At 37.3% G+C, this 144,179-nt stretch overlaps 1 protein-coding gene and 1 long non-coding RNA gene across 3 annotated transcripts; one reads left to right on the top strand and one right to left on the bottom strand.

Annotated features, from left to right (window-relative positions):
• Window positions 1-5,728: 5,728 nt before the first annotated feature.
• Window positions 5,729-89,151, bottom strand: EXOC2 (exocyst complex component 2). 2 transcript variants are annotated; one of them, XM_053466090.1, is made up of 28 exons: window positions 89,029-89,151; window positions 72,950-73,081; window positions 70,022-70,198; window positions 68,291-68,417; window positions 58,568-58,681; window positions 53,401-53,525; window positions 47,628-47,708; window positions 46,035-46,180; window positions 45,095-45,176; window positions 43,883-43,985; window positions 42,839-42,957; window positions 32,525-32,650; window positions 31,954-32,078; window positions 24,629-24,697; window positions 23,927-24,084; window positions 22,404-22,525; window positions 21,712-21,773; window positions 19,062-19,142; window positions 18,209-18,268; window positions 17,881-17,942; window positions 17,266-17,332; window positions 15,219-15,335; window positions 13,555-13,696; window positions 8,914-8,969; window positions 8,557-8,679; window positions 7,680-7,741; window positions 6,708-6,767; window positions 5,729-6,208 (listed from the first exon to the last, which is right to left on the bottom strand). In XM_053466090.1, the coding sequence occupies exons 2-28, from the start codon at window positions 73,065-73,067 to the stop codon at window positions 6,115-6,117; spliced, it is 2,778 nt and encodes a 925-aa protein (XP_053322065.1). In that variant the 5' UTR covers window positions 73,068-73,081; window positions 89,029-89,151; the 3' UTR covers window positions 5,729-6,114. The 2 variants fall into 2 exon arrangements, with proteins under 2 accessions (XP_053322065.1, XP_053322066.1); XM_053466091.1 differs by having other exon boundaries at window positions 72,950-73,072; window positions 89,029-89,109.
• An 8-nt stretch (window positions 89,152-89,159) lies between these two features.
• LOC128496459 (uncharacterized) lies at window positions 89,160-91,892 on the top strand. The gene is made up of 2 exons (XR_008354236.1): window positions 89,160-89,191; window positions 91,214-91,892. It is a non-coding gene; the product is annotated as an uncharacterized LOC128496459 (long non-coding RNA).
• The last annotated feature ends 52,287 nt before the right edge of the window (window positions 91,893-144,179 follow it).

The following is a 144,179-nucleotide window of genomic DNA, read 5'->3' on the forward strand; positions in this document are numbered from 1 at the left end:
CAAATACATAGACATTATTATGTAATTGGTCCCCCTTTGCAGCTATAACAGCTTCCACTCTACTGGGAAGGCTTTCCACAAGATTTTTGAGTGTTTCTGTGGGAATTTCTTCCCATTCATTCAGTAGAGCATTTGTGAGGTCAGGTACTGATGTTGGACGAGAAGGCCTGGCTCGCAATCTCTGTTCCAGTTCATCCCAAAGGTGTTCGATGGAGTTGAGGTCAGGGCTCTGTGCGGACCAGGACATTGCTTTGCTGGAATAGAAAAGGGTCTTCGCCAAAATGTTCCCACAAAGTTGGAAGCATAGCATTGTCCAAAATGTCCTAGTATGTGCCCTTGGAACTTGAACTTTTTCCTGTAGGTTTATCTCTTGATTGTGATTCATAATTAGATTAAAAACTAGGGTTCCTTTTTGATACATTGTTTCTTGTGCACACATTATAGATTAACCAAAGATTGGGCTGCTTTTTTCAGACTCTTCCTAGGCCTTTGTCTTTTTAACAAACACTTAATATTGAATTCATGCTTCAGACTTAGTTGTATGCATCTCGAAGATGTCACTATTTGGGATATACTATCCCGCTCTCAGACTGCTCTTGCATTTGACACACATTGTTCTTTTGAGGAAGTGTTTCTGCTTAATCATTTCATTCTTAAATGTGCTAGCTGAGTTTATGTGATGAGAGTTTTAGTTTTGTATTATGTAATTGCCAGTTTCAAAGACACACTGGTCATCTGGGAGCAGATTCAGTAGCAGCTAATTCACATCAAGTTCTGATTTATTTCCCATACCACTGGACTAGCTATACATGCCATATGGGGCATTTTTTTTCTTTTTGATGTACGCATATACATTTCACACGTTGCTGACCGGTACATGTTTAGTGCTGACATGTGTAACCTCACAGAAGAAAGGCAGTAATTGTTCTATACATCCCACCTACCACACACCGTACTTTACATGTCCTGGTCAGCTACATGTGAAATTGAGGTATTCCTCAAAGAAATAGCTCATATGGCAACCCCGCTTTATAGGGCTGAGAGAATGTGCCAAAGTTGACCTCCAATTACAGGAGATATGTAATGGAATGTTAAAGGCCCAATAAAAATGAAAATTGTGAATTTGTACAGATCCCTGGACTCCTTTCAAGTTAAATCCACAAAAATGTTGTTCTGTAAATAGGCTCCTTTAACCCCTTCAGTCCCCTTATGGACGTAACGGTACGTCCAGAAAAGGCATCGAAAGATGCCCTTATGGCTTAACCAGTATGTCCTGTACAAAATGCAGTGGCGCGCTCTCATATAAAATGAAACGCATACTCCTTCTTGGCTGAGTCTGATGACAAAGCCGGTGTGGCTGCATTAGATCCTGACCCAATATCTGACGTGTCTAGTACTGTATCAGATAATGAGTCAATATCTGATGTGTCAGATAATGCTGATGGCCAGTTTCCCTCCGATATACCTGTGCTGGAGGAAAAGTGGGTCCCCCTCAAAAATAGACTCCTGGCAACAGATGCCAATATTTTTTTCAGTTCGGTTTTCATCCCTAAATTTTTTGAGCTCCTTGCTCAAGCAAACATTTATGCAGCCCAGTGTCAGGCAGCCGACAAAAGGCCCTTAAGCCAGGGATGGCATTCCGTTGACTCCCATGAGATCCATACATTTTGAGTATTGAACCTTATGATGGGCACGGTAAAAAAACCCACCATACACTCAAATTGGAGCACAGACCTAGTTCTGTCCACCCCTGTTTTTACCAATATCTTGTCTAGGACAGGGTATTTTGATTTACTTGATTCCTCCATTTTCCCACTGCCCCCTCGAGATCACCCCCAATTTGACAAATTATTTAAATTACACCCCATTATTATTATTTTTTGAATATATTCTCTGAAGCATATACCTGAGAAGAATATTGCAATTGATGAGTCCCACTGCCCTTCATATACCTCTTTGCCAGGACTCTACATCGATAAGTGCTCCATGATTTACTATATCAGGGTAAACTATTAGATTTATTTTATCTATTTATTTTTTTACACTGAGTTAGGGTGAGCCACAAGGGAAAAGGGGGGTATTATTAAAAAAATTATATTCTAAGCAACAAGTGTGTTGCTGAACAAAAAGTGTATGAAATTATTCCTACAGCTTTGGCAGTGATTGTAAGCCGAATAGAGTGGCCAAATACTCCTGATGAGATACTCTTGGGCATCTGTTTTACAGCAATACGTTTTTATGTGGTGTTTTGAACGTGGGGTTGCTAAACAGGCCCACATGAAACATAGGGCCGCTAAAGCAAAATGTGAAATTTTCATGAATCTGTAACAAGCATTTATCCACTTGCCCTGTAATGTCCAGAAAACAAATAAAAAACCCTTTGCATGTGGGGTATTTCTGTAATCTGGAGATGAGACTGAAGATTTTTTACCCTATGCCAAAAATCATGTGCCAAGTGTTGCAAAAAAGTATTCCTATAGGCAAATTTGGCAGTGACTGATGGCCAAATGGTTGCATGAGAATTATCCAAATGCTCCAGATGAGATAGTCTGGGTGGCTGCTTTACAGAAATATATAATTTCAAGGGTATTTTCTGTCAACTTCACTAATTTTGTAAGGATTCAGAGGATTTTTTTCTATTTTTCGCTAGTTTTTACTAAATTACTCATTCTAAATGTTCAGATAATCATGTAACTTTGGTAGAAAGCTCTATCTCTCCTTGAAAAAAACAGTATATAGTTTACATGGGTGCACTATTCGCAGGAAAAGAGAATAATGGCTAAACTGACAAATGGCAAAATTGCTGTAGTACTTAAGTACCAAAAACCCCTGAAACTGCAGGGGTTAAGAAATTACCACATTGTGTTTTATTCACTATACCATACCAGTTGTATACCCTGTATTTCAAGCAGAAATGCTTATTCACTTTGCCAACGCAGGCAACATTGTCTGTACTGATCAGGTTTAAGCTAACTTGGATTGTCTTAAAATGGACAGTGGTGCGACCAGGAATACAGTGAGATGTGGTTTCGTTAAATCGTAAGAAACACTGGAAGGGAATTCAGGGTTACATTCTAACCCAACACCTTTTCCTATATAGTTTTATTTTGTATAACATTTTAATATTAAAATATAGCTATTATGTAAATATTACAGATGTGTTTTGATAATCACTATTTGTACATGGGATTGTCTTAGAGTGCAGTGTATTTTGTTTTCTTATTTTCTTTTCATGAAGAAGGGGTGCCATTGACCCGTTTAGCTGATATAAGCTGTAGGAGTTGTGTGGCACATCTGTAACAATGTGGTTATTCCAAACACCCAAAGTGTTTTATTTTAAATTGTTGTATCTGTTGGTATTACACTTATTAATACTACTACTTTATCTGTGTGGTTCTTTTTTGAATTGATGGTTGCTCAACTTTTGGGTATTAAAGGGGGTCTGTCACTCAAAAACAACAAAACTAATTTGTAGCATGCCATTTGTTACATGTAACAATATTTGTAATAAAACCATTTACACATTCCCAATCTAGCCTACTGAGAAGATGATGTATCCAAGCATGATACATGCCTCTCTTTACTAATTGGCTGCTCATTTAACATGTTTTTAAATTCTATTTCATAATTTGTGCAAAAAATAGTTAACAATATGAACTACAGTACCACCTAAAATGTTCCAACATTAGAGGGTAGCAAGTGTTGCGGACCATTGTCCACTAGTAGGGATATCAGGCAGGTTTTTAAATGGACTATACTTTGCCTGTGAAAACCTTCATAACATATTTTGGATCAGTGTTATCGTCTCCATATCTACTCCCACCTCCATTCTGGGCTTATTTTTTTTACATAAAGCAGTCATTGCTGGCTTTGTTCCTTGCTTGTTTTTTATTTTCTCAGGTAATGGATCTCCTCTTTGTTGTTTGCACTCCCACATAGGTCTCCTTTTGCATTTTTGTTTATTCCATTATGTTACCTCCAATGCGTAGGCAAATAAAGGTTGCTGCTTCGACATTCCTTGGCATTTCTGCATTCACTGCATTCAGTGTTAGAGACATATAGGTTTAATGACAACAGATGAGAATTGTACATAATTCCCACTTTTTCATATACTGACAATATTTTATATTTTGATACTTGTATTATTTCAATGTAACATCAAGCTATTTGCAATAAATAAAGTTGAATATACAAACCCAATGTGTGTGGTTCTTTGGGACACTTATACATATTTCATTTACAAGTATGGATTGTCTACATTATAGCATTATCTTTCTACATAACATACTGCTCTGAATTGCCATATTACAGCGACACTAACAAAATGTATAAAAAGAATAATCAGAAATCCTGTATTCTCCATCCAGGCTCTAACTCTCCGTGCATCAGCCTGCTTTTATTTTTGCTTATGTTTGTCATTAGTAGTACGATTAAACTTGAACTCATAGCCATAGCCATCATGTGTAATATACACCATCAAAAGTATGTGGACAACTGACTATCACCTCGATATAGGCTTTTTTGGACATCCCATTCCAAAACCATAAGCATTAATATGGAGTTGCACCATCCCCCCACTTGGCTTTGGGAAAAAAAAATATTTTTTTTTAATTAGAAATATAATATTTCACCATTTTTAATCTATATAAAGCTACAACCACTTTAATGAACTGAAATTACTTAAAAAGACAAAAAGGGGGTAAAGTTCATAAAAGGCACTTGTAAAATGAAAAAAAAACAAGAGCATTGGGGAAATACCTTGTTGAAAAAATGAAAATGAAGCTAACACGTCATATGAGTAATAACTTGATTAGAGTTTCTCATTGTGCAACGAAAAGCTAGTTTGGTTAAACTACAAAGCTCCAGCTTTTCACTAGTGAAAGACTACAGAACATTTATAAATATCTAGCTACATATACATAAAATACACACTTTTCTATATAGGCAGTATTGACCGGAGGATAAACCTTTACTTCTTTTGTAAATGTACTGATCACTAGAGTAGTACTTAATGTCTGATCTAATCAGAATGGAATACAAAGACAGCTCCAGAATATGTGAACCTGAAACTTGCCTATTTCTTAGATTAGTCCTTCATAAAAGGCGACATGTTGCTCACTTCCTGCCACTTGCGTGTGGAGGGGCAATTAGTGTCAGAGAAGGTATGAGTGTCATGGCATTCATGTGTCTGGCAGTATCCATAACACAGAACTGGATCCTCATGCAAGGATATATATATATATATATATATATATATATATATATATACACACACACACACACTTAGGCTGCAAGCTCTAGAATCAGCATCCTCATCTTTTGTATGCATACCTACAGTAATCCAGTGTCCACATGTCCAATATTCTCATACAAGTGCACTTATTATACCACCCCTTTATTATACCCTAAGCCATAAAGCAGTAAGTGCATCTATAGAAATAAAAATATACATACACATATTCTTTCATTGTATTAACTCTAACGTGCTGAAGGCAATATGCAAGTGATGTGTCTTCACTGGGCTTCTTTAGGACACATGACTGATGCTGACATCACCAACAGGACTCCAACCTGGATCCTGCTAGTGTGCATCTGGTCAGCATGGGAAAAAATACCTTGTACAGCCCAGCTGTGTGTGGGGAATTTATGGCGCCTTCCCATAGCTATTCCTGGCTTCAAGTGCATATGAACCTTAAAGCTTTGATGTCTCTCATACTAGTCAAGAAAATGCTATGTTATTAACTTTATCTCGCCACTGTACAGGTACACAATTATAGAGCGCAGTGGGTCTCTACCTGCAGATGCTTAAATACTATAGCAGACGTCTGGGTTCTGGATTGACACGAGTGTTTAATAAAACAACTATGTAAAGACTGTACAGTGTGGATGTTTCAACCCCTGTACTTTGGTTTTCTAAACCAACAAAAATCAAAATGGTGCTATATTTTATTTATGTGCTGTTTATTAGCCCAAATATCATAATGCGTATACGAATCAGTTGATACATTTATCATATTTGTAACAGTGTAACTGTAGCAGGCATGTACGTGTTACTGAGCGATTTTTCTTAGGTGGGATTTAAACGTTGTGGTGTTGGATGGCTTTCTTAGTTCCTCAAGTCTTCATACTGACAGAGGAAGAAGGCTGGAAGCAGGTCAGCTGCAGGTGCATGCTACTTTTAAACTCATTCAGCAACTCCTCCAGTAACCTGTGGAGGGGAAAGCATTGTTATAACTATAGCCAACAACAGTGATTATACTAACTAGAGCTGGAAATATGACAAACCGTGACCAATTTAGGGACTGAGCACAGCATAGGGGAGTTAGAGTTTAGACCCTGAATAAGTCTAAACCCTTCTTAAAGAGTTATAGGCATTTTTTTGCTGCACTTATTTAACTTTATAACCAGAGATATTATTTTACATTTGCTTTTTCTATTAATAGAACTTGAAACCGTTGTTTATTAAACTCCAGAGTCTGTCCATCCAGGAGCCCTGGATCATGCTTTGGGCTTTAAACAATACTTCCAAATGTATATTTCAGTGCAGCAAATTCACTTTAATGCCAAAGTCAGCAACAACCAAATCCTTCTTTGTGGCTTTCCAGTCTCTCACTGATAGCGGTAACAGACTTGTAAGACTGTTTATAAAACATGCAGTATCTCAAGTTCAACAATCTAAGACCTCACAGTCTAAGACAATTACTCACTTTTTATCAGACCCGCTTGGAAGTTGCGGTAGAGCTTCCAGAGCTTGTTTGAAGCTGGACCTATGTTGCATCAGAGATGATCCAGATTAAACATTGGTACATATTTGTGCTGGAAAATCATTGTTCCCAGCATAACATTTTGATACTATGATGCTATATTTTTTTATTAGAACACAAAGCAATTACAATTTACTGTTATAACTGTTTATATATTGACTCTAAGTAGAAACCGGTGGTGGACAATGATTGTTTTAATCATCCTTTTAAACAAAAATGGAAATTTACAGCTCTTGTAACAAAACTGTTAAAAATAGCAGAATGGAAAGACAAACAAATGTTATTTCAACAAAAAGACTACACATCCATATACCTACTAATCTTTCTGAACAATAAGACTTTAATGACATTCCGTAATTATTCTATGTTTTCTGGTAATGATCACCTACATTCCCTGGTTTTAAACTGGAACCAACATGCTACTTCTACAACTGATAGAAATGGACAAATTGGAACAACTTCTCTTAATGTACATGATCTTTATTTTATGAGCTTTTATTTTACAGTACTGGATAATATATTAATATATGGTTATTGTCTGTGAATAATCTCCAGTAGTTCATGGATCTAATCTTATAGTTTTAGACTCTTCTGCATGACACATTTAGGTTACTTTTAATGTCTACACACCATATTCAGTATTTATGTAAACCCTCCAAGAAAATATTTTTAAGAGCAAAGATGTTCTTAAATAAACAACCTCTAATCTAGTGATATGAAAATGTCAGTGGAGGGCAAAGAATTAAAGGGAAAATATTTGGATTTTCTCAAATCACTTTAGACTATACTCAATAAGATCACAGGCAAGGTAACAATCATCATTTAAGAGTTTTATTACAATAAAAAGGTTAAAAGTGAAAAAGAGCATGAGCAAGTACAACTGAATGACTCAATGAAACGCAGAAGCGAACTTACTTGCTGTCATTAGTCAGATAAACTGCAACTGTATCCCTGAGAGCACAAATTTCAAGTCTTGCCTAGAAAAAGGAATACAAAACGAAAATAATAATAAAAAAGGTCTGAAATTAAATCCCGTTTCTGCTCAAAAACACTTCAGATATATATGCTTTTCTGGTTCATTTGGAAGACCACAGATATGCCTTTAGGTTTGTGATTTGGTTTGAAATGTAACTTTCTCCCGGTCATTTGATATTTAAAGGGATCCTGCAACCACCATTTTCACTTGATAAGATACATAATGCATTTGATAGCTGTGTGGTCCATGTCATGGTATCTATTTGCACGGGCATGTAAGATTCTGCAGAAATTCTCAAATACATTTGTCTCTTCCTGCACCCCTCAGCTATTTTCTGTTGAGTTAATTCAATGGTTCGCCTGTCTGTCATTGACTGGCTGCTTCAAACAGCCAATAAGTGACGAGAAATTTCAGACCACAAAGGACGATGGCAGCTACTGCAGCAGGGCTGCAACTTCAAGTAAATGCTTTTTTTTACCTTGCATTTTTTACCTTGCATTACCTTGAATTTGTTGCAGTCAAGTCTGTGGCTCATTTTAAAATAGCCTCAGATGTTAGAGGGAATCGTTAAATCTATTTTGTACACTCATGTGCAACACTTAACTATTAGTATTCAAACAAATGTATGGTCCTTATAGCCTAATAAAATAACTTGTCCTTTTATATAGTCTAATAAATGTGAATGAATCAGAAAGAGAGTTCATCTATAAATCCAACCTGATGTGTTAGGGTAAGGTGGCTTTTGGTTTGCTCTGCAAAATACATTTCTTGCGCATTTCTGTTACTTGATTCAAAAGTTGTTAATAAAGGACAGACCTGTAGTGCCCCGTTTCTGCTGAAGGAAGACACGCATTGCATGAGTCGGCTAAGTTCCTCACCCACAGCTTCCACGATCTTTGACATTACTCTGGGGACAAGTTCTTTTGAAATGGCAAATACCTGGAATTAACAAACCAGTGAGCTTTCTGATTACACAGAGGCTGATTTTTATCTTTCTAGGTGGCTGCACGGAATTAAACTTTAAAATAAAGAGAAATAAAACATAAAAACTGGAAAAAAAGATGTTTCATGCAAAAGCCACAAGCACTATGAACTTTATCTTTTCAATTCAATTCTTCAAGTCGTCACAAGCTATTTTATCAATTCATGAAATCATATAGAAAAACAGATTACCTCCGCATGCACAGCAATTATGTTTACCAGTGCCTCCTTCAAATAGTTTCTCACACCTGTATTCAAAAAAAAAAAAAAATGTATATATATAAATATATATATATATATATATATATATATGACAAATTAGTAATTTTAAATTTTTCTCAGTTAATGTCATCAAAATGTTCTAGGCTGAAAATGTATCTTTATCATAACATAAAACAAGTTATGAAACTCACAAACTACACTTATATATGGGTCTCTTTGAGAGCCATGTTGAAATATAAGGGAACTAAAATTATATAGCGAATCTTGTTTTTTTTATTTTTTTTATACTGAACGAGGTGAAACCATAAAACACTGCCATGACTAAGACAAAAGGGGCCTAATCACTAAAGAGAGAGCTGTGGTTTTAACTTCCTTATTCACTTTTAATTATGAAGTGTTAGCAATGGCAAGTTTCTCTAGCAAAAGGGGAGCTGGCCGTGTCTAATGTATGAAGGGGTGAAGAACGCTCACTGATTTAACTATGCATTATAGCAGAAGATGCTCATTGGGATTGCCCCTTTATACTGTATAGTGAAGTCAAAGAGCTGAAAGACAAACCCTCCAGACAACTCTCCCATCAGCAAATAGACCTCAAAGTCAAATGTTGGTTGAATTAGAACTGTTGTGGTACCGTGATAACATATTTTTAAAAATGATGTAGATGAATTATTACTGTTGAATATGCAATGAATAAGGTCTAATAGAATTAAGAAGGCAGATGTTCTGCTAGCACATATGAAGTTAAGCAGGAACTGCCTTTGAAATCTGCCTCGTCTTTGATTATGGTTAATGCCCAGGGCAGGGCTTTTTAGCTTGATCTCAGTGGTATTTTATATATTAGCAACAATAACATAAACTGTATGAGCTCGTGAGCCAATATATTATGAGTCTCTCCGTAGCACAGTTTATAATATGCAATGATGCATAAATCTATGTTTCATTTTATTTCTTTAATGTTATGATTAATATGATTTCATTTATTAATAAAAACTCCAGCCAGGCTGCTTCATTGTCTGCAAAAGTCACCCTTGTTAAAGGACAGGTTGTAAAAGGCAGTCAACCAGGTGACTAACCTAAAAATAAAAAAATGACCGTCTGTCAGAGACTGGGTCCATACAGACAACTGTAATGACCCAGAGTGCCCAAAGATGGTGTTCAGGAGTTATTGCTCCAGGGTGCCTGCAGGATATCACTTTGTTTTGTTCTGGACAACATCCCCTGTTATGTCCGGGCGCTGGTATGTGGCCACACAACCCTAGGTGCTCAACACCCTAGAGAGTGCAGTCGCCCTGCAACAGGCCCTGTCCAACTTCGCTTCTGCGCAATAACTCCTGAACACCATCTTTGGGCACTCTGGGTTATATTACAGTTGTCCTTCACTTTGCTATTACTTATGAAGGGTCAGTCCTGACATGCTTCTTCAGCAAGAAGGGCTGAGCTACCCCTGCATAATATATCATGTAAAGAGGCTTTAAAGAAATATCACTGATATAACTGCATTATACAGGGTCAGCTAAGTTCTTTCTGTAGCAGACATTATTTGTGGTTGGCCCTTCACATGTGTTGTGAAGTCAATGAGTTAAAGCCACAACTCTCCATCAAACTTCCCTGATAACTCTCCCAAAAGTAAATGCACTATGTTTTAGGTTGGAGATGGTAGGTCTGAATGATGCCTGGTGTACTGGGTAATGAGATATATTTGTACAAAGACAGCCAACACACTCAGCATGGGGTTCCAATACTCATGGCTTCTAGATACAAGGATCAAGTAATCTCCACTGATACTTGCTTATTAGAATATTTCACTTTGATTTCTATGTCCCCCAGGCATCTACTTTTAGCAGATCCTTTAAATACTCTCTTTCTTTGTATTATTTAAGCATTAGTTATGGTACCATTACATATGATAGTTTTTCATGTGTTGGGTCCTTAATTGCTACACAGTTATTAAAAATGTATGTATGTCTGAGCTGGGCAAATATAAACTCAAACTGTGTTACACAATAAGCTAAATTGTGAATCTCTTCACGTATAATTCCCCGACCTTTAAAAAATCGTGTGGTCACCTGCTGGTTGGATATATAAGATGCTGATTTGAACTACCTGGTGACTATGATGTCATATGTGTGAGAATTGTCCCCACCCACAGCTCTCGCCTACTTGTCTAGGTAAGAGGTACAACTCACTATTGGGATTTTCCCAGGAGGCCAGCAAAATTATCTGTTAAGAACAACTTCATTACTCAGAATTTTTTTTCCCAGTAAACCCTAATCAATCACCTATACAATAAGCAGAGAGGGAAGCTTGTATGCCTTATACAGTATAAAGAAAAGAAAAAAAAAACTATCTCACTAACTTTCCTTCCTTCTGCTCAATGTTTGCAAGACTGCTTGAAAAAAAGCAAAAAAAAAAAACACATTAAAACCCAGAAAGGAAACATAATGGCTGTGGCTAGGAAGTCTGACATCAAGCATTCTTTTTATCTCTTTGTTTTTTTTTTTTATTATATACCAACGTGAGCTTTTTAAACAAATGAGTGAGTTGTAAAAGATACAAGGATTCACAAATTAATCTCAATTACTGTGAGACCTTGTTATAATATACTGCTTAGGACTTTACATGGCATGCTTGTGAGCAGGGTAATCTTTTGGGTCTATTCACTAAGAGCTGTGGTTTCAACTCCTTGATTTCAATAATTCTATCACAGTTGTGGGATCCCTTTAAATTTTAATGGTGTCCCGTTTGCAAATGCATGGATCAATTCTGCAGGCTCCTCCCATATGTATGTGCCCCTTGGCCCATGCATGAGATGTGTTCAGCCACTTAGTTGGAGAGCTTTTCTGCCCCCGACTGGCTGCTTCTGATTAAAGTATCTTAGCACCCATATTGTGTAAAGCACAATAACAGTAAAAATATAAGAAAAATAATACAGAACTGGGCATTGCAGACCATACTGTGCACAGATGGCATGCAATGCTAATTAAATTTATAATTCTTACCTCTCCTACTTTAAAAGAGTGGTTTATTTACAAATGCCGTGGCACCTTTAGCTTGCAAAGTGAACTGGGTGCTACAATGCTAGCAAATATTTACCAGAATTATGAAACACTACTTGGGTAGTGAACTTCATTCATTATTTTCACCGACGTTATTATCTTTCAATAGCCAGAAGCTGGAAACACTTTTGGAACATGCCTACTTATTTAACCACAATTTCCTGTTTTCAACTTTTCAAATCTCCTATTGCTCAGAGCTAAAAATAGACACACATGATGTTATAAATAAAAAGGTGCTTTTTTGAGAGCGCTGATGATGGGTTAAGGAAGATGCTCATGCCTTTTCCAAAACACACATGTATAGCAGTTGTAAATTTATTGTAAAGCATGCAACATTTCAGAAGAGGGGAGAAAGTGATAGGAAATGAGTTCTGTCCACATAATGCACAAACAACAGAAAAAAAAAACAAAACAATGATCGTTACTTGCTTAGGAAAGTACTGCAGAGCATCTGATAATCTCTATCCATTATGTGTGAAAGTGGATATGACACATTAGAGAACAAAACTGAAAGGTAGTGATGTGTTACTGCTACAGGCTTGCAGTCTGTCTGAAACATGAATATTCCTTGATACAAAACCATTGAGTCAAGTAAAAAAAACAAACAAAACATCCAACTAGCCAACTAGTCACCAACTAGCCACATATGAACAGGAGAAAGGCCTGCCTTTTGTCATTTACAACCCCAAGCTCAATATGCGTTTTGCTTGCGAAGGTATGTATAGATCAATGATTTAAATAAAGCCAAGTGTGTGTTTTTCTCATTCTCATACAAACAAGCACGCTGAAAGTAGGGCTAGCGGTTCCAAAATAATAGCTCTAATACTGTGCCTTTTACTGTCAATGCCTAAACCAACAAAAAAAAATACAGATGTTTCCATGCACAGTACAAAGGCTTTCATCCCACCACTGGCAACTAAGCCAAAAAAATGTTAACACATTACTCTTAGACAAAGAATATACTATTTAATATGGTAGTAAGGTTTGCGCTTTGTATATGAAAATGGTGCAATAGTTCATTATGGACTTGATGTATAAGAGTATAATATGTATAAAAGTGACTCCCCCCCCCCCAAGTGTCTGAAGTTCCAGTTGCTGGAATTAAAATGTACGTGACACATACAAGGACACCAATTTAAGTTGCCATAGTCTGGTCCCTCCCTTTAAAAGCTGAAGGTCGGAAAGGGGTCTGATAAGTAACAGTTTTATTTTAAAAAGTAGACTAGGTCATACGTAGAATGGACTTCCAGAAGTCTTAAGAGAATGGTTTTGCAAACACACGTGCCTTAGGCCGACCAAAACATTCACTCAGGTTTAGACTATTGTAGAGAAGAGGTATAGTTCTGGGGCATTATTGCTAGGATTGTATTAAAATCATATTTGAAGATACTCAGGCCATTTAAAGGCAAAAGTGCATTTCCTTATCATGTGTGGTGCATATCTAATTGCAATTTACTGATTTGAAAATCTAGTATCATCGTAACATATCAAGAAATAATCTACTATGATTTTGCTGGGTGCTTTTGATACGTTCTACAGCAGGACAGTGGATTACCTGTGGGAGTCTGGCAATCTCTCCAGTCAAAATATCCAGCATAAATGCCTGGCTCCAAGGAGCCAACGATAGGATCAGTTTTAATCTCAATAAATGTTTCGAACAGCATTTGGTCCAGGTCCCTCAAAGAACCCGTGGAAGCCTGGAAAGATAAATAAAAGAAACATCATTTTTAAAATGCAAATGCTATGTCAGAAAACATATTTGCTTGCTGTGTTTGAGAACCAAAAAATGATGGCTCTTAAAACGTAGACTGAATTAAAGCTATATTTCGCCTCAAAACAAATGACACAGAAATAGTAGGAGATAATAAAATGAGGTTAACAGACATGGGAGAATATTAAAGAAACCAAGAAAGTTGTTACAAATCTCCGATTCTATGGGTGTCAGAGAAAAAGTAACAAAAAACCCAAAACAAAAGTGATCAAATTTAACATTTTATTCACACATTTTAGAACTACTTTTCAAAAGATTTATCACACTAAAATCTGATGACACTTTATGCTTGATATTTTCTCTATTATGTGCAAAAGAAGTTGTCATGAGCAACTCTTATTGTGTTCAATAAGGGAACTAATTTAAAGTGGATGGGGAGAGGGCATGGCCAAGAACCGTTTCCCCACTCGAAGGAAGAGAGAAGGGTAACCCAGAGAGAGACACAGGGAAGCAGTGCTTTCCAGGTCAAACCCAGAGAGTTCCCAGAAATACAAAACAAATATAATACTAGCGCTAATGACCTTGGGCTCACAAAAAAAAAAAATAGCGCTAATGAAAAGAATCAGGTAAAAACGATTCAAATTATAGATCATACAGAACAACAACAAATGATTAAAGAAAATCTGATAAAAACAAAATAAAGTGAACCGGCAATGGAAATTTTAGTTTGCTGATGACAGACAAACATTGACTGAAAATGGATAAGCATTACTAGAACTTTTCAGTATTTAGCACAGAATTTGCATTCTGAAAATAAATTTAGATTGAATTGTAAGCAAACTATGTATTTCTGGAAATACAGCAAATATGGCTACACAGCCTAAATCTGCCTCCGAATGAGAAGCAAATAAAAAAATAAATAGAAAAAATACAAAGTAATGGTCGCCCACTCTTTTTATTCTTTGAATCACACAAAAAAAACGTTATATAACTGATAAACAGGGAGGTAACATGGACTGCTTTTTTTTTTTTTGGTTAATGATAACATCTCATCAGTGAGATGCTGACATTGAAAAGCATTGTTCCAGAAACTCACATAAAAATCTGATTGCATTGGCCTGCATAGCTCTGGTTGTATACAATGTAATAATATGTTCTACAAGATAGGACAATGGCGTCTATGTGGGAGAAACAATATTCAAGCTATCTCCGACCTGGCTATCTCTGTACTGAACTGCAGTTTGACTGCAGGATGACGTAAAGTGCAAATGTTTGTGTCTTTACCTGTAATATCTGCTCCTATTTGAATCTAGAGTTCTTAAAATGGAAGGTGAAGGTGCCAAAAATATTGATATAAGCCCAATATTTCTACCCAAACAAGTGTTCATCAGGGTACAAAGACTGGCCTGCGTTGACATTTTTTATATCAGAGCCATTCCTTATAGGTTAATACAAATCCCGGAAAAACATTGTGATGGCATTATATACATGGACAGTGTATTTCTTACCTTAGTTATTTTCTCAATTCCTTGAAAGCCGTGCTTCTCAAAATGCTCAGCAATGTTTAGTAAGGTATGGCGCTCCAGATAGCGACAGTTGCTTAGAACAATTAATAGCCTTTTTTCCTGATAACATCAAAAGTATTACAGACTTCAGAAATAAGCGTGTGCAGAACAGGATGCTTTATAAATCAGTAAATAATAATTCCAAAAATTCTTACAACCGTAACACCAGTAGATTTGTCAATCAAGCTATGGGACCCAATCTCAAGTAATCTCTTACTAAACCCGCGCCACTCATTTTAGGTGCAAATAACATGGAGTAGTAACAAGAAGGGGCTTGATTAAAGATGGTGCCAACACTGGACCATGCACTTAAAGTTTCCATCTCACAACATATCAAAGTGGAATGCCTGGATAGGATACCATAGCCCTTAGGCAGAACTTTAGTGTGTGGTAAGGAGGTCATGTGGAAGCTGTGATTGAGCTCTGTGCTTTTGCAGACCTATACTATCCTAGCATTCTGCTTTGATGCATTGCAGCTCCTCTGATTTCCATAAGCAGTCATGATCCTTACTGCCTGCAAGGGCAGCACAGTGGGCCAGCTCAGTGGACCAGTGCCCGAAAATTGGAGGTATGTAAACCCTCACTTAAAATTACATATGATATGACCCAAGATAGAAATAGGATGCATAGGCCGTGTGTTCTAAATACTTTGAGACTTTGTAATTGAGCATGGGTACAGGTTGTGTGATATGGAGCCCTTAGGCTGCTATTCCTGGTTGCCTAGTAAAGGATCTGGGAAGCCTTCTCCCTGTCAGCACACCAATGAGGGCACCTGGTTGTGACCTTTAGGTTTCCATGGATCAGACAGCAGCCAGGTTACATGGGACTACTATTACAAGGTGTTACTGTCAAATTAACATTAAATGTTTAATTAAGGTTTGCCACACATTTATGCTTAAAAGGTCCTTAAAAGTACGAGGTGATAGGGGAAGCATACTACCCTCTGTTATAGGAAATGAGACCAGGTGAACGGCGATTCACTTAGTTCTGTATGTAAAGCTTTTCCGAATCCCACTTTTTTGTCTCCTCCCTTTGATATATACCACACAGCCACAAATGCGCAGGGTAAAATTGTGTTCTTTTCGGGGGATGCGTTGGATATTTACACTGCCAAAAAACTACAAATAAAAGTACAGAAGCTTTATCTGTTATTTTTTTGCAGTAGAGAGTTGAGTTGTGCGTGTTTCTGGAAAAGAACTGACTCGTCACTTCAAGCTCAATGATTAAACTCGATTGTTTTCGCCTCCCACCACTGAGCGAGTATGGGAAAGGGAGATCATTTACAGTCCAAGCTATGACCAAATTGCTTTCAACATATTGTAACAAATTTTGTGTAATATATAGTACATTTGCTGAGGTAAAAATATATAACAAGCAAATTAAGTCCTTAGTTTCATTGTGGCTCTATTTAAACCCACACGAAAACATCATTATAACCAGCCAGGTATGGAATATTGCCACAAATGAAGCATTTAACATGAACAAATGTACACCCATAAACCTAAAAAACTTAACTTTTTATTTTGGTAATACGGTTGAATGAATACGTTAGCTAATACAGTTCATTATAATGTCTAAAAACCAATATAGGAATTCTATGAATGAGAAATAGCCAATTTTAGGTTTTTCTTCCTAATTTAATAGGATGAAAGGTAAATTTTACTGACTGGCAAGCAATTGACTTTTGTATTAGAAAAAAGAAACCGTAAACAATTCTACGAAAGAAAGTGCTGTGTGATTCATAGCAAATTCTCATAAACTAACGCACCAATATTCTCTGCAATATCCAATTCTAAGAGAGGCCATATAACGGACAATATACTATGGTTAAAACAGCTCAATAAAGTGTTATAAAGGTTATATAGTTAATATATTTTAAACATACAAACGCTGGGGATTTTAAAGTCATACATCTGTGTTATTTTTTTATAATTATAGACTCATGCTGTGTTTTGCAAATTTCACTGAAGAAAGGAAAAACAATACTTACAGGTGATATGGTAAGGTCTTCATGGATACTCCCAAATAAATCAGGAGAGGAAACATCAAGTGAAATGCTTAAAGAAAAAAATATGTATAAATTAATAATTTGGGGATTTAGGAAGCCCAAAAATCTGTATTTGTTCAATTCGAGGTTGGGTGTGTGAATGATACCTGGCATCCAGCCCAGTGTATTTATGTAAAGTAATACTTGTTTAAGAAACAATAACTAATTTTACCCAAACTACAAAATTGGTAGCTACTTAAAATTGGTCCTGTATGCATTTGAATTCATTTATATTTTTAACTTTGCTAAAACAAATAATTGCTAAAATGATCATATGTTTGCATTCAACATATTTAAATTTAGGGATTCTCCAGAACTATATTTATAAAAAAGACGCTATTCACAACTTGCAAGTTACATTTTCTTAAATCAATGTTTAATGAAAGTTATATAAATTATATTTATTTCTACAGCACAATTCTCAATATAAATGTAATAGTTTGTCCGTACTAAACTGTTGAATCTGAATAGTGATACTTTTAAGCAAATCATTTGACCTAAAATATATGTGAAAAACGATTTCCATGGAAATGTGTCAGATCTGCTTGTAATACTTACTGCATTGTGTCCATATTACCCTCAGGTTTTGTGCTCAGGTTTTCTAGGCTGGCTATAAAGACCTATTAATGTAAAACAAAAATTGAAAAAATAGGTACGAAACAATAATTGATGTGCCTTTTTGGGGAATTTTGTTTTAGGGAAAAAGTGACAAAAGTGATTTTGTATTAGCATTTAAGTTATTGATTCATTTATTCAGAATATATGTGCACTAATAGATTCATTTGTAAATGGCTGATCCCGGCTGCAGGGGCAGCACCATTTGGAAAGAGTCGGCTGGTGTTGCAGTCTTTCATTTAGTTCTTTTGTTAAAGATAATTTGAAATACCTGAATAAGACGAATGCACAACTGGCACATGTCATCCTGTACTTTCTGTTGCTGAAAAATCTGTATTAACAAAAAAACCATAAAAGTAATGTTTTTAAACTACAGTTGCTATACAAATATACAGTCAGTTTGCCACTGCGGTAGTAAAGTGATGATAACTATATCGGAATTACCCCATTGCTTAAAATGGAAAATACCGGTTTATGATAAAATAGGTGTTACATCAATGCAAGTGTTAACCTATTCCATGGCACAGGAAGAGTTAACAAAGCACACCTAGCTATCTAAACACCTTACCATTCATTTCTCAGGAATTGTGGCCAGACCCTACTGTGAAACCAACAGCCTAAGAGTAACAGGATAGCTTTAAAGGGTACAGATATGTATAGGGATCAGGCATGGAGCTCACAGCGCATTACACTGTTATAATGTCCAAGATACGCATATGGGGTCAAACTAGACATCACACGTTTTATGGGCTGACAGCTTACAACGTCATGTAAACCACTAAGCGCATTTTTCAAAAAAAGTCCTAAAATCTGAGAGGGAACTATCAATTTATTTAATTTCAGGTTAAATAATTTAAAAAAAATTATTTTCTTTATGTGGAATTGTTGTCTTTTTCTAAACTAGGTTTTTAAATTACTAAAATATAGTTAAAAAGGTTTTCCATAGGTATAGTCAATGAGTGTTTCCTTAGATATGTTACAGATAATAATAATAATAATAATAATGCAAGTAATTTTATCACAAATCAATCTCTGATCCTAAAATACTCGATCTGCTTTGTTTGTGTTTAAATAATACAGTTATTTAAATAATTATTCCTAATTCCACCTATGAAGGCACTTACACTTGCTTCCCCAGGCTTGCATTCAATGACTGGCTTCAGGGATTGCAGGGAGTGAACAACACACTGCTCAAATAGCGTTGGCTGCAATAAAAACATAATAAAAAGATGAGCATTCAGATTTTATTCAGATGGAGCACTTCAGCACTCAAACAATGCAACATTTACAAGAATCAATGGCTGTTAGGCTGGTCGATTGTTGTGCGATTTGTACGGTGGGCTGGTCTCTGGAAACTGTATCAAATAAAGATAGTTCAAAGTATCTCACAAAAGATACAGTAAACTAGACCTACACAGAATTACTTATACAGTGGATGGCGACAGGGTCCACTACAGGAAAGTACCATATATATTATACATACAGTAAAGTCATTAGTACATATGGAGTCATACTTCACTAAATACTGGATGATTTCCATATGACATGCATGCTCATTCTTCTGTTTAATTACGTGACATTCTGATGAGGATTGTGAGTGCGTGCGCACGCAGGCAACCCTGTGGCCATAGTTGCCAGTTTTATCTCAACGCTGCCTTAGTGCAGGAGGAAATTTTAAATGAAACATCACTTTTCCCATATGCATATGCTAGCACAATGTAAAGGTTAGAGATTTCCCTCTACCAAGTAACACCTTGTCATTTTTCGATGACAGGTGGACTTTAATAAGTAATATTAACTAGAGATCATAGAAAAACTATACGCACTGTTAATAATAATAATAATAGTAATAGATGTATTCCTTGCAATAAGAAGAGCTGCTTTAAACAAGCCAATAAAGGCACATTCAAAGCAAAAATCTTGAAAAGGAATCCATTGCATGCACCTTTTACAGGCAGTTTAGTCACTGTTATGGTTTTCCAGAAGGCTCTGATGATTTATTTGAATGTGGTTATTTTACATACTATTCATGAGAAAGGTTTAAGAAATAGAAGTGTGTGTGTGTATATGTGATATATATATCTCTCTATATAAATATATAATAAAACACTCTAATTAACGGGCAATCTACTGTCTCTTGATAATTATCGACATAATTCCCCTAATAGTCTGTAGGTTTTGAAGTACAGAAATCAAAGCGACATAGATGATAAGCTTCAAAACAAGATAATGTTAAAACACTCATTTTTTATTTTGTTTTTTTACTGACTAGTTTTCCCCATAAAGGAAGTGGTTAAAACAGCTCAATGTGGAAGTCTGCGTTCTGATCACACCATTCAAGAACATGTGTGGATTGCAGTGTACAATGGCGGGTCGCTTTTCTATTACGTTTTTTCTCTTTCTAATTTGTTGGAGTCAAACACATATACATTTGGAGTCTATTCACTAAAGAAGGAGTTTGCAGGGGAGTAGAACATTTGGACTCCCTAATGTAACTATATCTTATGAATAGCAAACCCCATTGACCTTCTCCTGAAAGATGGGGTGAGCTGGCCCTGCTTTAATGTATAGCTAAATCAGAGAAGACCATTTTATGCAGGCCCTTTCTTACAGGAGAAGTTCAATGAGGTTTTCCCTTCAACTATGCATAGTAATATCATAAAGATGAAATGTCCAACTCTCCTCCTTAGTAAACAGACCCCACTCTACACCACATAAAACCTACCAAACATGAAAAGTACTTAAATCAAAACATAAAACAGGTGTTCTGGTGAATCACCCATCTCCTTCCATTTCCACTACTTATTTTTTTTTTGCCTGGGTAACTAAAATAATAGACCAGGGAGATGCAGTAGATCTAATAGCCGACCTAGATTTCAGCCTCGTAAATAAATTGCAGTGTTTGGCTTTGGATGTTAAAATAACTGAATGGATAAGGCAGTGGTTGAGTAACAAGAGATAGACGGTTGTTGTGTATATATATATATATATAGAGGAAGGTCTTGTTATTATTGGGTTACCCCGGGATTAGTGCTGGGACCCATACTATTTTATTACTAATATTAAGAAATGTCTTAATGGTAAGATATGTCTTTTTGCAGAAGATCTAGAGGTCTGTAAAAAGGTGGGGCAAGCCAAATGGCAAATTTATTTGCGTCAATTAGAGTGTAAGCTCATCACCTGTTGTCTCTGTAAGTCAAATTGTTATGATTTTATACTACATGTTTGTCCTGTCCACCCATTGTACAGTGCTATGGAATTTGATGGCGCTATATAAAACTACAAATAATAATAATAGTAAGGGTGGCAGCTGCAGTTTAATGTTGAGAAATGTAAAATAATGTACTTGGGACATAACAATCCCAAGGCAGACTATTGGAGGCACTGTTCTGTCAGTAATTCATGGTTTACTGAATAGATCTCCCAGGATCATTTTATGCATTGATGCTTTGGGGTACTCCCCATGGTTTCTTGAATTCTTTTATTGTGTTTGCCTATATTATCTCCAAAGGAGATCAATTTGAGGTATTTAATACAGATTTTGTAAAGTAGGATTTTTTTTCTATCATTTATATTGAAATCATGCTGTCTAGTTATTTAATCCGTTGACATATTTGTGTATTTCTATTATTCCTTTTTTTAATTTTACAGTTAAGTGTACATTCGAAGGTAATTCAATTTTCCTGAAGTGTTTCGGCACGATTTAGGCATGGGTAAGTATCATATAAATGATTCAAATTGCTTTAATAGTTTTAATAATTTAAGAGTACTTACCAATGAAGTTAACCCTTCATTATCAACAATCCAATCTTCCTTGTCAGCTAAGCGTTTAACTTCTGAAACAAGTCAATTAAAGTGAGATTACTCATGATGATCACAACACTGAACAAAGAAAATATATTGGAAAATGGCATTTTAATTACGATTCTTTGAGCCTTTTGCATCTGTAAGTCCAAAATGTTATGTTATGCAAAATAATGCCAATTGTTGTTTTGCAAATATAATATTTGGGCCTTTAACTTCAAATGACTGGCTGGGAGGAAATCATTTGTACTAGCGGGATGATAACCAAAGAAAAGTCATACTCCTTATCACACACTCAATGTGTGGTGACCCACAGGAAGTGAGTGGGTAGTAACCACTATCGCTAAAGTCTCAAAAACCTATTAAAATTGCATGCTTTAGGGAAAAGATGGGTCATGTAAATGTAGGAATTTCTATATACTTTTCAAGATATCACAATAGACACAAAAATGTTTATAAATTGGATTTCTTTTACAGAGATGCCCCATATTTTCCAGGGACACAGAGACTTAGCCCCCAGCTGCCAGAATGAGGTCAGAGGCTCACTGAACGAAAAAAGGTTCTGTATACTTGTACACAGGGACCCTGCGCTCAGCATTCATGTAACCATAAGATTAAGCAGTTTGTATACCATATTTTTTTCTTTCCCATGAAAACCTTACCTTCTGTAGTCTGCTTTAAAGTGACTATGACACAGTGTACTCTTAAATCCAAAATCATGTCCTGTATGGTTTGCAACAAATCATTGGGTATCTCAAGAGCAGTCAAGGACTCATAGCTAAGCCTGAGAAACAAAGAGAGAATGAAAGTCCTCATTCCTTCACAACGTTGCATTTGATTAATCAGTTAATTAAAATCACTTAAAACCCATAAATTGCCTTAATAAATTAGATAAAACAACTGGACACGGCTGCTAAGATCACAACCACCATGTGAACAACTGTATCTACAGATATGAATACAATAAATAAAAAAACTGCAGCTTATTATGTATTCAGTTAACATTATACAAACGAAAATATTAACTAAAACAATATTGTTATCGCCTTTTAATAGCTTAATACTCGACTGGTAGATTTTTATTTTGATGGTGGGGTTATTGTAATGATACTTAATAATAATAAAAAACAAATATTATTGCATGGTAGTATATAATATCATATACACAATATATTACAATATTATTGGCAGGTAAAAAATAAATATTATTAATTATTTCATTTATAATTAATTTATGTCTAATTATTGTGTTATGTGTTTGGCATATTTATTCAAATACTTTATTTTATGAATAAATGCCTGTGATTTTGGGATAGGTAGGGGTAGGTAACTGCTCCCCCAACATGAGAACAGAGGACTTTCACTTCATCATAGTGTCACATGAAAAGCTCAGGATGAATGATGGAGCTCAACAAGTTGTTTTTTCAGTTCTCCTGACCCATTGTACTCACTCTGTGAGTCAAGGAACCAGTAACTTGTAGGCACTGCTAGAAAAGGAGACGACGGAAGACACCAGAGATTTAAGATATGAGAGAGAAACCCTGCAGAACCAGAAACCTCAGCACTCAGGCTCTGTCACATCTGCTTATAGGCTTGTGAAATTGCAGCATCATGGGATATCAAACATATAGCTTACAATCTAGAGAATGTATATGTGTAGCATTCATCTAAAGATGTGGCTGCTTCTACCTCCCCATTAAGTTCTTGCATTTTGGTGGAAGCTGATTTGTTTTTGTTGCCTAAGGGTAAAGGGAGGACATGATGCCAATGGGATTGGAAATTACCGTACATCATATGCTACATCTAACACAGTTCTTGATAGGGCATGCAGTCCCTCACTTTTAAAAACAGTTACACTGACTAGAAAGGAATATGTACAAACTATAGGTAGTTTTAATATTATTAAATGTATTAATACTGATTTTTTGAATGTGGCGGCTCCCCTTTAATGTTTAGAAATTCTATTGTTTAGCACAAGGCAGTAAAAAGCATGGTTTAGGGCTTTTGATGGATGCTCCCCATGGCAGAAGAAGGTAAGAGTATTCTGAAGCTCCACATGCTTAACAGCTGGCTTGTTGCACTAAAAATAAAACTGTTATGGAGTACATACTACAATAAAAAACTAGTTATGCACTGACATTTATACAAATAGTGCATCATTGAAAGTGATGATCTCCCAACTCACCGAACAGTTTGGATAACTTGTGTTATCCAGGAGCCAGATAGGTCACTCTTCAAGTCCCACCCTCCATAATATCTACGTTCTTCTTCCCCAAGGCTAGACGGAAGCAAAGCCCCACGGATGAGCTTTACTAGTGTCTGCATCACTTCTTGTATCATTTTCTGCAACACAGAAACCAAACAACAGTTTTTAAACAATAATCATATCACCATACAATAAGCCAGCTGGCATATTAGCAGTTCTGAATCAAAGGATATATCCGCTGACATGGCAAATGAATGCCAATACTCCCAAAATGACAATACATTACAAGCAATGTTGGTGCAACTCTGATGCTACTAAAAATTGCAACCTAAACAGTTAATGTTAAATTTTTTCAAAAAGTGAAGCATTGCATAGCCACGACAAACAATAAGTTAGTGCCCAAGGCACACAATTTAACAAGCATACATAAGTAAAGATGTGGTCAAGAGCAATGCAGGAAAGTTTATCCAACCGGTACGGAAATTATGAATTTTGTAATAGGCTTTACAAAAGGTATTCTGCAACATGCTCTAAAAGAAAGCACGATATTGGCTAAATCTTCTGGTATGTTTGTCTAAGTTAAAGGGACAGTCAAGCCATCATATGCACTTTTCTGCCACTGATTGGCTGCTTGAGCAATCCTCCTCCGTGGTATGGCAAAAATGATCAAACACAGCTCACCTTGAAGTCATTCTGTCGTTGTCTTGCATTTTTCTTGGATTTTTCCATTTGGCCGGACTTTTCTGCAGTCTACATCCAAATTACAAAGGCAAAGTATTTAGCGTGTGTTGTAAACAGCTCATATTCTAAATCAAGCCAGTTAAAAATAATCAGTAGAATACGTCACAATCCAGTTCCATACAATGGCAAGTATTTTGGCCAATTAATGTAAGCCTGTCCATTCCAAACCATGGCCTGTTTGCCTCTTGATTCTGCCCCATTTTTATTTGTACATGCATGTTTTAAGGTTGACTGCGGCAGTCTCTGTTCCTGACGACATCTGGGTTGTAAATTTTACACCAAATATTTCTTTTATTTATATAGTGCTGTAGTACTTTACACTCCATAGTACTCTATGAAGGGGAAAATAAAGGACATAACATAACATAACATAACAATTTGGACTTAGAGAAACAAAAGGTTAGGAGGGTCTTGCTCGAAGAACTTACAATCTAGAAATGCATAATTTTTTTTAATCATTATCCTTTAACTCTGTCAGGAACAAATGGTGACATGATGCTCTACAGACGTCGGAGTTGATTCAATTACACTAAAAGCTGTGAAGATGATAGTTCTCAATTCTACAGACAGACCTCTTGCTCTCTGACACCATTTTCCAGGGAAGTTATGTATAAGCCTTATATTCTGAATATCATTAAGATCCTTAGGAATGGAAAACATCACAATATAAATATAGACTATCTAAAAAAAATATTTAGCATGGTAGCAGCCTTGGCGTTAGTCTACCTTAAAACAATATAGTTACAGCACATGAACCTATGAATATTGCAGTTTAGGTTTCTGCTATGAGCTTTCCAACATTCTTTAAACTCAATTATTAATTCTATTGCTTAACATAGTTCACTGCTTTTGATAATAAAAAGACTCTCTCTGAAGAAATTCTTTTCTAAATTACTTAGTGGTTACCTGCAGAACTTACCCTATTTACCCCAATAATAGATCTTTGTTTGGTCTAGCTATATAGCCATGCTATGACAAGCAGCCATTTTAAAAAAAATTTATTGTCACCAAGACATTTTTTATGTTAAAATATACTAGGGTGACAAAAGCACCATAACCGTCTCTGAAGGTCAGTATCATTGATGTATCAAAACTTTAGAATGTACAAAACAAAAAAAAGGTAAATGTCCGGAACAAAATCAGAGGTACCAATATTCTGCACCAGTCCAGATGTACGGTATCCGTGTGAGAGCTTTCTCCTTACATATAAGCTAGAGAAGGAACAGAAAGGTCCACATAATAAACATTTCAGCCCCAAAATTACAATATTCCAAATTACCATCCAGGACACAAAACCCAGGTACTAATCAAACCAGGAAAATGGAAAAAATCTAAAATCCACAAACGTAAGTGTATGGCTCAGTGTCTGTTATATAATTTAACAGTTGATGGAATGATGGAATTACTGCAAGTTTCCGATTTCTAGCAATTAAGGTTTAAACAGAAATGAAAATATGCATGCTGAGTATGAGCATGAAATCTTACATTATTAGGAAATAGTGCCATTTTGGGATTAAGCTGCACTGGAGGTTAAAACAAGGCATTTAACAAATTAATCACTTGGACCCATAAAAGATTCTTGCATTTTCCATCACATATGGGGTCAGAGTATCTCCCAAACTACAGCTCTTGTGGGGTGTTTCTGGTTTGCAGTGGTCAGTACCTATCAAGTTTCTCAAGGAAGAAAAAGCGGTGAACCAGCGACAGAGTCATGGATGGCCAAGGCTCATTGATGCACAAGGGGGCGAAGGCTGGCCAATGTGGAAAAAGTTAATGCTGGTTCTGATAGAACGGTGTCAGAACACACAGTGCATCGCAGTTTGTTGTGTATGGGGCTGTATAGCTGCGGACCAGTCAGGATGCCTATGCTGACCGCTGTCCACTGCCGAAAGCACCTGCAATGGGCACATGAGCATAAGAACTGGACCACAGAGCAATGAAAGAAGGTGGCCTAGTCTGATGAATCACGTTTTCTTTTATAACACATGGAAGGCTGCGTGTGTGTTGCTTACCTGGAAAACACATGGCACCAGGATGCACTATGGGAAGAAGGCAAGCTGGCGAGGGCAGCTGGGAAACCCTGGGTCCTGCCTTTCATGTAGATTCTACTTTGACACATACCATATAACTAAGCATTGTTGCACACAATGTACACCCTTTTGTAGACACAGTATTCCCCTGAGATTGGCCTTTTTCAGCAGGATAATGCACCCTGCCACAAAGCAAAACTGGTTCAGGAATGGTTTGATGAACACAAGTTCAAGGTGTTGACTTGTCCTCCAAATTCCCCAGATCTCAATCCAATCCATCATCTGTGGGATGTGCTGAACAAACAAGTTCGATTCATGGAGGCCCCACCTCGCAACTTACAGGACTTAAAGGATCTGCTGCTAATGTCTTGGTAAACAGGGAAAAGAAGAAATGTCGGTGCGCTAAGCTAGTCACAGGCTCAAATAATACAAATGTATAATACGAGGCCTACCAAACAGGTGTAAGCATGCTGCAAAAACAGTGTATTGGCTGTACAATGTATACAAAAAACAAAAACCGTCTGCGCTTCTTACCCTAATAAAGTTGGCAACAAATATATAAACATAATATAAATGAGAGGTTTTGGTTATATGAATTGGCCAAAGCGTAATTAAGCTCACCCGCCACGTCAAGGCACACTCTCAATAGGGTGAGAAACTGCTTTGTGTGCCCACTATGTAGGAGGTGAGAGTAGGTTCTCACCCTATGGAGAGTGTGCCTTGACGTGGTGGGTGAGCTTAATTACGCTTTGGCCAATTCATATAACCAAAACCTCTCATTTATATTATGTTTATATATTTGCTGCCAACTTTATTAGCGTAAGAAGCGCAGACAGTTTTTGTTTTTTGTATACATTGTACAGCCAATACACTGTTTTTGCAGCATGCTTACACCTGTTTGGTAGGCCTCGTATTACACATTTGTATTATTTGAGCCTGTGACTAGCTTAGCGCACCGACATTTTTTCTTTTCCCTGTTTGCACATATTTGAGGTTGTTGGCTCCTCATCAGTCTGGTTGCAGCTTGCTGTCCAGGGGTTAATGGGGAGGAGGTTTAATTGCACCTCCCCCAACACATTAATAAGGTTTTGGTAGCAGTATAAACTGCTTTGTGTGCCCACTATGTAGGAGGTGAGAGTAGGTTCTCACCCTATTGAGAGTGTGCCTTGACGTGGCGGGTGAGCTTAATTATGTTTTGGCCAATTCATATAACCAAAACCTCTCATTTATATTATGTTTATATATTTGTTGCCAACTTTATTAGGGTAAGAAGCGCACAGTTTTTGTTTTTTGTAGTTAATGTCTTGGTGCCAGATACCACAGCACATCTTCAGAGTTCTAGTGGAGTCCACGCCTGAACGGGTCAGGGCTGTTTTGGCAGCAAAAAGGGGGACCTACATGATATTGGGTAGGTGGTCAAATGGTTATGGCTGATCGGTGTATTTATGGATATGTTTTATGCTTTGTCAAGGTGGAACAGTTTATGTACTACGTCTCCTGAAAATACAGGAAACTTTAAACTCATCATATATGTACAACATCAAATATTAACTTTATTTCAGCTCTTTACATGTAGTAAAATTACAGTAAAATGGTGATGTGATAAAAACCTAAATATCTCTCATTTTCATTGAAAAGTACCATTCTTTATTCAGAAGATATACTTTATGTACTTACTGACACCCTGTGGACAGCCTGTGCATGTTATAACTATTTTTATCTGAATAAAAGAGGATAACCAGAAAAACTGCAATGGTACCAAACTAAGATTCACGAGAGGAGGAAGGGAAACTTTGCATTTGTGCTTTCTTCAGTACTTGTTAGTAGGACAAAAGAATAAAAAAGTTAGATTTTTTATAATTTTGCATACTCCTGTTAGCCAACCAATACATTGTAATGAACGGTTCCTCAGTACGGACGTCTAAGATAAATTATTGATTTCAATTTTCCTGCAATATGGATTTCAGTCTTAAAAGCCTCAGCCAGGCAGCAGATTTGGGTATTTGTGCTTCCAATTACCACCCTTGATTTGTCACTGGAAAAAAGCTAGATAGACTACGTGCCAGTGCATGAAAGCAAATGGAACTTATGCACAAAATATGTGTTTGTCATAGAAAAGGAAGGTCATTATTAAAATTTCTTGGATATTGCTACTTGGGAAGCTGAAAGTCTCCATTAACTGCTCCTTAATAATATTGTGTTTGTATTCATTTTGGTTACAAGTCTCGATATACACTGCTGATCAAATGTTTGGGGTCACGGAGCTGTTTTCATAGAAAACAAGGAAATGTCTAGCTGTGCTAACATAATACAAAAGAGTTTTCTAATGATCAATGAGGTAAGCTTTTTTCCCCAGTATCAAGTATGTACCCCTTTTTTTTAGGACCCTTGAAAAAGGAGTAAATTGTGCATATTATACTTGAGATTCTACGCTAAGTAATTTTGATCATCAAGTCCTTAATTTATTAAAGGAACAGCTAAATGTGTGAAAATCTAACTGTCCGTTTAAGTTTTAACCCCTTTGTGACCAATGATGTACCAGGTACTTCATGAAACGATGCTCCTACATGACCAGTAATTGTAGGATCATCGCTGTTGCTGCCTGATGCATGACCGGTTAAATTTATTGAAGCTGAACTTTTTTATTTAGACTTATCTAGATTTATACTAGCTGTTTCATTCATAAAAAATCATATATGAATATGATTTTAAAAAAGACCTACTTTTCCTGCAAAAAAAATCATTTGCATAGGTGCACTAAATGAGACATAATAAAAACATGAAAATTACTCTAGTCCTGTAGCGTAAAGAAAAGCTGTGGTTCTTATGGGGTTAAACCTGGTTATGCCGCAATAACTGTAAGCACTTTAACAATAACTAATTTCAATTGTCCAGGCATAGGCGGATGAGTAAATACCTGCTTTAAAGGTTGGTTTCTAAACCTTTAGGAAGCCAACAGACTTTATGAATCAAGGCTAAATTCATCAAGTAACGCGAAAGTTTCTCTCACATGCAAAAGCACTCTTATTTGTCATCAGGCCAACTGATCTACTTTTTGACTTCATGATTTAAAGGAATCTGACTCATTTTCGGACCAAAAAAAGGCAAAGTTACACACAGTATCTACCTATATATGCAAGTTATTTGCAGGTTGGATTTGTATGGCATCCACTAATATACAGATATTTTTTTAGAAATTAAAGCTAACTCAAATATTTCACACGGAAACCACTGCTACAAACATTTGGATTTGAAATGTCTGTGCACAGGAAAAAAATTAGTTATACATACATATGTGTATACGTATTCTGTAGCAATACAATTCAAAATGATCGGATGGTTCCTAGAGGATTATTTATTATATAGTGCTTTGCTCACCAGATTAGCCATTATCAGAAAAAACAAAACAAAAAAAAAAAAGCTTAAATGTATTTATTGATACACTTCTTCCATCATAGCCACTCTAATTTCCCAATACTAGGGAAAACATTATAAAAGCAGCGCATTTGAAAAAGTAAACAAATATAAGAGAAAGACTTATAATGAATGTAGCAAACAACGAGATGTGCGTAAGCCCACACTGAGAGTAGATCACTGGCTCATCTGCACAAGTTGAACGGAAAAGACTCATCTATGTAGAGGAAAGTTGACACTGTCTGGCTGCCTAGAACTATACAAAGAAGCCCTTTCACGAGCCTAGCAATTCAACTACATTGCAGGAACATGAAAAAAAAAAGAACATAAGGAAATATAAAGACCATACACACTTTATCCAAACAACAGATTTACCCAAACACTAAATAAAACTTAAAAATGGTACCTGTTAAGATTGTATGTGGGAAGATTACTTTTTCAATAATATACATCTAGATGGTGGTGTTTAGTTGAGTTTTATTCACTTTTTTCCCCTGAATGTTTACTCACATAAAAGGAACTTTCTTGATACAATGGTAAGAACATATCAGTGACTGCTTTGGGTCACATGACCACAAGTCAGGAGTGTTTCTGGCCATAATTATGAATTTTGTCTGATGGAAAAATACCTTCTGGGAAGAGTGTGGTTATTTAACAGTAGGTTCTAATACTGCATTAGATTAGAAAAGAGTCACATTCAGAAGAATAGTTGGAACAGTATCATTTAAGAGGACTATTTTATTTAAAGAGATGGTTTAATGCTCTAGACCGCGTCATCAAAGAATGCATATTAACTTATTATGTGATATTGGTACTTTCAAAGGCACTCTTTAAAAGGTTAAAATGAAATAAAAGCACTAACCTAAGGGAAAAGTTGCATCTCACAGTTTTCTCTGGGGTCCTACCATGCAACCAATCAGTGGTAGGAAGCACTCCCAAGGATGAGAGCGTTTTCCTGGCTTGTGAACAGGGGTCTCATTAGACCCCTCTCCCTCTGTTCAGCAAGTTAGCGCTGCAGCTGACTGCCAATAAGCATGCCACAATGCTAGGAGATGTATTCAGCTGAACATATCTCCTGCATGGGAAACAGTAAGGGGAGGGGGTAAATGCATTCACAAGGGGGCAAAACCAGCATGTTTCATATACTGAAGTCATTTGCATTCCCTTCATCTACTCTTACCAAGGCCTGAATTTGTCTTCCAACAGGGGGAAGGACCATCTTGACAAAAATGATGCATTACTCATGCAAGTCCATAGAACACATAAGGTGGGTGTTTCATCTATAAACACCATAACATTAGCATATTTATTATACTGAGCTGTAAAATGCAAGAACAGGAAAGGCGACAGATGAAATGTGAATGAAATCACTGGATATGACTGTATGCAGAGTGTGTGGTGGCTGGTTTTCATCAACAGCTCCTAGAGAATGTGATTTTTGTAAAGGTGTATCTTAAGAGTGTATAGACAAGGTAAGTCTTGTCATAATAAAATCAACCAGTAAAGACTTCCAGTCCCTGGTATGGGCTCCAGTATACATAAAAAAGTGGTTTCACTGATGCAGGTTTCCTTATGTTACCAATGACTCAAGTACCAAGCGCTATATATATATATATATATATATATATATATATATATATATCCTCGTAATGCTTTGCGGGTTTATGATGAACTACGTGTAACAAAATAATTGATTTAATTCTCTTTTTCAGATAGATGTAGAACTTTGCAGTGTTACCCGCCTTAACAAAAACAAGCAGGGACACACACTAGCAAACATGTGGCACAACGATGCTGTAAAGTGAGATTGGCAAACTATACCTCGCTGAAAATGCTTCCATTCACATACGAAATCCACAGCTTCCAGAAATTAGGGAGCTGGCCAACCACCACTTTTGTCAGCTTTTCAACGAACGCCACTTGATGCGGAGATTTCGATCTCCATGCTGAAAAATAAGAAAGATATATCTGATAAGTAACGGTTCCTGTCTAAATGACTGCATATTTGCATGTCTGCCAGTGTATATATCAAAATGAATAGTAGGTATTAACCACTCCACAGGTTTTACAGATCTTAGGTCATCGCTCTTCTGTTTTCAATTAACCATTTCCCAGCTCCACACACTGTAACAGATATCTAAATGCTGATGTGATTGTGAGTAAATAATACATTTATTATTGGGCAATAATAGATTAAAATGAACTTTCAGATTGCAAGAGTATACTTCAAAACATTGACGTTAAATACTGGAAGCAGTGGCTATCTCCCAAGCAAAATAAATTGTAATTGCATATAAACAACATGGGTGTTTTTTTTTTTTTTTTTATTATTATTATTATGCATTTCCTTAAAATCTGTAGTTTGAACATGATTGGATACATGAATTCTTACTATCATTCCTCCCAGACTGGAAGCTGCTTCCTCTCTGTAGGGATGCCGTCTGGCTAAGTCTTCCAATTGGTGATGGACGTCCATCGTTATCCATGTCAAGAAACGGGCTCTGAAGCATTGGATTACCTTTATGGAAAGAAAGGTAAATTCATGTTTAAATTATCATATTAGTTCCAGAAGCATTATTTTCATTTTGAGTAAATAGAAAAAAGTAAATGCTACAAACAATAAAAAGGAGTGTAGAGCTAGCCCTCAAGGGACACAAAAAGACCACAAATTTTGGATATCCCAACTTGAAGGCATTTCAATAAAAACTAAACCACGTTTTTAGGCAATGGTACCAAGAATTCCTCATCTGTTTGCGCACACCTCTGCTCTAAAATCATAGGTAGAGGATGTGGAATAATAACAATAATATTTGATGGCCTCCAGAGCGTGTCCCTAAGTATTCCAAAATTGGAGAAATAAATGTAATTATATTATTTGAAGAGACTCGGGAATGCTGGAATTTATTACGTACTTTACATCTAGCATAAAACCTTAATAACTAAATAAATGTTCTCAGTAGTGAACCTACATATCCCATTGGTGACACATGTTGCGGGTATCCACCATACTTTTACACAATGTTTCTTTCATTATCTGTAACATTCTCAAAGTGACAACCAACAGACTCATTCAAGCCCTTCTATAGCCTTCTAGAAATGACTTGTATGGTTTAATTCCAGTCTCAACTAATACACATACCACAGAATATATACAAAAATCAAGCTTTAACCTCCATGTGTGTGTCTTTTCTGGATCCTTATCTCAGTCCCATTTTGGCTCCAAAATGACACACACATTTTTAATCTCGGGTGATTCTAGGGTTACTGGTCACCCAATGCCTCCTGTCCCCACTGTAAATAACACATGAACACTTACAATGAGAATAACACACCTTTCACACACACTAACACTAACCATACACTACCACACACACACACACTTTTTTCACCATACCGTAAACATATTCCCTAATGCCATACTGTAACACGCCCTGCTACTACCATGGGTATTGTATCAGCACTAGTATTGCATCCAAATTAGACTAAATGGAAACTTCACAATTAAGTTTCTTCACAGTTACAAAACATTACTGTCCTATAAGTCTGATTTTTTTTTTTTAGCGCTCCGACATTGAGCTTATCCATGCACGACTGGTCTGCTCTCTGTTCTGTGACCATTTATCTTCATTTACTTTTTTTTTTTTTTTTTTGCATTCATCTTAACATTTGTTTATTATTTAAATTTGGGACTTTTCAGACTTCTGTCTAAAAACTTACAATTGGTTCTTTAACTTACTAAAACACAATATTTTTTCTTATTAATTTACCATATTACCTATACCAGACCAGGCCACAGCATTGATTGCATTATACAAGAATATCCTTGCCATTCTTAAATATAGTAAAAAAAATTCAACCGGTAACAATGGAATATACCGCAAACATTAATACCACCAGTAAAATGTATTTTAATACAGAATCACATGTACAGTTTAGTGCTATTGTGTATTACACAAATAATGACAACTTTCTTGCAAATACTGTGCAAAACAAATTACCCTAGTTCTAAAAAGCAGACTACTGGGAGACACTTTGCATTAGGAAGTTTGCAGTTGTCAAACGAAATTGGAAGACAGCTCCTTTACATTATGGGGTTTATTGGTTTCCGGAAGAGAGGTTAACTAGAACTAATTTCTTAATTGGTTGTCTAGTGATTTGAGTAAGTCAAACAGGGCATTAGGGAACTGATACATCACTTATTCCCCCCAGGACTCATCAAACATCTGGAATGAATTAATGTCATTGGGTAGAGTGTTACTTTCCAAATGGCCAGTAGAGGGTGCTAGAATACAAGCAATGAGCACTAATTTACTATAAAAAAAAAATATCTACTCCCATAATATCATATTAGACATAATCCCAAAACAATCCCATGACGGCTTCCACTTATTCTATGTACAACCAAGCTTTGGGCCATTTATTTTTTGAAGGAATACCAATATCCATTGACCTAACTAGTCAAAAAAAAAAAAAGTACATACACGTTTAAGGCAAGACACCAAACCAGCAGTATATTGTTAGGGACTTTAACTATGGAATATTATGCAACCCCTTTGCTACGGTATCTGTGTGCTCACAGATGAGACACCAGGTGAAGATGTGTATTCTCTTCATGAAACTGTGTGTCATACTGTGCTTTCCCATAACCCACAGTAGTGTGAGGGAATTGTGATACTTTGCCTCAGGACTTTGTAAGGTCTGTCTGACTTCCTTACCACCCTTAAACACCTTTGAACATTTTTTCCTGTGCACAGCATGTCATTGTCCTGTGCTGCAGCTTGACCACCCACTGATGCTTGTTCACCAAACATACAGTACTTGGAAATGTGCGGATAAAGCCATGGTATAGGATTCCTCTTTTTTTTTTATAGAAGGAATCATTTGCACAAACACATTTTGCTCTTCCGAGATGAGAGAATCGGGCAGCATAGCAAAATTGTCTAAAATTAAACTTGTGTCAACAGACTAAATGTTATTTCATTTTCCCTTGGGCGTAGAAACTCTGGTCCTATCAGACTATGCAAAAAAGGACTTTAGCATTCAAAGAATTAGTTTAAAACATCAGGTCACAATTGTTGGTAGAGTGAAAAATGTTCATTCCTTCACACAGAAACGTTAGTGAATGCCTAAATTTAGCCTACTACTGAACTGGGTGGTAATGGGGCCAAAGGACGGTTGTTATTACAATCACTACGATAAATAGCACATTGCAAATACACAAAAATACAATTAATTTTCTAAGGTACTGCACATATATTTATTTTTTCATTACAAAATGAATTCACAATTCATAGATACGATTATTTTATTAATCCAATGTCATATCTGCAGTTTTGAGTATAAGAGCAGTTTGCTTTGCTCTAGTACTATGTAGTCATAATACATATTCTTGAAATGTTTGTAATAGAACAAATAGCAAATAATATTCTTTGTGCCCCATCTACAGGGATACGCTAAACATCAGCAGTCATTGCCCCTGTGGCACATTCGCCAATTTCAATGTATACCCATTTTTGTACTCCATCGGTCAAGCGGACTAACGACGGCAAGCTGGTAATGGTGGACATATACAATGTGATGTTGTATCTCCTACTGATTGACTTTGAGTGTCCGGGGTTTTGGACACAGTTTCCCCCTTGGGACGTTATTTAGGAGACAACCATTGAAAGAGTTTATACCTTACCAAGAGAAACCTGTATTTTTTCTGTGGACACGTTAAGCTATTCATTATTATGTATGTTAAGGCAAAGTACATTAATTGTCTACAGACTGCCTGCTCTATGAATGCAAATAATAAAGGGGTGGCATATAAATCTATTTTAGCACAACAAAGAAATGAAATTAAGAAAAATAAGCATAAAATATGCTTAAGACTTGACAATTCTGTTCTACACAGGCCTGGTCTGGCCATCCAACCAAATACCTGGTGGACCATTGCCCGGTGAGACCTTTCATGTGTCCCCCTTGCTTCTTGTGCAGCTAATCACGCCATTTAGTGAGCTGTCACCTAAAGGATGCACGCAGCCACATGCTGCAAAAGTGTAAGAGTGATGCATGTAGCAGAATGTATCCTTCAGGTGACCCCACACGTTTCATTTATTGGCCGATGGCCAAGCTGTGTTATTGCTACTATGCTGATAAGGCTGCCGCTTCAAACAGTTGTAACATAATCACTTTTTTATATTAAGAAGCAGTCTTTACCCTCATTTTATCCACGTCTACCCGTGTCTCCAAATACAGAAGTAGACATTCCACTAAAACCTATATGTGGCCTGAAACAATGTGTTTAAAACAAAAGTACCGTTTTCTAGCTCTGTATTTCAAAAACAATAAGAACCCTCACAATTAAACTAGAAACCCCAGCATTAGTATTCTACACAATTACATTTTCATTTGTATCAACCTATTAAAAGTAAGAGTAACTAGCAATGTCGGAAGAATATTGCTTACTAAACACCGGGGATGTGGTTTAGACATGAAATGGCTCCCAGCTGGAAGAAGTCTTTTACCAGATGTACAGTAAGTAAGGGCAAATGAAAGAGCACCAGCTGCTTGGAGAGCATGCTGAAAAGGCCCCTTTGACATCGGCTTAACTGTTTGCGTCTTATGCTATAAATACAGGTCTAATCATGGAAATGTGGATATAGAGGTATGATATATGCACACAGAGAATCCCCTATACACCCAACTACATTCAGCAGTGGCTGGAGGTTTTTATGTTGCCCCACCTTGCGTAATAATTTTTATATAATATGTTAAAATGGGGAAATAAATGCACAGTAAAATACTTCTAAAGGTAGTTTTAGAGTGTTTTCCTATAGAATTACTTGTTTTAATGAAAACTCCTTAAAAGTGAAGAGAGTGAAGCACTAGATAACATTTACATGTAGTGATGAACATTAGAATACCCGGTACTCAAAGGCCTACATACATGCCTTATGAATCTACTCACTTAAAATGTCTTATTTAAAAAAATGAAAAAGGGGGAAAAAAAAAACAATATAATGGGGCATAAAGTTGTAATGTTATGGTTCTGAATGAATGCGTAGTAAAACCACCAGTAAAACACATGGTTACAAACACTCAAGTTTACAGCAGACCTGAAAACAGTTTGGGCTCCGTGTTCATATTCAGATACTTGATTATACTCAATGAACCAACCTTTATTCGACATAAGAAAGATAGATGGTGCTCTGGGTGAGCTTCAACTAATTTATTTTAGGCGGATTAACATTAGATTAGAATTGTCAATTTGGTTATAATGTACTACTATGTTTGCCTAAGTGTGGCCTTTTAGGGGGATTAACAATAAATTAGAATTGCCAACTTAATTTTACCGCTATGTTTGCCAAATAGCACTTTTTACTTATTTTCTGCAATTACTGTGTTACTGACTGCTTATGTGACTGCTACTGTATAGCAATGTAACCAGAAAATGTTATTTTATTTTCTGTATTATTGTTTCTTTGTTTTTAATGTTTTTTAATGTGATCGCACATTTCTAGAAATGTTGAAGTCTGAACAGTTTTCACAAGAAATCTTTCTGGCGGATGCTGGTAAGGGGTTAACATGAACCTTTTTCCTGGCAGGAAAGAAACAGAGACCTTGGTCTAATTTTAGATATGGTCTAAAAGTTGAATGCTGGGGGGTGGGGGGCACTTTTCTTCCCCCTCTTTTGAACATCTTCTTAACAAGTATGCAATAATGTGTATGTGTGTACAGGAACAGCAGACACACAATTTATGTTAATAAAACACATTATTCTGTTTATAAATGCATCAAATATTCAAATATATCAAGGTAACAAAAAATGTCTAGGTAAAGCTCTGTCCCCTAGCCACACTCTTAGCATCCCCCCAAAACAAAAGTGTGTTTCTTTAGGTATGAGATAACAGAACAGGAAGTTATTTGATAAATTACTATATATATATATATATATATATATATATATATATATATATATATATGTAACATAATGGAGTGGGGGGGTCTGGATATTTGAGAACTGTATGTCTGGAGCAGACTACAATGCATGCCAGAATCTAGAAGGAAAACAATTGGTAGGTTTATACCATAAGACATAGGAATGTTAGGAGATATTTCTGAAAGTGGAAATAAAAGCCAAAATGAAATATTTAATACAGATCTCATTCTCCCTCAGATAGACAGATGTGTGCATGTGAGAAAACATTAGCTGCCTGCGGAGTAAAATGAATTCACTTTCATTGCTTAGAGTTGACGGCAAACATATAGTTCTGTTTTCCTACACATCGTTCTACTAACACCTCTCCCTTCTGTCAGTTTCTTCACTGGTTGCCTGGACATTTCAGGAATCAATTTAAAGCCCTGACTCTCACCTACACATCTCTGCATATTCCTTCTCACGTACCTCCAAATACAAACCTACACTGCTCATCAGATGATCTTCGCCTGCCCTCTGCTCTAATGCCCACCTCTCAATCTCACATACAAGATTTCTCAAGGGCTGCCCATATGCTATGGAATGACCTACAGAGTCTTATCAGTTTACCTGGGAAGAAGTGCTTCTCTTGGAGACTCTTTCAGACTTTGACGCCATCTTTGAATGAGATTGATGGACACATATACATTTTGTATGGCAGTTTTGAGATTTGTGAGCGCTAATGAAGTACCAAATTTTAAAATATTAGTTTGGAACAAATATGCACATCTTTTAATATTTGCCCTATAACTGCCAAAATAAATAAAAATCCTACACGTTTGAATATATTTTTTCATTTCTCATTTGTACTAGCTGTGTACAATTTATAATGGGTAACACGGTTTTGGGGTTTTTTAAAAATATGTTTTTCATACTATGAGCATGGCTTAAAATGAAAGCCCTAGCTAACCTGGAAAAAAACAAAAAAACACTGTATAGTTGGTATGAGAAACAGGGAGATTACAGTTGAACAAGGACATTGCACAAATGTTGAAAATGTTGTCAACCACAACTGTAAAAATGCCTCCATCATGAAGAGGTTGAACCATACTTAAGGAACGGTCTGGTGACCCAGTTAGCCTCACACACAAACAATGCTTATTAAAGTAATTGGTAAAAAAGAAATGCTTAGGAGAAGCTGCAGCTCCAGAGATGGAGTAAAACACCTTCTCCATGGCCCCATTTTTATGCCAGAGTCAGGAAAGCATGACCATTGATGAGCGGTGGGGTAGAGGAAAATGCTTGCTTTTGCAAGGGGAACCGCTTGGAAATTTAAAGGAACCATTCAACTATCTAATGCATTAAAGTGCATATAATGGTTGGTCCACATTAGCAGTTGTGTGTATTACACCCCTAACTTCTTCTAGTTCGTAAGCTTGTGTAAGGATGTGATCCACTACTTGTTATGTCCTGTTTGCCTATTACATAGAGTTGCAGGTGTGATGACACTACACAAATCAACAAACAGTAACAATATACACATCACTACCTCTACATCTGTGATGATGCTATATGCTATATGCTCATTGTGTCACCTCACTTTCTTGGAAACAATAACACAAGACAAGGCATCAACAATGCCTTATGCATCAGAAAGAAAAGATTGCATAACTGGTATTAAATTGTGTAAGGTAAGGGATTAGTAAGACATTATGCATTGTAAATACATAGCTTGATATTTAGCATGTCTTAATATTTATGTAAAATACTGGATTTTATATAACAAGGTATATTCTGTAAGCAGTGCCTTTTAATGGGGGGCTTCAGAAAAGCAAATGTTTCAATTATTATTTTTTATTAAAGCAACCCTAGTTAAATATGACCAGTCTCATCGATGCCTGTTGGCAAAATGAGCTAAAAGGAATGTCATGATACCAACAGGAGGTCAATACACAACAGGGAAAAGATCAATAAGGTACGAGGTCCTAATAGTATTCAGCTGGGGGTTCTGTGAGCTCTGTAAGGATATCTGTATGTCTCTATATTTAATATTGAGAGATTCTATATCCTCTGGTGAAGTGCCACGTAACTGGAGAAATGTTATTTTAAACTCGATTGAGCAGGGTTCTCCTAAGCTTTTTTTTTTATGTAAGTACAAATTGTTATGCAATGCATTACTTGTTATGTCCTGTTTTCCCATTGCAAAGTAAATACTAATAATATTAATATGGCAGAATAATTGTAGAAATTAGTGCAATATATTTTACGGCATTGCAATAAATTCAGTGGAGCTTCCCATAATGTGACCTTACAAGATCGATGGCTTAAAAACTGGTTGAAACACAGGGATGGCTTGTGGAAAGTTCCATTTCCTGCTCGGTCATATACTTGTGGTAAATTAAAAGAAAACTGCTCCTATCTAATGAGTTTGGGTTCTAATTACGGATGCAATGCCTGTCACAGAAACTGCCTTGCTGGTGTTGCAGATGATGTTGTAGTATAATAGCCTGCAGGCTGGTCATTCATTTCTTCTCTTAACTACGTAATATTTGATCATACATTTCCCAGCTTCTGTGTGTGCTGTAGAGGAAGGGGCACATTTATACTTGGCTTGGTTTTACGATTCCAAAAAGTCAGAAGGGACATTTAGTCGGAGACTAAAGTATAATATTGGAGTTTTAACTCAATCTCCTGTGTTATAGATATTATATTTGTCTACGTGGATAGTTGGAGAGTGAGAGAGAGAGAGAGAGTGAAGGAAAGAGAGAGACGGAGGCGCATGTGCTTCCAGACCAATAGTTAAAAGAAAATACTTCCACTGGGCACACACAGATCACAAAAATTACTGTGCTTTTTAGACAAAATAATGCTATCTTAAGAAAAAGACTACATTTTCCAAGGCATCAAAACATAATATAGTTAAAATGCCAAATGGTACCTTTCAATTCACAAATAATAGCGATTGGCAACCCTGTATTAAATTAAGAACAGACACTTCTATAAAATGACATTCTGATTTCTAACATGGTCCCCTTTCTTCCTTCTCGAAGAGGAGTGAAATTCTGAAAAATTCTACAGAAAGACAAAGTTGTATAATATATTTCTTAAATTCAATCCAATGGCTGAAAGAATCCCCTTTAAATAATCACACTAAGTGGTTTCTTTCCTCATTTAGCGCTAGCTTGCTACTATCATCCTTATTGTACTTTTGTTTGTTTGAACAGATTGACTTCTAAACTCTCCATTTCTTTGTTCTCCTTCCCAGACCACCACAGGTTTTCTGTAATTTGGTGAGTTTCCCCCAGACCATGGACACACACACACTCCTAAAGTCACAGCTCCCTCCTTGCATCGCATAAAGCCTATTTCAGCACTGTCTGGAATTACTGCTCCCCTCTAGCCTCTGCAATCCATCACTAGGCTGTCCAATAAAACTGGAAGGATACAGATAAGAGATGTTTGTGTAAATGACATGCCCATGACTGGACCAGGACTGATAATCCAGTGCATGCGCCTGTTTGTGTCTGCCAGGGCAAACTGCCAGAGAGGATTTAGGGAAATAGAACAGGTTAAGTTGCCCTGCCCTGTTACATGACCTTTAGATTTTCAAAACTATTGGCCTATTTCATTTCATATAATGAAATGACTCATGAAATGACTCTCGTGACTCATGTAAAGCAAAAAGAAAATCATTCTACTACAGTATTAATAATTTAAATAATGGCAATTTCTGCCCAATGCATATAAAATGTAAAAAACTTTAATCTTATCCTGCTGCAAAAGACCCTTATTCTGTAAAAGCACAGCTGCTAGCTGTGAAAGCATCTATTAAAAATTGGCCCTGAACAAGGTGAGGCGATGAGGGACTAAGAGGGTTAGGGAGGGAGAGAGTACGTATGTATGTATGTGTGTTGGTATGAGTGTGTGTTATAGGGAGTTTGCGTTAGCATGAGTGTGTGCATATGTAGTTGTGCGTGTTAGAATGAATGTATGTGTTCAAGTGTGTTTGTTAGAAAGAACGTATGTTAGTGTGAGGGTATATGTGTATCAGTGATAGCACGTGGTAGAATGAGAGTGTTTGTGAGAGTAGTGTGTGTATGTTTGTGTTAGTGTGAGATTGTGTGTATGAGAATTTGTGTGCCAGTGTTACCTGCGGACAACTGACACAGACAGCACAGTTTAAAAAGCTGACCCCCAGCTTTTCCATATGTATCTTCCCTGGACAGTATACATTGCTATGCTCCCCAGGCACAAACACATAGAGCCTCGGGAACAACAAAGAGCTTTGTAGCCTGAGGTGTGTGGTGACATCTGAAGAGAAGATGGTCGTTGGGTGATAGTGACCAGACAGAAGGAGGAGCGGTATTGATAGATGGAGGGGGGAGAGAGAGTGAAAAGAAGTGAGGAAGAGACAATGCAGAGTGGAAAGAAGGGAGGGAAAGAGCAAATGGAAGGAGTAGAGGAAGAGACAAGGAAGGGAGAGAAAAAGTGGAAGGAGGAAAGGGAGAGAGAAAGTGGAAGGAGGAAAGGTAGGGAGAGAAAGAGAATTGAATGAGAGGAGGAAGAAAGAGACAATGAAGGAAATTTAATGAGGGAGAGATATGGAGCGAGAGAGATATATCGGGGGGAATACAGAGAGAGGGGGAAAGAGAAAAAAGAGGGTAGGGGAAAGAGAGAAGTTAGAGAGGACAGAGAAAGAATGAAGAAAGAAGGAGAAAGAGATGGGGGCAGACAAAAGATGGAGGTAGCAAGGGAGAGTGAGAGAAGCACACACATGTACATAAATATTTATATAGCTGGCCTTGCCTTTAAGCTCTTTGACATAGTCCTCTTTGCAGCTGTGCATAAGCTGAACAATCCATTTGTGCTGTGCTCCAATACATTGCCAAGCAGGGTCACCAGGAGCGTGGAGATCGGAAAGATATCTGCAAAAACAACAACAGAGGAACAGAGGTCAGCCTCTTGCTGCATCCACAAAGCTGAGCAGAAGACACAAAAGCACTGCTTGCTTTTTTCTTCTCAATGTCTCAATGGGTACTACAGTGATTTGTGGTTATATTGCTGATTGATTTTTTTTACATTTCATGTGAAAACAATGCAATACAGTAATCCAGATTCAGTCCTCAATGGACAAATCCCAAGACTGAAGATTTCACTGCAGGCCAGTAATACTGAGAGGGATATTACATGTAGTCTACTATACAGGTGCCGAAGCGAACATACATTACATTCATACAGAAAGTAACTCCTTTGTAAATTCACTGCTATCACTGACAGCCTTTAGATTGACGAAATAGGGGCATGGCATAAAATGTCGATTTTAACAACATGACAAAAAGGTAATGGGAAGGAATGCTGGTCCAGATCAGACAACAGTCTGTTAAGAAGGCGGCTCTAATGATAAAAACATAAGGTTGATTTCTAATACGTTTAAATCTGAGTTTAATCTATAAATGGTATTAGGTTTATTTAGTAAGCTGAATGGGAAAAGAAAAGATGGGCAGGCTAGATGAGCCAGGAAAGCTCTCCCATTGATTTGAAAGGGAGAACTTTCTGTGCATATACGGGAGGGGGACTGTCTCATTAGGTCTCCCTTCAAATCTCAGTGGTGGAGCTGGCCATGACGAAACAGCGTACCGGAAATAGTAATCAGTTAATAGATGTTTTGCCTCATGTTACACAGCATTTGGGTTTATTCACTAAACAGGGAGTTGGGATGTGATGATCTCGCCACATTAAAAATGCATTATGAATTCTACAAAATTTAGTTGCATTATGATAAATGAAATTGCAAGGAAATGATGCACAAATGCAGGACAACAAAAGGAAAACTTGCGTAGTAATTGGTACCTGATGTAGCGTTTCTGGTCATGCAAAGTAGATGGTGTCTCTAGTAACTTGTCCAAAAGTAATTTCCTCAAAGCCTCAATTCGGGTTTCAACTTCAGAGTAAACTAAAGAAATAGAACATATGTTTTAAGTATACAAAAAGCACCTACAAAACAAATCATGTCCATTCCAAGAAACTGCAAATTGAATTATTTTACAAAAAAAGGGAGTCTGAAAGGTGATCAGCACCTGATCTGAAAATCTGGGCTGCTTCATGGGATCAGATTAATTTTAATAATATGGAACATCATCAACTATCAATTATGAAGAAAAGAAAGAAAGAAAGAAGCTGTTTTCTATGACTACTTGAATATCTAATTGCGTGAAAAGTTCCCAGGAAAGCTCCTGAGATATGTTATCAAAAAAATTGCTCCATAAATTGTCATTTCATCATTATAACATCATGTTGTGAGGAGTAAAAGGGATACTTAAGAAAACTACATGATATCCTAAACTCAGTTTGGGGTGAAACGGGTAAATTCTTGGAAAAAAAATACCTTAACATCATAAAATACCATAATATGAGAAACACAAAATGAGTAAAAAAACACCATCCAGAATTATTTAAGAACTATATCTTTATAACTCAAAAAATAAAAATAGACAAAAAATGGGGTTATTTTATATACCGGTATAATATATTAAATATAATATATATATTTTATATATAACCCCGTTTTATTGCTTTTGAAATTTGTTAAGTTACACTCCTCTTGAACCAATACATTTCTAAATGTGTTTTCAGTTCAGAAATATTCTTATATTTAATAATCATTTCAAGTGTAAAACACTGTCTTTTAAATGAACTATTCGTATCGGAAATCCCAGTCATTTACCAGTAAAAAAAAATATTATTTGTGCGTGTTTAAACTAAAAACATGAATATTTTCTAGCATTAAACTAGGTACATTTATGGGATTTGAAACATTTGCGCTACGATAGGATTAGCAATTTAAGTTTAGAAGGGGCACCTCCTTTCCGTTACACAAATACTACAATATGTTTAATCTGATAACATTAATTGTCCTGCTTAAGTCTGCTGCATAGTGGTGTTTCATTCCTATCACACCCGTGGGCTCTCTTGCTTACACTGACCTCAGCCAAAAGGGTAGAAAAATGCAATTTTTCTCTAACAGACAGCTGTAAGACCACACACATGCACATAAATACTCACCTTTCTTAAACACTTGGACTTCAGTCTTCCCAAACAAGGACTTTGCTTTTTCGTAGTCATTAATGACCACATCGTAATCACCCTTCAGATAAATACAAAATAATAATAGCGCAGGTTAATTATTGTAATCCCCATTAATTAGACTGTTTTGGCATTAGCAAAGAAGTGTGCTTTCTAAGAGAAAGATGTATTTGTTTTGTAATTCTTTCATAATTTATGTGTTAGGGCAAAACAGAAATCTCACATGACCACCTTTGTTTACAATAATTGGACTGTTACCAAAATTCCCAAATGCAGCCAAATTGGTTTATTTTCTTTAAAATAAAAATTGTCATATTTGTATACAGAAATGGAAAGCACCAACAGCCCATTAGCCTGTGAGCGGTAAGATAATCTAAGTGATGAGCAGAAAAGGTCTGAATTTCCAGACACGTAAGAACTGGTAATTTATAGCAGAGGCTAGTAACTTTTTCTGCTGACTTGTAGGAATAAGCGCCCCCCCCACAGGTCTTGCGTATATGAATGTATGTGCATCACATGACAAAACTGACAGGATAAGTTGAGATGATAGACAGGGTTAGGGTTATGTTATGTTTGTCAGCAAAGGTTAAGGGTGAGGTTGTGGAATCCTGGTTGGGGTTAAGGAAAGAGTTGGGTCCTGATGACGCTGCCCTGTTTAGCACTGAAAACAGCAAAAAAAACAAAACTCAACAGAGGTGTAACTTCTGTCTGCAGAGTATGACTGGATTGCCATTATACTAAATCGTGTTAATGCTTGATGCACTTCTCCAGAACCATAAGCATTTGACATATAACATTTTCTCCCCATGATGAACATGGTGATATTACAGTGGTGGAATGTCATCCCCTCACGATCAATTACGCATAAAATACTACATCCATTACTACATCTACTACGTTGTTGGACCTTTTTTGTTACCTTTTGAATATTTTTTTCAATGTTGAGTGGAAGGTTAAAAAGGAATTTAAATCTCTGAAGGACATTCAGGGCATTTCGCGTAGAATCTGCTTTATCTTTTCGACCCAGAACTTCCTGGAATAAGGTATCAGCTGTAGTGCTTGCACCTGGCAGGATGCAGATGTTATGTACACATGAAAACATACATATAGAATAGAAAAAAAAACACATATATAACAAAATTAAGGAATGTACTAAATACATACAAACAAAAACAATACTATAACACCTGCGTGTCTTTCCCTTAAAGTATTCTATAATCAGTATAATGTTAGAAGTGTCTATAAATACATTGGAAAATACAGAGTGTGTCTTTAAAGGAGGAAAGCTAACTAAAAGATCCCTTTTTATTAATTAAGTCTTAGTTCTTTAGTATCTTCTTATACCGGTACCTACACCACATAGATTGCTATGAATCTGTACCTCCCACAAGGCACATTTCCTAAAGCACGGACTGCATCTAAGGTTACAAAAGTACTATTGTGATCACACTATACAGGAGACCATTTATGCAGCTTGTAAATAGCTCACATTTTTCTACCCGTGAATTATCTTAATTATTCCTTTACTCAAATGTAAAGAAAATAAGATGGAAAACTGGAACTGTTTTGGGCCGTTTTGATCACTGCCAGCAGAAAGTCTCTACATTATCTGGTCTAGTGACCATACTTTAAGCAAAGATGAAAAAATTACATCAGGCTCTCTGGGTGGCTTGCATGCCATATTCTCTCGTCAGCACTGTGGGTGGCCCACAGACTAGCTAAAATAATTGTTTAATACAAATAATGTGAAAACACTGCTGGCATTTTACAGTTCTGATGTTCTGACTTTAACTTGTGCAAAGCTGCTGTTTCAATCTGCAGCACAAGCCATGGACATTTACAGAGAAAGGGGGTGAATTTCATTAATGTTTCCAAAACACAAAGTAGATCACAACCTCTAAAAAAGATAGGACAACACATATTTATTTTTTACAATGTTTTTTTTTTTTTTTTTTTTTTACATTTTATTTATACAAATTATCAGAGGCAAATATAATGTAAGGGCATATTAAAAAACAAATATATATATATACTTTAATTAAAAAAAAACATGTTTTTGTGATATAATTCTTCTAGCAAAAAGGTATTGATTGAAAAAAGATTTATATATATATATATATATATATATATATATATATATATATATATGCATCATTTTAAAGGAGATTTGCTTCCACACGGATGTTTCACTCTGGCTCTTATTTCAATAAATGTGGGAAAGATCATCCTAACCTGAATCATAGGGTGCAGTAACTCTGCAGTAAAATATAATTTCCTATGTTGCTAATTAATCATTAGTTTGCATGCAATATTAAACGTTAATGTGCAATATATGAAATGCTTTATTTTCCACTTTATACTCAAAAGCCTTGACTTTGGGTGCAAAACTTGCATTGACCAACAGTATATTTAATGTGTCTTAGGAAATAAGTCTGATCATGTTAGCGGGACAGGGATGAAAGGAAGCATTTTAGCCGTTAATAGATGTTTTGTTTAGGAATCTAAAACTTACTTTTTAGAACCTTCTCCAATTTTTGCGTCATTGACCCTTCCACTTTTTCCGTTCCATCCACCTCCAGTTTTTGATGGATTGCTGGAAAGAAAATGTCATTAGAAAGAGCACACCAGTGTTTAACAGTTTAGACTCTCTGCACTGCATTTTCGTTACATGGAAAGCTGGAGGGTGAGTAATGCCCCTCCAACCCAGCTAAAATACCATTCACCGGCATGTAATGATTACTCATGGTTACATGTTTGTTTTAATTATTATTTTTTTTTAAACTAAATATCAGAGTTTGTGTTTTAATATGTAGACGTATGGTTAAGATAAGTAGCCCAGTGCTAAAAGTAAGTATGAGTGCTGTGTTTATTCTCTGTAAAGAGATTTATTGATAGGGAAAACTCTCATTAAGAGGTATTTCTTGTTTTTATAATCTGCTTCTCAATCAGAAAGACACCACACACTTAATTCTCAATAATAGAGACATTTGAATACAACGTCTGAGCACCTTATGTCACAAAACATAACTATTAATTGAGAATACAATATCGGACTTGTTTCAACTTGGAGTTAAAGCTTCTGTATGCAGCTACTCTGTGCCCGCTCTCCTACAAAGCTCTGGCATGAATCATAATGTAAAAATACTTTCCGTTAAATATTCCCTCTAATGAAGTCCCGCTCTGGGTAAATGATGAAATGTTGTGACATCATTGAGGTGGCCCGCACTTTCCCACTTTTGCAATTGATTTGTGTTATGTAGTAAACAATAACTTAGATCTATCTTCCAACTGAAGATCAAAGTTAAAGATCAAGGAAAAAACAAAGTCCCAGAAAAGGTTACAATTAACTTTGTTGCTTCACTGCTAGAGTTCCTGATTCATGCAACACACTCGAAAATAGTTGTCCGCACTTTTCATTGTGAGTATACAGTGATATGTTTATTGTTTCGTGTAAAAGAAGAACATATCCATATGGAATAATAGAAACAAATCTTATACATTTATGCGTGGAAGCTTTCTGATACTGGGCACACTGACATTGTAAGGAACTCTACAATGTTGGAATATATTTTGGCATTTCGTTTATTTTTTTGTGAACATGTTTTAAATATCATCACATACATCAATCAGTGGCAAACATCTCCGCACACGTAACCAGCTACACAAACTGCTTGTCAACAGAAAGAATAATAACAAACATTTGTTTAATACATAAGACATTTTGCCCGCTAGTAGGCAAGAACTCCAGCAGTGATCTCTTTTAATTAACAAATACATTATAATTACTTAGCCTTCATCTGTACCAAGAGATGTAGTAATGTAAACTATCAATGCTATCAATGTGAAATGATACCCTTCCACTCGGATTATATATATATATATATATATATATATATATATATATATACACACACACAAACTATATGGACAAAAATATTGGGACACCTGACCATTACTCCAATAGGGACTTCTATGACATCGCATTCTAAGTACATAGATATTAATATGTAGCTGGTCCCCCCTTTGGCAATAACAGCTTCCACTCTTGGGGGAAAGATTTCCACAAGATTTTGGAGTATTTATGTGGAAACTTTTGCATCAAGTAGAGCATTTGTGAGGTCAGGCACTGATGTTGGATGAGAAGGCCTGGCTCGCAATCTCCATTCCAGTTTATCCCAAAGGTGTTTAATGGGGTTGAGACCAGGGCTCTGTGAGGGACAGTCAAGTTCTTCCACACCAAACTCATCCAATCATGGCTTTCTGGACTTGATTTGTGCCATGAAATAGAAAAGGGGCTTCTCCAAATTGTTCCCACAAAGTTGGAAGCATGGTCCAAAATGTCTTGGTGTGCTGAAAAACAGCCTCATACCATTATCCCTTCATTGGCACAATGCAGTCAGACAGGTAACGTTCTCCTGGAATCCACCAAACCCAGACTCGCCCATCAGACTGCCAAACAGAGAAGTGTGATTCCTCACTCCACAGTGATTCCTCACTCCAGAGTCCAGTGACGGCGTGCTTTACACCACTAATGCGACGCTTGGCATTGTACTTGGTGATGTTAAGGCTTGCGCCCAGCTGCTCGGCCATGGAAACCCATTCCATGAAGCTACTGCTGCAGTGTTTTTGTGCTGATGTTAATGCTAGTGGAAGTTGTCAACTTTTATGTGCCTCAGCACTCTGTGACCCCAGCAGTGGCTGAGTCCGTGCTGTTCCTAAAAGCTTTCGCTTTCCAATAACACCCCTTACAGATGACCGTGGAGTATCTAGTAGGGATGACATTTCACAAACTGACTTATTGCAAAGGTGGCATCCTACACTACCACACTTCAATTCACTGTGCTCTTCAGAACCCTTTAACCCAATGATATTCCAATAAAAAGAGAATCTGACATTTTAATTTAACTTCTCCTGCTCCTCTTGGATGATAAGAAAGTTGGGGACCTGGCACATGAACAGGTACCACTCTTAAATGCAACACGTCAGTGTTTGCCTTTTATCACATAGTGCGCTTAACCTATTATCCTTATGTTGATTGTAGCTACATGTTAGCAATGACCGACAAAGTTATAATCACTGTTCCTCCTTTTGTTGCCTCAAATATCTGGTGCTTTTCGGCAATACATTGCTTAACTGCTTCATGCCATCAAGACCTCCATTCCTTTATTATTTTGTAAAAAGATTTTGTAAAAAAACACACACGTTGACATACTTTACAAAGCCATTTGCAATCAGTTCACTGTAACATGTTTACCTGCCAAAGCTTGCCAAACGAAAGAAAGAAACCATTCTGGAAACTTGTTTTCTTTTTAGTTGTGTTTTTCAGAAGTTTGAGGTAAGAGAAAATCCAGATCCACTTTAATAATAAAACCATTAAATTGCCATTTAAGAGGTTCCTGTCCAATCCCTTGAGAACTTTCAGCTATATCCGACATTTCGACTGTCAAACATGCAATTATATAATCCTACTGATGTTCATAGTTTAATTAATTTGGGAGGAACTGCCACAAAAATAAATAGACCACATACGGCATATGGCACAAATGTGGCATCTAATTAAACCGTTCCTGCAAGGAATTAACACTGGTTAAAGGAGAAGACCGATAATAGATGGGGACTGTTGATTCTTCAAATCATAAAATATACATGAAATTAAAAACTGGTCGAAACAGTGCCTCGTTTATTTGCATTAAAGTGGGGAATTTTGGCAGGTCTGCAGCCTCACAATACATCCACCACAGACCACTAAATCAAAGGGCTCTTTTTTCATCTTTTCTCCTTATTCGTCACATTATTGCATATATTTTTGTATTAATAATATGACATATACAATCTCAAACAGAGCAGGCACATCAAAAAGGGGGGAAAACAAATCACATCTGCTAATGTACATTTTGCATTTCACGTGTTCTATGAATGTAGACATTCCAAAGCAACTGTTACCATGGTAAACTTTGTGGATTTAATGTTTTAAGGGCACGGCGGCTTATAATTTCTCCAAGACAAATTGGCAGTCATTGCGGCTCCTGGATCCAGATACAAAATATACAAACTGTGGCAAAAACATCCAGAATGGCTTCCCAAGGAATAAGAAATTACTGGTTATAAATTGATAATGTAGTATTATAGTGTTCCAAGACATGATTTTTTTTGGTAAATTTAGAAAAAAACACTATGAAGTAGAGCCTCAGGTAGAACGAAAAAAAACAAAACATGAAGAAATAATCGCCGTCCAATGGATAAATCTTAATGATTGAACCATCAGAGGACTGAAAGGATCAGTCTTGATGTATATAATGTTATCTATAAGTGATCTATAAGTTATATGTAAGTACCTTTGCAGTAAATGCATCCACCTCACAAGGTTGCTGTCCTCACTATAAAAATGTATTCTTGTGAAAGTAGGCTGAAACTTTTTTTTAGTTCGAAATCAGGGGCCTTTCTTAACTTCTTTAGTCCACCGAAAGATGTTTTCCCATGACAAAACATTACACTAACCGATGAGTATTCTTGTACATAGTAATGTATATTTTCATTTACAAGATTAGAAATTCTGGTATTCCTTGTATCCAATTCTAAGCATTTACTTGCGCTTTTTCAGTTTCTAATACTACCATGCAGCAATACTCTATTCTACACAGGATTTAAAAATAAAGAGTAAAAAAAAGTACTATCCAACAGTGATTGTATCCTGATTACAATCATCCTGATGTACATCTCTTAGCTGGTACAAGAGAAGTAATTTGTCTTGTGGAACTTCGAAGTGTTTACAGAACATGTAAAGGTCACGTTGGTCAGTTACGTAGAGTGCTGGTTTAATTTCCTGGCAAGTATCAATGTCTTATCAGATGTACCTTGTCTCTTTGTAAGCCTGCCTGTCAGTTTGACAGCGACCTTGTTCACGTGATTATTTTTTTCTACAAGAAGATGGTTGAGAGCTGACTAGTTTAACCTTAATCTGACCTAGAGTATGGAGTTCTCTAGATATATAAGATATATAAACACCACTATGGGTAAAGCCTTAAAAACTGGCTTTTGTTTGAATAGAGAGCCTGCAAATGATATAGAGATAGTAGTGCTTTTCACGAGGTGACATCACACGATCGCACACAAACCCTAATATGGCTTTCACAGATCAGAACTGTAGAGATATACGTTTATGTAGGAATAAAACAACTAGCAAAACAGCACGCTAAGATCAGCGATTCAATACATTTTGCTTCTGCTTCAACAGTGATGCTGGAAAGGATTTGGTGGTGAGTCAAGCAGCAGCAAAACCTAATACAAGGACACCACCACCCGGATTCACATCTTATGTCCTCTCTCACTTATCATACAAGACCCGTGTAAAAACACAAACCCTGCCTTCTTTAAAAAAAAAAAAAAAGAAAATTGAAACACTACTTTGTTTTGGCATCTCACATTAAGTGGAAAAAGAAAATCATTGTACCGTATTGATGTTATGATGAAACCTTGGCTAAATACACAAAATCATGTGTATAAACTAGTAGGACAGTGGAGTGAGGTTCTGTACATTTAGTCAGAATCTCGTCATCAACAAGATGATACAAATTATATGCTCCATTACAATTTATATGCCACCAGTTTGGATGGGAGCTTTCTGTACTGTCAGGATTTAAGTCATATTACACCTAAAGGCCAAAGATCCAAGAAAACCTAATAGAGGATTTACAAAAATTAAATATCACAAGTGAGATAAGAAATAGGCAGTTTAAATAATCAGTACATTTTACCACACTAAATATTAACATTCTTAATGGCATGTTTTGGTTAACAGTGGCATCATGAGCTTTAAGATATCTAATAAATACCAAAGATTACAGAATGAAGCCAAAAGAATATAATTGCGATATCATGACATTCAATGTATTCATTTGTTATTCTAATCAGATTTTCTAATAATACTTAAGGATACTCAAGGATATTGAATCCATTAAGCAATGGTTCACACGTGACTTTCCCTAATTTCCACACTACTCAAAAGATATTAAATATATTTTGTCAATAAGTCAATTAAAAATATGCACAACTGATTACTAATGTAAAGTGAATTTGTCCTTTAAGGCTCCTTGGTAATCACTGAATTCTTCTGACAGCTAAACAGCACTTTAGTAGATGTTCAATAATGTTTAGGTTCCATATAAATTTATGATACACACTGAATATCAATATATTCAATATATATATTGTATATTCCTCCTTACAATATACATACATGTGTGTTCTGCAGTCATGATTCGAACACAGCCAAGTACAGCTTTTACCTGCTAGCGCGTCCTGAGCCTCAAAGAAAGTGCTAAGTCCTCCCTTTACGTAAGCAACGTTTCCTTCATTCTTCTTGCTTGCCTGTTTGCGTAAGTTGTTGGCTGCAATTTTTAACTGCTCGAAACTGCAAAAGAGAAAAAAAATCTTTAAAATCAACTACAGAGATTCTTGAGGTTCCTGATAAGTGTGCAGAGAATGATAGTACACATTAAATATTGGTGGTCCAGACAACATGTTTGTACTATTCCTCTTTTAAGAAGAACTCATGTGTCCTTTAGTTTTATTAAAATAGACGATTCTGTATCAGTACCATGAAAATAGTTCAGAAACTGTAGTTGCATAGTGTATAGATGTTTTTTGTATTAACAATTACAATATCATATTTTGTGTCTACTGTATATAGAGTATATCACCTGACAGAAACAAGCACAAATGCTTTACTTTATCATGGAGTACATGTATGGTGGAGTACAAAGACCAGAAAATATGCTTATTCTAAAAGAATCAGTTATACTCATTTTTTTAAAAACAAATCCTAACATGAAGATAACAGACACAATATGTGTTCAGCAACATCTCCTAAGAACAGTGACACCACCCATGCATAGGTTTGTTGGGTTATTTGGGGGCTAAAAGGCCATTTTTTAAATTAGAATTTTTACATCTGGTCATCCTGCACCAATGCCCTATTTGCAACATCTTTGAAGACGGCCAATTCAACTTATCCCATGAAACTATATATATATATTGAAATGCTGGTATTTTAACACTTTGTGTGTCTGGATTTCTTGGAACGGAATAGTTCCCTTATGACGTCATTGGAGCATTATTTGCAAATCTTACTTATATTATATATACACTCACTGGCCACTTTATTAGGTACACCTTGCTAGTACCGGGTTGGATCCCCCTTTCCCTTCAGAATTGCCTTCATTCTTTGTGGTGTACTTTCTACAAGGTCCTGGAGACATTCCTCAGAGATTTTGGTCCATATGGACATGATGAATGTCGCAGCTGGAATTGGGACTCATCAGACCAGGCAACGTTCTTCCAGTCTGCCAATGTCCAATTCTGGAGAGCCTGGGTGAACTGTAGCCTCAGTTTCCTGTTCTTAGCTGACAGGAGTGGTACCCGGTGTGGTCTTCTGCCGCTGTAGCCCATCTGCTTCAAGGTTCAACATGTTGTGGATCCAGAGATGGTATTCTGCATACCTTGGTTGTAAGGAGTGGTTATTTGAGTTACTGTTGCCTTTCTGTCATCTCGAACCAGTCTGCCAATTCTCCTCTGACATCAACAAGGCATTTTCGTCCACAACTGCCGGTCACTGGATATTTTCTCTTTTTCGGAGCATTGTCTGTAAACCCTAGAGATGGTTGTGCGTGAAAATCCCCATAGATCAGAAATACTCAGACCAGCCTGTCTGGCACCAACAACCATGCCATGTTCAAAGTCACTTAAATCTCTTTTCTTCCCCATTCTGATGCTCGGTTTGAATTTCAGCATGTTGTCTTGACCACATCCACATGCCTAAATGTATTGAGTTGCTGCCATGTGATTGGCTGATTAACTATTTGTGTTAACAAGCAATTGAACAGGTGTACCTAATAAAGTGGCTGATGAGTGAGTGCGTGTGTGTATATAAATATATATTTTACTAATCACATAAAGATTAGCAAAATGGGCTCTATTGAACTGCATGGTTGATTGCAGTACCTGTCCACTCTTTTACTTTTCACTGGGTGTGGCCATCTTGCTGAGCAAAGCAGCGATCACTAATCACTTTCTAAGCTTGTTTAAACCGAAGACGTGGCAAGCACGTCAATAGTCACCAATTGCTAGCACTTTCGTAACGAGCATGTCATCAAGGGGCTAATGGGTCCCATTTAAACCCATTAAATTAAGTATTTACTTGTATTTCTAATGTTTACTTGGTGTTTCTAATTAGGTGGCAACACTCTACCTGGCATACATTTTACCTAAATAACCTGTGGACAGGGACAGTGCGCCCACATATAAAAAACATGGATGGACACTTCTCTTGGACATGGTTGGCAAAGAGTTAATTATGAGTTAAGTATCTGCTGCATCAACCTCTAGAACTGATGCAGAGGCAAATCAATTGTTTGTATAAGAAAATCAACATCATTTGGGGTCAGGAAAGTAGCCTTTACATTTTTAAGCCAGAGGTTTCCTTTAAGGAAAAAATAGATTTCATATTAACCAAAACAGAAGGACTTAAAATACCATCAGGTTTCCCTTTCCTAGGTTAAGCGAAGTGCACAAGAGCAATAAAGTTTAGGTGATACAAGTAAATACTTAACTTAACAAGAACAATAAAAGTAACACAATGGATAAGAGGGCAGAAAAGGGATATGTTACATGCAAGCACTCTTTAAAATGCCAAAATGAACACAACTCTATAGTAAGATAATCAAGTTGAACCATTTCAGGATGTCTCTACTTGCATTGATCCAGCTGAACGGAAAAAAAAAATTCAAATCATAACATCATAGCAGTATTGCCTAGAATGCAGGAATCATCCACAAATCTAAGAAAAATCCTTAGTTCTTACTGTGGAAAAAAACTTTATACCTATTGTTTTTTTGTACATTAAATTGTATCAAAAACAGTACCATATAAGGAAAGGAAAATGGGGAGAGAAAAAATCCCAAAAACACACACTATTGACCCAATTGTGGCAGAATAATGTACGTAGCACATGAAGTACATCTTCATCCCCAGAGACGCAACTCCTGCACCTTTCTCTGCACACAAAAAATATAACTCCAATTTTTAAGTACTAGATCATGTCCTATTTTAGTGATGGCTCAGGGAACCATATATTGTCTGCAGTCATGCTTTCAAATTCCTACCAACCCACTGGAGACACCAAAACCTGAGTGGATGAATTTCAAAATATTCTGCATTCCCAAAAGGTCATGTGTGGAGCACCTGTGACTGTTTGGCATGATTTACTTGAACTCGGTAATATTTTTCTAGCATTGAAAATAACCTTTTTAGCTGAATTTCTAATTAACTTTCAGGAAAAAGAGTACAGAAAAGAATGTATGTATTTTTAACTTGCACAAAGGCAAACAAGAGAGGACTAAAAATAATAATGCTTCAAAACAATCCCTTGAACATTATACTATTAGTGTCCTAGCATTCTGGATATTGAATCTTTCCAAATTTAACTGAACTGGCCCCAGAAGGAATGCTTATACTACAAAGATTGAGATGAAAAAATACATCCTCTAATTCAACAATCTGAATATTAGTCCAAAAACACAAGCTGAATTGTCTTAAAGACAATAAGTGAAACCACCCAACAGAAAACCACATTAATACACAGAAAATACACAATTTCCTTAGTGCCGGGTAGAAGCCCATTTGAATAATTGTGCGTGTGAGCTGATATTTTATTTTGGATCCATTTTTTGTTTATTTTATTTTTTATTCATTATTTTTTTTTTATTTATTTATTACTCGTTGAGGTTATTTGGGATACTGCAAAAGATTTCTTGATAATACAGAAGCTACCTGTGGACTACAATATTCTACTGCTTTCTGTTGTGTCTTTATTTTTACTCTGCAAATGGAAGTGCATTATTGAATTAAAATAATTATATATTGAAAACAGTATTACATTATGCCTGTCTCCATTTTTATATATAATGTTTATGATTTATGTTTACCCTGGGTCGTATGGTGGGAAGAACACTCTATAACATTCTGAAGTGCTTTTTGTTTGTTTGGTAAACATAAGTGCATTACTAAATCAAATGGTATTATATATTGAAGACAGTATTACACTATAGATTCTTTAGTCTTACTTTATTTTTTGTTAAACCTGGATACTCTTCAGGTTTGGCGGGGGTATTTCCCGCGATGTCAGCGGGGCCGCCTACTGACCTCAGAGGGCAGTCGTGGGTTGTGCCCCGTAAGGGTAGGCTCCGGGTAGCTGGAGCCCAGAAGTTCCCAGGTAAGCCTATACCTCATAACTGGGAGACATCAGGTTGCTATACTTTCTATCTATAGATCTATACTAGTGAATAGTTTGCAGAAAAGAACATTAGCATACAAGATGAAACACAAACACTTTAGTCTGTCAAAGTCTTGGAGTGTGCCCTCTTTTTCTGAATTTACTAAATCAGGTTGAGGTAGGCAATTGGGTTTTGTCAAGTTATGGTAGACACACGCCTGGGAACATGCCAAATTTGTACCCACCCAGAGTCTCCATATTTTCCGCCATGTCTCCAGGACTCCAGATCTGTGTGCAGTTTCTCTGGTTCTCCACTGACATGCTTGGAGAAGAGGTGTGTTATACAGGGCCGTAACTTCCATGAGGCAAGGGGGGCACGTACCACAGGTGCCTCCTGATGTCAGTGCACCTGCACTCCATTCCACTTTCGGAGGTGGATGTGACATTAGCGTGGGGGGCCTCTGCTCCAGGTTTCAAGAGGCCTATTTACAACATTGGTGTGATACTTGATACACCCCTTTCTCTGCACCTCAGGCAGCATACATGCCATGGCCACCCAGCAGTATTCTTTCCACTTTCCTTCCCACTTAACTTTCATGTTAGATTCACAAGTGACGACAAGTGCAATATCATTTAAGCCTGTGCCACTACTGAAAAGAGTGTGTGCTTTTTTCTCTCTCTCTCGCACGCATGCACACACACACACACTTGAAAAACAAATGAAACACTTTGTTTCACATCATTTTCAATCCAGTTGATTAATAAAGCTTTCAGACATAAAGTGCTACCAGGGAGAATGAAGACATCCTACCTTCATGATAAAATTATGATACTTACTACAGAGCAAATACACTTAACCATATTATGGTATAACCCCCCCCATAAAACTAGTTACAGCCGGTACACGAATATGGTTTGCAGATTTTCAATTCATAAAAGAATAATAACATAGGTGGCCCCATAAGCTTATGAAAAGCAGTGAAGAAGAGCCATCTTGAACAGAGCGTATTAGCGAGCCATTAGGGGCAAACATTTCAAGTATTTAAATTGGATCTTGATATCTGATGGCTTGTGCCAGGAAATACTTTTGCATCTACCATGTGATGAAAAAAAGAGACTATATCAATTAACCATAGAAGAACCTTAGGTTACCAAACAATCAGAAAAAAAGACAGACCCCTTACCTTGCAGAGGAATGATTTTCAATGAGATACCATGTCGCAGAGAACTTTTCACTATTGAAATCAAAACTCATCCCTGGAAACAAGGTCTCAATGTTCTTATGTGGAACCTTCCCCCTGAAAAATACAAGAATACATAAGAAATAGCACAGAAATACAGCACGTATGCGTTTCAGAAAAGTATGTTTTAAATAGGTAGTGGATTTTTTTTTTTCGTTATAAACTTTGGACCATACGATAATTAGCATATTTTATATTATTACAGAATTTTCATTAGCATGTTGCGAACAGGGCCTTCTGTTTTTGCAGTATTACTTTAAGAAGGAAATGAGATTGAAGCGTTACAGACAGACATGTCCAACTTTTCCCATTTCTTATTTTGCCTGGGGAATTGTAACGGGAGGAAAGTAACGTGGATTACAGTCCAGATCTGTCTGGCTGACAACATATGCTGGAGATCAGGCCCCCCACACATGCATGTTTTCATTACCTGCTGATGACATATTCCTTTCTGAGAACTGTAACACTTAGAAAAGAAAGGCAGTGCAGCGCAATACTGCCGAGAACTACAGAACCAACTTGCTTAAATGGGAACTGTTCCTGTCAACAGCTTCCAGCTTAAAAGAAGGTAACATGTCCCATACAGCCCCACCAAAGAAGAATGTATACAGATGTACCTAGTAAGCATTTTAATATGAGTTCTGTACTTCTTGCAAACGGAAAAAAATGACTTCCACTGCCTGAGCTTCATCCCCTTTTGCCAATCTCTAGCAGGCAAACCCTGGGGTGGTCTTGTTGGACCCCCTGGAACTTTTGTACAAGCAAGTGCTGGAGTGATTATAGCGCGCATATGCACTGGCAATCAGGAGATGTGCTCAGCCCAAGCATCTCCCGCAGGAGAAAAAAAAACTTACGTTTAAGGTGACACTATGGCTGGAGTAGCCATTTAACTAAAACTACCAATAGTTTGTGCGTTTCCTTTTGCCATCTTTATAATCGTTTTGGTATTACCAACATTGTTTGAGAAATTAGGCCACCAATCATAACGTATCAAAAGATGATGGAAAATAAATTCCAACAATGATCAGAATTAGCTACAGGAAAAAAAAAATCTTAACGTTTAATTGCTAAGTTGCTTAGAAATAAAAAATATGTACTAAATTGACGGAAGCAGCAATCTTAACATTAGGGGAAAATGAGACATTACTTTAGAAGAGTAATAAAATATTACGATACAGAAAAATCTGTTTTCAGCTACAATCCAGGTTATTGCTTCCCACCATTTTTAGTATGTTTTTTTTAAAAAAGCAATTCAACTAAAAGTTATGTTTTATTTTTCCTGTGGCTGCTTCCCAATAATTAATTTCACGTTCTCACGTGCTCTCCATTCTCCTCAACCATCCTTGCAAAGGCTGAATGAACCAATCAAAACAAAGCAGAAATAAAATGGCGAGGAATAATCAAGTAGATTTTTTATATATATATATATATATATATATATATATATATATATATATGTATATTATTTTCCTCTAAGCACACTTGCAGATTCTGGCCCACCTCTATATGCTTCTACCCATCACCCCCAAGGTGTCCTGATTTGATCACCTGAAATATTGAATGCTAAGAGCGTGTGCTCCTTTTTTCTGCCTTCTCATACCTCCCAACATTTTGCCTGTGATAAAGAAGAATATATTGCCTGCCCTAATGATAACCAGTTTAGTGATATTGCAAATACAAAGCCAGGATTGTTCTTTGTATGGTCTTATTATTTTTGAATCACCAGTTCTGCAGGGATTTATCATAGTGATACTCCTTTACATTCTTGTGTAACAGTCTAGAGAAAAGTTTCATATTTATGTTTGTAACGCAAGATCCTTAAAATCCTTACAACATTTTATATTTTTTTCCGCTACTTCATTCTTTATGATACAAAGCCATTCCTCACTATAATATACACTTTATAGACAAAAGAATTGTGACACCTGACCATTACACTAAGATGGACTTTGATGAAATTGCATTCTAAATACATGGACATTCATTTGTAGGTGGTCCCCCTTTGCAGCTATAACAGCTTCCACTCTTCAGGGAAGGATTTCCACAAGATTTTTGTGTTTCTGGGGGAATTTTTGCCCATTTATCCAGTAGAGCATTTGTGAGGTCAAGCAGTCATGTTGGACGAGAAGGCCTGGCTCACAATCTCCTTTCCAGTTCATTACAAAGGTTTTCGATGGGGTTGAGATCAGGGCTCTGTGCGGGCCAGTCAAGTTTTTCCACACCAAACTCATACAGCCATGCCTTTATGGACCATAGTGTATATTACCGTATATAGGGAATCCTTAAAGATACATTTTCAGCATAAGCATTAAGATCTAGCATAAACCTGCCTGCCTAATTAGTGGAGGTTTCCATATATGGTCGTGTGACCAAATTTGCATACCAAATGCACAACAAACTGAAGCATAAATGACATAATTACGCTCAGATTAAAACCTCATTTGTCTTTTTTTCCTTTTTTAACTCGTTTTGCCAGATTACTTTAATTACCGCACTTATTATAAACTAGCCTAAACAAACAGAACCCAAATGGCTACATAGTTGGTTAAACATTTACAGGAAGGCATGTTTATGATATATTCGATATAAAGTTCCTAAGACTCCCCCCCCCCCAAATCTCAGAACGTGCTGTATTTATAGATGACACAGCTCCTTTTAAAGTATGCAGAGTGTATTTTATGAATAAACTCCAGGAATGCACCCAACTACGTACAGGTAAGGCCTCCGCAGTCAAGCTATATCTAGACTTAAGGAAAGCCTTTCCAAAATATGGTCAACAACCTCATAAGGTTTAATCAAATAAAACAATGCAGGGAATTTAGACAGCTTCTGTGGTAGTAATGTAACAGTGACTATTTTTATGTTACACATTAGGTGTTCCGAGCAAAATTATGAATGAGTAAGAATGAAATAAAACGGCATGAAGTATTTTGCCATCTACTAACCATCTAAGCAAATTTGATTAACTAAACTTTTGTTACCTTCAAGAATAATCTTTTTATTTCTTTCTGATACATTAGTGTAATACGCAGTTATATGTTTATTAAAATGTTTTGTTTTTTTATTACTTAGTAAAGGTCAGCATTATTAGATGCATGTTTCGATACTACATTGCAATGTTATATTATATTTACACAAATGCCAATCTACTTGTTTTTCACGAGGCACCCCCAATGTTTAGCGCAGTGTCCCACATAGATGCTGGGGATCACGGAATAGATGGGATCAGTACTAGTTCTGTAACCAGTACCCTCCCACACGTTAAACTCCCTCCCCTCATAAAAAAAAATAAAATGGGGGGGAAAAAAATGAAAAAAACGGAAATCCCACTACATTTATATTAAGTGTAGTTTTTATTTTTTGTGACGGTTCTAACTCTCTGGATTTTTTTAAATGAAGACATTACGAAAATAAAGCATGCATCAGTGTTTGCATAATCTTGATGAAATCTTATTGTTTTCAGAAATAATGTATGTGTAGCCTGTATTATTCTAGAAACGATACACAGCTAGAACAAAGTTAATATATATATGTCGGCGAGGTTATTAACAAGAAGGTTAACCAATTTAAAAAAGGAAGGCAAGTTGTAAGTCTCCTATAAGAAAAAAATGTTCCGTAGCCCCTACATCCAACAGTTAAACTAAGAAATACAAATATATAAATAAATATAGGTAAATCAAATGTATTCGGAAATACAACACTCGTGTTTTATCTGATGTGTAGGCAATAATGTCACAATATGAAAGCTTTCTCGTTATCAGTTGTAGGGCAACAAAACTAAACATAAATCAGCTTGTGTAAAGATTTAAAGTGACCCACTGTGCAGATACATGGGATCTGTCATAGAACACAGTGTGTCATAGCAACACATCATCCACGAGTGAATCAGCTCTTGCTTTTTCTGTAAACTTAAATCACAGCAAGGCAGTTAAATTGTCAAAGCCTTGTAAATCTTTCAGTAGAACAGGGAAAAGGTACAGCAACCAACAGAACGTCAGTAAAAGAAGAGCTGTACCACCATAGTGAACAGATATATATATATATATATATATATAGGACCCATGTAAAAGTGGATATAGAGGCAAAAGGTGATTATTGTTGACCTTATTTGCATATGCCTACCCAGAATCCCTTGTGGTTGTGGCAGCACCATGAGATTTCTGGCTTGTCTGGTGTCGGTAGATGAGTGTTTCATAATGCTTCTACTACCCACTTATATATATATATATATCCTCACCAATATCAAGTATATCAATTTCACTGTTGTATAATCTTACAGAAGGATGTCTATTTAAGGTTAGCGTGTCTCTGTTAACGTGTTTTAAGAAACTTTACATGTGAAGCTTAAATAACTTAAAGTAATATATACTTTAATGCATATGATAGGTGACAGGTCCCTTTAAGATTACATGGTGTTCCCATTGCAACGGTGGTGATTCTGCAGAATAGACTGCTGTTGCTCATCTAGTTAAGCCTCATTTCAATGATGCATGCTCTTTCAAAGGGAATAACAATGCTTCTAACAACGATTTCTTGCACATCATCATTTCCGGTTGACAAATGCATGAGACAAAACCTTACAAATGTGAATGGATCGAAAAAAAATATCCATTATTTATTATTGTTGCTTTTGTATGCTAAGTATAGCTTTGATGCCTGTGGCGCAATAGAATACATAAACAAACAGAAATGGCAGAATAATGTTTAGTTAATAACTAAATTTGGTGTTGAAATAAAAAAAGGTACATTCGCCATGGAGATCCAACGAAAGGTAGTTTTAACTCCAATTTACATGTGTGCCATTTCCATGATGGACTGGTCTGTTTTGCAGGCTGCAATAGGAGTAGAACTGTTGACAGAACACTAGAAAAATCATGATTTCAGTGCTGTGAGACTTTAAAAGACAGCGCTATCATGTAAATCTGACCTCTTTGGGACACTGATCTCTGTAAAAGAAAACTAGCTCAAATATTCATCAGACACAATATATACGGTATATATATATATTAATTAATCTTTTTTTTGTATATGATGAATGTTTTCAAATGATCCCCGAAAAAATATATAAAGCAGATATAAACAGTTTTAGACAGACAAACTACTAGAAATATAAGTAGATTTGATAATCAAACATAGAATTATTAACAGAGAATTCTACGTGTACTCTGTCTTTATATATATTTATACTGTAGTTTGGGGTAGCCGTATTAGTCCAGTGTATACGAATGCAAAAAACAGAATGTTGCAGAATCTTTTAATACCTTTTTTATTGGACTAACAGTATTTAAAATAATAGACAAGCTTTCGGGAGTCCTCCTTTTATCAAGTCAAAAGCATTTCTCAATGCTTTTGAGAAATGCTTTTGACGTGATAAAGGGAGGACTCCTGAAAGCTCGTCTATTATTTTAAATACTGTTAGTCCAATAAAAAAGGTATTAAAAGATTCTGCAACATTCTGTTTTTTGCATTCGTATATATTTATAAAATCTGTTCCTTCAAAGGCAGTACTTCAAAGCCTCCAGCAGGTGGCAGTGTTGTTCCAGGCTATTGCAACGAACAGGCTATAGGAAGATCCTACTAAAAGCAGCCAAGTGGGTTGCAGCTGAATGATTTCGAACATGTTTTATATTTCAGTATTCACTTTTATTTCAACGACTGATCTCTGGTAATGAACCGTTGCGGCATGCAAAACAACAAACTTTGGTTTGAAAGAAGGTCTAACCACACTCAGTGCAGCAAGAGAGAGTTATAGTTGGGTTGCTTTGGATCTTAGGGATTATATCTTCCTGATTTGGCAGGAAAAAAAAAATGCGTACTTTCCAAACAACACTCCACAGCTGTTTAAAAAACGCAAAGTATTTTCCAAAGCAACACTGAAAATTAGGATAGTGTTTAATCACAGAGCGAAAAAGAACCCGTTATATTTTGTTTCCATGCATTACACATCACAGAAACAGACATTTTTACATACATGGAATAAAGAGAAAAAATGAAATCCAATGTTTCTCTAAGGTTATGTATTCATGAAATACTCTGTACCCCCCTCCCCCTTGTTGAATAAGAAACAGAGGTTAAAAAAAGTTATGTAACATTGCATAAATAAATAGTTTACAACTACTAAGATATTTGGATCATCTGTGGAAATACTGACAACCAGCAGAATTACTGAGCAATAACCTATTTATCGAATAGCAAGAATGAATTTTTTTTGAATGGTTATAAGAAAATATACTAAAGATCTCATTCCTACAACTAACGGTGAGATTAAATATTTAAGACAAAAATATGGCATCAAGAATAAAGTGTTCATTAAATTTTCGATATGCTGGGCAATATACAAATAATTTATGTTGTAAAATGCCCAGGAACTCAAAAATATAAAGGCAAGTGTGCCCCTGATCAAGCAGTTTTACTTTTATTCATGCACTGTGGGAATACATTTAAATCAGAAGCTAACAAATGAATGTTATTTACAATGAAAGTCAATTCAGTAAACTGAACAGCCTAGTATCCCCAACTGGCAGTAATTCTGTGCCGGTTTTGTATGCGTCTCTAAGGAACATAGGCTTTACCTGATGGCTCCTCTATTGTTATTTTATTTCTTTATTTTAACTCTGTTTTAACTCATAATTATTATGGTTTTCATTTGGTGATATTGTTTATTCTTAAAATTCAACTATACAAACGAAAAAGTAAACTGCTATTTGTGTTTCATTAACGCAACAGTTCGATCGGGCATTTAGACTGCTAGGCAGAGCACAAAAATACTTTACTTGTGTCCCTTCTTAATAATATATTGATTAATAAATATGATTATGCACACAAATACTGTTTAAAAAAATATATTTATTGATTAGGGTGGTTGTGATTAGCTGCCTGCATTGGCATTATGTTACAATGGACACAGTATAACATAAGTTACAAGTACTCAATACCAAGCGTAAATAGAAATTAATACATTTAAATAAAAAAAAACAATGTTAACTAAAAAAAAAGAGATTAGTTAATATAGATCAGTTGCTGGATTTATGAACTATGTATTATATAAATGTATTCTTTATTCTTAGGTACTTGTTTTGCTAATATGAAGTTACTCTCCAAAGCTTGTTTCTTTAAAAAAATACTTAAAAAGTTAGTGTTCATTTAATCTACGTTGCCACGAAGCAGATACTGGCATCAATTTGTACCTCTTACTTAAAATGAAATCATTTTAGGATGTATAAATCTGAAGTGCCCAATTACTGATCTGACATTTTTTTTTAGAAGCTGTAGAAAGAAATAGCAAAACAAATCTTCAGTTGACGACATGGGACATAACTAATGCCATTTACGCCTAATAACATTTAATACATGCTAATGGTCTCCAGTGGGATGATTATACTATAACTGCCAACCCTAAGCAAATAAAGGGCTTGGTGGAAAATAGCACACTGAGATCTCAGAACCTTAACTAATAGATATTATATTCAGAAGACTTCAATTTATGACTTGCAAGCATCCATTCTTTTTCTGCAAGTGTGAACACGACCTTCATGTGTATTCACGGTAGAAACACAACCCTTAAGCTTAAAAATAATTACTATACAACTCACTAGGAAACTGACTTATTATGCGCTATTCACATAAATTATTAGACTTTTTACAGAGTATTTTTTTCATTATAATCATCATGTGGAATATGATGGCAGTATGTAACACAATATTATATTTTTTTATATTTATATCTTTAAAGTGTATGGTAATAAGTAAGCAACATTGTTTGTGTTAATAGTATAACTGAAAATGAGATAAGAGGCATTTGGCTTTTAGCATTTGGAACAAAATATAGTGTCTTAATTTTCATAACGTATTATGACCAAAGGAATAGCAAAAATAGATGTATGTACCTGCCTGTCTGTTTTAGGCAAATACATAATTTTTCAGCTTTAAAATTAAACGTGTTGGAATTATTTAAAGACCTCTAATGCATAAATGTGTTAACGGGAAAATGCGTGCACTTGTTAAAAGTAAAAAATATCCATGGAGGAATAGGAGCAGCATGCCAGCAAGAGTAATTTGGTACAGCATTCAGCAGAGGAGTGCTCTGGAAGGAGTTAAACTTGAGATCCCTAGACTCGGGCCACCCAGTTAGTAGGCAAATGTACTGTCCTAAATTCCCAATGGATTTCCTATCAGTCAGCTATGGGACACTTTATATAAACATTCCCCCCTGAAATGACTGAGACATGCTTCTTTACCTTCAGCAGGGCGTTTCCTTGGCTTTCATTTAAGACATTCATCAGAAGAATATCTGTGTATTTGATTATGCTCCCTGTCATTGGGAGAAACCACACTTCTTTTCAGACTATTTCAATTCATCAGTCTCAGAGTAAGAAATGAGAAAATAGACCTTCTGACTGCTCTCCCATTTGGTTCAGAGTAAGCAAAATCAAAAAGGGATTAAGAATTTGTTTTACACATACGACATGTTAAAAGCCATGTCTAAAGCTATGGGAATCTGAGGCACAAAGAATAAAGAAAAAAAAATGAAATAATAATAAACATTCGGAAAAACAACTTTTAGTGAGAAGTTTGCCGGGCTTCAAATCGGCGATAATAATTATGTGCATACAAAAAAAAAAAAAGGAAAGATGTCAGTATTTTAAACACTTATTTAAAATATACATTCTTCACACTAAATAGTAGAAAGGGAAGACACAGATTGTAAGCAGATAGCCAAAGTAACTGCCTGCTCCTGAGTTCACTCCTCCGCACGCTTTGGTATCTCCTGAGAAATCACTGTATTGAAGAGATCCTTAAGTCTTATAATGTTGTACATACAGTATCTTGACAATATGGCTGGGGACCTGGTACTATACTTCATGACAACTCCATCACAAACACAACTGCAACGCCGTTTAACGTGTGATAGGTAGAACTACAAAACAATCACACACCGATATCGTCGTAGACTCTTTAAACAAACTATAAAGCACACTGTATAGCTTTTAAATAAACATTTTATTATGATCCTACTGTATGAATGCTATGCAAAAACTAATTATTTTAGTGGCAAGGACTCCTATTATCCTGTAATATAAATTGTGTTGGCATGTTCTCCTAGAATCTATTGGTAAAGATTAGTACTCATTGGCCAGCAGTTATTGTTAAGCCGGCACCTTAAACCTTAATTTTTAATTAACCATAAGCACCTTGACAACTGAAATTACATATACCGTATGTCTTACAGCAAACAAACATTTGAAATGAGTTTAGCCACGTAAGGAAAAGGAGACACAAAAAAAAAACTTTTTACTGCTTAAGATAAACTGCCATATTTACAACAGCGTAGTCTCTGTTAGACATCAAAGCCACGTAACACAAAGTGCTTCTTTTCTATTACGGTGAAAACCCCAATGCCACCAGCGTTGCAGAGAAATCACACTTACTCAAATTGTTTACAACTATCCAATATTGTAAACACAACATGGATCATTGGAGTGAGCAATCAGTCTTTGTCTCAAGGCTTCCACTTGTGGACCGGCTTATGCATTCAGAAAACAAATAACATGTAATAAGCTGCACATGTCCAAACGGTGGTCCTACTCGGTGCTAACATTTATACGCTACACTATTGGGTTAGGTATTGCATTTTTACGACTATACGACACGCAGCCTAGCTCTTACCTGTCTATATCGATACCTAGTGGATTGGCCGGCCGCTGAGACAATGGGGATAAGCCTTTGTTTCGATCTGTTCGCATATCATAGTAATTCATTTCATCCACCCACACAGCAGATTGTTCCAAGATACCTATGGCAACGAGTAGTGAAACAGTGAAAACGTGGAGCTTACAAATAAATGAAATTATTTTTGGAAAAGAACATCTGTAAGTCTGTGATAGGGGGCAAAGCATCTTAATAATAAGAATGCAGTATGAAAGAGGGCAAAAGAAATTATTACATTACGAGGTCAAACACATAGAAACAAAGAGATAGAGATGGCTCTGTAATCTTACATCACCCATTTTGTCGAACTTAAAATATAATATATTACTAACCATTTGAATGTCTCCGTACCAATATATATACATGGCACTACTGGACGTGAAGAACATCAAGTTTTAGGTATAGTTCTATCTCAGCCCTGAAAGTGTTAATGGAGCGCAGCTTACTTCTGTGGGGTCCTGTATAAGATACACTGACCCACTGCCGTAGAGAGATAAATATTTAGATTACCGCTGCAGAGTATGCGTTTCCAAATGCTGCATAAAACATTTGCGAGAGACAGTGCATTTCTATGACAATCCCGAAGGGATTCTCGGTCAACACACATTCGGAACGTTTAATCTTTTTTTGCTCCGTCGCTAAAACATCTAATATGTACCTAGAGCATCGTTCCAAAGCACAAGCTGAAGTCCACAGCTTCTCAAGCCTTAAGACTAGGGAATGTTGGCTTGACTTGTGGGCTGTTTCTGCATGAAATGAATATGCAACTCTATAAATTATTTGTGTGCTCAGTGCAACTGTACAGAAAACCAAAAACTGCTTTTGCAAAAGGCAGCATTTTCTCTGAAAATTCCATGCGGATAAAATTGGAAGCATTTGTTTTTCTGTGAATAAATCTCCAAAAGAAATTTGGTTGTGTAGTTACGTTCAATCTGTTGCTTGACTTGAACAAATTGTCAATTGAATGTGCGTTTTCTCGCAGTGCCAGAAACATTATCTTAAATGTATAAATATTTCTTCTATGCACTGTTGAAAAGAGCAATATAGCAAAGATATACAATTTTAATATTCTCATGCTCATCTTCGTAAATATGGTTAACATAAATCATAGGGGCTAAACACAACTTCATTTACTAAAGAAATGCATCTTTACTGCCTTTGTAAAATCTATTATTGTATATTAAAAACAAAATATTATTTCTCCTAACCAAATATACGCTATGTGTTGTAAAGTTATTTATGTGAATGGTTCACCAGAACGTTCTGCATATATATATATGACAATGATGTCTCCTGTAAGAGTATGATAGGACAAACCCAGTATGAAAGTCCTTATTAAAGCTGGAACTCTTACGTTCCTTACAACTTTTGTCTGTTCTTGTAACAAGTCAATTAAAACCAAGCCTCCCTTTTCTCTGTTTGAGTGTGCAACGCACAGCGAGCTGCTTGTCTATGTTAACAGTCCAGAGAGCCACTGTGGGGATGACTTTTGATAGGGTTGCATCCTTAATCATGCGATTAGCGGGATACCTGTGAAAAATCACTCATCCTCCTGCACTCACCTGCAGTGCACCAGGAAGCAGGCATTAGCTGCCGATACATGATGTAAGGGCTTTCCACTATTTCCTGCTTATAACCTAGTGCAAACTATGACAAATAACACACAAAAAAACCCAAAAAAATAATTACCGATTTTTTCTGGCTTAAGCAGTTTGAAGAAAACCGTGGAGGTTCCTTTCCCACCAGATTTTGTAGTGACTATAATATCCCCTTTGTCATTTTTGTCTTGTCCAACACGGCAGACGATTTTGCTGGCAGATATCCACTCCGCTGTTAGAAGGCAGTTGTGTCCGCAAATGGTTAAACCTGTGAAGTACAAAATGGGTATAAATTAGCGGTTTGACCAGGGTACGTGAAATGTTTAGGGGCCAATTCCCGCACACGTCCATATGAGAATCTAGGACTTGTTCTCGGGGCCACATCAAAACTATACATTTTTATATCTATACAGCAATGGATGAAATGGGGAAAAAAATATTTTTAATTTTATGTTATAAGCCAATATAAGCTTGTATGTGATGTACTGAGGAGATCACAAGTAAAAAAAAGATGAGGTGTAGGACAAAACAAACATAGCAATAACTAAGTAGAGTATCATAGGTTTGATTTTGGAGCTGTTTATATGGAATATATCCCCACCCTAAAAATGAATCATAAAAACATAGACTCTGACAGCAGATAAGAACCATTGGGAGGCTGTTCCACTTACCTACCACCCTCTCAGTAAATGATGTGTACTTTTTTTTCCCCGTCTCTCCCTTTTGTTTCTCTCTCTCCCACTCTCTTTGTTCTCTCACCCCCTTTTCTCTCTGCTTTGCTTTCTACCTCCTTTACCCCTCTTATTTTCTCTAGTATGCTTTTTCTCAAAAACTCTCTTCTTTCTCCCTTTCTCTGTGACTTTTGTTCTTGTTTTTCTCTTTTTTTCTCCTGCTCTCTTCTCTCTCTCCCCCTCTCTTTCTTCATTGTCACTTAGTGTGTCACAGTAGTGTTAATAGTTACAGTGGACAAAGGGTAAATAAGAAGCAACAAAACTCTTGATGGTGTACGTGTTTGTACAGTCCTATGATGGTGATATATAATATCAATAAGACAAAACAAGCTTGTGAGCCGGGCTCTCCCCATCTAATGTATCAGTCTGTATAAGTCTGTCTAGTCTTGTCATAACCCTTGAATATTTGTATTGTAAGAAGTGCTGCGTAAATTGTTGGTGCTAAATAAATAAAAGATAATATTAATAATAATAAAATATCTAAGCAATTTATATAAAACTACCTTAACTCACAGCAAATGTTCATCAGCAGGGGGCAGTGTGGAGTGAATATGTGGCGTAATATGGATGTTTAGCATACTGGTACAGTAACAGAAACCAGAGCTTTCTAATAACTTTTCTGAACCAAGGGCAGTGAACAGTGTGAGTGCTGTGCAGTTATTTACATAAGAAAACATATCAACTTTTAATAATAACTTCCATTTAATCATCATACAGACAGAATAAATACATATCGCATTACTAAAAGTTATTTTCAGACGACAGCTTCACTTTTACACTGTCCCCATTTTACTATATAGTTTTCAGCACATCTCTATAAGCAGACATTATATGCCGTCATTAAATGAATGTTTCAATCTTTAAGGTTTGTTAGCACCATAGTTGTCAAATTACTTCTCTTTTCCACTGCCCGATGAGAGATTATTGAATGAATTTGCAACGAGCACAAAGCACATGTGTAATGCAAGACTGAAAACATTCCAAGATTGTACTGGAAGAAAAAAAAACAAAAAAAACAATATATATATATATATATATATATATATATATATATATATATATATATATATATATATATAAAAGTGTAAATCACTCTGGGAGCTGGTGATAATGATACACAAATGTATTGTTTTGTATAACTGAAACCATGCCAGGGATTCTATGCTTCCATTACCGACATGCACTATTTTAAATCTAATTGCCATAGCTAACTGCGTAAGGAGCCTGATGTAGGATGATATCATTTACAGAGACAGCAATACTTCTAAGTACGTTTATATTGTAAGATCAGAAACATTAAGGCAATTTCAATATATAGTATATTATATATATATATATATATATATATATATATATATATAAATGGCATATGGCAAATTAAGCGAAACACATTTTATGAAGATTTTTTGAAAACATATGACTATAACATGTCATGTGGTCCATGTGGAGTGAACCCCCCCCCCAACATGCAGTCAGCACACTAATGCCACATGTATACGAGACTTATCCTGTAACACAACTGCATGACTATATCCGGACCGTCTAGCCCTGAAATCCAGTTAGGACCAAGTTTCCATTTTAAACATTTTAAATAAATAAATTCTCCTCTGAAGGAGAAAAACCACAAGCCTCATACACTTGCTTTGGCCTTCACAATGACTCATTGAGTCACATCAACCAGGGGTGCAAGTCTCGATACCCCTATTCATACGGTGTAAACTGATATTTAATAAATAACAATTGTCATTTATAGGATAAAATACATGGTATATTAGCTAAATAATTTAAGATCCCTGATATTTCAAGTGCTTTGTATAACAGTTACATAGAGTTGCCACTCTAACCTGGTGGAAATGTAGACACTAGAGTCTTGAAATTGTCCACAAGTAGTATATGCACTGTAAGCACATCTAGATTGTAAGCTTGGGGGCGAGGCCATATTTACCGAATGTATCATTTGTCTTAGTCTGTCAATTTTATTTTTGTCATGCCCTTTGAATTTATATACTGTAAGAAGAGCTGTGCAAATTGTTGCCGTTATATAAACAACAATGGCTGCCATTACAAAAACATTTAAGACAATGAGGTTTTACATAACAGAAGATATACTCTGAATCCCTGTACTGCGATTGCCATACACAATAATAATACTACTTTACAATCAAGCCCAAAGCAGTGCATCTGCAATATAAACCTTTTTTGGTCATACACCCCAAAGAGGTACAATTAATATTATAAATACAACTTTTGCTTACTATGATAAAAATAATATATTATCTTTATATTACCTATAAGATCAGATGGTCCGGTACCCAGGTTTTCTCCTCTAATGGTGACCTTAGTCCAAGAAGTCCCTTCCTTAGGTGAGATCCCAGTAACAAGCGGAGGCTGCCGTGCCCGAGACATGTTATCTTCACAATCTAAAAGAAAGAACAGATCAGAAAAAAATTCCGGAATATGTATATGCTTGAACATAAACTATTCAGGGTCATGCAACTAGAAGAGAATATAGAACAGCATTTTCACACTTGCCTAAAGAATATTGGTTATATACAAGAATCTAGGTTTACAGGTTGCTTAAGCAAGAATTTAAAAATATATTTTTATTTTCAGAAAAAGATTAAACACATGACAGTTAACAAAATCAAAATATATGATTTAGTCATCATAGGGTTTAGCTAGCAATATCTATGATGAATAAATGGTAAATGATTAAATATGCTTAAATTTATACTGAATGGAGACAGCTTCTCAAGGAGGTCACTTGGCTCATTCATAAAAGTAAGACCTTAACGCCCTATCCCGGGATGCTGCGTTCAATACACTGCTTAGTATGGAAAAAAGCACAGGCTTTCCAGAAAAATTAAGGATATTTTATGTGCTCCCCAACTGCTATCCAACACCAATGTAACAAGAAAAAATCAAATTATGTCATCATTTTAACTTCATAGTTGTTTTACAACAGTGAGGGTTTCTTAAAATTAACAAAATATAAGAATAAGGTCACTCTAGAACAAATATAAGCTCTCAAAGAGGACACTTCTTGGAAAATAGATCAAATGAAACTTAAAAATATAAAACCATCAGTAGTTTGGATTAGTTGGTTTTCTCGCAATACCTTGTATGTCATAATAGAATATCAATTTAGTGACCTATGTAAACATGCCCCCTCATCTGTAGTTCTGCAGTATCCCATCATATGTATTTCCCCACCCTCAGCTATTTTCCATGTGATATACTCACTGCCACTCAGTACTAGTGCTGGCTTTGCTAACATCGAGGGAGGAGGGGACCCAGCATTCATTCATGAACACAAAAATAAATCTATTTAGCTTTGATGATAACCTATACGATTTCATGACATTTCATGACATGTGGCATGGCACACAGGAGTGTTTCCAGTGACAACAAAATTGAGCGGACTAGAATAAGATTATTTATTGATTAATATGTGAACCTATTGTGCATTGCTGCAAAATTAGTAAACAGGACATAACAGCGCATTAGATAACAATTTGGACAGGTGAAGAAGTCCCTACTTAAAACAAACTTGCAATGCCAAATGTATCTTATCTCCCATCAAATACAATGTTTCTGAGTAGTGGTATTTCTTCCTCATTTCCATATCTATACATATAAAAGAGGTGTCACGCTGACACGCTTCATCGTTTTCTGTATTCCCCCACAAAGCATAACTGGGAATTTACACCAAGGCTCTGCCAGATCATGCTATTACAGTGTGCAGGTAGGAGAGAGGCTGCCAGATCATGTTGTGTGCAGAGGGCAGGAAGAGAGAAGCAAATAGGGGACAGAGAGAGACAGAAATAAGGAAGAAGGAAGGATAAAACAAGTGAAGAAAGAGAGAACGCAAGGGAGAGAGAACGCAAGGAAGACAGAAGGGCAAGGGAGATGGAGGGGAAAGAGAGGAGAAAGAAAGAGAAGAAAAGGGCACATACACTAGTTTGAATATATTCCAAGTTCATAATTCTGTCAATGAGTACAAGACTTAGTAGAAATATTTAAAAAATAATAATAATAATTTGGGCGGATACTTTACAGTCTACTGAGACTTTATTATAGCCTTGTGTCGATAAAAATGACATTTCCCAATCTTCGATACTTCAGTCTTTATATTTTGTTCAATTCCATTTATTAAATGATCCTTGTAATACTTGATGTTATTGAATCTTTATTATTATTGTTATTGAACAATATTAAAAATGAATGCAATAAGTTCTAGATCACACTACAGGTAAATAAACCTTCTCAAACTGATTCCTCTCGTCAAGGTCAGGCATTCATACACACAACTATTGCTGTCACAAAATGAAGTCATTTTAAAAATGATAGACCCAATTAATCTGCACTCCTTTTTATGTTTTCATATTTATTATATCAATATGTATATACATTTTTATATTATCAGTATCATGCATAGCTTGTCTTTTAGACAACATTTGTAGCCTTAGTTTTGGTAAAATGGTAAAAATCGGACATGTAAAAGAATAAATAGTTGCCGCTATGCATAGATGTTGCCACTGCGGATGTTTACTTTGCAAATGGTTAATAATATATATTTTTTTAACAACTCTTAACCTTTCCTCTGGAATTAAAATGTCCAAAATTGTCTTCAACACATCTCATCAACAGCATCAAGCCTGCTCCTGCAATCTCTGCCAGAAAATACTGAGAAGAGAACAAGCTAAACAATGCTGAAATTCCAACCGATATTATAGCCGTCACAAGTTTATTTTACTAGCAATAAAAAGTCAACTTGTCAGATTGGATAAAAAAAAAACGGTGTTAAAAAAATGAAATCTTTGCAATATTACAGGGCCACTTGTAATAAAACATATTTGGGACCAATGCCATATCTTTATTGTTACAGAAGAATAACAAATTCAAGCTGGACCACCATAAATATAGATATCTATCATTTCATAAAGTGAAAATTGGTACTTCTTTGGAAGGCAACAAAATGTCTGTCTCGTCTGTGATATAAGCATTAATAACAAATTGTTTTTTGTATCAAAGGGACACGCCAGCAATCATATGAATATTAATGCTTGTGTGCGCTTAAATTATCGGATTATCTCTATTGCACATACATAGATTCTATGGTATCCCCCTATATGCATTTGGCTCCCCCCCCCAGCTATATGATGTGAAGGTGATATGTTCAGTCAAATACATGAAACCATGTGATATACTCACTGCCAGCTATCTCCTCCACTGTGTTGGCAAGGGGGACTTAAATGAGACCCCTGTACAGAAAGTACTCCCACTGATTCTAATGAAAGCGCTTTTCTGCTAGGGACTGGCAGCTTAAAGGTTGAGGAAACTTTGTTGGTAAAACTTTAAGGGCTCGTTGGCTAGGAATATTTCAATCGTAATTGTTTGTTAGGTCATAGATCTTTTAGGCTAACATGGATGACCAGACAAAGTGAATAGACATCACTGTGTGTTGCTGCCAGTCCCAACTCTGGAAATGTTATTCTGGTCTTTATAGATATATGGTATATAGGCTTGCATATAAATCAAGCTGGCTTCTAAAATATTTTCTCTGGCTCTTAAATTCTACTTAAATGTGTCTATAGTGTAGCATGAATTTATGATATTTTAATAAAAACCACAATCTGTCTACAAAACAGTAGAAATAATTAAGATGAATCCTATTCTAGATTCCAGGAAAGTTTATGATTTGATACACTGTAGACTATGCTCTTTTCTATCTGTCGATCTGTTCGCTGACTGGCAGCTGGAGGAGATGGAACGTTCCTCTCCAAATATTGTATGTCAGTTGTATTTTCATTTAATGCAGACAATAGCTTTTTCTAACATTTTGTAAAAATTATAATTCTTAAATTATTTTCTGTCTGGATTTCACTTTAAAATGGAGAACTTGCGTTTTGAGTGCTATAAAGCTCCATCTCCTGGGTTTTGTCATGTCTTTTATCTCGGTGCAGCATACACTATATGACCAAAAGTCTGTGGACACCTAGTTAAGCAAGTTGGGCAACCCATTTCAAATGGAAGAAGCAGCAAATGCAAATGCCCGGCTGAGCATGCTTTGAGCAGAGGATCAATATCAGCTGAAGAGCCAATATTACCCAGTAAGGAAAAAAGTTAAGAAATGAGACATGAGTCTTCTGGTGATACATGTGTACTGCCAGCAGAGGTGAAATTGATGTATCTGAGCGCTCTGCAGCTGTGAGGGATTGGAAGTGTGGCTTCAAGCTCAGGAGTAGCACTGGGCACAGTTCCGCAATCAAAAAGGAATCAATGTAAACAGTGTTGCTCTCACTCGTCTACCCTGTTAGCAGCCTCTCCAAAGGCTGGGGGACCACACACTCAGACCACACATCAGCCAGCTGAACACACTCGCACGCAAAGCTCAGAAGCTGTCACTCCACAGAAGGGCAGGATGAGTGTGTGCAGGCAGAACAACTGCCCTCCTCCTCCTACAGACATCAATGCAGCTGGCTTGTGGTCAGGAGGACGTAGCATAATGGGAGGAAATGAAGATACACATATACATTGAAGAGAAAACACATTCTTCACGGGCCCCTTCTTGTAATGACTCACATGTCCAATTCAACATGAATTAATAGTTGATGAATGGTTGGAGGGTGCCCTTTTAAAAACATAAATTAACCTTTTATCTGTCATGTCAAAACAGCAGAAGGTGGGATTTTATACATGTCAAAAATTAAAAATGAAAGGGTCTAATATGAGCACTTTATTTATATTTAGTTCCAATACATTTATATAAGCCAAAAATCTAACTTTATGGCAGCATTTTTGAAAACCTTTCTTTTTTTATCACTGATTTTGATGGAATTTGTAAAGAAGCCTTTAAGTTAATTTTTCTTCTTTGATACCCATGCCAGTTATTAAATGATCCCAAATTGTTCACGTTTTTTTCTTTTTTTGCAACTGTTTCAAACTTGTTTAACCCCTTAAGGACCGGGCTCATTTTTCGTTTTCTACCCTGTGGGACCGAGGCTGTTTTGACACTTTTGTGGTGCTTGTGTTCAGGTGTAATTTTCTCCTCACCCATTTAGTGTACCTACATAAGTTATATATTGTTTTTTTCAGGACAAGATGGGCTTTCTTCAGATACCATTATTTTGATAGTATCATCTTATTTACTATAAAAACAATAAAAAAAACATGGTGAAAAATTGAAAAAAAAAGACATTTTATGACTTTTATTTGAAAAATCTTTTACTCACCTAAAAAAGCAAGTAAAAAAACTAGCTAAATAGATTCTACTACTTGTCCTGAGTTTAGAGATACCCAATGTTTTTATGTTTTTTTGCTGCTTTTTGTAAGTTATAGGGCAATAAGTACAAGCAGCGTTTTATGATTTCCAAATCTTTTTTAACAAATCTGGTCAGTCTGCCTCCATCTCCTCTTTGGAATATCTTTGAAGCCGGTTAACTCAATTTAACCCATTCAAACCATATATTTTTGAAAACAAGACACCCCAGGGTATTCCAAATGCTGTTATTTTAACCCTTTCCATGCACCAATTATACAACTACACTTTGTCAAACTTTGTAATAGTAATTTTTTTTATTTTTTTTTCCACACAAATTGTACTTTAGTTATAGATATACAGGTTCTGGTATATGTCACTATCAAACAACACCCCAATGTGTGTTCAGGAACATCTCCTGAGTACAGCGATACCCCACATGCATGGGTTTGTCAGATTGTTTGGCTGGTAAAAGGCTACTTTTGGGGCATGCGTAATTCAGGTGGTCATTTGGTCATTCTGCCTCCAATCTGTGAGCTAGGCCACTCCAATTTACCCCATCAGCCATTTTTTTATATATTAGACACCCCTTGGGTATTTGAAGTGCTTTTATTTTAACTCTTTGAGTTTTTTGAGAAATTTTAGCACTTGCTCAAAATAATAAACTTTATTTTTTTATTTTTTTTATTTTTTTAATACTTTTTTTATATTTTTTTTACACATTTTGCTGGTACTGGATGGTTCATCTAGTGACATCACTGCATAATTATTTTTAAATGTTAGCACATTTTTTTTTTTTTTCCATTTTTTTTTTTTTTTAATATTTTACTAATCACATAGTGATTAGAAAGCTGGGCTCCATTGACTTGCATGGTTGAATGCAGTACCTGTATTCAACCAGCAAGTGGAGCCAGTTCTCTAGAGGGTCTGGAGACCATCTAGCAAACTTTTTCTTGTTTGGTTTTTTTACAGAGCGGCGGCCATCTTACTTGATGGCGAAGATCACCGGCAGCTGCGGCTGTGACCGCTCTCCGGAGCGGTCACAGCCCACCTAAAGGTAAGTGTTTGGTGTCGCTGGATGCCTCCTGATCGAGGCATTCCAGCGACACCTTTTAAGTTTAGGAGGCGATCGTTGATCGCCTCCTAAACGCTTTTAAAACGGACGTCCGTTGACGCCCCGGGGAGGGGCCAGACATGGCCCCTGATGCCGATCTCGGCCTTGCTGAATGCCTCGACATCGAGGCATTGCAGCAAGGCCGTTTAAGCGAAGAAAGTGATCCTTGATCACTTTCTAAGCTTATTTAACTTTTTGACGGTTCAGGACCGTCAAAGGTCATTTAGTGACCTTCTTGTCATGACGGTCCTGAACCGGCAAAGGTCGCGAAGGGGTTAAGAGGCATATTTATTCAGCAACCCAAAAGTGAGCAAACAATTAAAATGGAGATTCAAATGCCCCAGAGAGCCTCAACAATCAAGAATGATTAATAAAGTGCTTTTTGAGTACTTTAACCCCTTAAGGACAATAGGGGTTTTTACTCGTAGTATATTGCGGGACAATGGCTCTTTTAACGTTTTTCAGTGTTACTGTTTAGCTGTGATTTTCTTCTTTCTCATTTCGTGCTTCCACACATTTTATATATTGTTTTTTCCAGGACAAACAGGGCTTTCTTTAGATACCATTCATTTTATCATATCATCTAATTTACTATAAAAAAAAAATGATAAAATATGGGGATTTTTTGTTAAAAAATTACTTTTTCTCACTTTTTAAACAGAAAACTTTTACTCATCTGCAAAAACTAATGAAAAAACCTGCTAAATAGATTCTACTATTTGTCCTGAGTTTAGAAATACCCAATGTTTTTATGTTTTTTTGCTTTTTTCTGCACGTTATGGGGCAATAAATACAGGTAGCGTTTTGCCATTTCAAAACCTTTTTTTCCAAATCTGGTAATTCTTCCCCCCATGTGCCATTTCGGGTATCTTTGAAGCCGGCCAATGCAATTTACCCCATCAAATCATATATTTTTAAAAACTAGACACCCCAAGGTATCTGAAATACTGGTATTTTAACCCTTTCCATGCACTAATTTTACCACCACCCTTTGTGAAATTTTATGGTAGTAAATTTTTTTTGTATTTTTTTCACACATGTTGTACTTCAGGTATAAATTTATCGCTCCTGGTGTATGTCCGTGTCAAACAACACCCCAATATGTGTTCGGTAACATCTCCTGAGCGCAGTGATACCCCCCATGCATGGGTTTGTAGGGTTATTTGGGAGGTAAAAGGCCGCCTTTGTGAGGTGTGTATTTTTTTGCCAGTTAGACATCTGCCCCATGTCCCATATTTGGGACATCTTTGAACCCGGCCAATTCAATTTACCCCATCAACTCATATATTTTTTAATACTAGACACCCTATGGGCATTTGTAATGCCAATATTTTAACTCTTTCAATGCTGGAATTTTTGTAAAGATAAAGAATGTTAGGACTTGCTTATTAAAAACTTTTCTTTTTTTTTTGGCGACAGTGGGGATTTTTACATGTGACCATATTTTTTTAATTTTTTTTAAACATTTTTGACCAATTTTTTTTTTTTTTTTTTTTTTTTTTATTACTAGTCACTCTCATTAGTGAGCTGGGCTCCATTGACCTTGCATGGTTGAATGCAGTACCTGCATTCAACCTGCAGGAGGAGCTCGAGAGTTCTCAAGAGGGTCTGGATAGACTCTCTGTGAACTCAGATCTATTGTTAATGCCATCCTGTGAATGACGGCAACGTCATTCACAGGATGGCACTTGTGGTTGCTCCTCGGAGCAATCACAAGGCGATCGGGGTAGGGGGTTAGTGTTGCTGACATGCCTCGATACTGAGGCATGTCAGCAACACAGTTTATGCTTAGGAAGCGATTCCGATCGCTTCCTAAGCAGGTTTACCCGGGCGGCCATTTTTCTTCCGGGGAGGGCTGCCAAGGGCTGCCCTCCCCGAATCCACGGTCAGCCTCACTTGTGAGGCTTCCGTGGATGCTGCAAAGCCGCCGATCGCGGCGAAAACGCCGCGATCACGGCGATGCAGCTATTTAACGACAGCCCGTACATGTACGGGCATTGTCGTTAACACGTTGCACGGCAACCCCGTACATGTACGGGGATTGTCGTTAAGGGGTTAATAAGTGTTCTTCAAAAATGTAAAAAAATTAAAATAAAAAATAAATAATGAAAGAACTTACCTCTAGAAGTAGCTGCAGCTTCATGGAATAATGCTGGACCTTCATGGACCAGCATTATTCACCATTGCATGGCTGCTTGAAGCAGCCAATCAGTGGGAGGAAAGCACTGTCATTGGAATCAAAGGGTGCACTTTCTGTGCATGCTCACACAGGGGGTAACCATGAGGCACTGCCCTGCAAACCCATACACATCGATACTGTATGACGTGACAGGATGAACCCATCTCCGGCACAGCAAGTAGATGGGAGCGGTAAATGCATATGGGGGTTTCTACAGAACCACCTAATGCATTTTCTAACATGGACCACAAAAGAATTTGAAACAACCACTCCTCTATCATTTGCATTAAAGTATATGAGGTTGCTGGAGCCTCTGCTTCCCTATGAACACGACGTCCTTACCCATTTCTGACACACCTTTGGCTCATCCTGTAATCAAGGGCCTTGATAAATCAGCGTTGCTCCCAGCTTCCTTTGCTGGAATATTGTTTTCCTGGCCTCTGATTCAGTTCCTGGTGTTTGAATATACTGATTGTACTCTGGCTTTTAACTTCTGGCTCCGGGCACTGTTTACGTTTTTGTCTTACTTTTTCGGCACCTTATTCAGATCCTTTATTATATGTTTATTGACCTTGGAGTGTTTTTAGTTTATTCCTCTACCTAATCCCCGTGTACTGCGTTTTGGCCTGATTGTCTATGGCCTCAGCTAGCCTAAACTCATTTACGTCTATCGGTTCCTAGACTCCTGCCATCTGCCAGTTCTTGTCACAGTCCGGTGTCTGTATATGGCACCAGAGAAGTAGACTCAGGCTGCAGCTAACAGCCATCTGTAATCAGCACTCCTGTACCTGCTTGACCCAAGCATAGTCCTGAGCACATACCTGTCCCTCCACAGAGAATCCCACCTGCTATAAGATGCCCCTCATGAAATATACTTAAATCAACCATAGCAGCTGTCTGACAGTGCCAGTCAGTCCATTTAACGAGAAATATTAGTTAAGGAAGATGCCACAAAACAAAATAACTCCATTAAAAAACAAGGAAAGAAAAAACACATTCTACCTTCTTAAAGAGAATTATTACACATAATAAACTTTATGTTAGAGGTAAAGGCTGTATTATTCAATAGTTGTACTCTATATATAATACTTACTAATCACACCATACAGCAAGTGCATGGGAGCAGGCAGAGTTAAATGTGGGGTGATAATATTAGATGGCAGTTGCAGACTTGAATGGTATTTATCAATGTGGCTTTTCATAAACAGTGTCTATAGTAAGGTTTTAGTAAAATATACAGACTGCCATTGCCAGCTACCACATGCATGAAAGAGGCCTTGCACACAGTTATATTACATATGAAATTACAAAGTCATTTCCATGATCTTAACCATGATTACGTGATGTAATGGGTAAATGGAGATTTTTTTCTTCCCTGTATAGACTACAGGTTTCTTCCTACCTGCATAAAACCAAAGACAGTCTATTGCTCCAAAAGTGAAAGAATATTTCTCAAGCACTGTAATATGTATACTTTACTTTGTGTAGGAAAAAAAATCACTGTAACAAATAATAAAGTAGACGATCCATGGATTTTAATATGCGCAGTATTTGCCATGAAAACGTTGGTATTATACTAGGATCGGTTTTTATGCAGGTCTAGGAAAACAGAACACAAGAGGCAATACACATGTCGTGTGTATACCCACTCCTTGAATTTCATGGTTTTACATATCATGACATGATATCAATCAAATGTTCCTTAGCACGTCCACAAATTCGGTAAAAACAACCTCAGATGAACAACATGTGACATATTACACTGTGTCATGATTTATTCAACAAAATAAAGCCAAAATGGAGAAGCAATGTGCGAAAAACCAAGTACACATTATGATTCAATAGCTGTTCTCTCCCATCGTTGTGGAGGAATTTTGGCCCACTCTTCATTACAACATTGCTTCAGATCATTGAGGTTTGCGGGCATTTGTTTATCTCGCCACAGCATTTCAGTTGGGTTGAACCTGGCCATTGCAACACCTTTATTCTCTTCTTTTTCAGTGATTCTGTTGTAGACTTGCTGGTGTGCTTGGGACCTTGTCGCATGACCCAATTTCCCCAAAGCTTTAGCTGTCGGAGAGATGGCTTCACGTTTAACTGTAGAATACTTTGGTATACAGAGGAGATCATGGTCAATCACCAAACATCTCCATTTCGGTCTCGTTTGTCCAAAGGATATTGTTCCAGAAGTTCCAGTGGTTTGTTCAGATGCAACTTTGCAAACCTAAGACGTGCTGCAATGTTCTTTTAGGAGAGAAGAGGCTTTCTCCTGGCAAGCCTTCCAAACCAGCAAACTGCTAAAACTTTGGATTTTATAGAGGTGGTCACACTTGCTGATGATGAATTAAGCAAGCGCATTTGATTAGCATCACCTGTCTACTACTCTTATTACTTATGGAGGTAGTAAAGGTGTGCTTAGTTTTTCACACATGGCTTCTCTACTTTGGCTTTATTTTCATAAATCATGATACATTGCAATATGTCATGTGTTGTTGTTCATCCGAGCTTGCATTTACCTAATTTTTAGACCTGCTAAGGAACAGAGGACTGTTAACCATAAAATTAAAAGAGGTGTACTTTCTTTATCACACGACTGTACGATTCAAAAAGACTCTAGGTTAACCGTATATATGCATCTGTAAAAAGGATACAAAGCTCTTTTCCCAAACAATGTTTTAAATGCAGCAACAAATATATACTGCACCCAAATAAAGTAATACACCATAGGGCAAATGCGCATTGCCTCTATATTTAAATGTTCTACAGCTTTCTTATAGCGCACCAGATATTCATTTGGAATGAAGCATGGAAACTAGTCAGCACTTCCTTCCTACATACACTGTCACAGCAGTATAACATCACAAACATTGTCTAAGGCAGAGGCAACAAAATGTGTATGCGTGCATTAGGGCTGAAACAACTAATCGATAAAATCGATAATAATCGATAATGAAAATCGTTGTCAACGATTTTCATTATCGATTAATCAAATCGATTTTTATCGATTATAAAAAGAGGTTTTTTTCAGAGCAAATGCTCTGAAAAACTCCTCTCCTTATATAATCCGAACTCAAACAGAGATCGGATTATAACACTAGAATCCAGATCCCCCGCAACCTGGAATCATCCTCTCTGTCAGCCGGCGGGTCTGCATCGCACAGACAGCCTCCGTTACTGCCCTTCACTTACGCTGAGGCTTCTATGAAGCTGCAGTGGAAGTGCCTGTCAGTAATGGAGCCGGGTAGAGAGGCAGAGCGGTGTATGGGAGGGGGGAGGAGTCAGAGGCTTGTATGGGAGCCACCCTCCCATACACCACTCTGGCTCCCCCCCCTCCCATACGCCACTCTGCCTCTCTACCCGGCTCCCTGGTGTCTTGTGAACCTCCGTTGCTGACAGGAGGCAGAGTGGAGTATGGGAGGGGGGAGGAGGCAGAGTGGAGTATGGGAGGGGGGAGGAGGCAAAGTAGTATATGGGAGGGGGAGGAGGCAAAGTGATGTATGGGAGGGGGAGGAGCCAAAGTGATGTATGGGAGGGGGAGGAGGCAGAGTGGAGTATGGGAGGGGGGAGGAGCCAGAGTGGTGTATGGGAGGGGAGGAGCCAGAGTGGTGTATGGGAGGAGGCAGAGTGGAGTATGGGAGGGGGAGGAGGCAAAGTGGTATATGGGAGGGGGAGGAGGCAAAGTGATGTATGGGAGGAGGAGGAGGCAGAGTGGTGTATGGGAGGGGGGAGGAGGCAGAGTGGAGTATGGGAGGGGGGAGGAGGCAGAGTGGTGTATGGGAGGGGGGGGAGCCAGAATGGTGTAAGGGAGGGGGGAGGAGGCAAAGTGGTATATGGGAGGGGGAGGAGGCAAAGTGATGTATGGGAGGGGGAGGAGCCAAAGTGATGTATGGGAGGGGGAGGAGGCAGAGTGGAGTATGGGAGGGGGGAGGAGGCAAAGTGGTATATGGGAGGGGGAGGAGGCAAAGTGATGTATGGGAGGAGGAGGAGGCAGAGTGGTGTATGGGAGGGGGGAGGAGGCAGAGTGGAGTATGGGAGGGGGGAGGAGCCAGAGTGGTGTATGGGAGGAGGAGGAGGCAGAGTGGTGTAAGGGAGGGGGAGGAGCCAGAGTGGTGTAAGGGAGGGGGAGGAGCCAGAGTGGTGTATGGGAGGGGGAGGAGCCAGAGTGGTATATGGGAGGGGGAGGAGGCAAAGTGATGTATGGGAGGAGGAGGAGGCAGAGTGGTGTATGAGAGGGGGGAGGAGGCAGAGTGGAGTATGGGAGGGGGGGAGGAGGCAAAGTGGTATATGGAAGGGGGAGGAGGCAAAGTGATGTATGGGAGGGGGAGGAGCCAAAGTGATGTATGGGAGGGGGAGGAGGCAGAGTGGAGTATGGGAGGGTGAGGAGCCAGAGTGGCGTATGGGAGGGGGGAGGAGCCAGAGTGGTGTATGGGAGGAGGCAGAGTGGAGTATGGGAGGGGGAGGAGGCAAAGTGGTATATGGGAGGGGGAGGAGGCAAAGTGGTGTATGGGAGGAGGAGGAGGCAGAGTGGTGTATGGGAGGGGGAGGAGGCAGAGTGGAGTATGGCAGGGGGAGGAGCCAGAGTGGTGTATGGGAGGAGGAGGAGGCAGAGTGGTGTAAGGGAGGGGGAGGAGCCAGAGTGGTGTAAGGGAGGGGGAGGAGCCAGAGTGGTGTATGGGTTAGTTATAGTGGTGTATGGGGGGGTATTATGAATTTCAGGGCATATAGGGGTATAAGGCATATCGATATTAGGCATATCAGGGGGGCATAAAACATATCTGGGGTAAAAGGTATATCAGGGGGCTCAGTTGCATATCACTGGCATATAAGGAGTATAAGGCATATCAGGGGCACAGTGGCATATCAGGGGGCACAGTGGCATATCAGGGGGCACAGTGGAATCTGGCATATAAGAGGTATAAGGCATATATGGGGGCAGAGTGGCAAGCTGGGGGTCAGATGTGCATAACGGGGGGCAGTTTGGTAAATAAAAAAAATTTAAACAAGGCTTTTTTCTCATAGTTTTTATTAAATATGAAAAATAGTTAACATATGAATTAATATTTACTAATAACTTTGTATTAAAACCTAGTTTGAGAAACACTGTGTTTGGGTTCTTGTAGCTTTTATTATTATGTCAGTAAAATAAGAAGGTGAATAGCGAGAGGCTATTGCAATAAAGCAGGGGTCCTCAAACTGCGGCCCTCCAGCTGCTGCAGGACTACATCTCCCATAATGCTCCTTCAGCTAAGGGGCTGGCTGAGGAGTATGGGAGATGTAGTGCTGCAGCAGCTGGAGGGCCGCAGTTTGAGGACCCCTGCAATAAAGAGATAAAAGTGTAAATTGTACGTTTTTTATTACATTATTTTAAATTGAAAAAAAATTGCATTTTTTTTATCCGATTAATCGAAAAAATAATCGGCCAACTAATCGATTATTAAAATAATCGTTAGTTGCAGCCCTAGCGTGCATTAAAAACAAGATTAATACAAGAAAAAAAAAACTTTTTAATCTATTTTTTTGTTAAGCACATAAAACAATATACCCCATCTACAGAATTTCATGAAACCTAGAATATAGTTCCATCAGTACTTTACACACAAGTGACGTTTTTAAGCAATACCCTTTAAAAATAAAAAAATTGAAAATAGAACATTGTTTACACGCCCTTATTACTTTCCATATTATTGCAAATCATAATTATCATGTCTATACACATTTTACTCGGTGTAAAAATGACCACAGTTATTTTCTGCTGCACTGTATGCAAAAATGTCATCTTGCTGCTGTGTTCACTTAAGAGATTGTAAAAAAGAGGTTGTCAAAACATTTAGCTCATGCACAGTCTGCATAAACCATACAATAGACACAGGAAGTGTGTCCTAACTTCCTGTTTGGGCTTTCATTAAGCGTTCAATACACTCTTCACCGAGAGCATAGGAAATAGAAGGCATTTTGGATGAAATTCCCTGTCTTTGGTCGATATCAGAGCTATAAGATATACACTACTGTTCAAAAGTTTGCTCAAAACGTAGCTGTTTTTAGGGCTGCAACTAACAATTATTTTCATAATCGATTAGTTGGCTGTTTTGCCATTTTTTTCATTTATTAAAGAGTTTATTGAGGGGAACAGGGAAGTTAATAATGGGAACTGGATCAGACTGAAGGGAAGGAGGGGCTTAATTACATTTGCAGACCAGAGGATAGGAGGGGGTTAATGAGAGGATGAGAGAGAGACTAGGGACCGGATCATAGAGGACTGCCTTGGGATGGCAAAAAACCTGCAGGTGTGGGCGGTTTTTCTGGTGTTGCGGGCGGGAGCGGGTGATCAGACAATGTACCTGCGGGTCCCAGTAATCCCACGCACTCCTGCAAGGCTGCCTTCGCGTTGCTCCCTCACAGCGTCTTTTCTCTTGTTCCTCCCCCAGGAACACAGCGGAGTCACAGGAATTTATGTCACTTCACCTGACTCCGCTGGGTTCCTGGGTGGAACAAGAGAAGAGACGCTGTGTGCGAGCAACGCAAAGGCAGCCTTGCGGGAGTGCGCGGGAAATCTGCAGTTCAGGTAAGGGGGTGGGCAGGATTGGACACATATGTAGTGGGAGCGGGCGGGATTGGACACATATGTTGCGGGAGCGGGCGGGGTTGGACACATATGTTGCGGGAGCGGGCGGGGTTGGACACATATGTTGCGGGAGCGGGCGGGGTTGGACACATATGTTGCGGGAGTGGAACACACACATTGCGGGGGTGGGCTGTAATGGTCACAAAATCAGTGGGAGCAGGCGGGATTAAAAAAACAGTCCTGCAAAGGGCTCTACCGGATCATACAGAAGGCTGTGAGCAAGGGAGTTCATTTAATTTGCAGACCAGAGGGTGGGAGGGGTTATTGAGGGGACCGGGGGAGTTAATGATGGGATAAGAGAGAGAATGACTGGGGACCTCATCAGATCTAAGGGTTGGGATGAAGGGAGTTAATACATACCTTTTAATTGACACATTTTTGTTTTCTTTCAAAAACAAGGAAATATCTATGTAACCCCAAACTTTTGTGTGTAATATATATATATATATATATATATATATATATAAATAAATAAATAAATACAATGCATGTTTTTATCAACATATCCAATGTTTTACTTAATTACATGTCTCCGTTTCCATTCAAGCTTGTTTGTGGCCAATGCCCCTTTGCTTCTGATGATCATAAAAACCCCACTAATGAGGCCTGAATCTCTGCGCCAGTAAGGTTGGAAAATATATGTTCACGTTATTATTCATTTTGTATATTACCATTCTTACAGTTATCATTAATGCAGTGTTCCCTCATACTGTAGGATCAGGGGCACTGTATAAATAAAACATAATCATAATAGATGGGAACAAAAAGAGAAATATAGTCCTAGGAAATCTGGAATAATTGGCAGCTATATATCTTATTAAAAAAAAAAAAAAAACAAGTCACTACATACCTTGGTTTGAATTCTCTGTTCTACTCCCATTTTGGTGTTTGTTATTAAGTTACAATATTTTATTAAGTGACAGATACCGCAAACTGATATTATTTTCATTCAGGTTATTTTTGGGCACTAAACGTCCAATTATTTGTGTTTTATTTACAATAACATTAACTTGTGACACAATACATTTGTAAACAAACACACACTGTATGACTGTGCTGCGGTATGCTTTGCTATTTCTGTTCAGCTCGTACACACGTTTGTCATGATAAATACTGCACTATAACCAATGATTTGGCAGCAGGGAGCTGTCTCAACGCCTCTACCGAATCACCAGATCTTTCTAAATGTACCTTTCTTGCTCTTTGTACGTGATCTTGTCTTCTCCTCCCGGTGATGGCGGAGATCCTGGACATCTGTTTCTCGGCCAGTCGACCAGTAATGTCTGGCTGTTGACAGCCGCGACTAGCGACGACTTCCCGCAGACTGAAGTAATCGAATTCGGTACTCTCGTTAGTATGTGTGGATTTGAAAGTCGGCTGTGGTTATATGTAACTGTATTTTATAACTTCATACATTGTCTTTAATGATGTCATGTCATGTGTATGTTTAAATTGTTTATTTTAATCATCCGAACGGGAATGCAAAATGTTTTAACGGTGGAACGGATAAGAGGATTGTTTCATACCGATGTAGTTAGCGAAATAAAGCAAAGCCATGCGAAAATAATCGCTAATATGAATCAAATTACAACGAAGCGTCATCCAGCAACAGATCTTCCATCTGCAACTAGGTTCACCCATCTGACTACCTAGAAGGGACCAAAGAACAGGCTTCATGGAGGGGACTCTCGAGTGTTCCTAGGGAACAATCATACTTTTATCACTGCATAGGTAGGAGCAGCTCTATGATCTGCATGAACCCTATGCTGTTTGGAAGCTTGACCCAAATGAATCTAGTGATGTACCAGGTACATCATGCCAAAGTGGGCTCTGTGACATGCCTAAAAAATGTCTGTCCAGATGTCCAGCACACCAGGCCAGAGCCTTTGATAACTCAAAGCCTGTCCTGGTGTGGCGGAGCCTGACCTGGTGTGTGTGTGATGTGCCAGTGTGGCAGAGCCTGTCCTGGTGTGTGCGTGTTTGGGTGGAGGTGTGGCAGAGCCTAGTCTGGTGTGTGTGGAGGTGTGGCAGAGCCTGTCCTGCTGTGTGTGTTTGGTGAGGCAGAGCTTGTCCTGGTATGTGTTTGGGTGCCAGTGTGGCAGAGCCTGCTCTGGTGTGTGTGTTTGGTATGTCGGTGTGACAGAGCCCATCCTGGTGTGTGTGTTTGGTGTGTCGGTGTGGCAGAGCCTGTACTGGTGTGTGTGTTTAGTGTGCCGGTGTGGCAGAGCCTGTCCTGGTGTGTGTGTTTTTGGGTGTCGATGTGGCAGAACCTGTCCTGGTATGTATTTGGTCATCTGTTTCCTGGTACCTTACTTACTGAAGGAATAAATAGAACTATGTAGTTTTTACTTATCCAGGGATAAAACACCCTCCTGGATTTGTAGTCATTTCAGAGTACAAAACCTTCTAGTCCCAGAAATCAGTGAGAGGAAAAGTAAAGGTTTTCTGTTATTTACTCTGTTTCAATCTGCATATTTTATTAAAAAGGATTAGTGGCACTAAATTGTGGCTTCAAAGGTCCCGTGTATGATGGCTTTTTTTTAACGTACTGATTACTCCCAATCCCATCGCATAAATATGCGTTACAAAATCAGGAAACGATGGGCATGGACAGTGGGCTGATTTGTACGAGCGACGGGCCACTTGACTAGACTTGGCCCCCAGGCCTTAGGCTGGCAGCCCCCCTTGGTGGATGGTATGCTCAACGGAAAAACGGGGCAATACTCATTTCTGCACTGGATGCTTTACAAAATCTGTAGATAAACTGACTGCCTTGCTCGGACACTATTTCAATTGCTTGCAAGTAGGTAGTTTATGCAGCTGAATGAAATGTGCCTATTTTGAAAAGTAATTTACCAGCATTATTGTAGTACATTATTGTAGTAGTGTTATGACCAGAGAGGGCTAGATCCACAATAAAGTACATTGAAAGATTGATGAACGAACAAGGCAAGGCTTGAGATGTCTTGTTACAGGCATATATTTGGCATTCTTCTTTAATTCAGGCCACCAGATAAACCGGTGCGGAAGTGGTATGATACATCTCCCACCTGGATGGCCAGAGACTAATCAATCATGCAGGCCAATAAAAATTCAATTTTCTTTTCATTTATAAGCAAAATTACAATCCCTTTAAGAGAACTTTACAGCACAATATGAACACTGAAAAAATACTGATAAAATCATTTATCCAGATTGTGGTACATTCCCATACTTTCACAGGATAAGAGCCAGCAATGTGACACACATTTTTGTGAAATTTCTTTTCCTGAATAGATTCTGTCCAGTACTCTGCACCAAAAACAAAACTCATTGTTTTGTATTATTAAATAATCTTCAGCTTGCAACAATTCTCACTGCTTTCATTCTTGGCTAGGAAAAGAAGATCCAGCAAGTCTGTGCACTACTGACCCAGAGACATTGTTTTGTTTTGCTTTTTTTTTTTTTTTTCCTCCATGGAATAAAGTAATACATTCATTATTTTCTGCAACTAAAAATATTCAGTTATTCCATTTTTGTAGCTTACAACTCAGTCAACTGTGTCAACAGTGCAGGAAGAGTTGGGAACAATGACAGTTCCCCCCAGCAAACTGCCTTTCTTCAGAGTATCCAGGGAGCATAAAATAACACTTACTACAAACATGCCTTCATATTCTGTTTCAGTTTATTAGATTTCCTCTGTTCATCCCATGAATGTAATCGCTCCCTGTGCTATCAGTGCTTTTATTAAACTGAGTTTTATCTGTTCGTCGTTAGTGAGTAGACCCACTGATTTTGGTATCTTGATGAAAAAGTACATTCCATAATTTATTTGCTGCATGTTTCAAATTTTAATTGGTGAGTGAATTTTATATTTTTTCAGAATGTCTAATAGTACATAGTTTCAATAATAGTTAAGTAGTACTGAGCAAACAAATGTAATTTACCCACTAGAGAATGACTTCCACCGCAGTGTTTCTCCAGAGCTTACTACAGAGGACAAGAGGTGAACTATCATACTACTTTGATTAGATGTTGTAGCCTTACTAATCATATTAAAGACCTATAACATGGGGGCCTCATTGTGCTTTTTATTTAAATTACACTTCTAATAAATATAAATTCCATTTAGACACTCATATAGTAATACCATTGGTCAGTGTCCATCATTATCTAGTATTTGGTTGATGAGTAACTAAGATTCTCATGCAAGAATGGCTGAACGGGCCCTTTATAATAAAAAAATAGTTACAGTAAATCGGTGAGATTTCCCAATTAACTATGCATTATTAAGAACCAGCTCAGTCTTATATAAGACGCTTGTTTAGCTTTTTAAAATGCCTGCTAGGAAGATGAAATGTCCAGCTCTCATATGAACTACCGTATTTGCCCGATTATAAGACAAGGTTTTTTTAAGAGCAAATAGAGGTCTGACTATAAGACTAAGATCCAGATCCCACGCAGCGCTGCAGGGGACCCGGATCCTGCTCTCTGTCAGCCGGTGGAGGTCTGTGCGGAACGCGCAACTTCCGCTGCTGCTGTCGGCACTTCCTCTGGGGCTTCTATGATGGAACGCTGGCATCACATGACCTTTCGATGCTCATTCATAGAAGCCCCGGCGGAAGTGCCGACAGCAGCAGCGGAGGTTGTCTGCACGCATTGTGCAGACCTCTTCTGGCTGCCCCACTAGACACGAAGGAATCTGAAGCACGGGAGACAAGTCTAGGGATGCACTGGTAAGTCGGCAGAGGGTAAGAGTGGCATATAGGGGGTTAAATGAATATCAGGGAGGCAGAGTGGCAAATAGGGAGTTAAATGAATATCAGGGAGGCAGAGTGGCATATAGGGGGTTAAAAGGAATATCAGGGAGGCAGAGTGGCATATAGGGGGTTAAAAGAAATATCATGGAGGCAGAGTAGCGAATAGGGGTTCAAGAGGCATATCTGGGAGGCAGAGTGGCATATAGGGGTATAAGGCATATCTGGCAGCAGAGTGGTGTATAGGGGGGTATAAGGCTTTTCGGGGGGGAGTGTGGTATACAAGTGGGTATAAGGCATATCTCGGGGGCAGATGGGCATAACTGAGGGCAGGTTGGCAAATAAAAGGAAATAAAAACAAAAAATGCATTTTTCTTAATCATAGTTTTTATTAAATAGGAAAAATATAGATTACATTATATATAATAATTATAATATTCCAATTTTGTGCAGGCCATTGTAGGGAATGAATATGCATATTCAGGGTAAGGTAAAAGTGATGAAGAAAGTAGGCAGGAGACTATTTTTTGTTTTGAAACATCTGATCCAAGAATCATTGAGTCCTTCAACTGACTACTAAATAGTGACTACTGTCCAGATATATAATGTTTAATATGAATATATACAAGTTTAACTTTTATATGAGCAGTTAAACTGTATTGTATTTAGGCGTTACATTTTCCTGCCTACAATCATTTGTGAGACTCATGTTTTAATATTTGTTGTGTGATTTTTTTTTACTTATTCAATTCATATTTTGTGAATTTCCCTTGCTTAGTAATGCTGTTATTATACACCATTGTTAGTTCTAAAAATACACCAGCATAATTCTCATACCAAAACCAGTGCTTAATATGGAAATAATTCTGTGACCTCCTTATTGTGTTTTAACCTGCTTTGAGTAGCAATTTAAAATAAAAATACTACTATGCAAATACATGATTAGTAAAAAAAAATCTAGGACTGTGTGACCTCTTTCACCATAATTTAAAAGAAAAATATTTATTCATGATAGTTCTAAATTAGCAACTTTATTAGGAAGACCTTAGTCTCAAAACATTCATTGAAAGTAGCTCAAGCAATAAAAACCCCACATATTTATCATATTTTTACCAAATGTTGCTAAGACTGCTAAAGTATATCCATAAAGATATGTTTACAGAGATTAAATATTAAAAAAAAACACTTTTATGACTAAAACAACAACACTTATACAATTTAAATGCAATAGCATAATTTATTGCCATTGTTCCTAACAATTTAACATTACACTAAAGTACGAATCATATATTTTGAAATAAATGTAATTACGATTGTTTGTGAACGTTATTCAATAGATTCAGAGTAATGTAACGATATCCTAACGGAGATGCTGGTATGTGTAGCAAACTATATAAAAATGTTTAACTAGTAAACTTTTTGTGAATGTCGGTATATTAGGAATATACAGATGTGGGGTCCAGCGCTAGAATTTTTTCTCATTTTGTGAGCATTTTGTTGCCTAAATAATGGTTTGCAATTCATCGACAGTTTAATACAATTCTGATTTAAATAACGTATTTAAGAACCCACATTCAAGGTTGTAAAGAATATTTTTTGTTCGTAGATCCAAAGTAAGGAAAGAGATGCTATTTGTAAAGGGTGTTATTCATTTGAATGTCAGTAAATGTATATCATCACATTTAACTAGCAGCTCCACACATCTGTTATTGTAAACTTTCTCGTTGTTCTTCTGCATAAAATAAGCAATCCTGAAAATGTATTTGGGGTTAGTGAAAGGCACACTTTTCTTTGGGAGACAGGAAAAATGAAGTTAAAGAAAATGTAAATTATATCATAAAATCACGTGCTGCAAATATGTTGGAATGAAAGCGTATTGCAACAAATCTTACACATTTAAGTTTATTTACTACATTTTGGTTGTAGTTTTTTTCTTTTAACTATAATGATACTATTATGTAATCAACAACTGTTTCTTGTGACTGTTAAAATGTGAAAGATGGTAAAAATATTGGTCTTTTCATCAGTAATACCATATGATATAATATGCCACAATTGATTACTATATATTGTTTTCCAATTAGACACATTTAAATTTAAATCCCAATACTCGATAATAATACGTCATTGAAAATCTAATACACACTTCATATAAACCATTTTGTTTTATAACGGTTATATATATGTATATATATATATATATATATATATATATATATATATATATATATATAACTTCTCCAGTAGTTTATGGTTAAAGAGTTCTAACCATAAAAAGTACTACATTGTGCACTTCTTGGTATAAAGTTAAAGTTACTTTTTCCTAATAAAAACATGTTGACCTCATACATTTATCATTGCATTTCCCTAAAACCGGTTAGCATTCTTAAAACACATTTTTTTGTTTCTTTTTTATCCTTATTATAAATTATGTTTTGTCAAGGGCTTTTATAGTGCTAAAATTAAATACAAAAAAAAAATAAAACAAAAATAAATTTAAGGTACCTAATAATTTAACCAAGTATAGATGTTGTCAAATTGGCATTTATATAATTGCAATAATGCAGAAATAACAATTACACCCTGCTAACGAATACATATTATCTATAGCATCTCCATATGTTAAGCAATGTTTAACTATGAATTCTTATAACTGCATTCAGAATTATGTTACAAATAAATCATTTAACTCTAAATAGATTAACGTAAAAAATGTGTCTACATGATAAACACTTTTGCTGATATATGCAATATATTTATGTTTGATTTTTAAGCTATTCCTGAATACAAACCTCAACTTTTTTCATTAACTATTATTAGTTGCTTCTAATGTTAAGAGTGTACTGTAATTTTACTTACACATCATTATTTGCATAATTATTAATTAAAACAAGACAGCAAACAAGAGTTAGAAACATTGTTGTACACTGATGCGAGTACATGTTTTTAATAACTAAATGCAACTTCAAAAACCTCTTTCCTTGCACCTCTGAAGGAGAAATAATGAATTAATCATGTAACATTTAGCCTCATACATGATTTTGCTGGGGACACTTAATTGACATGTGACATAAAAAGCAGGCACCAATAGGGTGTTGTCATAGAAACCGAAAAAGTTTGTTTTTATGTTTTTATACGTTTTTAAACCTTCAGAGTGCATAATGAGTATGACAAGTCTGCTAAAGTTTATTCGTTTGACATGCAAGAGATTGCAATGGGTAAGCAAAACAGCATCCTTAACATAATAGAGAATGCAAGTAATGTTTTGCCTCAGTGGAACAGCACCTTAAAATGTGTCACGCAGTGTTTTGAGCATAGATAAGTTAACGAAACTGAGTGAAGCACATCCAATCATAAGTAAGACTTTCCAATCACGATAATTAACACTGGCTGGAAAAGTACATTTGTCTCCTAAAAAAATGCTGGGAAAATTTTAGCATTATTTTTTTCAGCACCTTTCACCATATTCATTTGATTGATCTATGGTTTACTATTATTCAAAACTAGGTCTGCACTCCCCCCCCCTTTACTACAAAAAGACTGATAAGTATTCCCAGTGTATCTTTTCCAATCGTCCCTTTTTCATTCTTCTGCTTTTTTGACAGGGATTTTGAGAATGAAATGCTGCACTGCTGAGAAAGTGCCATGAAAATATAACCCGGTGCGTTTTATGAAAATAAATAAGCAAGGCCACCCAAAAATTCAATTAGTGCTGGTGGAGAATGCAGGAAATGGCTGGAGATCCGTCAAAGGCTGCCTTAGGCTAGATCCAGGATACGGAACAGTGACAGGAAGACTTGGAGCAGGCTCAGTGTGAAGATGGCTCTCCTCCAAGGAAAACGGCATGCTAATAGGTTAATACTGATTTCCTGAAACATCGAGCCTGGGTATTACAGACTGGAATTCACATCCAAACTAAGGCAATGACTGATTCTCAGACTTTGCTTTTTTGGTGATGAAATAACACCAGAAAGTTCAAGTCGCATTAGATATTTCGTGTTTTAAGCTTATTAAACATTCAGAGTACAAACTGTGCACATTTCTTGAAGCCACCTGAATAAGCAACAACTTGAAGCTTGAGAAACTCATTTGTATTTTAATATGTCCCCGTGAGAAGTTTTCTCAATGCAGAAGGGATACGCAACAGTTAATGTCTTCCTGACCTAAAGCGTAACAGTGATTTCATGTACCCGCATGAAGGACCATTAAATAAAAATTACATAAAAATGATATCTCTCTGCTTAAAACGTTTCTGTCTTTATAATAGATCATTTAACATTTTTTATTTACAAAAATATTTTATTTTTTAACCCTTACTGAACCTGTTGATTCTACTTTTCAAAGTGTTGCTGTATCTCCCATATGTATTAGAAATCTCCACCAGAATTCCATTTGACCAGTCATTCCTCAGGACGGAGGACATGAGAAGGAAATGTCTGTAAGATTTGTATTGATATGAAAGCTTAACACAATATCATCTACCGTACCAAAATGATGAGGTCCTTAAAGAGGAACTCTCTCCATACATTGATGTCCTTTTGTCATTGCTTAATGGTTGTAAGGAATATTGAACTTTATCATTTATCATGGTCTTCTGCTATTTCTAAACCTAGTTCTCACAGCTCCTTAGAGATCGTAATATTGTACCAATTACGTCACGAATGATGCATTATAATGATATATAAATGGGAGTTAGAAGTATTTATGCAAGCCACATATTGTTACAAAAATTGCAAAATGCATCTGTATTTGCCACAATGCTCTTGCTTCACTTATGGTGCTTCTGATGTCGGCTCATTCTCGGTCTGTTTTTACTGTCCGAACAATGAATGTGCCACCCATAAATCACATTGGTAAAAATGGAAATTAAGGAACGTCAATGGAAATCACACATACTCATATTTTTTGCCATCACCTCCAAAAACATCATGTTTTTGAGCTTACTAAACTAAATAGATAGACTACACTAAGGGTTAATATGTACAGTTCAACTGTTTAGCGATTTTATCTAAAAACCTTGCAAATGCCAGTGGATTCTGTAGAGCTATTATGAGTAGGGAGAATACAAACTTGACCGTAACATTAAAACTGACAACATTTAAAATTAACAATAATACAAACATGTACAGAAGCTCATGTAGCTTAGGAGGTTGAGAGGGAATTAGGCGGGAAATAAGTAATTACATGGGCGTGAATGTTAGTGGCCTGGAGATACCAAAGATGGGGGAGTGATAGAAAGTTTTTTTTCAGAATTTAAGTTGTAGGTACTAAGAGGCTAGTTGGTATGCTCATCTGAACACCACAGAACACTTAAAGTTAGATCAAGAAGATTAGAGTCTGACAGAATGAGGTGGAGAATTCCATAGAATAGAGTACATGTGGGGAGAACTGATCACCATTGAGGAGAAAAGCAGATCACAGGCTGAGTAAACGGGGCCATTAGGAGAATATTTGGAGATAATAGCCAGTATATAGATGAAGCAGTGTGTTAAGGGAGCTGAAGATAAGGTAGAAAAGTTTGATACAGTGGGGCATATAATAAAGTGTGATGAGAAAAGACGTTTAGTATTGCAGAGGTATTAAGAATGAACTGAAGTGGCGAAAGGCAGGAGAGAGGGAGTTGAGTTAGTAGAGAGCTGAAATAGTCCAGAGGACATATCTCAAGGGAATGAATTTGTATTTTAGTTGTGACTTGTGTGAGGAAAGGACTAATTTGAGAGATATTGAACAAGTGAAAGCAGCAGGATTGGAAGAATGACTGATTGTGATGGATGAAGGAGTGAGTGGAGTCAAGTGTAACACCAGGGCAGCAAACTTGGACTGTTGGATGGATTGCAGAAGTTCCAACTGTGATGGAGATTTCAGGAATTAGTCAAAAAGAAGATGAGGGAATAGTCTTTGGAGATGCTGAACTTTAGGTCGTGGGATACCAAACAGGCTGCAATTTCAGAGAGCCGGTTTAATTAAGAGAGAGGGTGAGATGTCAGGAGACAAAAGATTAGTCTGTTGCCAATGCAGAGGCCCCAGAATGGAACCCCGAGGACAGAAACATACCGTAGAGAAGGAAATGCTAAACGTATGGATTGTAAACCTGTATTGGTTTTGGGTTCTTTAAAGATGCATCTGATATTTCTGTGCTATATTGTTATAATACATTTGTAAAACAATAAGAAATCTGTATAGCATAATGGTACCTGTATCTGAGCATGCTGTATTGTTTATTCTGAACCATGGCATAATCCAAATATCCATTGAAGACCACTTAAAACTATTTATGGTTACTTATTGGTCTAAAAAGGAATGCAGGTGGAAAACTGGATTAAAAATTTAGTGTTTGGTGGAATTAACTGGAAAACACATAGGGACCTTTCATGACCACAGTCACTGTACCCAGGAGAAGTCATCCTACTAAAGTTTCTGTTCCACTTAGATTAAAATATTAATCGAACTGTTAAATAAAGCTTAGCGGTTGTGTCTTTATATTCCTTCATTTTTAAGGTTAAGTCACACACAAGAAAAAAACTTAAACTTTGGTTAATGCAAGTGTTCATTATCCACTAATTAAAAAAAAGGTTTAACAAAAATGCATGCCACGCAAGTATACCACACTTTGCATATCTCTGGTCAGACCTCACCTAGAGTACTGTGTATAGTTCTGGAGACCCCATCAACAGGAGGATATTTACATTTTGGAGACAGTTCAGATGAGGGCTACATGCGATAGAAACATTTAAATACAAGTTCAAAGTTTTACTTTACTGAGAAGGTGGTACATAAATGTAAAAGCCTCCCAGTGGAAGTTAGGGAATTTAAATCGGCATTTGGTAGACATAAAGTGATCCTGAATCCAAGATTAAACCAAGCACTAATTAAAGTCCTTACATCAGGGAAAATAAGCAGACTGGATGAGTTCTTAGCTGCCGTCAGATTTAATTTTTCTAACTCACTGAGCCACTAAGGGCCCTTATCGACCACTTAATCTGCCTAATGTCTAGTGCCTCCACTCACTGTTTAGGTGATGGATTCTACTATTCTACTGTTTGATTTAAATACATGATCATCTTGGGCATACATGTTCCATGGGAACTCTGCAGAATGCTGTTTCTGTAACTACTGAATGTCTAAAACAGTGGGTAATATAGTATAATGTATAACTGGTTTACAGAAATGTAAAAAAAAACAAAAAACATTTTATTCTATTTTATAAACCCTAGTGTTTCAAACTGTCAGCTTTTTGGCTTTTATTCCTGTGTGAACCAATTTTGCAATTTTATAGAAAAAAGAGTTTCAATTGAATTTAAAAAAAATGTGGTCTGTATGTGTACATTTGAGAATGCATCGCCATTAACACTATTACTAATAACAAAGCTTCAATAAATAGAATAGGGTACGCCAACAGGTATAAGCCTACCTGGGTCATTTGTAATTGTATTCATCCATAGACAAGGAAGGGCTGAAAGAGGGGCTGCTTTGTTTTGCCTTTTTTATGAGTTCTGCGCAGTCTCAAATATAGCCACCGGACTTTCTAAAGTGAAAAATTATTTATTCAAACTTTAGTACATATGAAAGCTGAATAGTATCTGGCAATTATTTTTTAATCCAAATTAATAAAGGGATTCCTCAGAATACTATCTAGACATTTAGTATATAAGACCAATTTAACGATCCCATTTAAATAAGGGCACTTTCCTCCACAGCAGCCAAAACTGTTGGGAATTGCAATAATCATGAGGGGGTATTCCTTAACAGCTCTGCAGCTGCAATATTATAAGGTTAGTTCTTGATGCCCATGGGCTATAGCGGGCCCTGACTGTTGTGCGGAGGAGGGGTAGGCTTTTTTAGCGGGAATTTCGGGGGTGGAGTTGGGGGAAGATTATATAAGTGGCTGCTTTCCCGGGCTCAGGAACCATTCTTGTGGTTAGCTTACCTGTCTCCGTGTCCCACACTCCCTCCCTTTATTTTGTTTGTTGGTTTGTGTCGTTTTGTCACAGTCTGTGGGGCGGCAGCTTGCCAGGTATCCAGGGGGTTAATGTGGTGGTAAGTGAATGGTTGGTAACATCTGGTGGGAGGTTCTTGGCTGTCAGTGCTAGGAACCTCAGGTCAGGGTGGGGGCGTCTGGTTATGTCCCTTCCTTAAGTGGTATTTGGCTCTGGTATCTGGATTACTTGGCAAGCTTGGTGTGTTTATTGTGTTTATTGTATATATTTACATGTTGGTGTTTTGAGTCATTGTCCTTGTTAACGCACCTATGTTTATTGTTTCAGGTTTTGGCGTGACAATGACTCTAATAAATAAAATTGGCTGCGGCCTTTTCTTATCCATATTCTATGGTGTGGTGTCATTATTGGCGTTTAACGGGGAGTTAAGCCTAGCCCGGAAAATCAAAGCTACAACAGTCATGATTTTTACATTATGCAGAAAGAAATATGCATATAGCAGGTGTTGCGGATGTCAGGCTGAAGCTCTTACACTATATGGTGAAAAGTATTGGAACAAACCTCTTACCGTTGCCACAGGTGTATAGAATCAAGGTGCTAACCATGTAGTCTGTATTTACAAACATTTGTGAAAAGAAAAAGGTTGTTCTGAAGAGCCCAGTGATTTCAAGAGTGATACTGTGATAGGATGCCACCTTTGCAATAAGTCAACTGTAGGTGGCATTATTGGAAACAAAAGTGTTTAAAAACCTTATTATAATTTATTGTTTCATATAGCGCCATCAAATTCCGTAGCGCTGTACAATGGGTAGACAGGACAAAACAAGTAGTATGTAACATAACAATTTGACTTACAGAGACAACAGGTGAGGAGGGCCCTGCTCAAACGAGCTCAAAGGAACAGCAGCAACTCAGCCGCGACGCGTAAGACCAAGTAAAGTCACAGAGCGGGGTTCACTGAGTGCTGAGGTGCACGGTGCTTAAAAGTCGTCATGCTTCTCTGTTTGGCAGTCTGATGGGCAAGTCTGGGTTTGGTGGATGCCAGGAGAACGTAACCTGCCTGACTGCATTGCGCTAACTGTGAAGTTTAGTGATGGAGGGATAATGATATGAGGCTGTTTTTGAGGGGTTGTGCTAGGCCTATTACTTCCAGTGGGAACAGTTTGGGGAAGAACCTTTTCTATTCCAGTATGACCATGCACAAAGCAAGGTCGATGAAGACATGTTTGGGTGACTTTGGTGTGGGGAAACTTGACTGGCCCGCATAGAGCCCTGACCTCAACCCCATTGAACGCCTCTGGGATGAACTGGAACGGAGATTGAGAGCCAGTCCTTCTCGTCCAACATCAGTGCCTGACCTCACAAATGCTCTACAGGATGAATGAGCAAAAATTCCCACAGAAACTCTCCCAAATCTTGTAGAAAGCCTTCCCAGGAGAACAGAAGCTGTTATAGCTGCAAGGGGGACCAACTACATCTTCTATATTTTTAGAAGGCAATGTCATAAAAGTCCCTGTTGGTGTAATGGCCAGGTGTCCATATAGTGTCTGTAAGTGCAGGGGTAAAAGAGGTTAATGAAAGAAACCTAGTCTGCATCAATTATACTGCAAAAATAGGAATAACTGCTTTTTAAATAAAATCCCTGATATACCCAGCTTAACTGATATATATTACTCAAGCATTTTGAAATAACAAAAAAAAATGTTGTTTTAAGAAACAAAAAAATAATTTCAAAAAATCTTGACTTTGAACCTATATTAGAGGGACAATTACCCCCTAAGCAACAGCTAACATTTTTACATAGGGAACCATTTTTAATGTAGAAAGTTAATATAATTTAAAAGCATATATAATATGTTTATTGTATTTAATAAAAATTTAACTAGATACAGAAATGTAATCCTGATGCTGTTGTATGACTGAGCCTTACTAGCACTTTACTAGTTATGTTTGCACAGAGAAATGTTAAACATCTGGTGCACATTTTCTGATTTCTAAATCTTGGAAAAATAACTCCATTGGGTAATTCTGAAATCCCAAATAGGTTGCCAGTTGTTTACCTTCGTGCCAGTCTTCTTCTTCATCAAACACACAGATTTAGGCAACCAAATTACAAATGTGTTTTTGATAAATTTATCTTTGACGTTTGAGTCCAGAGAATCAAGTTTTTGTTCCAGAGGTTCTAGCAGTGAGGGTTACATTTTACAAATGAGATAAAAGCAAAGCATTTGTATATAACCAAAATCTGTAATCAAACCAGAGCTATTTCCTAAATAATTCATTAATTCATTCTGCATTATTTATTCAGTTTTATATGTTTTATTGCACACAATATTTAACTGACATCACAACAAAACAATAACGACATCATCAAGGAGAGCAGAGTGTGATGAAAATTAGTATTGAGGATGAGGTGCCTCCTGAAAAGTGAAATCCAGACACTAAGCATATCACAAGTGTACACTCAATACCTTTGTAACTCAGCTGTCTGATCAAGGTTTAGTGAATAATCCTGTCTGTCCACCTATGCTACTTAACAAAATTACATAGGTGATAAATGGAATAATTCCAAAATTACCTACATAAGTATGACAAAAGTGGTTTCTTTTTAAGAGAGCTGTCAGGAACCTTTGGATTAGAGGTTGTTCACCAGCCCATGTCACAAACAGTGAGTTCTGTGGTTACTGAGATTCCTATCTATCTATCTATCTATCTATCTATCTATCTATATCTATTTTCTTGCCAGCCACCTCTGAGAAAATATATGGCAAATTTTATTCTGCGGTGAATTGTGTTAAAAAGCATTTATAACATACCTGTAGAAAGTGTATTCACACATGTTTAGCACAACAGGCTACAAAATGTTCCATATTTATTGTGGATCCCTACACAGAGGAACAGGTATGAATTTAGCGCCTCTACAGACTATTTTGCAGTCAGATTATAATGTATATACGGTAATAGCATTGAGGGGGTGAAGTTTTTAAAAATTATCCCTGTAAAATGAAAACATAGGCAAAAATAATTCCTTCATTAACTCAGCTGCATTATAGGGCAACATTTGAAAAATACTTTGGTGACTTTTTTTGCAAAATATAGAAAGCCATGGGTAAATTTTACCTTTTTTTGACACACTTGCAATTTTCACTTATATAAAAGTATATATTCTATTCTATGACAGCCTGGACTCCTCCATTAGCAGAAGCCAGCATCACTGGCTTCCTGCCGACTGATTGTTACAGCGCTTGGCGCAAGCACTGGTACACTGTTACATAAGAAATGCCTGACTGAGAGATTGGGCATTCCCTTCTTGTAGGCATCACTGATGATGCCCACCAGAAGGTCATCGGAGGACAGAAGAAACCAGTTGGGTCTGTGTAGACCCTCCTGGAATCTCCGATTGCTCCCCCTGCTGGCTGAGAGACCGGAGTTCCCTCTCTTCCCACAAAGGGAAAAAGTAAAATATTGATATATAAATAAAAGTGAAAAAAAATAAACAATACCATGTGCTCAGTGATGTCATTGTGATCCTAAAGGGATTTCTATCCATATAGCACTGATAAAACAAAATAAATATTTTAAAAAAGCTCTTACATGCCATTGCCTTAGCACTACATGGAAAAATTACAGCCCAGAACTATTTATAAAGCCAGAACTATTAAAAATATGTATTTGGGGTATGTCTGTCATCAGAGGATGTCGCCAAACATAAATTGGGGTAATGTTCATCTTCTACTATGCAGAAGAAATTTATAAGCAAAATTGCAAAAAAAAAAAAAAAAAAAAAAAAAAGAAAAGATTTTTAGTAATAGTTTCTTTTTACAAACTAGCACTAACTATTATTATTATTTGCATGTTTCTATGGTTTCAAATGCAAGCCCTATTTTTTCCTGAAAAAAAAGGATGTTTAATTTGTGCGAGTACATCAAACACGGAAAAGGGCAATCTTGATTAAACCCACATATGGTAAAAATGGCAAAAACGTACGATACGTATGGTACTAAAAAGCCTTGGTAAGGAAAGGGTTAATCACTCCTTGGTCTTGTCTTAGATTCCGGATAACTTTACGCCTGTGCTATGCTTGTTTAAATTTCCTGATTGGATTATCCTCTACAACTTCGGACAGGAGGCTGTTCCATTTATAATAATATAATAAATAGCAGAATATTCATGACCGTACCCGAATTTTCTGTCTCCAAAATGAAGCACCATACAAACTGATTTTGCAAGCCTCTGGTGGGTATCAAACAACAAATAAAATAGTTGGAATAAGACAAAATTCTCGGAAACAAGAGAGTGCAGCAGTGAGAGATATTTTTATCAGAAAGGGTCATGGGTACATAAGATGACGGTGGTTAATCCAACGGGATGATTTAGGAATTTCTGGGATAAACATACAGACAGACATAAAATCAACACTTAAAGATATGACCGATTGGCCCAAACATGTTTTGGTCGATGTGAACGAGGCTGCGCTAATAAATGGGAACTGTCAACATGATGGCGTTTAAAATGGGTAAATTAATTTGTTAAAACTACATATAGCCTAAGCTTTTTGTTTTACAATCCGTGTGTTCATTTTGGAGATAGTTTATTTAACCTATTCGGGACTTGGGGATTTCCATCCCATAATGACCAGAGTTTTTTTTTTGCATTTTTACCTTGGTTGTTACACTTTGTTTCCCCTTTTCCATATTTGATGTACTCAATTATCAATTGTTTTATTCGGGACAAATATGGCCTTCTTTTAAATTAATAGAAAAACATAACTATTACTATGAAAAAAAAATCTTAGTATTAAAATGCAAAATATAGTAAAATAAAATGCAAAATGCAATACACCATCATGCACAAACAAGAACTATGATGATCGCAGATTTTAACACAAGTATATTCATTTATTTAACATTCTTATATCAAAAGCTTTTAGTTTGGCAGTGTAATTGTATATAAACAAGCCTCACTGCTGATGTAGAATACATGTCTACAACATGTATTTCAATTTTTTATATGGAATATTTCCTAGTACACGTGTTTTTGTATGCACTTTCCATGCAATTTCCTGCATAATAAAACACAAAATTGTCATGATAAAAAAAACACAAATTGGCATTACACCACTTTAAATGACTTTTTGTGACATGTGTAATAAGAAGTTCATGTGGGACAATAAGGAAACTAAAGGACTCCTTCATGGAACGTAGCAGGAATATAAGAACAAAAAGTAATAAACATACAGTGGCTGATCATGTAACATTATTCCATAATTCTGACCTAAAAAAACTAGAAAACTGTTAGGCTTGGAAGAAATTCCAGAAATTGGAGAGGTTTATTTTAAAATCTAATTTTGAAAGGAAACATATTAGATATTAATACATACTATTCTCTCTAGGGGCCTCACCAAAGCTTTTCACTTTCAGAATAGGGATCTCTTGAAGCCTATACATTTTGTATTGTAGGTATAAAACCATACTTATTCTTGCTATTTTTAGATTTTTTTTTCAGATGCCCTATTGCCTTGAATCTATTCTATTTTTTATTTTTTAAATTGCAAAGCGTAATGAAAATACACCATCTAAAAACTTTTGTCGACAATGAATATGTTATATTCATTTTTGAAGGGGTATAAACTGGGTCACAGACGGGTAACAAATATGCCCAATTTTGTAACAGTCAGAAATCCTATGAATTTATATTAGAATAGACACCAGGTAATGAAAATCCAGAGCATTTGGCAACATAGTTGATAAAGATAAACCCTACAAACAACCTATTTTTGTGTACTTGCAGAAAGGTGCATTTGATAGTCTAATATCTGCTAAAGATAGACTGGAATATCTATTTTACCTCTTCATAACTAATTATGTTTTGCTTACCCTCAAGCTCCAAGACCAGAGCTCTTCTGCATCTTTGTCATGTGTCAAAATTTCCAATTTTACAACATTTTTTTTCAGAGAAAAGTTTATTCCATAATACACAAAAGAAAAAAACACAAAACCAAGTAGGCATTTTGAATCACCTAGTTGTAAAGAAAAAAAATATGAATATAAGCGCGCAATAGAATACAAAGAATTGTCACCCCCTAGACACACAGAAATAAATGCCGTAGCCTGCCCCACCACCTCAAAGGTCTTCATCCCATGTCCCATTCCAAATCAACATAATGTTGAGTCCTGATTATCAGAGTTGACTATGGACTGGTCCATCTATGTACAGTGTCATTTTAGGCGCAGCTTGTGGTTTTTGGACACTCCATTTAGATTAAACCTCTGTATCCGTAAACACCCTAAAACATCCTACAAGTTCAAATTCTGCCTAATAACACTACGCTCCTACAAAAAATAGTTTAGAGCATCTGCTCCCCTGACCTTCCATCTTCCTCCTTTCTCATAGTCTTCATAACCCAAGATAATCATGAATAGAAACGTGTATGGATGGTTCTTTTGGGATTTAGATTCAATGCCAAAGTATTTTATTGTTCTTATCGTTCTTTGACCAGCAGAGGTCAGAAGAGATCAGTCTGTCATCCTCGCTGGTTTAAATGATCAGAAAGGGTGCTAAATTCTACCAGAGGCACATGGTCATAAAGAACCTGCTTCTCATTAAGTAATTAGGGGAGAAGTAGTTTGGTTAACCCACAGGCATTTCTAAGATTTGATAAAATGTAAGCTGTGAGTTTAAGAGGCAGCAAATATTTGAATCTTATACGTTGTCTAGACATAAGATATTGACTACAAATGGCGGCTATACTACATTTAAAGGAGAACACATTTTCCCCCCATTGTGGCATAGTTATTTAGTCAGTAGGGGAGCTAGTAATGTGTTCTTTGTAGGTGTTAGATGAAGCAGTGTACTGGAAAACTTACCTGGGATTTGCATGGGTGTCCATAAATAATTATGTAGCTGCAGCTACCCTCACATCTTTTTCATTGTCTTTTTCAGAACATTAGAATGATTTTTTTTTTAATATTATAGTTTAGGAGTGTTTATATTATGGTAAAACTGATTTAATTGCAGAGTTGATATTTGTAGGGGAAACACTGGTGCCAGTATATGCAGCAGGGGATGGGTCCTAGTCCTTAGAACATGTGGATGTTATCACAGTGGTCTGCAGGTTCATGTGGGCCACCAAAGACCAATGCCGTGAATTTAGGTGTCAGTGTTCTCTGGGTCTACCATTTACATGTCCTTTTCCTTTGCTATCCATAGTAGAAAATAACCGCTTGCTCAGTGTACAAACTTTTATAGTGAAATCTATAAAAAAAGTGAATGAAATACCGTATTTGCTCGATTATAAGACGAGGTTTTTTTCAGAGCAAATGCTCTGAAAAATACCCCTCGTCTTATAATCGGGGTCGTCTTCTAATCAGACCTCAAATAGAGGTCTGATTAGGAGACTAAGATCCAGATCCCCCGCACCGCTGCAGGGGACCTGGATCCTCCTGTCGTCGCCCCCCCCCCCACACACACACACTTACCGGTGCTTCCGGAGGTGAAGTTGGCAGCGGGGGTTTGTATGCGTCCGTCGCAAATACCTTCCCCGACTGTCAGAGATCAGAGTTCAAGAGTTCCTGATCTCTGACAGCCGGGGAAGGTATTTGCGACGGACGCATACAAACCCCCGCTGCCAACTCCACCTCCTTCCGGCTGCCGCGGAATGAGACGTCAACCCGCTGCCCCGGCAATACAGCAGGAAATTGGAAGCACCGGTAAGTAAGTGTGTGTGTGTGTGTGTGTGTGTGTGTGTGTGTGTGTGTGTGTAGGGCATTTCTGGAATGCCTTACACCCCTATATGCCACTCTGGCACTTAGGGGGTTAAAAGGCATATTATGGGGCAGAGTGGCATATAGAGAGGTATAAGGCATTTCAGGAGGCAGAGTGGCGTTAAGGGGGCATTTAATAGTGCACTCTGCCTCCTGAAATGCCTTATACCTCCCTATATGCCACTCTGCCCCATAATATGCCTTTTAACCCCCTAAATGCCAGAGTGGCATATAGGGGTATAAGGCATTTCTGGAGGCAGAGTGCTCTATATAATGCCTTTTAACTCCCTTAATGCCACTCTGCCTCCTGGAATGCCTTATACCTCCCTATATGCCACTCTGCCCCATAATATGCATTTTAACCCCCTAAATGCCAGAATGGGATATAGGGGTATAAGGCATTTCTGGAGACAGAGTGGCACATAGGGGGTCAAAAGGCATACCATGGGGCACAGTGGCATATAGAGGGTTAAAAGGCATATCATGGGCCACAGTGCCATATTGGTGTGGCAAGCCTGGGGGCAGATGTGCGTAACTGGGGGACAGGTTGGAAAATACAAGAAATAAAAACAAAAAAAAAATATTTTTCTCAATCATAGCTTTTATTAAAAAAAATAGTTTACATGAATTAACATTTACTGGTAAAACTTTTTTCCTTTAGGGTCGTCTTATATTCAGGCTTTTTCTTTTTTTCCTAAGTTAATATTCAGATTTTGGGGGGGTCGTCTTATAATCAGGGTCGTCTTATAATCGAGCAAATACGGTAATATTATATGGAGATACAGTTGTTACATTTTTCCATATAGACAAAGTAGAATCATATTTGGCGCAAAACTTGTGTGTTTCTCATTCCATTGATAAGTATTATTTTCTGGGGCGCTACAATTTCCGTAAGGCTAGGTTTCCACTTGGGTTTTTTGTGCTAAAAACACCCATTTTTCTGCTTTTTTTGGGCTCTGTGGCAGTTTTTCAAAATCGCAGCATGTTGACACTGGCGTTTTTTGCAAGGAAATCTTGGCGTTTTTCTCCAATAGATGTCTATGGGAGAGAAAAACGCCATGAAAAAGCCATGTGGGTTTTGCCTTGGCATTTTTTATGGCGTTTTTTCCACAGTTACAATGCAGAGGATGGACCCAGTATCTGTGTGTCCTACGAGAAATAGGCTGGAAACAAACAGTTTCACACAAAACAAAGTTCATATTGAATTTCACACCATTTAGAACAAACATGCTATTACAAATAAACATACCCGACACATCAACTGGATCCTGCGTGCCAAAAGCAACAGCAAACAATTTGCACCATCAAATGGTCAGACATTCGGAATAAAGCATGCCTTACAAACCACAGAAAAGAGACAAAAGGGTCCGCCGGGGCGTGTTTAAGTAGAACTCTACCAAGTAAATGACATTAGGAGGGGGCAGATACTTGCCATTTATCCTAATCCCTTTTAGCTGGATGAAAATTCTAAAAAAATAACGCAGGACAAAAACCCAAGTGGAAACCTAGCCTAAAACCGACATTTCAGAAAATTGCTAGCAGCAAACATTCCACAATCAGCATGTAAATGTTATTTTAATTGTCTAGGTAACCCATCTTGCTACCCAGTCAGTAAGTATGTAAGGAACTTATGTGATTGCTCAAAGGAGTGATCGCACCTTTAGGCAGGTAGGTATAAACTATGGGTGTTTTACTTAAGGGTTATTGAGTTCTTTAGCTATTGTTAGATAATTTCAAGTTGGAATCCAGAAAAGGTATGTGCGGTTGCCCTTGAAGTCTTTCCTTTTAGATTTGACTGAGAAACACAGTGAACTGTAAACAGATTTTCCCTGACACCCTGACTATAGGGTTTTTTCACAAATTAGAAATGACTTTCAGTGCTGCTGCTCCAGTTGCCAACCTCTTCTGTGGTCCAACTATTCTTGCCACTGCTTGGATGCTTAAAGCAATGGCGCTGACTAGAGGGGAGTTTATAACATTAAATGTGGTTGGCTGAACACATTTCCTGCATGGCATTAACTGGGGTCTGGTGAATGGGGAAAATGCATATGGTGGGATTCTGCAGAATCACCCATGCACTTGCAAAAGGGACAACGCAAAAATGTAATGGGACAACACAGCTATCATACTGCTATAACTGGAATATCCCTTTAAGGCTCATAATGGCACAATGGCATTACAAATATTAATCTTTCAATGTTTAAACTATACAATAGGTGTTAACATGATATTTAATTATTATGGCATATTTTAAATCATGGTAAACAATTGGTGTATTTTACTTAGTATATTTAGATGAGCAGGCCTCTAGAAGGAACTGACATGAAGCGATGTTCACTCACATTCATTTTTATTTTTAACAAAAGGGAAATTGCTACAACCATATTTAAAAATACTGCATCATGCAAGCACTAATATTTGTGCTTAAGAATGAAAAGTGCTTTATCATACATGGTCTGATGGTAAAAGCAACAATATATTTTCCAACAGTTGCAAACCTAAACATTTGAATTTTGTAGTAAGACCAATTTGCACCAATCCAGTTGTCTTGAGATGTGGACATTTTTTATGAACTTGGTGATGTTTCTAAAAGCTCAAGAATGATCTCCTTTGAACAAAATGCTGAACATAATAGAATGATCTAGTGTTCCAAAAATAAATTATGAGCCAAAAAAGCATCTTCTGAATTTACTGAATTTTAATATTGTTCAAAAAAAAACTGTGGAACAAGGACTATAGTGTAGAGAAGAAATAACTTACAGTCCATTAGAAGCTCAAACAGGTAGTAAGAACTTTAAATCAACACAGGTGGCTAAATCATTTAGGGGTTTAATCTGTTTTGTTAACATATATGATATAATATGATGCTGAAAAAAAAGACTTCTTACAGTGAAGTATTGTTCGTTGACTTGAAGAATCCCATTTAACAAAATCATATTTTTATATGGCAAATGCAAGGGCATGTGGAGGACATTTCCTGTTTCACAGGGACCGCCGCCTACTTTACAAAGCAAATAAGTTGAATAAGTGATTTGATTCGATTCTGTTGAATTGGATAGAACCTGAGAATTTCTTATGAATATATCATACTTCGCCTTCTAAACCTGGGACAAAAATGATTTCCCTAAAATGTCCAATGTGTCTGTGCACCAACTTTTAGCTTCACGATTGGTAAATAAACTACAACACCAGATTTACCGATATTCATTTTTTTTCCCTTGTCAGCCACACGTCACCTGCAGTAGACGGAGAATTGAAATATCGACCTGACTTGTTTAAACAATAGTTGACACCTTGATGGATTGATGTTTCTGTACCTGTGCTCCGGGTGGCATAACTTTCTGGCAATCTATCATGAAATGATGGCAACAATTTGATGCGCAAATAATCAACAATGTATTTTAACAAGACACACCTTTTGTTACAATATTGGTCTGGAAGAAAGACAATGTGAAAAAATCCACATCTTTCCCATTGGCTGAACACAAACTCAGCACGATCATCTAGTCTTTATACTTCTAATAACACCAGATGAAACTGGGAAAAAGCTGCTCAATGGGAAGCAGCCTAGAAAGGTTAAGCAAAATCCTGCAATCTGTTGTACTCTGAAATTATCATAGAATAATAGATAAAATAGCTGGGTCGCAACGATTAAAATAATACAAGAAAGGAATCCAATCAGTCTTTACCGTGGTTTGTATAGGCTCTATATACGGACACAATGTTCAAGCTCCATTAGGCTCAGCACCCAATAATTGGATATACTGCCAATGAGCATAGGGGAAGGCTATGTGGAGCTCTTCTGGAGGAATGGCTTTGTGAAGGGACAAGTCAAGCTGTGCGTAAAGGAAGGAAGGCCGCATGTAGGGCTGTGGATAGCTCAACACAACCTTTACTGTGAGAGAGACTCTCACTCAAAGCTGGAGAGTTCCCATGTATGCCACGAAAGTAGCATCACCTGTAGTTGTGCATATTTTATTGATATCAGGTGGGATTTGTTCAGGCCCCTGTGACATCCCTACAGAAAATGGAACCCAAGAGACATTTCACATCTGCGTATAGCGCAGATTGTACTTTAATTTCAAAGTCTATAAAAACACTGTAACAACTCATGTACCCCACATATCTCTATAGTGAGGGAGTAATTGGGGCAGTTAAGGTTTAAAGTTAACAAGGGATAGAATAGGTGTGAATAATGAAAGATATTTCAGTGGGAAAATGGAAAGCGTTACCACCAACCGTGGACACCTATACCCATGCAGCGACAGCACCATATATGCAGAGTAATCTGAAGGCAAGTAGAGGAACAGCTTATCTCCTGTACAGGGAACATCTTATTAAAAAACAGGTGTGACATTACTCTGGTCCCATTGCTCTATTTAATGTAACATGTTGGGACACTGCATTGGAAGTGTCCCACCATGTACTGACTACCATACTACTGAAACGTTAGAAAGGTGGTCTTATTACCATGGAAAGGAATGGAATAGTCCAGTTGTTAGGGATATTAGACAGGTTGCTAGGGGTGATAAGACCACTTCTCAAATTGACATCAGACTTTTTGTGCATAACCCCCATAGTGCTAAATTGATTAGGTATGGAGAAACCTATGGCTTCAAGTAAATTCAATTCATGTTATTAGAACTAAAAGGCCCCCAGCCACACATAATGAGGTAACCAAAGTCACCAAAGCATCCCTTCATTGGCAGGAAATGAACATCTTGATTTTTTTTTTTCAGCAATAAACTTTTGCATGGTTTACAGTTGTATAAAGGACACAGTTTGATAGCTGAAATGTCAAACATTTACAGGCGTTTGGGCTTTATCTTGTTACATTATGTGCCAGATTGCCCAAGGGTTAAGGATTGGCAGACACGGTGTTAAAACAATTAAAAGGTTAATTAAGAAGGTAAATTGTTATGGAACGGTTCCAAAGATTAGCTTGTTAACTTAAATCAGTACAAATAAAGGGGAAAAGGCTGGCCGTATTCCTAATAGCAGACAATTAAGTGTCTCGTGTACTTTTATTAAAAGACAAGCATATAAAACAATGGAAGAACTTACCAATATGATGCTAAAATATACATCTTCCTAAATTATTATTATATTTAAATTAAGATTTTACTAGAATATATTTCTTTTTGGGTTTTGGTGCTTTCACAAAACATTATTCCTCTACATAATTTTCCTGGTAGATGTTTGTGATACTCCCCAGATAGTAGGACCACATGGAAGATGTGTATTTTACAGTAGATTTCCCTGAAAAAACAGGTGTATAAAGGGGCCATTTTCTTCAACGATTCACCATATCCCATCCTTTCTATATTCGGACTATGGAACTTATTATTGTGGCATTGAAGGGTCTGTAGTATTCATGTGAGTCTAACCCATCATATGCAATCATTAGCCTTTTTTGTTTCTATGGTTTTATTGTATTCTATGCTTGTTACAGCTCTATCAGAGGTACTCAAGACTTGCTTTGCAAAGCCAAAGATCACTTCTTCCAGCTAATACTACTGCATCTCTTTCCTGCTTTTGATAATGTTGTTCACCATCTTCTTGGGATCATCCTTGACTCACCCCTCTCCTTCATCCCTCGCATTCAAGCCTTCAAGATCCTGCTGTTTGCACCTAAAAACATCTCTTGTATTAAATGTTTCCTCACCCAAGAATTCACCAAGAAAGCCCTCTACTGGCCCTCTATAACCACAATAATTAAATGTAAGATCTGCATACTGACAAATAAAGCTGTCACTTAAAAAATTATACAAGTGTGTATAGTTCATATAGTTTGGAGAGTTTGGTAAAATCCATATTCTGAACCAACAAATACTTTAGAGGGATGAAGAAAGTAAATATTACACACATTTTTAAGGTGCAGGTAATGGATGACCCCTTGAGACAAGCCAAAAAATGCTTCACGGGGGCAATACTACCAATTACAGTATAGAGTAGGAAATCGTTAGATGTCATCATTAGGTATTTAGATAACTCAGGAACAGTGTGAATTATACTAACATATTGAAACAAGCAAACTGAGCCATGGAAGCAGTTTGGACAGGTGTTGCACTGTAAAAAGATGAAAATATTGTTAAACAAGTCTATAAGAAGAAGAGCAGTCTTTGTGGATAATATTAGTACTAGACTAAAACTCTGCTCAGAAAGTGACTTTATAATACCTGTAACTGCTCTGTTTAATCTGTGACTAGTTGATCTGAGGCTCCCAGGCTCAAACAAGCCTTAACCAAACACATGGTCCATAGCAGATCAGTAACTGGAGCATTATGCTCAGCCAGTCATAGACTGTTATGATACATTCTGTGCCGAGCGTCAGCTTTACAGTTATAGTTGTGAAGATAGAGAGCTTAGTTCTTGATTACAGCCTCAATGAGAAATATAAGGTCTGTACTTATTTATGGTCCTACCCATTCCACCCCCTGTTATTTCCAATCCATTTTAGTTTTCCAGTATCCTCTGTCTATGTGCTTTTCTGTCACCTCTCAGTTTACTGGAGTCATTGCAAAGATCGGGTCCTTTATGTCTTTTTCTATTCTTTCATCATTCCTAAAAGTCCAAATACCACTTAATACTATTTTCATTCCTCCATCCTGTTTGCCTTGTCCATTTGGCAACTCTTCATGTTTCACATTGTCATTTACCCCTCTCACTTTTGTTTATGTGTTCCTCTCTTCCCATTCATTGTCTCTCTTTTGTCCTCATATCCATTTTCTTCTTCTGTATTTTTTTAACCGTCATTATTTTTGCAGTCCCAGAGCCAAAGCAGATCCCCTTTGCCTGGTATACCAATAGCCTGCCCCTGTGCTCCTATCATTGCTCTCAATAACACAGAGTGTAACATTCATGCCAGGCAGGAAGCGCATGTTAATTCATTCTGTTTTTAGGACTATACCTGGCTGGCTATCCTGTTGTGCAGCTTGCGTTGACTTCAGCATGCATTACCTGGTTCTTCCTGTATCTGGACCAGGCAGGATCATCAGCACAATGGTGCTTCCCACCAGTACAACTCAAGGCAAGATTTTAAAGATATATATATAAGTATGTCCTGTCTCTGAGGCTTCTCATTGGAATATCTGGTTTACTACCTGTTTTGTAACTATGTCATAAAAAATATAATATTTTCTATGCATACAACTTGCATTTCATTCTAAGATATTATCAGCTGCTTATACTGGTGACACACAATGGGATAGATATTTTTGTGACTTGTAGGATCTGTCTGTGCATTTATAGGAAATGTTTTATCAGCATTAAGTGAGAATCGTTAAAGATAAGGTAGGCGTCATTGTCATTTGGCTATAAACAAGAATGTAATATTTCCTGTTTTATCAATATTTTCTATTTTATCACATTCAGTTTAACTACCGTGTCAATATTTCTGAATGGTTCAGGAACGCATTACTATAGGTATGTTTAGGTTAAAAAAATTGAGTAATATGACAAGTCAAGCAACTATATTTATATACAGGATATTCCAATCATATAGACTTCAGTTTAAGTTGTAAAAAGCATTGCATTGGATTGTTGAGTATACTTAATTGCAAGGAATTGAGGAGGTGACAGTTTCACTCAAATGTCAAGCTACAACAGACACGATGCATCCAAAAATTCCCATATTGAAGAAATTGCCAAATTAACTTCAACAGTCCATTGGCTGCTATGGTGATAGGATCACATTAACACCCATTTAATTGTTTTTTAACAGTCAACCAAAGGTCACAAAAAGAAATTCAAAGAAAATGGCTACTATACGTATTTATACTTGAAAACATTAATTGCACAATGACTTTCATCAGTTTAAAAATCCCTTGACATTGATTCTTGAAATGCAATCTTTTGCTGGAAACAACTAAAAAGTGAGACCGACAGGAATTCAAACAAAATAGCATTTGTTATAGTTGGCTGCAATTGCCCAGTTCATATTGATGACCATGGACACTGGGATCAGTACAGACAGCCACATAGTCTGCTATTCCATTTCAGGAGTTCTCCATATGTCTGATATAATTCATATACTCATTCACACGTGTCTTACCACTTTGATACACTCATACCCCACATATTTCGGAGCTCTTGCAGGGCATGAACAACCGCGGAGAAAAATGGGGAACAGAGGAAAGGAAAACAGGGGAGGGGATAGAAGGGCTGTCCATCCTAAAAAAAAATACAATGGGTATTAACTGATCTTTAACCAAAAAGTATTAACCCTCTGTCCTCCTCCAAAAACATGGTAGTGCAGCATACACTCAACATTGTGGAAACGACCCTGTTGGGTACACTGTCAGTTGAGAAGCATCAACTCAACATACAAATGTAACTATGTAATATGTTTTTTCATCTGTAACTAGGGCTTTTAGAGCCTGGGGCAGGGTTGGAGGGCCCATCCCTCACTGAAATCACATCAGCATCTGGAAGCACAGGGCATTTGCTGCTGGGTTGCTCAAGCGTCCTGCACCTTTTGGTGTCTGGGGGACTGACCTGTCTTGACCCATGGAAGTTACAGCCTTGCTTCTGGGTATGCGATAACATAATTTAATTATTTGAGAGTGTATTTTTTAAACATTTAAAAAGCATGGAATTGGTTATGTAACTAAACCAAAGGGGATACAAATGTATTACAATTTTCTCCATGTAACGAACCAAATAATACATTTGGTTTTTTATTCTAAGTATTTTTTTTTCAACCAATTATTTTTTAAAGAAATTCCAAACAAAAAAAAAGAAGCTGCTGCACTTATTAAAAAAAAATAACCAAACCTTGCTTTATAAATCAAGATGGCTACGGATTGACTGCATAGAATATTGAGTGTCACAGAGGCACATATTTTGGATGGTCACTGTCCTAGGCCTCACCCAGGGCAGCACCCTAGATGCCTTCCACCACTTACTGCCATGTTTTAAGAATGCACGGTGCTTACATTTCCTATGGAGGCTGCGGCGGCTAGATCTCCCCAACGGGCCCGTGGAGCAGTCATACCCTGGGGAAGCTTATTGCGCAATAGGAAATGCTACCCTAGGACTAGCCCTAGCTACACGACTACATACAGGCAGCCTCTCTCTCTTTGCTTCACTTGCTCTTCTTATAATAACAGTAAGGTAGCAAAATAGAAGTCATGCTGAGTGTGATACAATTCATGCTTTTATTTTCTTTAGACTTCAAAGTAGGTTTAACAACAATATAATTTTCATAAAATACTACGTCAGATATCGCAACATAGATCCTTTGATTGTGCTGGGATTGTCACCAATACCATTACATCCTGTGGACCTTTTAAAATTAACCATTCTTTTCCTTATTACAAGAAAACCCCAAACTGAGCAGGAAATGTTTTTCCAAACACTTTCAAAGAAGTAGGATCATTGCTGTTTAGTCTGGGTTGGTTCTGTGGCAGCCTTAAGCAGGAGTCATGGAATGGCAACTCAAGATCGCTAGAAAAAAAATAATAATAATAATAAAAATTCAGAACAAGTGTTCCGAGTTAGTATAGACAGAGGGAGGCGCTAATAGAATCTGCTTTATTTGGGTAGAAAACTGATAAGAGTAACTTGTCATATAGAGCTTTTTGAATTAAGGTGGATTTTTTTCTAACACATCTTGTAATTTGATTGTCTTGGAAAAACTCTTCTAGAGGATTATAAAATAATGGGAGTCAGTGTATTCTTGTCTCCTCTTGCCGTAAACAGGTCAAAGCCAGTAAAACCGTATACTTTATAATTCCATGATTAACAAAACCTACATGGAGTAGACAAAGATTAGAAAAACAGGAATACACAAAACAGCATAATATTGCCATTACAAGCATTGTTAAGTAATCTAGTTTTTTTGGATTTGCCTGTCACTGGTAAAACAAGGTTGGAAACATTCATCTGAAAGCACACTAATCTCTTTATTAGTAAACATAATCATGTATAATCTTGCTATAAAGTAGGGCCTTGTGTGTGATTATATGAATAAAGGATGGTCTCATTGTGAAAATTATGTATGATACATTGGGGTTTTTAAAGCTGAAATGATGCATTTACAATTGATTGTGTGTTTCATTTAGAGGCTCTGGTGCATTGAGGCAAGACAAGTATTTCCAGAAAACAGTAAGCTCTCCAGTTCATATGTTAAGCTATAAGTTCCATGGACTCAGCTCTTTTCGGTGAAAATAGTCTCAGTAGGACTCCTTTATTTTGGTCTAATTCTAGTTATAACTATAAAAGTTTAATTAACTCTGTTGAGCTTAGTCAAGTAAGGCCCAGACTCATACAAATCTCTTTGGAACCACAGAATCCAGAGGTGGTGCTACCTTATAGGCAAATAAAGCATTTGCTTAGGCACTCCATTAGTTTAGAGGGCCTAGTCTGAGGATGGCTCCTTTCTGAGACTGTCTCAGGGTCTCTGCTCTTTTTCCAAAGTACTCCAAGAGCCCACAGTCATGCAGACAGATTCTTCACAAATCTGTCTTCTTTATTGTGGCCTCTTGAAGTACCTCCGTGAAATACCTCCGTGAAAGGGCTCTGCCCTTTTGTGGAAGTGCTCTGTGAGGTGAAGTTAAGGAGCAGATAGCGGGCCGGAGCGGACAAAGACAGAAGAAAAAAAAGAGGCAAGAGAAGAAGCTGAGTTATGAGGCTACACGACCGTTGGAGAAGGTAGGGAATCGTTGAGAGAGAGCATTAGAAAGAGTGAATGAGAGTGGGAGAGAACGTGAATGAGAGCGTGTGAAAGAGTGAAGTGACTGACAACAAATTTTGTCACATGTATAAATACATACTGGCAATGGTAAATCAGTAACTGCCATGGATCAAGAGGGGCTAGCGTAGAAAGGCAAGCAACACTTGAGCCACCCAGCAGCAATGCCACTTCTGGGGCATTAAATGTTCTGGCTTTTCTGCTCTGTAGCTTAGGATTCTAAAAGGGTATAGAGTATCTTATAAGGGTTGTGCCTCTATCCTCCAGTACCACTGCCTATTTACCAGTGTATATAGCGTTCACACATGGCAATGTAAGGACTTGTAATATCAACCTCTATCCCTTGTGATCCAGGCACACAGCTAAAATGAAGGAGAAAATAAATATAACAGGAGGGTTAGGGGCAACCCCCCCTATAAATTTTATTATGAGATGGAGATCGAACAAAACTAAAGAGAATAGACATGTAATGAAAATTTGGAGAAATAGGGAATGTTGTCTTATACTTTTGGCAAATTGATGGGGTTATGTGAAGATGCAGGTGACTAGCATGCACCCAAATCTACTTATGTAGAATGGAGTACCCTTGGCTGACCTCTGATCACAAGCTGGGCTATTGTATATTCCAGGCCATTTTCATTTACTGAAAATAGGAACAAAAGTCCAAGCGCTCAGAAAGGAGAACAATAATTTATGTTAGTTAACATGTGTTCTCTCACTCCTGTTGAGATAAGGTTCAATAGCTGATAAAGGAACCCATTGCTGAATATTTCACACCAATGTTTTATATTTGATTTACAGTTTCTAAGTGCTTATCTTTTCAGGTGGGATTTTACATATTGACCATTAGCATAGCACACCCCATTCAATAATTACTGTAATTCCCTTATCTTCTTTAAATATGTACGATAGATATGGGCTCCCTCACATTCTTACACCTTACTAATAGAAAAATACAGATAATATTGAATATTTGGTGCTAATCGCTTCAGCTCTCCAAACAGGTGTGCTAAATGATAAACTGCGATATAAACAGTTTGTAGATAAGTCTTAAAACAAGATATAAAAATACTGTAAAAGCATATTCAAGAAGTGCACAGATCCTTGCTTTTGTTATGTATAAACATTGAATACAATTTCCAAAGAGCAGATTTGGAATTCGAACATAATAACAACTAATAAACGTGTCTCTTTACAATATGTATGTGACTGATACGTGAGCTGGTGGGGTAGTCACGTTGCGTCACGTCGACTAGTGTTGATGTTTATGTATATTGATTTTAATCACAATTCAGTTTTCTTGAAATAACGCAACTTGCAGCGTTATGTATTTTATCAATTACTTTAAATGTTTCCCACAGTTGAAGCCTTGATTAGTATGCGTTAAAATAGTCATACTACCATTTTTGCATTTTGTAGTTACTGATCATAAAGAATCCAAAAAGAGTGCTGTCATCCGTATGTAATACACTAATGTATAAACCTAAGTCATATAAATCATTTAAAACATTGAAACAAAATATGAGAAATGCTGTTATTTTATAAATTATAGGTGGTTGCTTGTACAGTTTCCCCAAATTGTTTAGGGTGTCTTTGTTGTTATCTAGTTTTCCTATTTTACATTGTAAAAAAATAGTAAATGGTTGTTTTTTTTTAAATGTTTTTAATGTTTTTTCCCATTTATTGCAGAATATCCACAGGAACATTTATGAAAATTACAGGGATAGTCATAAGAAATTTGCCAATTATGTTAATTTGCATGAAAACGAGGAGTGAGCCCACACAAAAGAAACTTCTCCACTCCGGAAGGCCTGGATAATGTAGTGAATAGAATGGAGAAGCGAACCAAGAAAGAAGAAAAAATACAAACCATACAGCATAATCAAACACACGTTAGATTTGTTGATGAATGGTCGTCATCACATTATATCCCCTTTTAAGCGTGTCTTTATAGGGCCAATAATATCTGGATTTTTTTTACAGACGTTATGTTTTTATAAAAATTGTTTGACTTACTGATGCCTTTACTTTGAAAAACATGTTCACTTTCCGCTCAAATTCTCCTTGTATCCTGGCAGCCATGTGTACCACTTTGCACGTGTTACTTTCTCCCCTACCGTGATGGGGAGGAAACCTTGCTGACTTCCATCCAGGACAGACCCTTGAAAAGGCTTATATCAGGCCAAAGGAAACATAGCACAGCAACGGTAGCCTCCAGAAATACTCTAAAAGACATGGATTCGCCAATATATTTCATAGAACGAAAAAAAATACCTGAGCATTTCCTTAAATTAGGCACAGATTATTTTCAGTCTTTGTACACCTCCTAAATTCTCAATGTATTTTGACATGATATATTTAAGGTAATCAATGTTTTACTTTGTTTATTATAGTTTCCATGAAAAGTATCCTAAATTAATGTATTTTGTCTTCAGCATGAACCAGAGACATAAGACAAAGCTATATTAGACATGTTACCTCATTGTAGTAACAACACTGATGATAAAATATTGCTTCATCTCTTGGATTCGTCATCAGTATATGCTTAACAAACCTTTGATTCATGTCCTGTGGGTGTATTCCAGCAACAAATCTTGTTTGTTTTAAGATTTTATGGATACACAGGGCATGGAACATTTCATTACTAATAAATGTTTGCTGTCAGCTTAAATAGAGATGCATACACTTTTCTATTCTAGTCTATTATGCATCACAAGTGTCAGCTTTTTAGCAAAATTCTATTAAATGTTTGTTCATATAGGCCTACAGTGTAAGCAAGAAATTGATAAGCCAAAAACATTTAGAATATATATATATATATATATATATATATATATATATATATATATATATATGTCTACATGTGTTATGAAGTGTTTAGTATTGACAAAGTTCAATGGGCCTAGCAGCCCTTGAGCCTGCCCTGCTTGTTTCCTTTCAGTCAGTTCAGAAATTGTCATGTATGATCATTGTGCAGAATACAATTATATCAATATTAATACAATTATACCTGACTGGATTTACTAAAACAAACCACAACCATCATGTCAACCGCAAAAGACCCTCTAACAAAAACTTAATGGGCGATGTTAGGGGAAAAGTGCTTAAAATTGACCAGTTATATACAATTGTGTGAATGGTGTCTACTATGACTAGCATATCTATATATAATTAATGGCAGAATACACCTGTGCCTAATATTTCATGGTGTGGCTTCTCGTGGGCTACATGGGTACCCAACCTCCTGTAATATTTATCTCAATGCCAGTTAAAAGTCCTTTCAGTTAGGATAACTTTTCTAACATACATCTACTAACAAACTGGTTAGCACTATGTATAGGTGAATTAATTATCCCTACTCGTTATAGCTTCTGAATTAAGGATGCAAGGGAAACAATTTTTTTCTTTGATGTTTCCACTGGGTACCTATTGCCCCGGTTCAATTTTATTCCAAAGCCATCTACAATGACTTTCTTGACTTACATTCCTTTCTAAACTTTTCTTTATGGTATCTTTAAATGATAGAAAATAACTTGCTGGTGTAGACAGGCCAGCATTAAAAGTCCTCAAACCCAGTGGACCAATAATGGAAAACTGTTGTAGATTTTGACCAATAAATGCATGAATTTTCCTCCCCCTAACCACTTTAACCAATCCAGTACCAAGTGGCTCGCCAGGCAGTTTCAACCCCCTTACAGTGACCAAGGACCATAAAAACAAGCAACAAAAGAAGAATGTTGCACTAGGCAGCCTTATTTCCATTTCCTGATTACTAGAAAGCATTTTGCTTACATTGCTAATGTACATGGATGCAACTGTGCACGTTGCTAGGAGTAGGATACGTGCATTAAAGAAAGTACAAACAGGATTAAATGCAGACATGTCCGTCCTGTTTGCTGTATAGGAAGCTGTCAAGAGGATGGGAAAGTAACCTCTATGTATTATGTAATACACAATATTATTTGTAAGCTACATATAGTGGAGGCCACCAAATATGCAGTACATTGGCGATTTTTGGCGAGTGTTGGTCCATGTCTAAAAAAATATGTAGGATAAAAATATCCTATGTTATCAAGTTTCTTTCCCTTTTTTGAGTATATCTAATCACTGCCAGAATGTGCTTATTCAAATGTACTCTTGAACTCTGTGCAGTAAGTTTACACACCCAGCTAATGTTGCTTGTTGCCCAGAGCCGATACTGCTACTGTTTTTTTTTTTTAAACTGATAACATAACCTGTTGGTCCAATCAAATATTAATACTGTGGAAAATGTTAATAGCGCTTAACGACTATGAATTCTTTATCAAAACGTTTAAAACGTTATCTGTACCCTATAAGGTATAAGTGCTAGGGCTCTTGGCATGTGATAACCAGAGAATGTTATTATTCATATTGTAAATTTTAAAATACTGTTCCTAATAAAACTGTCAACAATATAAATATGAAAGCAGAATCATTGTATTAGGTAGAGTGGGTGGCCGGGTACTGGAACACCTTATTATTGGTTGTTATTTATTATATACCAATGAAATATATATCTATGCACAAACATACATATATCTACATCTTCTTACTCTATGTCTCAAAGATGGTAAGTGACGGTGCATACATTTCTTTATCTTTCATCCTACTTCTTTTTGTAATCAACCACTTCTATAGCATTAATGGCTGCCGAAGCTACTAATGGAAGAGTGCTATTAAAAATCATTGAAAGAAGCAACTGTAGTAGAATTGAACATGCAGTGGGTGCAGAATGTGTATAGAGAGGAAGATAATTGATGGTTACATGTTAAGGTACAGGAGATAGATTCAACCTTTCCAAGATATCCATAAATGCATTGAATACATAAAGGCAAAGAAAAAAACCCTCTTAAGCACAATAAGGTAAATAAGGTTGCGTGTATGGCATTGGTATATTAGAAATGATTGTACATGGCCAGAACATTGAATTGTTACATTTTGGGCAAAATAGAACATAAAAGAAGCCAACAATGTATTTGTCCTGAAGTAGAAAAATTGGGACAAGATAATATCTGCTTTTCAAATGGTGATTTTTATAATTTCATAAAGTTACACTACTAATTCTACCATCGCTACCAAATAAACAAATTTTGTATTTAAAACAGTATTGCAATATCTACCTACAAGGACATGCAACATTTAAAAGCAGAACAGTGCAATTCTAATCTAAGTAAAAATTTTAGGATATCCTCCTTTTATAATGATCAGATACTGTGAGTCATATTGACCAGTTTATGTGATGCTCTGTTTGGGGAAATACTGTTTTAAAGCAATCCTTTGCTCATGTAGAAAATATACTGCATAACCAAAAGTATGTGGACACCTAATTAAGTTTAGGTGTTTCAGTCACACCCATTGCTAACAGGTTTATAAAATCAAGCACAGAAGGAGCCATGTTTAATCTCAGTGAGTTTAAACATGGCACTGTCATAGAATGACACCTTTGCCTCAAGTCAGTTTATGGAATTTCTGCCCTGCTAGATCTGCCCCAGAAAGTGCTATTAATATGAAGTGGGAGCATCTAGCATGTACGAAAAGGTTCTCCTATGTAACATCACTTACTACAGATTTCAAAACTGCCTCAGCAAAATCAGCACAAGCGCTGTGCGTAGAGAGCTTCATGGAATGGGTTTCCATGGCCCAGAGGCTCCACATAAGCCAAAGATCACTTTCACATTTGGCTAGCCACAACGGGGTTTCCTCTAACTTGTCGCTTACCCAATGGTAGTCTTCTGCGCAGTCACTGCGGGTCATAAGCAGAACAGAGGGAAGTCGTCCATGTCATGCACTAGTGGTCATGCCCATGGGGGTGGGGCAGACTGGGCATCATAACATAACATTCTAACGTGGTCCTGCAGTGATCTGGCCCCCCTGGCAGTTGCTACTCTGCAACCCCATATTTGCCTCTACCTGAGGCTCCACACCACTATTGGGATCTTCGAAGTCCTTGGTCTCCTATAACAGGGGTATACACTTGGATAGGCTTAAAAGGGTGAATAACACCTGTGGGGTGTGCTCCTCACTGGGTATAAGGAAATGTAAAGCACACAGCCACTTGATAAAACCAGAGCTAGGCAGGAATGCTCTTGTTTTTGACAGGTTCAGAGAGTCTGACCCACTGTAGCAATTATGGAGCCTCACTTAAGTAGCTTCTTCGGTTTGCGGTTCCTCAGTAAAGAAAGGAGTATGTACCAGATTTAGCTGCGCTAAGAGGGTCAAGCTATGAGCTATGGGGGTCAAGGTTTCAGGAGTCGTTTGATCCCTAGTTTGTAACTTGATGATGGAGTGAAAGAGGGATCTCTAGGCCTCGATTGTGGTGGTGGTTGTGGTTACATTCTTTGATTACATTCTTTGGAGCCTTTAGGGTTAGTGAGTTGGTCCCTCACTTGGTATTCCAAGTAACCCCAGTGTGGCTTTAGTGGGTAAATCAGTGTAATTGAAGGTTGAAGACAGATCAGAAAGGGATAGTTAGAAGGTGAGAATTCAGTCAATCTTGGTGCTTGTTCACATTGGTTTCTGTTTTCGTCACATTAGCTTTAATGAATATGGTTCATTTTTGGTACATTGAGACTATTCTCAAATTCATTTTCAGTTCACAAGCATCTTCCGTTGGAGGAGATCAAACCCCTTTTGTAAACAGTGCCACCACAATTAAATAAAAAATGAACCTTTAAGTATTTAAAATAAAAGCAATACTTACTATAATATATGCATACAGAAATGATATCAAACATTCCCATGTGATGTAGCGGTTGGATCTATGGGTCTGAAAATAACTAGTGATGAAATGTCTATCCTAATAGAAAAATCAAACTTCCATCCCCTCTTGAATGCATGATTGATTTAGTATATGAGTTTATGGCTGGTTGGAATTAAATAATTGCTTTTACTAGAAGCATTTGTCACAAAGCACCTACTGCTTACCAGTGCAAATGCATAATATACTCACTGCCAGCCTGCTCCAGTGATTATGTAATATTTCTGGGGGTTTACTGAGACCCCCTGCATACATGTGCAGAAAACACTGCCAATGATTGGGAGCCCTTTCCTGCTAGTGATTGGTTAAAGCATATAAAAAGGTAGGTGTGACTCTTTTTTTGTTTTCTACAGGTAAAGACTACACGTTAAAGTAGATTTAATAAAGGGACATTATATTACCTTTAATAAGACCACAATTACCAAAATTTATTCTTTTGTATACATCATTGAAATACATATATACAGGAATACACTGGCTTTCACATAATAAAGCTATGTTTTGATTGTAAGATTACTCTTCAAAAAGTTAATCTGGTTAAAAATAAAAAAATTTTTTTGCAAAATTTGTGATTTTAAGATCTGCAGTGAACATATCCACCCTCATCATAATATCAGACATTTATAACATAAACTAGCCAACACATGAGGCTTTATTGTTTGTGTAAGAATACATTGTAAATATACCAAACATAAAATGATACATTAACATGATTATAGAGTATATCTAAATACAGTTCTGTTTAAAAAAATCAGTTGAGATTAAAGTTAAAAAATATGATCAAATGTGAATAAATTTCAATAAAATTAAATGTTGGGTATTTTGTATTTTGAAGCCTGTACAGAAAAATCGATATGTCCACTCGGATGATGATCTATTATCTCCTCCATCTTTATTGAACTCAACTTTGCTGAAAACAAAGTATTCTCTTATGTTCTGGGATAAGGAAACTCGGTGAACTAGTGATGCGTTTATGTGAAAAGCGATTAGACAGTGGTGAACTACATTATGGCATCATGACAGCACTATGTTTCATGGGTTAAATATAACTTAAACATAACCAACAGGGATTGGATGAAAGGTTCTTTCATGTTTAGAAATGACTTTCCATTTGTTTATGACATATACAGACTGTCTTCACACTTACATGTGATTTGGTTCTCAAAGTAGAATAACGGACAAGTCATTGTCCTGTTCTTTCTTTATTGGTCCCCGGCCACAGTTCTGAGACGAGACACCATGTGCATTTGACTATGGAAGAGCACTGAAAATGAGACGTTTGATTCACTGAACGCATAGATCCCTTGCTAAAAGACAGCAGGACCGTAGAAACAAGTGGCTGGAGCCAAGATGTTTCCAAATCAAAGGTCATCCATTGCTTGGTTGCGCTAGTATATACAGATCTAACAAATTTCAGCATGGGTTCACAAAGACTGAAACTTTTTTTCACAGTAATTTGGAAAAGAACATATGCAGTGCAGTTTAAATTGAGGATGGTTTTAATTTGGAAGTAAGGAGCATAACGCTGAGCTGAATAAATGAAACCACCTGAGGTTGATTAGCCTAAAGTCCACTTATTCATTCAGTTATCATTAAAATCTGAAACTGAACCTTTGGATTACTAGCTCCTCCTTATGTAAACCAAAGCACAGGTGTAAAGCCAAAAGGTGCTAACACTGGATTTAACCCTTTGAGCCAGGCCAAGCTTTTTATATTTAGGAGACAACCATATAAACAGCTTATACTTTACATGCTTTACATGCTTTTTTTCAGGACAGGTTAAGCTATTTATAGAAGCTCGGTTGAAGGCAAAAACAACCCCCCCCTAAAAAAACAATTCCCACCACCATTTCCCCATTATACAAATGGGGAATGATAACAGCCCTTGCCACCTTAGTAAGTTTATCCAAAATACGTGATTGTACAGGGAACATTCAGCCTGTGTTGGTGAAAGAACACAACAAATCAGAGGATAGACACACATATAAAGGGGCTCCAATCTCTAATCTTGCTAAAGGAATAAAATGCAGGTAAAAAGTACAGATGTCCACAAAATTGACACCCCTGATTCACCTGCTTTTCATGGCTACAATTCCCATCACACTTGTCATGATGTGATTACAAAATTAAAATAAATGTATTTAAGTAAATTACTTTGCCTTCTCTGTATATTTATTAATTCATTCTTTAAGGAGAGTAGGTGGGAGTGACACTTGTGACCTCCCAATCACTGATCCCAGCTTGTCAACAGGGATCAGACATTTGTTCCAGAATGTTGACACTTTAACTTTTTGCTACAAACAGCATTGGTTATCATGGTGGCAAGTAGGAAGCTTAGGTTGCCTGTTTTTTTTTGTTTTAAAAACTTTTATATTCTTAAAAAAGAAGCTGCTGCTCGACATAGACATAACACTTGGCTTCTATCTTTACCAGATGGAGCCTCAACGTTTACAAGTAAACACAAGGCGTATGCATGTAGCCAAACATTAAAAAATATCAAAACTGAGGATACCTTTGTTGGGGGTTTGACTGAAGGTGGCGTGGAGCAGTCAGAGGTATAGTGCATCATCAACAGCCCGCCACCAATTGTACAGCTTCCTGGGCCTGTCAGGGTGAGTATCTCCTCAACCAGCTTATGATCCTTGCTGCCCATCTGAAATTGGAACTGTCCTGCAAGAAACAGGCCAGCTGGAAAGTGTGCACAGGCTATGTGTTTAATGGAAGTCTTGAATTTACCCTCCCAGACTTCAAATATAGAGGTAAGGGAATGCTTAGCAGCGACTGGGTATACTCCACTACAGAAATGTCTTTTAATGATTGCTAAAAGCCTAAACCTAGTTTGGCTGCTACTTATTTCCTATGTAGTTGTAACTATAGAGATATAGAGAGGAGTGTACATGACACACCAAGCATACTCGGACATAAAAACTGGGTTTTGTTGTTGGACATGTTTTATGGACAGTCCAATGAAATATATTGTTGTTTTGCATCAATTTAATAAAAGAATATGAAAAAACGCTGTGTCCAAGTATGTCTTAGAACTTTTGAAGAACAATGTATTCTTCTCAATATTTGTTAAGAAAGGCTTTATGTAGCTTTTAATTAATCAACCCTTTTGTAAAAATAGTGATAGAAGATGAACAGGAGCAATTTGGCCCAACAAGTAAGCACTATTTTTACATACCATGACTCTGCACGCATCTCTTGACATGTGATACACTTACAACTAATCAGCTGCCGCACTGTCCCAGCAAGTGTTATGGGGATCTAGCAAGACCCACTGCATGCATGTATATTACCGTACTCCCTTTAATTTTAATGGCAACGCTTTTCCTGCCACTGATTGACTACTTCAAGCCCTTCAAGTAGCCTATCACTGGCACGAATCATCGGACCAAGGAGCTTGCGTTTTGCTGTAGCTTTTCCATAAGTTAAGTACTTTAACACTCCTCCTTGGTGAGGGTGTCTGGGACATTAAACTGACCCTTGAATATAGTTAACTATCATCTTGATGAAACAGTGAGGCATACTGTAGCAGTGTAATATAACTATGTAACTAGCCATCTAACATATGCACTAGTACACACACATACTGTACACACTCACTATAGCACACACTAACGCACACTAACACATACACAAACAATAAAACATACTCACTCTATAATACCTCACTCTTTCACATCATCACACTATAACAATATCATGCCTTAATTCACCCTTTACTCTATCACCAACCCTGTTTAACCCCTTAATGACAAAGCCTGTACATGTACGGGCTCAAAACGCATTGTTTTCAATGGGTTTAGGGACCGCCCATCGTCCTTAAGGGGTTAAAGAATCTGGAGTGACTCAAGGGGTTGCCAGCTACCTATGTTTGGTACAAATGTGACCTTTTAAGCACAGCTTTGCAATGGGCCCATTAATACCTGATGTAAAACATATAATTATAACAATAATAATAATAAGTTCTGGTAATAAAGGGAAAATAAAGCTCACATACAATAGACATCTCTAGCACCACTTCATGGAATCGAATAGATAACTAATAATATTATCCAAGATATATGTAGCTCCTCCGTTTTCTCATTTATGTTTGTTGTTGCTATTAATCCTGATACGTTTCTTAGCCACCGCCTTTTTGGATTTGGCAGTATCTCCCATCTACCCCTTGGGAAGTAGGACACGTAAGCAGCTACACCAATCAAGTGCCAGACATTTCCTGGGTTTTGACGTGGGCAGTTGGAAGCCCAAGAATGAAAACAAAGCTTCAAGGAAAGATGGGTTTGACCTGCCAAAATGGGTCTCTGGATCAGTTTTTAATTCTCTGCCCACTTACTAAAGGTTATATGAGTGTAGTCCCACCACTATGTGTAATGCACAGCCACCCCCCTTTATGGTGCAAAACCCCTTTTTTTACTGTTCTACCATCCAGGGTGTTCAATGTTGCTATAACAGCAGAACGATCTTAAAGTTTCTATGTTGTTCTTAAATGATTAAAAACCATTTAGAAAAAAAGAAAATATTCGGATGGTCCTGGTATCACTACAGACAGGCTTCAGTCCAGCAGAGATCGGTTTTAAAAAGGATCAGTTAGTTATCTGTTATTCCCCAAAGCAGACACCACCAGGCTGTTGAAAGGTAATCCATTGCAAAGACCAGTCTTGTGGAATTTTCGGTATAAGTGTCTTTGCCCCTTCTCACCTTGCCTATGCTCAAAACATTAACAAGCTGAACAACATTTTTGTTGTATTTTTTATGGTTCATATCAAAACACTGTTTCCAGTTTTAATGGTAAGGCTTCTCAAAATTGGATTAATTTAAATGAATTCTTCACACTCCAAATCTGCTTTGAATTCTCATTATGGAGGGCTAACATTTATTACATTCCCAAGTCAGTTACATTATTCTGAATAGACACCTGTCCTTGTGAAAACTTGATGATAAGTCTCCAGGTAGGTTAAAAAAAAAACATGTGTGAAGTAACAGCTGCTTGGCTCACACAACTGGATGTGAAATACAGCAGAAAAGGCAATAAATTGGAATTAATTTTCCTAAAAATTAAAAAAAAAGAATTTATGATGGGATATAAAAAAACTTTATGTGTGTAATTTTTAACCACTACAATAATATAGAGCCAGTAACTTTTAGGCACAAATCTAGACATTTTGATATTGTCATGAATGACTTCCAGGTTTTCTGTGGTTTAAATAATCAAATAGATGAGAGTTGGCCAAGTATTAAATTCAATTTTGAATTAAGAACCATTTGGCCCATCTAGTCGGCCCATTTTTCCCGATGTAGACACATCTATCTGATCTTTATCAGTCCTCAAGCTTGTCTTAGATTTGGGATAGCGTAATGCTTATTACATGCATGTTTCAATTCACTCACTGTATTAGCCTTTAGAGCTTCTGATGGGATGCTATTCCAGTTGTTGCCCACCCCTCGGTAAAGTAAAAATATATATCATATAGTCTGGGTATGCCTTGCATATTTTTCTGCCCTGATATCTAAGTGACAATTGCATCGTCAGCTCAAGTAGGAAACTGTAAAACACGTTCAGACTCCACCTGCATTGTTTTAGTAGATTGCATATGAGCCTCTTCCAGAGATTAGTTACAAATTACACTTTACTTGCAAAACGATCATCATAAATATAACCTGGGCATGCCATGCATTCTATTTTTATTTGATGCTGCAGCAAGTTGGCATCTCACACTCAGCATAACTAGGCAGATTTTATTAATACATTAATGATTAGTAGACTTGTGCATTCGTATCCAGGTGAACCTATGGATTTCTACTCCCGTTAACCCCTGCGATGCGGCATAGATAATGCGAGTGGAAATCTGTAGGTTCGCTGTCAGGAGTTAAAGACCTTTAATTCTTGGACCGGGGAGACAGGTGAAGTTCCCCGTCAGGAGCGACTCTATTGGTTGCCTGCAGGGGCCTCCTCTGGCATCAACCAATCAACGGCGGAACCTGGTCTGGGGAGACCCGCTCCAAGAGTTAAAGGTCTGTACGAGTGACCCTATTGGTTGTTAGTGCGGACCTTTAACTTTTGGAGCTGGGAGACCTGTGGTCTCCCCTGGCAAGTTGCGGCACCAGGATTTTAAAAGCGACTCTATTGGTCACCAGCAGGGAGCTCGTCTGCCATCGATGAACATGAAGAGTTGGCCAGCGCCCAAGTCTAACGGTTAGTATTTTACATAAATGTGTAAAAATGTATGATTCAAGGTATTCTGGAATAGAAGTCAGAACTAGAATTGTGACAGTTCATCTTTAATTAAATTAGTTATTCATTATTTTGTTATTACAAGTATATTTATATAGCTCCAGCAGGTTCAGTGGGTGCTCCTGCAGCTGCTAGTGGGCGTTCCCGCTGATATCAGTGGGCGTTTCCACTGACCTCGCAGGAAACACTCCCATTTAAAAAGGAAATAGGTGCAGAAAGGGTGCGTCAGGTCCGGCATCCCGTGACCTGGAGGATTTGAGTGTTGACCCGGAGAACCGGCACTTTTCCCGGAGTTCTCCTGGCCAAACCCGGAGCGTTCCCAGGTATGGGGGTATGGGGAACTCTCTGTTGATCTTGCAGGTGGGCATGTCTGAAGGAGCAAGAGGGGGAGACCAGTTAGAAGGGAGTTGCAGTAATTATGTTGTTTCTTGCGTGAGGAGAGGACTGATGTTTCTCAGGGGAAGGCAGTTTGTGTCATAATTTGGCCTGCTAGGCCTTATTGTTTACGTGGTTCAACAAAATAGCAACTAAGAAATTTTCAAAATGTCTATTTCTAATCACATAGTATGTGTAATAATCTGTGTACTAATCCTCTGCTGCACATATCTTAAAAATGGAATATGATGTATTTCATATTTCCCTATACAGTAGAACTAATACATCTTTAGCCCCTGGATAAGAGAGCTAAGCAATAATTTTCCAGGTATATATATATATATCTATATATATATATAACATCCAAAAATTGTTATCGGTAATTCAGGGACTTCTTTAAATAATCACTCGAGAAACTGCAGTTTTCTAATCAACGTTTCAGTCTGTTTATTAGACTTTCATCAGGACCTGGATGTTATATGATTTGCTGTTGCAGCTACTTGGCACCGGGCTAAAAAAGTGGTGATTGGTGTGCAATTGTTAATTTTGGACTTTATATATATATTTATATAGTATATATATATATATATATATATCTATATATATAGATATAGATATATATATATGTATATATATAGATATATATATATATATATATATATTGAAATGTTTTTCATGAAAACAGCTAAGTGACCCCAACACTTTTAAAAGGGAATATATAAATATAATTTTTCAAAAAGTAACAAAAGAGAATGGAATCACAATGTTAAAGTCTAATCCTAGATCACAATTGGCTTAATATTTTCTGTATATTGCATTTCTTTAGCAAACAATCTTGAATGAACTCTTGTGCATGTGGTTCATTGTGCCTTCAGCAGCTGTTTTTTTAAGGTTAAATTTCAAAGCTTTGGGGGCCTTTGGAAATGAGATAGAGGATTAATGCATATAAACTGCATTCAGTGTTTTTTTTCTTTTAGTTGTTTGGAGAAATATGAAGACACAGTATTACATGAAAGTGAAAAAAACATATATACCCTTCTACATGTTGAATAAAAATTCCAGAATCTGGTTTCTTTGGATAAAAGGAAAGATTTCGGTTGATTAAAGGCTGGAGTTGGATTAACTAGTCAACAATTCATACAGGCACCTGTCAAAATGTCAAACGCTAATAGCAAGATTATAAAAATTAATCCATGAATGTAAATCAGTTACCAGTCAACAATATAGCCTACCCTTTCTAATCCAAAGCCTGAAGCTGGTTTCATCTGAAAGCTAATAATTGCTTTTTTTCACAGTCGATACTAGACGAAACATCGTCAGCTAGATGTACCTAAAAATGTGGATGATATGCCAGTATTTACTAGATCTGTTGTTAGGCCAATTGTGATAATAAGCTAAATCTCTGTTGTGGGACAAGTAACAATTGATGATCAGCTTTTCCTATTTATTGAAAAACACACCTTCATTAATCACTGATATTAAGTGTGTTTTTGCTGTGAAACATCTCTAATTCCTGTGCAAGATGGTAAGGGAAATAGTTTAACCTGAAAGGTTCACATGCCGCTGGTATGATTTTATTGTATAATCAAAAGATTTTTGTTGGATTACTTGATGAGTTCGTAAATATATAAAATGACAGCTTCGAGACTTTCACCATAGTGTTTATTTATAATTGCAAGTTTTGACCGAGACTTGCAACCTTTTCTTTTTAAGAGGAATTATGAGAAAACATATACCTGGTATTGTAAGATCTGTCTAAGACTTACATACTAAGTGCCCCTTGGCTGTGTTGCAGTGTGAGATTTAATTCATTATATAGGCAGCATCATGAAGAGGCCAGACTGTTTAATGTTTGCTATAACCGCTCATGTTCCCACACCAAATTGGCCATGAGTCCTAGTCATCAGTTAAGGTTGCCTTGTGCATAATGCCTCAGTGATCATAGTCCTGCCAATAGGACATCTCTTAGTTTGCTTCCTCTCTGAAAGTACCCTCTTCAGATAATCATAGTCTTCAGAGTTTCAATGTGTCTTTAAAAGATATTCCAACCTAGTTGGCCCTTCTGGTAGATGGAAAACTTACCAAGCCCTCACAAGGGCAACTCTCCGTGCATCTTTATGGGTTTGACTGGCCAACTGTACTGCAATTGTTCATGCAATGTGTCTGTATGTAGCAGACCAGACTGATCAAGTCAAGACTGATGCATACATATTCTTCACATCAATCTCACCACTTTGTTCTTCTTCCCCAATTTCCCATTCTCTTTGTGTACACAAGCGACTCCCTTTATTATTTATAGGAGCCTTGTGTTTACAAATAAAGTAAAATAAAGGTAAAAGGGACTGCATGCATGCTTGTCATTGTCTGATATATATATAATAAATAAATATAAATAAATCACATTATTTCTGTTAATACACTTACATGCAGGGTAAAAAAAAGCAAATATCTTGTACTGAGTACATTTTGAGTTTTTAAGTGTAAAAAAAAAGCAATGAGATTTCTGATATTTAGAATGTTTCTATATCTTCAGCCAGTTTCTCAATTTACTAATAACTTAGTGATGTAGCATAGAGACAGCAGATCTTTGTGTGACATTTTCCTCAATCTACTTGAGTAGGTATATAATAAAGAGAATGAAAGATATGTCTGTTGGCAAGGGGGACATGGTTTTATGGGTTTGTTTACGATGTGGAGATGGTGAGGGAAATCAGGTCACCCTGACAATGAAAGAATTCATAATAAATAGATTGTCAGCCGAAGACTATCGAGAGTAAAAGTATCCGACATAGCTGGGAACTGCCCAGGGTAGGCTACCCAAAGCTCTCCCACTTCTGGGGAGTGGCTTTGTGAAGGGGCTAGGGTAGTACTAGCCACCAACAGCTTTTATTAGGTTGGGAGTGGGTGTGCTGTCACTCCACTGCCCTAGTAAGGAAGAAACTTACTCGGAGAAGCAGTGCTTCACCTAGAGACTTCGAGTAAAACTCAAAGAGTTCCCAGCTATGGTCTACAGAAATAATGACACTGGTGAACAATCTAGTCCACAACTTTGTCTTGCCCTATGACATTTAATGTTTATCAAACGAGCAATATTTCTACTTTGTAAGCACTAGATTGTAAAAATTGTTGGCAAGAATCTATAGAAATACAAAGCCCTTTCTTCTAATTTTTCAATTGCAATGTACTGTAATGTAATTTACTGATCAGGGGTGTTGCTCTGCTAATATTGGCACCCTTGGTAAATATAGAACAAAGTTTGCTGCGCAAAGTTGTTTTTATTGTCTAACCCTATGATCTTCTCTTCACTAAACCACACAAATTCTCTGCTCTCATAGATATCAAATAATTGCAAACACAAGTTTTCCCACAATTTAAAAATTGTGAAATATGTGTGGCACAATTATTGGGAAGTATATTCCCATTGATATTTTACATATTTAAGTACACCTGAGTGATTAGGAACAGGAAATTGTTCAACCATGACTTCCTGTTTCACAGGGTTGTAAATATTAGGTAACACATAGGCAAAATTCCCTTAGCCATTCATCACAATGAGTAATACAAAAGAATATAGCTGTGATGTGTGGCAAAAGGTTGTTGAGCTTCACAAAATGGGAAGTAGCTACAAGAATATAGGAAAAGCATTGAATTTGCCCTTTTCTACCACCAGAGCAATAATTAAGATGTTCCAGTCAACTGGAAATGTTATGAATAAACCTGGAAGAGAATGTGTGTCTATATTGTCTCTACGCACTGTGAAGAGGATGGTTAGAGTGGCCAACAAGTCTCCAAGGATCAGAGCTGATGAATTGCAGAAGTTAGCTGTGTCTTGGGGTTAGAAAGTCTCCAAAACTACAATCCGATGTCACCTACTTCACCACAAGTTGGTTGGAAGGGTTTTAAGAAAAAAAGCCTCTACTCTCTTTCAAAAATAAATTCAACTGTCTTCAGCTTGCCAGACCTTTCTGAAAACCTCAGATGAGATCGGGTTCTATGCTCAGATGAAACCAAAATAGGCTTCTTTAAATACTAGAAGGTGGGTTTGGCACAGACAGAGAGGTACAGTAGCTATACCTCCTCCAATCGTGGGAGAGGACCTCATTGAAAGTGTCATGATTTTTTCCTAAAATGACCCAAAATTATGGCTCTTTCACTGAATTCCTCGATCCTGCAATTGTGGCCATTTTGGTGGAAGTTTGGCAGAGATCCAATCAATCGGGACAGATCTCTTTTATCTCTGTGACCGTGGCTGCGGCCACACAAATTTAAGATGGTTGGCCTTATGACAGGCCCAAGATAAGGCAGCCTACAGGCGGCAGCTCACTTTGCTGTGGGACGGAAGTGGCCTACTGGCAATAGTTTGGAAGCCCCTTCTTTAGCCCCAGAGTCTTCAGATTTGGGCTATGGACTTGAGAATTGGGGCTTCAGCCAAGCCCCCCACAGCGTCGCCACTGATACTGATAGTTAATTCTTGGAAGGGAGTTTTTTCTTTTAAAGAAAGGCAATAATTGTCATAAATCCTGCAGATTAAACTGTTAACACTTTAATGAGTAAATAACACATACAATCAGTTTTGGTTTCTACATGCAAAAAATGCATTGTTAACCTTTGTAAATGTGAGGTAACAAGGTGTCCCTTTTGGGCCTAACCAGCATTTGTGGATAATACATGAGGAATGCGTGACATTGTCTACAAACATTAAAATTATACTTTCATTCAATTCCTCTCTAATAAGGGAGTAGTTCACACCACTCATTCTACTGAATTATTTAATTAGTGATATAGCTTAATTAGCACTGATTATGTGACATGTTGCCACTAGAAAATAGGTAATGGGCAGCAGTGAGCAGATTAAATTACCGTATTTGCTCGATTATAAGACGAGGTTTTTTTCAGAGCAAATGCTCTGAAAAATACCCCTCGTCTTCTAATCGGGGTCGTCTTCTAATCAGACCTCAAATAGAGGTCTGATTAGGAGACTAAGATCCAGATCCCCCGCATCGCTGCAGGGGACCTGGATCCTCCTGTCTCACCCCCCCCCCCATCATACACACACTTACCGGTGCTTCCTGCTGTGTTGCCGGGGCAGCGGGTTGACGTCTACGCGATCCGCGTAGACAACGTCCGCTGCAGCCGGAAGGAGGTGTGGCTAGCAGCGGGGGTTGTCTGCGTCCGTCGCGTAGACCTTCCCCGACTGTCAGAGATCAGAGCTCCCCGCATCGGTGCGGGGAACTCTGATCTCCGACAGCCGGGGAAAGTATACGCGACGGACGCATACAAACCCCCGCTGCCAACTCCACCTCCTTTCGGCTGCAGCGGAAGGCGACGTCAACCCGCTGCCCCGGCTGGAAGCACCGGTAAGAGAGGGCTGAGAGGGGTGAGAGAGAGAGAGTGTGTGTGTGTTAGTTAAATGGGGGTATAGGGTGTATGTGTGTGTTAAATTGGGGCATAGGGCATTTCTGGAGTGGCGTTAAGGGGGGCATTTAATAGAGCACTCTGCCTCCTGAAATGCCTTATACCTCCCTATATGGCACTCTGCCCCATAATATGCCTTTTAACCCCCTAAATGCCAGAGTGGCATATAGGGGTATAAGGCATTTCTGGAGGCAGAGTGCTCTATACAATGCCTTTTAACTCCCTTAATGCCACTCTGCCTCCTGAAATGCCTTATACCTCCCTATATGCCACTCTGCCCCATAATATGCATTTTAACCCCCTAAATGCCAGAATGGGATATAGGGGTATAAGGCATTTCTGGAGGCAGAGTGGCACATAGGGGGTCAAAAGGCATACCATGGGGCACAGTGGCATATAGAGGGTTAAAAGGCATATCATGGGCCACAGTGCCATATTGGAGTGGCAAGCCTGGGGGCAGATGTGCGTAACTGGGGGACAGGTTGGAAAATACAAGAAATAAAAACAAAATAAATATTTTTCTCAATCATAGCTTTTATTAAAAAAAATAGTTTACATGAATTAACATTTACTGGTAAAACTTTTTTCCTTTGGGGTCGTCTTATATTCAGGCTTTTTCTTTTTTTCCTAAGTTAATATTCAGATTTTGGGGGGTCGTCTTATAATCAGGGTCGTCTTATAATCGAGCAAATACGGTACTACTAGAAGCGATCACAATACACATGCAAGCCTGGGCTCTTCAATGTATGAATTGGAAACCCCAATGTAGTCAGAAAACCTGTTTCAAATGCTGTTCTACTCTCATAGAGTTAGGATAAACAGGTCCGAGTGTTTTCTGCAGTGGGTCACTTCATCAGAAATGTGCGTGTGGGTGGGCCACATTGAAAATATACAGCATGATTCCAATCATTATATAGTGACACAGATGGTGCTACAGCATAACTCCCATCACTATACAATGATCCAGACATTGAGAGTGGTTCAGCATAACTCCCATCGCTATATACTGATCTAGACATTGACGGTGGTACAGCATAACTCCCATCTACTATCATCATCATGTTCGATCACATTTCATTACTTTTTCACTGTCACTCTCTCTCTTCCACCCTCTCCCACACTCTCACGATCTCTCACACTCTCACTCACTTTTACTCACTCGCTATCACACTCTCATGCTCTCTCACTCTTACTCTATCATACACTCTCTCAATGTCCCCCTACCTTCTTCACCAACAACTTCCATATCCCTGTCTCCTTTCCCACAGCACTGCTTCCTCTCTTATCCCTTCAGGCCTCCCAGAGCACTTCCGCAAAAGGGCGGAGCTTCCCCCGTGGCTCCTCGCTTTTGCAGAAGTACCTCAAGGATCCGGAATAATGCAGACAGATTTGCATAGAAAGAAAGGTGCAGAAAAGCTTCTCTGTGAATCAGAAACAATACACAAAGAAAAGCGTACAAGGAGAAAAGACAGAAGAAAGAAGACATAATAACAAGAAGAGGCAAGAATAGATATGAAACTGCGGGAAAGAAGGTCTGCATAGACTTCATCCCTGGCGGTGCCCTCCCCACACAAGTGCGGTGCACTCACCTAGGCGCCACTATCGTCAGAGATGTGGTTACTGTTCCAGATCTCATCTCAGGATTGTCAAAACAATGAAGACAAAAAGACAGAAAATGGGTTACAACTTTATGATGTGGCTGCTGACAATAGCATTTAAATGCAATCAACACTGAAGAGTCATTGGAAATTAAGAGAAATTTTCATGATGGCCTGTCCCACTGTGCACAGTTGAGAGTGGACATGATTTTTGTTTTCCTTTTTTCAGTTTTAGTTTATGATTAATTAATTACAATTAACTTTAAGGAACAGTTGTGTAACATGTATGCCCATCTGATCCTTTATGTGTCCTCTAGCAATCCCAGAGTGAAACACTGCAGATGGCTAATGTGACATAGTCCCTTACAGATGATCGTAGGGTCCATCTCTGCTGCAAGGGAAGAAAAGCCTTAATGTCTTTGTGAGTGCAGACTGAAACACTCATGCCAACAGGAATCTTTACTGAAAGAAAGTGCTTTTTTAAGCAGTGACTAGAAAGGATCATACACCAAGAACTACTTTATCACTGGATAGTGGAACCCTAATGGCTGTATATGACAGTGTTTTCCAAACAGAGGTTTAGCAGGATTATAGAGTATTCTGAATGACAGGAGATACAAAGCATATGTGGATATAAAAGAAAAGACAGATTATCGGTTAATTGCTTCAGTTTGGAATAAAGTTGGGAGGTAGGGTTTGGTAGAAAAAACATCCCATACTGTATCCCATACTGTATCCCATACTTGCCTCAGGCCACATTCACTTTTCCTTTGTGGTTGCACTCACTTGTTGCTTTATACAGAAATGATTGCACATATACAGCCTTTTGACCCTTTTGTGACCAGGGGTTTCTCAACCTAGTGATCAAACTGTTTTGCCACCCTTATTATACGTACTGTATCATGATTTCCCTTTTGATGTTTAGGGTGCCCACATACAAATATTACATTTTATGAACAGATAGGGCTTTCTTTTGATAGGATTTTTATGTATAATCCATCATTTTGTATGTGTAATATGTAAAAAAAAATATAGAAATTGCATTTTTTTATTGTAGAATAATACTCCACATGCATGTTTTATTTGTAAGGGAGCATCCTACATACCGCATCATTTTTATTTTAGATGTTTTTGTTGTAACATTTTTAGCTTTTTTGTAAAAAAAAAATGGTTTGCATTGTTATTTTTTACTTTTTTTGCTTTGGGGTCTTTCTTTTAACCAGGAGGCACCCCTTTATGATGCCTTTTACATCGCTGAGGTTTTTATATTTTTCATGAAACTTTTTAACATTTTTGTAAAAAATATTTAACTTTTGTTTTCTGTTTATTTCAAATTCTGTAAGAGATAGAGATTAAGGGAGTCAGGGAGGGAGTATGTATGTATGCATGCATATCTGTTAGAGTGAGTGTGTTAGCATGAGTGTGTATGATTGTGTACATGTAAGAATGTGTGTGCCAGTGCGTATGTTAGTTACTGGAGGGGAAAGGGACCAATGGGGTCATTTGGCTTTACTTGCCCCCCACCCCCACCGAGGCAGAAGGTGCCAGCCCACTGTATGACAACCTGATCTCCAAAGGATGTATTATTATTATTAAGTTCTTATGGCCATTCATCACATGCATCACATGATGTTGATGATGTAATAATGCAAGCTGAATGGCATTAAGTGAATATGCTAGTATTACAATACATGGCATTTTTTTTACATTATCAATTGTTTTATAAAAATCAAAATGTTTCTGTTGTTCTCGCTGACCCTGAATTTCTGCGGAGGAGGTCTAGCAACATTCAGGAAATGAGGTCAAAATCAATCAAGTGGCTTAGGAAATAAGCAGCCCCAAACACCTTTGTCAGACAACGCAATGTGCCTTATCCTGAAAGAAAATTAATAGAAAGCACATAAAACATCCAGTCATCGTATAAATGACGCATATAGGCGTTGTTTCTCTTGACGCTCTGGTGGCTATGTTTGTAATTGTTAGTAAAACATCTCATCTCAGCTCCTGATGTGTCTGTTTTTATTAATGTACATTTGTTGAGTCTGTGTGTTTAATTAATTTGAGTGTGTGTGTTTAATTAAATTGTACAGTTCTGCATAATTTATGGCGCATTATAAAAAAAAGGTAATAATAATAATAATAATAATAATATAGAGCCCAGAAAGTATTGCTGTTAGAGCAGCATCCCTACTAATATTAAACCCTGCTAATCTTACCGCCCTGAGATGGTCTTCCAAGGGCTGTTGATATTGAAGGGAATAGGTCAGGGGTGTCCAACCTGCGGCCCTCCAGCTGCTTCAGGACTACATCTCCCACACTCCTCAGCCAGCCCCTTCGCTGAAAGAGCATTATGGGAGATTTAGTCCTGCAGCAGCTGGAGAGCCGCAAGTTGGACACCCCTGGAATACGTAATAATCTCTCACACTGGTTCAACATGGGTTGGATTCATTTGATTGTGCCCTCATTTATTCATCATGGGTGACCCTGCCAAGACTATATCATACCTTCAGTGTCCCCGAATAGTAGGACTGAGGTAGAGCTCAGAGGGACAGTGGGATAGAGAGCAAAAATCAGAACTCTCCCCCGCAAAGCGGGACAATTCGGAGGCATGTATATTCTTCCTATGACATAGTTTTTAGCCTCATCAGCACACACACACACATATATATATATATATATATATATATATATATATAATTTGTGACCTCAACGTGTATTATGTGAAGTGTGTTTATATCTGCATGTTACCACCATACATTTATACACTGAAAACTCACAATCTATGCAGATAAACTATACAGACAGTCAAGATTTAAGATTTATTGGAGTTCTAACCTTTAATGTGCCTTACTAGTTCCAAAAGGAATCTATGTAAAAGAAACAACCCCTCAACCCCCATCTCAACCCCTTTGGTTTCTTGAGGGTCTTATAAAATGAGGTGCAGACAGGCCAATAAGTGCAGTCAGTCTAATAAGTGAGTAGCTATGCGTCAGTGCATCCAATCCAGTTTGGTCACATTTGCTGTTATATAAACTATACATGCGGAGGTGGGAATGCTTAGCTTGTATAACGTGAAATTTAAAGTTCATTAACTCTGACTAATATCCTTAGCAAATTTGTATAGAGCAGTGCAGGTGTAGTAACACCCACTGATAATTTTACTTACATTGCCCTTGGGTGCTTTCTTTGCTCTGGATTAGATAACCACACTGCACATGGGTACAGGTGAGTAAGTTTAAACAACATATTGCTCATTGTGAATTCAGTTATGCCAGTACAGTGCCAGATACTGGGCCAAGATATGGAAGACAAACATATTATTCAGCGTGTGTATGCGTGCAGCCGCATGCTGGGAATCACCTTTGTGTTTTCAGAATGTGGATCCCGTAAAAGAAAAAAAGAAAAGTCTACCAAAAAAACATACACAACTACTTCTCCGATATGACACTAACAAGAAAGAAAAGAGAATTGTATCACAACATAATTAATGACTAATTTGTAAATGCAGGCCATCATTTTTAGGAACAGGCAGCTTTACTACACATTCTAAATGGACATCAGTCAAAAACAAGATGTCATTTTAAAATGACGTCTGGGAATATTTTTAAGGCATTATTTATGTGATCTAAACAAGTGACACGCAAAGGAGTAGGAAGTATCCATTGTATTTTGTGAAATGCAGAAGACCAAGACTCTCTTCTCTTTCTGTAGCACTACATTTATGTTTGTCCATGTTAAAACATTTTAAACTTATTCTCCTTTCGTAATAGCACTATAGAATTTGCTGTTCTATTCTTAAATAAAGTGCAATACAGTAAATATTCCATTGGTCGCTACGGCAAGAAGACCTCAGGTCTCTTCTTTGCATTCCATCCTAAAAGCAGGATGGATGGGTTTCAAAAGCTTATCTAATTTTACATCTCTTTTCACCCATTTTCTCTTAGGCAGTATCAACTCTCCTTATTAATAAATGAATTGTAATCAGAAACAGAGTCTGGAGAAATGCTATTTTGTCTGACTAAGCCCCCCCCCCATCTGACATCATGCAATATTTCCGAAAACTTTGCCTGAATTGCAAATGATGTATATGTTGTCATAGGAACAAGAGTTTTCCGGGGAGACTTCCCCAGGAAAGGAAAGAAGGGCTTTCCGCCCATTTTAGGATGTGTATTTTTCATTATATAACCTTAATAAGTAAATAATCATATGTAATATTATTAATTCTAGAATAGTAATAACAATTGTTGGTTTTATAATACCATCATTTAATGACAATTAAAGCAAAAGTTTTTTTTTAAAATGTACTCTAGTTTTATACTCAAGAGGGTGAGGATTGTGAGATTAATAGATAAAGTCTCAATCTGGAACGGCTTCCTAGAAAGGAGAACATCTAGACAGCCTGCTGTCTGGGCATTTAGTAGTAACTCTGCAGTCACAGTGTAGGTTCCAACCAATGTGTAATGTTCTGAGATATTTCTATGGAGGCTATAAATAGTGTAACTTGGCCAGTTGGAGGATTAGAGCTTTCTCTTCTAACCGGCCCATTAAGCGGCAGCATGCCAGGGCGCAAGCATTAGGTGATCTGTCAGAAACTGACACAAAAGTAGCATTTTAGGTTTTTTTTCTAATTAGAAGACTGCTATTATGAACATTGCGGACACAAAGTAGAGATGTGGTCCATAGTACCAATGAAACTATGACTATGCTTGTTAATAAAAGTAAACAACTACCTACAGTTCCTACCGTTATTGCTCAATGGAACAGCTTATTGCTTGTTCCAGAAAAGAGGTAACTGTGTCTATGCTGGAC

Source organism: Spea bombifrons, chromosome 5 (assembly GCF_027358695.1).
Source record: "Spea bombifrons isolate aSpeBom1 chromosome 5, aSpeBom1.2.pri, whole genome shotgun sequence".
NCBI lineage: Eukaryota > Metazoa > Chordata > Amphibia > Anura > Pelobatidae > Spea > Spea bombifrons.

Coding starts and splice junctions, on each gene's coding strand:
- EXOC2 (XM_053466090.1), bottom strand. CDS start 73,067: ATGTCTCGGGCACGGCAGCCTCCGCTTGTTACTGGGATCTCACCTAAG. Junction 21,774..22,403: donor TTTAAAGCAGACTACAGAAG/GTAAGGTTTTCA, acceptor GACTTGTTTCAG/AAGTTAAACGCTTAGCTGAC. Junction 15,336..17,265: donor AAGACCTTACCATATCACCT/GTAAGTATTGTT, acceptor TGATGTTATCAG/GAAAAAAGGCTATTAATTGT.